General features: G+C 47.4%; 2 protein-coding genes across 5 annotated transcripts in view; both read left to right on the top strand.

The window, feature by feature from the left end:
• The first annotated feature begins 59,068 nt into the window (after positions 1-59,068).
• KCNAB3 (potassium voltage-gated channel subfamily A regulatory beta subunit 3) lies at positions 59,069-133,272 on the top strand. 4 transcript variants are annotated; one of them, XM_088446121.1, is made up of 14 exons: positions 59,069-59,810; positions 77,539-77,582; positions 81,383-81,420; positions 81,574-81,653; positions 84,893-84,937; positions 85,067-85,111; positions 87,722-87,765; positions 90,883-90,969; positions 124,415-124,500; positions 126,134-126,254; positions 126,350-126,444; positions 129,390-129,510; positions 129,598-129,686; positions 130,494-133,272. In XM_088446121.1, exons 1-14 carry the CDS (start codon positions 59,590-59,592, stop codon positions 130,581-130,583), a joined length of 1,206 nt encoding a protein of 401 aa, XP_088302247.1. In that variant the 5' UTR covers positions 59,069-59,589; the 3' UTR covers positions 130,584-133,272. The 4 variants fall into 4 exon arrangements, with proteins under 4 accessions (XP_088302247.1, XP_088302248.1, XP_088302249.1 ...); XM_088446124.1 differs by lacking the exon at positions 59,069-59,810 and adding an exon at positions 61,445-61,469; XM_088446122.1 differs by lacking the exon at positions 85,067-85,111.
• A 10,629-nt stretch (positions 133,273-143,901) lies between these two features.
• The window catches only part of LOC148506856 (uncharacterized), a 16,682-nt gene continuing 16,404 nt past the window's right edge, over positions 143,902-144,179 (top strand). The window contains exon 1 of the mRNA XM_088446015.1: positions 143,902-143,959. Coding sequence (XP_088302141.1) covers positions 143,948-143,959 — 12 coding nt within the window. The 5' untranslated portion in view covers positions 143,902-143,947. The remainder of the gene's footprint in view (positions 143,960-144,179) is intronic.

The following is a 144,179-nucleotide window of genomic DNA, read 5'->3' as shown; positions in this document are numbered from 1 at the left end:
TGCTGTCCCCATACAATAGTATCACAGATATCTCCTGTTTACCTTTCTCTCATGGAATGGCCCGCTGTCCCCATACACTAGTATCACAGACATCTCCTCCTTACCTTCCTCTCCCGGAATGGCCGCTGTCCCCATACACTAGTATCACAGATATCTCCCACTTACCTTTCTCTCCCGGAATGGCCGCTGTCCCCATACACTTGTATCACAGATATCTCCTGCTTACCTTCCTCTCCCGGAATGGCCGCTGTCCCCATACACTAGTATCACAGATATCTCCTACTTACCTTTCTCTCCCGGAATGGCCGCTGTCCCCATACACTAGTATCACAGATATCTCCTACTTACCTTTCTCTCCCGGATTGGCCGCTGTCTCCATACACTAGTATCACAGATATCTCCTACTTACCTTTCTCTCCCGGAATGGCCGCTGTCCCCATACACTAGTATCACAGATATCTCCTACTTACCTTTCTCTCCCGGAATGGCCGCTGTCCCCATACACTAGTATCACAGATTTCTCCTTCTTACCTTCCTCTCCCGGAATGGCCGCTGTCCCCATACACTAGTATCACAGATATCTGCTACTTACCTTTCTCTCCCGGAATGGCCGCTGTCCCCATACACTAGTATCTCAGATATCTCCTGCTTACCTTTTTCTCCCGGAATTGCCGCTGTCCCCATACACTAGTATCACAGATATCACCTGCTTACCTTTCTTTCCCGGAATGGCCGCTGTCCTGGCCGCTGTCCCCATACACTAGTATCAAAGATATCTCCTGTTTACCTTTCTCTCTCGGTATGGTCGCTGTCCCCATACACTAGTATCACAGATATCTCCTGCTTATCTTCCTTTCCTGGAATGGCCCACTGTCCCCATACACTAGTATCACAGATATCTCCTATTTACCTTTCTCTTGTGGAGTAGCCCGCTCTCCCCAAACACTAGTATCATAGATGTCTCCTGCTTACCTTCCTCTCCCGGAATGGCCCGCTGTCCCCATACACTAGTATCACAGATATCTCCTGCTTACCTTTCTCTCCTGGAATGGCCCTCTGTCCCCATATACTAGTATCACAGATATCTCCTGCTTACCTTCCTCTCCTGGAATGGCCCGCTGTCCCCATACACTAGTATCACAGATATCTCCTGCTTACCTTTCTCACCCGGAAAGACATGCTGTCCCCATACTCTAGTATCACAGATATCTCCTACTTACCTTTCTCTCCTGGAATGGCTGCTTTCCCCATACACTAGTATCACAGATATCTCCTGCTTACCTTCCTCTCCCGGAATGGCCGCTGTCCCCATACACTAGTATCACAGATATCTTCTGCTTACCTTTCTCTCCCGGTATGGCCGCTGTTCCCATACACTAGTATCACTGCTTACCTTCCTCTCCCGGAATGGCCTGTTGTCCGCATACACTAGTATTACAGGTATCTCCTGCTTAACTTTCTCTCATGGAATGGCCCGCTGTCCCCATACACTAGTATCACAGATATCTCCTGTTTACCTTTCTCTCCCGGAATGGCCGCTGTCCCCGTACACTAGTATCACAGATATCTCCTGCTTACCTTTTTCTCCCGGAATGGCCGCTCTCCCCATACACTAGTATCACAGATATCTCCTGCTTACCTTTCTCTCCCGGAATGGCCACTGTCCCCATACACTAGTATCACAGATATCTCCTGCTTACCTTTCTCTCCCGGAATGGCCGCTTTCCCCATACACTAGTATCATAGAAATCTCCTGCTTACCTTCCTCTCCTGGAAAGGCCCGCTGTCCCCATACACTAGTATCACAGATATCTCCTGCTTACCTTTCTCTCCCGGAATGGCCACTGTCCCCATACACTAGTATCACAGATATCTCCTGCTTACCTTTCTTTCACGGAATGGCCGCTGTCCCCATACACTAGTATCACAGATATCTCCTGCTTACCTTCCTCTCCCGGAATGGCCGCTGTCCCCATACACTAGTATCACAGATATCTCCTGCTTACCTTTCTCTCCTGGAATGGCCCGCTGTCCCCATACACTTGTATCACAGATATCTCCTGATTACCTTTCTCTCCCGGAATGGCCGCTGTCCCCATACACTACTATCACAGATATCTCCTGCTCACCTTTCTCTCTCGTAATGGCCGCTGTCCCCATACACTAGTATCACAGATATCTCCTGCTTACCTTCCTCTCCTGGAATGGCCCGCTGTCCCCATACACAAGTATCACAGATATCTCCTGCTTACCTTTCTCACCCCGAATGGCCGCTGCCCCCATACACTAGTATCACAGATATCTCCTGCTTACCTTTCTCACATGGAATGACCAGCTGCCCCCATACACTAGTATCACAGATATCTCCTGCTTACCTTTCTCTACTGGAAAGGCCGCTGTCCCCATAAACTAGTATCACAGATATCTTCTGCTTACCTTTCTCTCCCGGAATGGCCGCTGTCCCCATACACTAGTATCACAGATATCTCCTGCTTACCTTCCTCTCCTGGAATGGCCTGCTGTCGCCATACAATAGTATCACAGATATCTCCTGTTTACCTTTCTCTCATGGAATGTCCCGCTGTCCCCATACACTAGTATCACAGACATCTCCTCCTTACCTTCCTCTCCCGGAATGGCCGCTATCCCCATACACTAGTATCACAGATATCTCCCACTTACCTTTCTCTCCCGGAATGGCCGCTGTCCCCATACACTTGTATCACAGATATCTCCTGCTTACCTTCCTCTCCCGGAATGGCCGCTGTCCCCATACACTAGTATCACAGATATCTCGTACTTACCTTTCTCTCCCGGAATGGCCGCTGTCCCCATACACTAGTATCACAGATATCTCCTGCTTACCTTCCTCTCCCGGAATGGCCGCTGTCCCCATACACTAGTATCACAGATATCTCCTGCTTACCTTTCTCTCCTGGAATGGCCCGCTGTCCCCATACACTTGTATCACAGATATCTCCTGATTACCTTTCTCTCCCGGAATGGCCGCTGTCCCCATACACTACTATCACAGATATCTCCTGCTCACCTTTCTCTCTCGTAATGGCCGCTGTCCCCATACACTAGTATCACAGATATCTCCTGCTTACCTTCCTCTCCTGGAATGGCCCGCTGTCCCCATACACAAGTATCACAGATATCTCCTGCTTACCTTTCTCACCCCGAATGGCCGCTGCCCCCATACACTAGTATCACAGATATCTCCTGCTTACCTTTCTCACATGGAATGACCAGCTGCCCCCATACACTAGTATCACAGATATCTCCTGCTTACCTTTCTCTACTGGAAAGGCCGCTGTCCCCATAAACTAGTATCACAGATATCTTCTGCTTACCTTTCTCTCCCGGAATGGCCGCTGTCCCCATACACTAGTATCACAGATATCTCCTGCTTACCTTCCTCTCCTGGAATGGCCTGCTGTCGCCATACAATAGTATCACAGATATCTCCTGTTTACCTTTCTCTCATGGAATGTCCCGCTGTCCCCATACACTAGTATCACAGACATCTCCTCCTTACCTTCCTCTCCCGGAATGGCCGCTATCCCCATACACTAGTATCACAGATATCTCCCAATTACCTTTCTCTCCCGGAATGGCCGCTGTCCCCATACACTTGTATCACAGATATCTCCTGCTTACCTTCCTCTCCCGGAATGGCCGCTGTCCCCATACACTAGTATCACAGATATCTCCTACTTACCTTTCTCTCCCGGAATGGCCGCTGTCCCCATACACTAGTATCACAGATATCTCCTACTTACCTTTCTCTCCCGGAATGGCCGCTGTCCCCATACACTAGTATCACAGATTTCTCCTTCTTACCTTCCTCTCCCGGAATGGCCGCTGTCCCCATACACTAGTATCACAGATATCTGCTACTTACCTTTCTCTCCCGGAATGGCCGCTGTCCCCATACACTAGTATCTCAGATATCTCCTGCTTACCTTTTTCTCCCGGAATTGCCGCTGTCCCCATACACTAGTATCACAGATATCACCTGCTTACCTTTCTTTCCCGGAATGGCCGCTGTCCTGGCCGCTGTCCCCATACACTAGTATCACAGATTTCTCCTTCTTACCTTCCTCTCCTGGAATGGCCGCTGTCCCCATACACTAGTATCTCAGATATCTCCTGCTTACCTTTCTCTCTCGGTATGGTCGCTGTCCCCATACACTAGTATCACAGATATCTCCTGCTTATCTTCCTCTCCTGGAATGGCCCACTGTCCCCATACACTAGTATCACAGATATCTCCTATTTACCTTTCTCTTGTGGAGTAGCCCGCTCTCCCCAAACACTAGTATCATAGATGTCTCCTGCTTACCTTCCTCTCCCGGAATGGCCCGCTGTCCCCATACACTAGTATCACAGATATCTCCTGCTTACCTTTTTCTCCTGGAATGGCCCTCTGTCCCCATATACTAGTATCACAGATATCTCCTGCTTACCTTCCTCTCCTGGAATGGCCCGCTGTCCCCATACACTAGTATCACAGATATCTCCTGCTTACCTTTCTCACCCGGAAAGACATGCTGTCCCCATACTCTAGTATCACAGATATCTCCTACTTACCTTTCTCTCCTGGAATGGCTGCTTTCCCCATACACTAGTATCACAGATATCTCCTGCTTACCTTCCTCTCCCGGAATGGCCGCTGTCCCCATACACTAGTATCACAGATATCTTCTGCTTACCTTTCTCTCCCGGTATGGCCGCTGTTCCCATACACTAGTATCACTGCTTACCTTCCTCTCCCGGAATGGCCTGCTGTCCGCATACACTAGTATTACAGGTATCTCCTGCTTAACTTTCTCTCATGGAATGGCCCGCTGTCCCCATACACTAGTATCACAGATATCTCCTGTTTACCTTTCTCTCCCGGAATGGCCGCTGTCCCCGTACACTAGTATCACAGATATCTCCTGCTTACCTTTTTCTCCCGGAATGGCCGCTCTCCCCATACACTAGTATCACAGATATCTCCTGCTTACCTTTCTCTCCCGGAATGGCCACTGTCCCCATACACTAGTATCACAGATATCTCCTGCTTACCTTTCTCTCCCGGAATGGCCGCTTTCCCCATACACTAGTATCATAGAAATCTCCTGCTTACCTTCCTCTCCTGGAAAGGCCCGCTGTCCCCATACACTAGTATCACAGATATCTCCTGCTTACCTTTCTCTCCCGGAATGGCCGCTGTCCCCATACACTAGTATCACAGATATCTCCTGCTTACCTTTTTCTCCCGGAATGGCCACTGTCCCCATACACTAGTATCACAGATATCTCCTGCTTACCTTTCTCTCCCAGAATCGCCGCTGTCCTGGCCGCTGTCCCCATACACTAGTATCACAGATATCTCCTGCTTACCTTTCTTTCACGGAATGGCCGCTGTCCCCATACACTAGTATCACAGATATCTCCTGCTTACCTTCCTCTCCCGGAATGGCCGCTGTCCCCATACACTAGTATCACAGATATCTCCTGCTTACCTTTCTCTCCTGGAATGGCCCGCTGTCCCCATACACTTGTATCACAGATATCTCCTGATTACCTTTCTCTCCCGGAATGGCCGCTGTCCCCATACACTACTATCACAGATATCTCCTGCTCACCTTTCTCTCTCGTAATGGCCGCTGTCCCCATACACTAGTATCACAGATATCTCCTGCTTACCTTCCTCTCCTGGAATGGCCCGCTGTCCCCATACACAAGTATCACAGATATCTCCTGCTTACCTTTCTCACCGCGAATGGCCGCTGCCCCCATACACTAGTATCACAGATATCTCCTGCTTACCTTTCTCACATGGAATGACCAGCTGCCCCCATACACTAGTATCACAGATATCTCCTGCTTACCTTTCTCTCCTGGAAAGGCCGCTGTCCCCATAAACTAGTATCACAGATATCTTCTGCTTACCTTTCTCTCCCGGAATGGCCGCTGTCCCCATACACTAGTATCACAGATATCTCCTGCTTACCTTCCTCTCCTGGAATGGCCTGCTGTCGCCATACAATAGTATCACAGATATCTCCTGTTTACCTTTCTCTCATGGAATTTCCCGCTGTCCCCATACACTAGTATCACAGACATCTCCTCCTTACCTTCCTCTCCCGGAATGGCCGCTATCCCCATACACTAGTATCACAGATATCTCCCACTTACCTTTCTCTCCCGGAATGGCCGCTGTCCCCATACACTTGTATCACAGATATCTCCTGCTTACCTTCCTCTCCCGGAATGGCCGCTGTCCCCATACACTAGTATCACAGATATCTTCTACTTACCTTTCTCTCCCGGAATGGCCGCTGTCCCCATACACTAGTATCACAGATATCTCCTACTTACCTTTCTCTCCCGGATTGGCCGCTGTCTCCATACACTAGTATCACAGATATCTCCTACTTACCTTTCTCTCCCGGAATGGCCGCTGTCCCCATACACTAGTATCACAGATATCTCCTACTTACCTTTCTCTCCCGGAATGGCCGCTGTCCCCATACACTAGTATCACAGATTTCTCCTTCTTACCTTCCTCTCCCGGAATGGCCGCTGTCCCCATACACTAGTATCACAGATATCTCCTACTTACCTTTCTCTCCCGGAATGGCCGCTGTCCCCATACACTAGTATCTCAGATATCTCCTGCTTACCTTTTTCTCCCGGAATTGCCGCTGTCCCCATACACTAGTATCACAGATATCACCTGCTTACCTTTCTTTCCCGGAATGGCCGCTGTCCTGGCCGCTGTCCCCATACACTAGTATCAAAGATATCTCCTGTTTACCTTTCTCTCTTGGTATGGTCGCTGTCCCCATACACTAGTATCACAGATATCTCCTGCTTATCTTCCTCTCCTGGAATGGCCCACTGTCCCCATACACTAGTATCACAGATATCTCCTATTTACCTTTCTCTTGTGGAGTAGCCCGCTCTCCCCAAACACTAGTATCATAGATGTCTCCTGCTTACCTTCCTCTCCCGGAATGGCCCGCTGTCCCCATACACTAGTATCACAGATATCTCCTGCTTACCTTTCTCTCCTGGAATGGCCCTCTGTCCCCATATACTAGTATCACAGATATCTCCTGCTTACCTTTCTCACTCGGAATGGCCCGCTGTCCTCATACAATAGTATCACAGGTATCTCCTGCTTACCTTCCTCTCCTGGAATGGCCCGCTGTCCCCATACACTAGTATCACAGATATCTCCTGCTTACCTTTCTCACCCGGAATGACATGCTGTCCCCATACTCTAGTATCACAGATATCTCCTACTTACCTTTCTCTCCTGGAATGTCTGCTTTCCCCATATACTAGTATCACAGATATCTCCTGCTTACCTTCCTCTCCCGGAATGGCCGCTGTCCCCATACACTAGTATCACAGATATCTCCTGCTTACCTTTCTCTCCTGGAATTGCCGCTGTCCCCATACACTAGTATCACAGATATCTTCTGCTTACCTTTCTCTCCCGGAATGGCCGCTGTCCCCATACACTAGTATCACAGATATCTCCTGCTTACCTTCCTCTCCCGGAATGGCCTGCTGTCCCCATACCATAGTATTACAGGTATCTCCTGCTTACCTTCCTCTCCCGGAATGGCCCGCTGTCCCCATACACTAGTATCACATATCTCCTGCTTACCTTCCTCTCCCGGAATGGCCACTGTCCCCATACACTAGTATCACAGATATCTCCTGCTTACCTTCCTCTCCCGGAATGGCCGCTTTCCCCATACACACTAGTATCACAGATATCTCCTGCGTACCTTTCTCTCCGGAATGGCCGCTGTCCCCATACACTAGTATCACAGATATCTCCTGCTTACCTTCCTCTCCTGGAATCGGCCCCTGTCCCCATACACTAGTATTACATATATCTCCTGCTTACCTTTCTCTTATGGAATGACCACTGTCCCCATACACTAGTATCACAGATATCTCCTACTTACCTTTCTATTATGGAATGACCACTGTCCCCATACACTAGTATCAGAGATATCTCCTGCTTACCTTTCTCACCTGGAATGACCACTGTCCCCATACACTAGTATCACAGATATCTCCAGCTTACCTTTCTCACCCCGAATGGCCGCTGCCTCCATACACTAGTATCACAGATATCTCCTGCTTACCTTTCTCACATGGAATGACCAGCTGCCCCCATAAACTAGTATCACAGATATCTTCTGCTTACCTTTCTCTCCCGGAATGGCCGCTGTCCCCATACACTAGTATCACAGATATCTCCTGCTTACCTTTCTCTCATGGAATGGCCCGCTGTCCCCATACACTAGTATCACAGACATCTCCTGCTTACCTTCCTCTCCCGGAATGGCCGCTGTCCCCATACACTAGTATCACAGATATCTCCTACTTACCTTTCTCTCCCGGATTGGCCGCTGTCCCCATACACTTGTATCACAGATATCTCCTGCTTACCTTCCACTCCCGGAATGGCCGCTGTCCCCATACACTAGTATCACAGATATCTCCTACTTACCTTTCTCTCCCGGAATGGCCGGTGTCCCCATACACTAGTATCACACATATCTCCTACTTACCTTTCTCTCCCGGAATGGCCGCTGTCCCCATACACTAGTATCACAGATATCTCCTGCTTACCTTTCTCTCCTGGAATGGCCCTCTGTCCCCATATACTAGTATCACAGATATCTCCTGCTTACCTTTCTCACTCGGAATGGCCCGCTGTCCTCATACAATAGTATCACAGGTATCTCCTGCTTACCTTCCTCTCCTGGAATGGCCCGCTGTCCCCATACACTAGTATCACAGATATCTCCTGCTTACCTTTCTCACCCGGAATGACATGCTGTCCCCATACTCTAGTATCACAGATATCTCCTACTTACCTTTCTCTCCTGGAATGTCTGCTTTCCCCATATACTAGTATCACAGATATCTCCTGCTTACCTTCCTCTCCCGAAATGGCCGCTGTCCCCATATACTAGTATCACAGATATCTCCTGCTTACCTTTCTCTCCTGGAATTGCCGCTGTCCCCATACACTAGTATCACAGATATCTTCTGCTTACCTTTCTCTCCCGGAATGGCCGCTGTCCCCATACACTAGTATCACAGATATCTCCTGCTTACCTTCCTCTCCCGGAATGGCCTGCTGTCCCCATACCATAGTATTACAGGTATCTCCTGCTTACCTTCCTCTCCCGGAATGGCCCGCTGTCCCCATACACTAGTATCACATATCTCCTGCTTACCTTCCTCTCCCGGAATGGCCACTGTCCCCATACACTAGTATCACAGATATCTCCTGCTTACCTTCCTCTCCCGGAATGGCCGCTTTCCCCATACACACTAGTATCACAGATATCTCCTGCGTACCTTTCTCTCCGGAATGGCCGCTGTCCCCATACACTAGTATCACAGATATCTCCTGCTTACCTTCCTCTCCTGGAATCGGCCCCTGTCCCCATACACTAGTATTACATATATCTCCTGCTTACCTTTCTCTTATGGAATGACCACTGTCCCCATACACTAGTATCACAGATATCTCCTACTTACCTTTCTATTATGGAATGACCACTGTCCCCATACACTAGTATCAGAGATATCTCCTGCTTACCTTTCTCACCTGGAATGACCACTGTCCCCATACACTAGTATCACAGATATCTCCAGCTTACCTTTCTCACCCCGAATGGCCGCTGCCTCCATACACTAGTATCACAGATATCTCCTGCTTACCTTTCTCACATGGAATGACCAGCTGCCCCCATAAACTAGTATCACAGATATCTTCTGCTTACCTTTCTCTCCCGGAATGGCCGCTGTCCCCATACACTAGTATCACAGATATCTCCTGCTTACCTTTCTCTCATGGAATGGCCCGCTGTCCCCATACACTAGTATCACAGACATCTCCTGCTTACCTTCCTCTCCCGGAATGGCCGCTGTCCCCATACACTAGTATCACAGATATCTCCTACTTACCTTTCTCTCCCGGATTGGCCGCTGTCCCCATACACTTGTATCACAGATATCTCCTGCTTACCTTCCACTCCCGGAATGGCCGCTGTCCCCATACACTAGTATCACAGATATCTCCTACTTACCTTTCTCTCCCGGAATGGCCGGTGTCCCCATACACTAGTATCACACATATCTCCTACTTACCTTTCTCTCCCGGAATGGCCGCTGTCCCCATACACTAGTATCACAGATATCTCCTGCTTACCTTTCTCTCCTGGAATGGCCCTCTGTCCCCATATACTAGTATCACAGATATCTCCTGCTTACCTTTCTCACTCGGAATGGCCCGCTGTCCTCATACAATAGTATCACAGGTATCTCCTGCTTACCTTCCTCTCCTGGAATGGCCCGCTGTCCCCATACACTAGTATCACAGATATCTCCTGCTTACCTTTCTCACCCGGAATGACATGCTGTCCCCATACTCTAGTATCACAGATATCTCCTACTTACCTTTCTCTCCTGGAATGTCTGCTTTCCCCATATACTAGTATCACAGATATCTCCAGCTTACCTTCCTCTCCCGGAATGGCCGCTGTCCCCATACACTAGTATCACAGATATCTCCTGCTTACCTTTCTCTCCTGGAATTGCCGCTGTCCCCATACACTAGTATCACAGATATCTTCTGCTTACCTTTCTCTCCCGGAATGGCCGCTGTCCCCATACACTAGTATCACAGATATCTCCTGCTTACCTTCCTCTCCCGGAATGGCCTGCTGTCCCCATACCATAGTATTACAGGTATCTCCTGCTTACCTTCCTCTCCCGGAATGGCCCGCTGTCCCCATACACTAGTATCACATATCTCCTGCTTACCTTCCTCTCCCGGAATGGCCACTGTCCCCATACACTAGTATCACAGATATCTCCTGCTTACCTTTCTCTCCCGGAATGGCCGCTGTCCCCATACTCTAGTATCACAGATATCTCCTTCTTACCTTCCTCTCCCGGAATGGCCGCTGTCCCCATACACTAGTATCACAGATATCTCCTGCTTACCTTCCTCTCCTGGAATGGCCCGCTGTCCCCATACACTAGTATCACAGATATCTTCTGCTTACCTTTCTCACACGGAATGACCTGCTGTCCCCATACACTAGTATCACAGATATCTCCTATTTACCTTTCTCTTGTGGAATAGCCTGCTCTCCCCATACACTAGTATCACAGATATCTCCTGCTTACCTTCCTCTCCCGGAATGGCCCGCTGTCCCCATACACTAGTATCACAGATATCTCCTGCTTACCTTTCTCACCAGGAATGACATGCTGTCCCCATACTCTAGTATCACAGATATCTCCTACTTACCTTTCTCTCCTGGAATGTCTGCTTTCCCCATATACTAGTATCACAGATATCTCCTGCTTAACTTCCTCTCCCGGAATGGCCGCTGTCCCCATACACTAGTATCACAGATATCTCCTGCTTACCTTTCTCTCCTGGAATTGCCGCTGTCCCCATACACTAGTATCACAGATATCTTCTGCTTACCTTTCTCTCCCGGAATGGCCGCTGTCCCCATACACTAGTATCACAGATATCTCCTGCTTACCTTTCTCTCATGGAATGGCCCGCTGTCCCCATACACTAGTATCACAGACATCTCCTCCTTACCTTCCTCTCCCGGAATGGCCGCTGTCCCCATACACTAGTATCACAGATATCTCCTACTTACCTTTCTCTCCCGGATTGGCCGCTGTCCCCATACACTTGTATCACAGATATCTCCTGCTTACCTTCCACTCCCGGAATGGCCGCTGTCCCCATACACTAGTATCACAGATATCTCCTACTTACCTTTCTCTCCCGGAATGGCCGGTGTCCCCATACACTAGTATCACAGATATCTCCTACTTACCTTTCTCTCCCGGAATGGCCGCTGTCCCCATACACTAGTATCACAGATATCTCCTACTTACCTTTCTCTCCCGGAATGGCCGCTGTCCCCATACACTAGTATCACAGATATCTCCTACTTACCTTTCTCTCCCGGAATGGCCGCTGTCCCCATACACTAGTATCACAGATATCTCCTTCTTACCTTCCTCTCCCGGAATGGCCGCTGTCCCCATACACTAGTATCACAGATATCTCCTGCTTACCTTCCTCTCCTGGAATGGCCCGCTGTCCCCATACACTAGTATCACAGATATCTTCTGCTTACCTTTCTCACACGGAATGACCTGCTGTCCCCATACACTAGTATCACAGATATCTCCTATTTACCTTTCTCTTGTGGAATAGCCTGCTCTCCCCATACACTAGTATCACAGATATCTCCTGCTTACCTTCCTCTCCCGGAATGGCCCGCTGTCCCCATACACTAGTATCACAGATATCTCCTGCTTACCTTTTTCTCCTGGAATGGCCCTCTGTCCCCATACACTAGTTTCACAGATATATACTATTTACCTTCCTCTCACGGACTGGCCCACTGTCCCCATACACTAGTATCAGAGATATCTCCTGCTTACCTTTCTCACCTGGAATGGCCCGCTGTCCTCATACAATAGTATCACAGGTATCTCCTGCTTACCTTCCTCTCCTGGAATGGCCCGCTGTCCCCATACACTAGTATCACAGATATCTCCTGCTTACCTTTCTCACCCGGAATGACATGCAGTCCCCATACTCTAGTATCACAGATATCTCCTACTTACCTTTCTCTCCTGGAATGTCTGCTTTCCCCATATACTAGTATCACAGATATCTCCTGCTTAACTTCCTCTCCCGGAATGGCCGCTGTCCCCATACACTAGTATCACAGATATCTCCTGCTTACCTTCCTCTCCCGGAATGGCCTGCTGTCCCCATACCATAGTATTACAGGTATCTCCTGCTTACCTTCCTCTCCCGGAATGGCCCGCTGTCCCCATACACTAGTATCACAGATATCTCCTGCTTACCTTCCTCTCCCGGAATGGCCACTGTCCCCATACACTAGTATCACAGATATCTCCTGCTTACCTTCCTCTCCCGGAATGGCCGCTTTCCCCATACACACTAGTATCACAGATATCTCCTGCTTACCTTTCTCTCCGGAATGGCCGCTGTCCCCATACACTAGTATCACAGATATCTCCTGCTTACCTTTCTCTCCCGGAATGGCCGCTGTCCCCATACACTAGTATCACAGATATCTCCTGCTTACCTTTCTCACACGGAATGACATGGTGTCCCCATACACTAGTATCACAGATATATACTACTTACCTTCCTCTGACGGACTGGCCCGTTGTCCCCATACACTAGTATCACAGATATCTCAAGCTTACCTTTCTCTCCCGGAATGGCCGCTGGCCCCATACACTAGTATCACAGATATCTCCTGCTTACCTTTCTCTCCTGGAATGGCCTGCTGTCCCCATACTCTAGTATCACAGATATCTCCTTCTTACCTTCCTCTCCTGGAATCGGGCCCCTGTCCCCATACACTAGTATCACAGATATCTCCTGCTTACCTTTCTCACCTGGAATGACCTGCTGTCCCCATACTCTAGTATCACAGATATCTCCTGCTTACCTTCCTCTCCTGGAATCGGCCCCTGTCACCATACACTAGTATCACAGATATCTCCTGCTTACCTTTCTCTTATGGAATGACCACTGTCCCCATACACTAGTATCACAGATATCTCCTACTTACCTTTCTCTTATGGAATGACCACTGTCCCCATACACTAGTATCAGAGATATCTCCTGCTTACCTTTCTCACCTGGAATGACCACTGTCCCCATACACTAGTATCACAGATATCTCCAGCTTACCTTTCTCACCCCGAATGGCCGCTGCCCCCATACACTAGTATCACAGATATCTCCTGCTTACCTTTCTCACATGGAATGACCAGCTGCCCCCATAAACTAGTATCACAGATATCTTCTGTTTACCTTTCTCTCCCGGAATGGCCGCTGTCCCCATACACTAGTATCACAGATATCTCCTGCTTACCTTTCTCTCATGGAATGGCCCGCTGTCCCCATACACTAGTATCACAGACATCTCATCCTTACATTCCTCTCCCGGAATGGCCGCTGTCCCCATACACTAGTATCACAGATATCTCCTACTTACCTTTCTCTCCCGGAATGGCCGCTGTCCCCATACACTTGTATCACAGATATCTCCTGCTTACCTTCCTCTCCCGGAATGGCCGCTGTCCCCATACACTAGTATCACAGATATCTCCTACTTACCTTTCTCTCCCGGAATGGCCGCTGTCCCCATACACTAGTATCACAGATATCTCCTACTTACCTTTCTCTCCCGGAATGGCCGCTGTCCCCATACACTAGTATCACAGATATCTCCTACTTACCTTTCTCTCCCGGAATGGCCGCTGTCCCCATACACTAGTATCACAGATATCTCCTACTTACCTTTCTCTCCCGGAATGGCCGCTGTCCCCATACACTAGTATCACAGATATCTCCTGCTTACCTTTCTCTCCCGGAATGGCCGCTTTCCCCATACACTAGTATCATAGAAATCTCCTGCTTACCTTCCTCTCCTGGAAAGGCCCGCTGTCCCCATACACTAGTATCACAGATATCTCCTGCTTACCTTTCTCTCCCGGAATGGCCGCTGTCCCCATACACTAGTATCACAGATATCTCCTGCTTACCTTTTTCTCCCGGAATGGCCACTGTCCCCATACACTAGTATCACAGATATCTCCTGCTTACCTTTCTCTCCCAGAATCGCCGCTGTCCTGGCCGCTGTCCCCATACACTAGTATCACAGATATCTCCTGCTTACCTTTCTTTCACGGAATGGCCGCTGTCCCCATACACTAGTATCACAGATATCTCCTGCTTACCTTCCTCTCCCGGAATGGCCGCTGTCCCCATACACTAGTATCACAGATATCTCCTGCTTACCTTTCTCTCCTGGAATGGCCCGCTGTCCCCATACTCTAGTATCACAGATATCTCCTGCTTACCTTCCTCTCCTGGAAACGGGCCACTGTCCCCATTCACTAGTATCACAGATATCTCCTGCTTACCTTTCTCACCTAGAATGACCTGCTGTCCCCATACTCTAGTATCACAGATATCTCCTGCTTTCCTTCCTCTCCTGGAATCGGCCCCTGTCCCCATACACTTGTATCACAGATATCTCCTGATTACCTTTCTCTCCCGGAATGGCCGCTGTCCCCATACACTACTATCACAGATATCTCCTGCTCACCTTTCTCTCTCGTAATGGCCGCTGTCCCCATACACTAGTATCACAGATATCTCCTGCTTACCTTCCTCTCCTGGAATGGCCCGCTGTCCCCATACACAAGTATCACAGATATCTCCTGCTTACCTTTCTCACCGCGAATGGCCGCTGCCCCCATACACTAGTATCACAGATATCTCCTGCTTACCTTTCTCACATGGAATGACCAGCTGCCCCCATACACTAGTATCACAGATATCTCCTGCTTACCTTTCTCTCCTGGAAAGGCCGCTGTCCCCATAAACTAGTATCACAGATATCTTCTGCTTACCTTTCTCTCCCGGAATGGCCGCTGTCCCCATACACTAGTATCACAGATATCTCCTGCTTACCTTCCTCTCCTGGAATGGCCTGCTGTCGCCATACAATAGTATCACAGATATCTCCTGTTTACCTTTCTCTCATGGAATTTCCCGCTGTCCCCATACACTAGTATCACAGACATCTCCTCCTTACCTTCCTCTCCCGGAATGGCCGCTATCCCCATACACTAGTATCACAGATATCTCCCACTTACCTTTCTCTCCCGGAATGGCCGCTGTCCCCATACACTTGTATCACAGATATCTCCTGCTTACCTTCCTCTCCCGGAATGGCCGCTGTCCCCATACACTAGTATCACAGATATCTTCTACTTACCTTTCTCTCCCGGAATGGCCGCTGTCCCCATACACTAGTATCACAGATATCTCCTACTTACCTTTCTCTCCCGGATTGGCCGCTGTCTCCATACACTAGTATCACAGATATCTCCTACTTACCTTTCTCTCCCGGAATGGCCGCTGTCCCCATACACTAGTATCACAGATATCTCCTACTTACCTTTCTCTCCCGGAATGGCCGCTGTCCCCATACACTAGTATCACAGATTTCTCCTTCTTACCTTCCTCTCCCGGAATGGCCGCTGTCCCCATACACTAGTATCACAGATATCTCCTACTTACCTTTCTCTCCCGGAATGGCCGCTGTCCCCATACACTAGTATCTCAGATATCTCCTGCTTACCTTTTTCTCCCGGAATTGCCGCTGTCCCCATACACTAGTATCACAGATATCACCTGCTTACCTTTCTTTCCCGGAATGGCCGCTGTCCTGGCCGCTGTCCCCATACACTAGTATCAAAGATATCTCCTGTTTACCTTTCTCTCTTGGTATGGTCGCTGTCCCCATACACTAGTATCACAGATATCTCCTGCTTATCTTCCTCTCCTGGAATGGCCCACTGTCCCCATACACTAGTATCACAGATATCTCCTATTTACCTTTCTCTTGTGGAGTAGCCCGCTCTCCCCAAACACTAGTATCATAGATGTCTCCTGCTTACCTTCCTCTCCCGGAATGGCCCGCTGTCCCCATACACTAGTATCACAGATATCTCCTGCTTACCTTTCTCTCCTGGAATGGCCCTCTGTCCCCATATACTAGTATCACAGATATCTCCTGCTTACCTTTCTCACTCGGAATGGCCCGCTGTCCTCATACAATAGTATCACAGGTATCTCCTGCTTACCTTCCTCTCCTGGAATGGCCCGCTGTCCCCATACACTAGTATCACAGATATCTCCTGCTTACCTTTCTCACCCGGAATGACATGCTGTCCCCATACTCTAGTATCACAGATATCTCCTACTTACCTTTCTCTCCTGGAATGTCTGCTTTCCCCATATACTAGTATCACAGATATCTCCTGCTTACCTTCCTCTCCCGGAATGGCCGCTGTCCCCATACACTAGTATCACAGATATCTCCTGCTTACCTTTCTCTCCTGGAATTGCCGCTGTCCCCATACACTAGTATCACAGATATCTTCTGCTTACCTTTCTCTCCCGGAATGGCCGCTGTCCCCATACACTAGTATCACAGATATCTCCTGCTTACCTTCCTCTCCCGGAATGGCCTGCTGTCCCCATACCATAGTATTACAGGTATCTCCTGCTTACCTTCCTCTCCCGGAATGGCTCGCTGTCCCCATACACTAGTATCACATATCTCCTGCTTACCTTCCTCTCCCGGAATGGCCACTGTCCCCATACACTAGTATCACAGATATCTCCTGCTTACCTTCCTCTCCCGGAATGGCCGCTTTCCCCATACACACTAGTATCACAGATATCTCCTGCGTACCTTTCTCTCCGGAATGGCCGCTGTCCCCATACACTAGTATCACAGATATCTCCTGCTTACCTTCCTCTCCTGGAATCGGCCCCTGTCCCCATACACTAGTATTACATATATCTCCTGCTTACCTTTCTCTTATGGAATGACCACTGTCCCCATACACTAGTATCACAGATATCTCCTACTTACCTTTCTATTATGGAATGACCACTGTCCCCATACACTAGTATCAGAGATATCTCCTGCTTACCTTTCTCACCTGGAATGACCACTGTCCCCATACACTAGTATCACAGATATCTCCAGCTTACCTTTCTCACCCCGAATGGCCGCTGCCTCCATACACTAGTATCACAGATATCTCCTGCTTACCTTTCTCACATGGAATGACCAGCTGCCCCCATAAACTAGTATCACAGATATCTTCTGCTTACCTTTCTCTCCCGGAATGGCCGCTGTCCCCATACACTAGTATCACAGATATCTCCTGCTTACCTTTCTCTCATGGAATGGCCCGCTGTCCCCATACACTAGTATCACAGACATCTCCTGCTTACCTTCCTCTCCCGGAATGGCCGCTGTCCCCATACACTAGTATCACAGATATCTCCTACTTACCTTTCTCTCCCGGATTGGCCGCTGTCCCCATACACTTGTATCACAGATATCTCCTGCTTACCTTCCACTCCCGGAATGGCCGCTGTCCCCATACACTAGTATCACAGATATCTCCTACTTACCTTTCTCTCCCGGAATGGCCGGTGTCCCCATACACTAGTATCACACATATCTCCTACTTACCTTTCTCTCCCGGAATGGCCGCTGTCCCCATACACTAGTATCACAGATATCTCCTGCTTACCTTTCTCTCCTGGAATGGCCCTCTGTCCCCATATACTAGTATCACAGATATCTCCTGCTTACCTTTCTCACTCGGAATGGCCCTCTGTCCTCATACAATAGTATCACAGGTATCTCCTGCTTACCTTCCTCTCCTGGAATGGCCCGCTGTCCCCATACACTAGTATCACAGATATCTCCTGCTTACCTTTCTCACCCGGAATGACATGCTGTCCCCATACTCTAGTATCACAGATATCTCCTACTTACCTTTCTCTCCTGGAATGTCTGCTTTCCCCACATACTAGTATCACAGATATCTCCTGCTTACCTTCCTCTCCCGAAATGGCCGCTGTCCCCATACACTAGTATCACAGATATCTCCTGCTTACCTTTCTCTCCTGGAATTGCCGCTGTCCCCATACACTAGTATCACAGATATCTTCTGCTTACCTTTCTCTCCCGGAATGGCCGCTGTCCCCATACACTAGTATCACAGATATCTCCTGCTTACCTTCCTCTCCCGGAATGGCCTGCTGTCCCCATACCATAGTATTACAGGTATCTCCTGCTTACCTTCCTCTCCCGGAATGGCCCGCTGTCCCCATACACTAGTATCACATATCTCCTGCTTACCTTCCTCTCCCGGAATGGCCACTGTCCCCATACACTAGTATCACAGATATCTCCTGCTTACCTTCCTCTCCCGGAATGGCCGCTTTCCCCATACACACTAGTATCACAGATATCTCCTGCGTACCTTTCTCTCCGGAATGGCCGCTGTCCCCATACACTAGTATCACAGATATCTCCTGCTTACCTTCCTCTCCTGGAATCGGCCCCTGTCCCCATACACTAGTATTACATATATCTCCTGCTTACCTTTCTCTTATGGAATGACCACTGTCCCCATACACTAGTATCACAGATATCTCCTACTTACCTTTCTATTATGGAATGACCACTGTCCCCATACACTAGTATCAGAGATATCTCCTGCTTACCTTTCTCACCTGGAATGACCACTGTCCCCATACACTAGTATCACAGATATCTCCAGCTTACCTTTCTCACCCCGAATGGCCGCTGCCTCCATACACTAGTATCACAGATATCTCCTGCTTACCTTTCTCACATGGAATGACCAGCTGCCCCCATAAACTAGTATCACAGATATCTTCTGCTTACCTTTCTCTCCCGGAATGGCCGCTGTCCCCATACACTAGTATCACAGATATCTCCTGCTTACCTTTCTCTCATGGAATGGCCCGCTGTCCCCATACACTAGTATCACAGACATCTCCTGCTTACCTTCCTCTCCCGGAATGGCCGCTGTCCCCATACACTAGTATCACAGATATCTCCTACTTACCTTTCTCTCCCGGATTGGCCGCTGTCCCCATACACTTGTATCACAGATATCTCCTGCTTACCTTCCACTCCCGGAATGGCCGCTGTCCCCATACACTAGTATCACAGATATCTCCTACTTACCTTTCTCTCCCGGAATGGCCGGTGTCCCCATACACTAGTATCACACATATCTCCTACTTACCTTTCTCTCCCGGAATGGCCGCTGTCCCCATACACTAGTATCACAGATATCTCCTGCTTACCTTTCTCTCCTGGAATGGCCCTCTGTCCCCATATACTAGTATCACAGATATCTCCTGCTTACCTTTCTCACTCGGAATGGCCCGCTGTCCTCATACAATAGTATCACAGGTATCTCCTGCTTACCTTCCTCTCCTGGAATGGCCCGCTGTCCCCATACACTAGTATCACAGATATCTCCTGCTTACCTTTCTCACCCGGAATGACATGCTGTCCCCATACTCTAGTATCACAGATATCTCCTACTTACCTTTCTCTCCTGGAATGTCTGCTTTCCCCATATACTAGTATCACAGATATCTCCTGCTTACCTTCCTCTCCCGGAATGGCCGCTGTCCCCATACACTAGTATCACAGATATCTCCTGCTTACCTTTCTCTCCTGGAATTGCCGCTGTCCCCATACACTAGTATCACAGATATCTTCTGCTTACCTTTCTCTCCCGGAATGGCCGCTGTCCCCATACACTAGTATCACAGATATCTCCTGCTTACCTTCCTCTCCCGGAATGGCCTGCTGTCCCCATACCATAGTATTACAGGTATCTCCTGCTTACCTTCCTCTCCCGGAATGGCCCGCTGTCCCCATACACTAGTATCACATATCTCCTGCTTACCTTCCTCTCCCGGAATGGCCACTGTCCCCATACACTAGTATCACAGATATCTCCTGCTTACCTTTCTCTCCCGGAATGGCCGCTGTCCCCATACTCTAGTATCACAGATATCTCCTTCTTACCTTCCTCTCCCGGAATGGCCGCTGTCCCCATACACTAGTATCACAGATATCTCCTGCTTACCTTCCTCTCCTGGAATGGCCCGCTGTCCCCATACACTAGTATCACAGATATCTTCTGCTTACCTTTCTCACACGGAATGACCTGCTGTCCCCATACACTAGTATCACAGATATCTCCTATTTACCTTTCTCTTGTGGAATAGCCTGCTCTCCCCATACACTAGTATCACAGATATCTCCTGCTTACCTTCCTCTCCCGGAATGGCCCGCTGTCCCCATACACTAGTATCACAGATATCTCCTGCTTACCTTTCTCACCAGGAATGACATGCTGTCCCCATACTCTAGTATCACAGATATCTCCTACTTACCTTTCTCTCCTGGAATGTCTGCTTTCCCCATATACTAGTATCACAGATATCTCCTGCTTAACTTCCTCTCCCGGAATGGCCGCTGTCCCCATACACTAGTATCACAGATATCTCCTGCTTACCTTTCTCTCCTGGAATTGCCGCTGTCCCCATACACTAGTATCACAGATATCTTCTGCTTACCTTTCTCTCCCGGAATGGCCGCTGTCCCCATACACTAGTATCACAGATATCTCCTGCTTACCTTTCTCTCATGGAATGGCCCGCTGTCCCCATACACTAGTATCACAGACATCTCCTCCTTACCTTCCTCTCCCGGAATGGCCGCTGTCCCCATACACTAGTATCACAGATATCTCCTACTTACCTTTCTCTCCCGGATTGGCCGCTGTCCCCATACACTTGTATCACAGATATCTCCTGCTTACCTTCCACTCCCGGAATGGCCGCTGTCCCCATACACTAGTATCACAGATATCTCCTACTTACCTTTCTCTCCCGGAATGGCCGGTGTCCCCATACACTAGTATCACAGATATCTCCTACTTACCTTTCTCTCCCGGAATGGCCGCTGTCCCCATACACTAGTATCACAGATATCTCCTACTTACCTTTCTCTCCCGGAATGGCCGCTGTCCCCATACACTAGTATCACAGATATCTCCTACTTACCTTTCTCTCCCGGAATGGCCGCTGTCCCCATACACTAGTATCACAGATATCTCCTTCTTACCTTCCTCTCCCGGAATGGCCGCTGTCCCCATACACTAGTATCACAGATATCTCCTGCTTACCTTCCTCTCCTGGAATGGCCCGCTGTCCCCATACACTAGTATCACAGATATCTTCTGCTTACCTTTCTCACACGGAATGACCTGCTGTCCCCATACACTAGTATCACAGATATCTCCTATTTACCTTTCTCTTGTGGAATAGCCTGCTCTCCCCATACACTAGTATCACAGATATCTCCTGCTTACCTTCCTCTCCCGGAATGGCCCGCTGTCCCCATACACTAGTATCACAGATATCTCCTGCTTACCTTTTTCTCCTGGAATGGCCCTCTGTCCCCATACACTAGTTTCACAGATATATACTATTTACCTTCCTCTCACGGACTGGCCCACTGTCCCCATACACTAGTATCAGAGATATCTCCTGCTTACCTTTCTCACCTGGAATGGCCCGCTGTCCTCATACAATAGTATCACAGGTATCTCCTGCTTACCTTCCTCTCCTGGAATGGCCCGCTGTCCCCATACACTAGTATCACAGATATCTCCTGCTTACCTTTCTCACCCGGAATGACATGCTGTCCCCATACTCTAGTATCACAGATATCTCCTACTTACCTTTCTCTCCTGGAATGTCTGCTTTCCCCATATACTAGTATCACAGATATCTCCTGCTTAACTTCCTCTCCCGGAATGGCCGCTGTCCCCATACACTAGTATCACAGATATCTCCTGCTTACCTTCCTCTCCCGGAATGGCCTGCTGTCCCCATACCATAGTATTACAGGTATCTCCTGCTTACCTTCCTCTCCCGGAATGGCCCGCTGTCCCCATACACTAGTATCACAGATATCTCCTGCTTACCTTCCTCTCCCGGAATGGCCACTGTCCCCATACACTAGTATCACAGATATCTCCTGCTTACCTTCCTCTCCCGGAATGGCCGCTTTCCCCATACACACTAGTATCACAGATATCTCCTGCTTACCTTTCTCTCCGGAATGGCCGCTGTCCCCATACACTAGTATCACAGATATCTCCTGCTTACCTTTCTCTCCCGGAATGGCCGCTGTCCCCATACACTAGTATCACAGATATCTCCTGCTTACCTTTCTCACACGGAATGACCTGGTGTCCCCATACACTAGTATCACAGATATATACTACTTACCTTCCTCTGACGGACTGTCCCGTTGTCCCCATACACTAGTATCACAGATATCTCAAGCTTACCTTTCTCTCCCGGAATGGCCGCTGGCCCCATACACTAGTATCACAGATATCTCCTGCTTACCTTTCTCTCCTGGAATGGCCTGCTGTCCCCATACTCTAGTATCACAGATATCTCCTTCTTACCTTCCTCTCCTGGAATCGGGCCCCTGTCCCCATACACTAGTATCACAGATATCTCCTGCTTACCTTTCTCACCTGGAATGACCTGCTGTCCCCATACTCTAGTATCACAGATATCTCCTGCTTACCTTCCTCTCCTGGAATCGGCCCCTGTCACCATACACTAGTATCACAGATATCTCCTGCTTACCTTTCTCTTATGGAATGACCACTGTCCCCATACACTAGTATCACAGATATCTCCTACTTACCTTTCTCTTATGGAATGACCACTGTCCCCATACACTAGTATCAGAGATATCTCCTGCTTACCTTTCTCACCTGGAATGACCACTGTCCCCATACACTAGTATCACAGATATCTCCAGCTTACCTTTCTCACCCCGAATGGCCGCTGCCCCCATACACTAGTATCACAGATATCTCCTGCTTACCTTTCTCACATGGAATGACCAGCTGCCCCCATAAACTAGTATCACAGATATCTTCTGTTTACCTTTCTCTCCCGGAATGGCCGGTGTCCCCATACACTAGTATCACACATATCTCCTACTTACCTTTCTCTCCCGGAATGGCCGCTGTCCCCATACACTAGTATCACAGATATCTCCTGCTTACCTTTCTCTCCTGGAATGGCCCTCTGTCCCCATATACTAGTATCACAGATATCTCCTGCTTACCTTTCTCACTCGGAATGGCCCGCTGTCCTCATACAATAGTATCACAGGTATCTCCTGCTTACCTTCCTCTCCTGGAATGGCCCGCTGTCCCCATACACTAGTATCACAGATATCTCCTGCTTACCTTTCTCACCCGGAATGACATGCTGTCCCCATACTCTAGTATCACAGATATCTCCTACTTACCTTTCTCTTCTGGAATGTCTGCTTTCCCCATATACTAGTATCACAGATATCTCCTGCTTACCTTCCTCTCCCGGAATGGCCGCTGTCCCCATACACTAGTATCACAGATATCTCCTGCTTACCTTTCTCTCCTGGAATTGCCGCTGTCCCCATACACTAGTATCACAGATATCTTCTGCTTACCTTTCTCTCCCGGAATGGCCGCTGTCCCCATACACTAGTATCACAGATATCTCCTGCTTACCTTCCTCTCCCGGAATGGCCTGCTGTCCCCATACCATAGTATTACAGGTATCTCCTGCTTACCTTCCTCTCCCGGAATGGCCCGCTGTCCCCATACACTAGTATCACATATCTCCTGCTTACCTTCCTCTCCCGGAATGGCCACTGTCCCCATACACTAGTATCACAGATATCTCCTGCTTACCTTTCTCTCCCGGAATGGCCGCTGTCCCCATACTCTAGTATCACAGATATCTCCTTCTTACCTTCCTCTCCCGGAATGGCCGCTGTCCCCATACACTAGTATCACAGATATCTCCTGCTTACCTTCCTCTCCTGGAATGGCCCGCTGTCCCCATACACTAGTATCACAGATATCTTCTGCTTACCTTTCTCACACGGAATGACCTGCTGTCCCCATACACTAGTATCACAGATATCTCCTATTTACCTTTCTCTTGTGGAATAGCCTGCTCTCCCCATACACTAGTATCACAGATATCTCCTGCTTACCTTCCTCTCCCGGAATGGCCCGCTGTCCCCATACACTAGTATCACAGATATCTCCTGCTTACCTTTCTCACCAGGAATGACATGCTGTCCCCATACTCTAGTATCACAGATATCTCCTACTTACCTTTCTCTCCTGGAATGTCTGCTTTCCCCATATACTAGTATCACAGATATCTCCTGCTTAACTTCCTCTCCCGGAATGGCCGCTGTCCCCATACACTAGTATCACAGATATCTCCTGCTTACCTTTCTCTCCTGGAATTGCCGCTGTCCCCATACACTAGTATCACAGATATCTTCTGCTTACCTTTCTCTCCCGGAATGGCCGCTGTCCCCATACACTAGTATCACAGATATCTCCTGCTTACCTTTCTCTCATGGAATGGCCCGCTGTCCCCATACACTAGTATCACAGACATCTCCTCCTTACCTTCCTCTCCCGGAATGGCCGCTGTCCCCATACACTAGTATCACAGATATCTCCTACTTACCTTTCTCTCCCGGATTGGCCGCTGTCCCCATACACTTGTATCACAGATATCTCCTGCTTACCTTCCACTCCCGGAATGGCCGCTGTCCCCATACACTAGTATCACAGATATCTCCTACTTACCTTTCTCTCCCGGAATGGCCGGTGTCCCCATACACTAGTATCACAGATATCTCCTACTTACCTTTCTCTCCCGGAATGGCCGCTGTCCCCATACACTAGTATCACAGATATCTCCTACTTACCTTTCTCTCCCGGAATGGCCGCTGTCCCCATACACTAGTATCACAGATATCTCCTACTTACCTTTCTCTCCCGGAATGGCCGCTGTCCCCATACACTAGTATCACAGATATCTCCTTCTTACCTTCCTCTCCCGGAATGGCCGCTGTCCCCATACACTAGTATCACAGATATCTCCTGCTTACCTTCCTCTCCTGGAATGGCCCGCTGTCCCCATACACTAGTATCACAGATATCTTCTGCTTACCTTTCTCACACGGAATGACCTGCTGTCCCCATACACTAGTATCACAGATATCTCCTATTTACCTTTCTCTTGTGGAATAGCCTGCTCTCCCCATACACTAGTATCACAGATATCTCCTGCTTACCTTCCTCTCCCGGAATGGCCCGCTGTCCCCATACACTAGTATCACAGATATCTCCTGCTTACCTTTTTCTCCTGGAATGGCCCTCTGTCCCCATACACTAGTTTCACAGATATATACTATTTACCTTCCTCTCACGGACTGGCCCACTGTCCCCATACACTAGTATCAGAGATATCTCCTGCTTACCTTTCTCACCTGGAATGGCCCGCTGTCCTCATACAATAGTATCACAGGTATCTCCTGCTTACCTTCCTCTCCTGGAATGGCCCGCTGTCCCCATACACTAGTATCACAGATATCTCCTGCTTACCTTTCTCACCCGGAATGACATGCTGTCCCCATACTCTAGTATCACAGATATCTCCTACTTACCTTTCTCTCCTGGAATGTCTGCTTTCCCCATATACTAGTATCACAGATATCTCCTGCTTAACTTCCTCTCCCGGAATGGCCGCTGTCCCCATACACTAGTATCACAGATATCTCCTGCTTACCTTCCTCTCCCGGAATGGCCTGCTGTCCCCATACCATAGTATTACAGGTATCTCCTGCTTACCTTCCTCTCCCGGAATGGCCCGCTGTCCCCATACACTAGTATCACAGATATCTCCTGCTTACCTTCCTCTCCCGGAATGGCCACTGTCCCCATACACTAGTATCACAGATATCTCCTGCTTACCTTCCTCTCCCGGAATGGCCGCTTTCCCCATACACACTAGTATCACAGATATCTCCTGCTTACCTTTCTCTCCGGAATGGCCGCTGTCCCCATACACTAGTATCACAGATATCTCCTGCTTACCTTTCTCTCCCGGAATGGCCGCTGTCCCCATACACTAGTATCACAGATATCTCCTGCTTACCTTTCTCACACGGAATGACCTGGTGTCCCCATACACTAGTATCACAGATATATACTACTTACCTTCCTCTGACGGACTGGCCCGTTGTCCCCATACACTAGTATCACAGATATCTCAAGCTTACCTTTCTCTCCCGGAATGGCCGCTGGCCCCATACACTAGTATCACAGATATCTCCTGCTTACCTTTCTCTCCTGGAATGGCCTGCTGTCCCCATACTCTAGTATCACAGATATCTCCTTCTTACCTTCCTCTCCTGGAATCGGGCCCCTGTCCCCATACACTAGTATCACAGATATCTCCTGCTTACCTTTCTCACCTGGAATGACCTGCTGTCCCCATACTCTAGTATCACAGATATCTCCTGCTTACCTTCCTCTCCTGGAATCGGCCCCTGTCACCATACACTAGTATCACAGATATCTCCTGCTTACCTTTCTCTTATGGAATGACCACTGTCCCCATACACTAGTATCACAGATATCTCCTACTTACCTTTCTCTTATGGAATGACCACTGTCCCCATACACTAGTATCAGAGATATCTCCTGCTTACCTTTCTCACCTGGAATGACCACTGTCCCCATACACTAGTATCACAGATATCTCCAGCTTACCTTTGTCACCCCGAATGGCCGCTGCCCCCATACACTAGTATCACAGATATCTCCTGCTTACCTTTCTCACATGGAATGACCAGCTGCCCCCATAAACTAGTATCACAGATATCTTCTGTTTACCTTTCTCTCCCGGAATGGCCGCTGTCCCCATACACTAGTATCACAGATATCTCCTGCTTACCTTTCTCTCATGGAATGGCCCGCTGTCCCCATACACTAGTATCACAGACATCTCATCCTTACATTCCTCTCCCGGAATGGCCGCTGTCCCCATACACTAGTATCACAGATATCTCCTACTTACCTTTCTCTCCCGGAATGGCCGCTGTCCCCATACACTTGTATCACAGATATCTCCTGCTTACCTTCCTCTCCCGGAATGGCCGCTGTCCCCATACACTAGTATCACAGATATCTCCTACTTACCTTTCTCTCCCGGAATGGCCGCTGTCCCCATACACTAGTATCACAGATATCTCCTACTTACCTTTCTCTCCCGGAATGGCCGCTGTCCCCATACACTAGTATCACAGATATCTCCTACTTACCTTTCTCTCCCGGAATGGCCGCTGTCCCCATACACTAGTATCACAGATATCTCCTACTTACCTTTCTCTCCCGGAATGGCCGCTGTCCCCATACACTAGTATCACAGATATCTCCTGCTTACCTTCCTCTCCTGGAATGGCCCACTGTCCCCATACACTAGTTTCACAGATATCTCCTGTTTACATTTCTCTCCCGGAATGGCCGCAGCCCCCATACACTAGTATCACAGATATCTCCTGCTTACCTTTCTCACACGGAATGACCTGCTGTCCCCATACACTAGTATCACAGATATCTCCTATTTACCTTTCTCTTGTGGAGTAGCCCACTCTCCCCATACACTAGTATCATAGATGTCTCCTGCTTACCTTCCTCTCCCGGAATGGCCCGCTGTCCCCATACACTAGTATCACAGATATCTCCTGCTTACCTTTCTCTCCTGGAATGGCCCTCTGTCCCCATATACTAGTATCACAGATATCTCCTGCTTACCTTCCTCTCCTGGAATGGCCCGCTGTCCCCATACACTAGTATCACAGATATCTCCTGCTTACCTTTCTCACCCGGAATGACATGCTGTCCCCATACTCTAGTATCACAGATATCTCCTACTTACCTTTCTCTCCTGGAATGGCTGCTTTCCCCATACACTAGTATCACAGATATCTCCTGCTTACCTTCCTCTCCCGGAATGGCCGCTGTCCCCATACTCTAGTATCACAGATTTCTCCTGCTTACCTTTCTCTCTTGGAATTGCCGCTGTCCCCATACACTAGTATCACAGATATCTTCTGCTTACCTTTCTCTCCCGGAATGGCCGCTGTTCCCATACACTAGTATCACTGCTTACCTTCCTCTCCCGGAATGGCCTGCTGTCCCCATACACTAGTATCGCAGATATCTCCTGCTTACCTTTTTCTCCTGGAATGGCCGCTCTCCCCATACACTAGTATCACAGATATCTCCTGCTTACCTTTCTCTCCCGGAATGGCCGCTGTCCCCATACACTAGTATCACAGATATCTCCTGCTTACCTTTCTCCCCCGGAATGGCCACTTTCCCCATACACTAGTATCATAGAAATCTAATGCTTACCTTCCTCTCCTGGAATGGCCCGCTGTTCCCATAAACTAGTATCACAGATATCTCCTGCTTACCTTTCTCTCCCGGAATGGCCGCTGTCCCCATACACTAGTATCACAGATATCTCCTGCTTACCTTCCACTCTTGGAATGGCCCGCTGTCCCCATACACTAGTATCACAGATATCTTCTGCTTACCTTTCTCACACGGAATGACCTGCTGTCCCCATACACTAGTATCACAGATATCTCCTATTTACCTTTCTCTTGTGGAATAGCCTGCTCTCCCCATACACTAGTATCACAGATATCTCCTGCTTACCTTCCTCTCCCGGAATGGCCCGCTGTCCCCATACACTAGTATCTCAGATATCTCCTGCTTACCTTTTTCTCCTGGAATGGCCCTCTGTCCCCATACACTAGTTTCACAGATATATACTATTTACCTTCCTCTCCTGGAATGGCTGCTTTCCCCATACACTAGTATCACAGATATCTCCTGCTTACCTTTCTCACCCGGAATGGCCCGATGTCCTCATACACTAGTATCACAGATATCTCCTGCTTACCTTTCTCTCCCGGAATGCCCCGCTGTCCCCATACTCTAGTATCACAGATATCTCCTGCTTACCTTACTCTCCTGGAATCGGCCCCTGTCCCCATACACTAGTATCACAGATATCTCCTGCTTACCTTTCTCTTATGGAATGACCACTGTCCCCATACACTAGTATCACAGATATCTCCTACTTACCTTTGTCTTATGGAATGGCCACTGTCCCCATACACTAGTATCAGAGATATCTCCTGCTTACCTTTCTCACCTGGAATGACCACTGTCCCCATACACTAGTATCACAGATATCTCCAGCTTACCTTTCTCACCCCGAATGGCCGCTGCCCCCATACACTAGTATCACAGATATCTCCTGCTTACCTTTCTCACATGGAATGACCAGCTGCCCCCATAAACTAGTATCACAGATATCTTCTGTTTACCTTTCTCTCCCGGAATGGCCGCTGTCCCCATACACTAGTATCACAGATATCTCCTGCTTACCTTTCTCTCATGGAATGGCAGCTGTCCCCATACACTAGTATCACAGACATCTCATCCTTACCTTCCTCTCCCGGAATGGCCGCTGTCCCCATACACTAGTATCACAGATATCTCCTACTTACCTTTCTCTCCCGGAATGGCCGCTGTCCCCATACACTTGTATCACAGATATTTCCTGCTTACCTTCCTCTCCCGGAATGGCCGCTGTCCCCATACACTAGTATCACAGATATCTCCTACTTACCTTTCTCTCCCGGAATGGCCGCTGTCCCCATACACTAGTATCACAGATATCTCCTACTTAGCTTTCTCTCCCGGAATGGCCGCTGTCCCCATACACTAGTATCACAGATATCTCCTACTTACCTTTCTCTCCCGGAATGGCCGCTGTCCCCATACACTAGTATCACAGATATCTCCTGCTTACCTTCCTCTCCTGGAATGGCCCACTGTCCCCATACACTAGTATCACAGATATCTCCTGTTTACATTTCTCTCCCGGAATGGTCGCAGCCCCCATACACTAGTATCACAGATATCTCCTGCTTACCTTTCTCACACGGAATAACCTGCTGTCCCCATACACTAGTATCACAGATATCTCCTATTTACCTTTCTCTTGTGGAGTAGCACGCTCTCCCCATACACTAGTATCATAGATGTCTCCTGCTTACCTTCCTCTCCCGGAATGGCCCGCTGTCCCCATACACTAGTATCACAGATATCTCCTGCTTACCTTTCTCTCCTGGAATGGCCCTCTGTCCCCAAATACTAGTATCACAGATATCTCCTGCTTACCTTCCTCTCCTGGAATGGCCCGCTGTCCCCATACACTAGTATCACAGATATCTCCTGCTTACCTTTCTCACCCGGAATGACATGCTGTCCCCATACTCTAGTATCACAGATATCTCCTACTTACCTTTCTCTCCTGGAATGGCTGCTTTCCCCATACACTAGTATCACAGATATCTCCTGCTTACCTTCCTCTCCCGGAATGGCCGCTGTCCCCATACTCTAGTATCACAGATTTCTCCTGCTTACCTTTCTCTCTTGGAATTGCCGCTGTCCCCATACACTAGTATCACAGATATCTTCTGCTTACCTTTCTCTCCCGGAATGGCCGCTGTTCCCATACACTAGTATCACTGCTTACCTTCCTCTCCCGGAATGGCCTGCTGTCCCCATACACTAGTATTACAGGTATCTCCTGCTTAACTTTCTCTCATGGAATGGCCCGCTGTCCCCATACACTAGTATCGCAGATATCTCCTGCTTACCTTCCTCTCCCGGAATGGCCGCTGTCCCCATACACTAGTATCACAGATATCTCCTACTTACCTTTCTCTCCCGGAATGGCCGCTGTCCCCATACACTAGTTTCACAGATATCTCCTGTTTACATTTCTCTCCCGGAATGGCCGCTGTCCCCATACACTAGTATCACAGATATCTCCTGCTTACCTTTTTCTCCCGGAGTGGCCGCTCTCCCCATACACTAGTATCACAGATATCTCCTGCTTACCTTTCTCTCCCGGAATGGCCGCTGTCCCCATACACTAGTATCACAGATATCTCCTGCTTACCTTTCTCCCCCAGAATGGCCGCTTTCCCCATACACTAGTATCATAGAAATCTAATGCTTACCTTCCTCTCCTGGAATGGCCCGCTGTTCCCATACACTAGTATCACAGATATCTCCTGCTTACCTTTCTCTCCCGGAATGGCCGCTGTCCCCATACACTAGTATCACAGATATCTCCTGCTTACCTTCCACTCCTGGAATGGCCCGCTGTCCCCATACACTAGTATCACAGATATCTTCTGCTTACCTTTCTCACACGGAATGACCTGCTGTCCCCATACACTAGTATCACAGATATCTCCTATTTACCTTTCTCTTGTGGAATAGCCTGCTCTCCCCATACACTAGTATCACAGATATCTCCTGCTTACCTTCCTCTCCCGGAATGGCCCGCTGTCCCCATACACTAGTATCTCAGATATCTCCTGCTTACCTTTTTCTCCTGGAATGGCCCTCTGTCCCCATACACTAGTTTCACAGATATATACTATTTACCTTCCTCTCACGGACTGGCCCACTGTCCCCATACACTAGTATCACAGATATCTCCTGCTTACCTTTCTCACTCGGAATGGCCCGCTGTCCTCATACAATAGTATCACAGGTATCTCCTGCTTACCTTCCTCTCCTGGAATGGCCCGCTGTCCCCATACACTAGTATCACAGATATCTCCTGCTTACCTTTCTCACCCGGAATGACATGCTGTCCCCATACTCTAGTATCACAGATATCTCCTACTTACCTTTCTCTCCCGGAATGTCTGCTTTCCCCATATACTAGTATCACAGATATCTCCTGCTTACCTTCCTCTCCCGGAATGGCCGCTGTCCCCATACACTAGTATCACAGATATCTCCTGCTTACCTTTCTCTCCTGGAATTGCCGCTGTCCCCATACACTAGTATCACAGATATCTTCTGCTTACCTTTCTCTCCCGGAATGGCCGCTGTCCCCATACACTAGAATCACAGATATCTCCTGCTTACCTTCCTCTCCCCGAATGGCCTGCTGTCCCCATACCATAGCATTACAGGTATCTCCTGCTTACCTTCCTCTCCCGGAATGGCCCGCTGTCCCCATACACTAGTATCACAGATATCTCCTGCTTACCTTCCTCTCCCGGAATGGCCACTGTCCCCATACACTAGTATCACAGATATCTCCTGCTTACCTTCCTCTCCCGGAGTGGCCGCTTTCCCCATACACACTAGTATCACAGATATCTCCTGCTTACCTTTCTCTCCCGGAATGGCCGCTGTCCCCATACACTAGTATCACAGATATCTCCTGCTTACCTTTCTCACACGGAATGACCTGCTGTCCCCATACACTAGTATCACAGATATATACTACTTACCTTCCTCTGATGGACTGGCCCGCTGTCCCCATACACTAGTATCACAGATATCTCATGCTTACCTTTCTCTCCCGGATTGGCCGCTGGCCCCATACACTAGTATCACAGATATCTCCTGCTTACCTTTCTCTCCTGGAATGGCCTGCTGTCCCCATACTCTAGTATCACAGATATCTCCTGCTTACCTTCCTCTCCTGGAATGGCTGCTTTCCCCATACACTAGTATCACAGATATCTCCTGCTTACCTTTCACACCCGGAATGGCCCGATGTCCTCATACACTAGTATCACAGATATCTCCTGCTTACCTTTCTCTCCCGGAATGCCCCGCTGTCCCCATACTCTAGTATCACAGATATCTCCTGCTTACCTTCCTCTCCTGGAATCGGGCCCCTGTCCCCATACACTAGTATCACAGATATCTCCTGCTTACCTTTCTCACCTGGAATGACCTGCTGTCCCCATACTCTAGTATCACAGATATCTCCTGCTTACCTTCCTCTCCTGGAATTGGCCCCTGTCCCCATACACTAGTATCACAGATATCTCCTGCTTACCTTTCTCTTATGGAATGACCACTGTCCCCATACACTAGTATCACAGATATCTCCTACTTACCTTTCTCTTATGGAATGACCCCTGTCCCGATACACTAGTATCAGAGATATCTCCTGCTTACCTTTCTCACCTGGAATGACCTGGTGTCCCCATACTCTAGTATCACAGATATCTCCTGCTTACCTTCCTCTCCTGGAATCGGCCCCTGTCCCCATACACTAGTATCACAGATATCTCCTGCTTACCTTTCTCTTATGGAATGACCACTGTCCCCATACACTAGTATCACAGATATCTCCTACTTACCTTTCTCTTATGGAATGACCACTGTCCCCATACTCTAGTATCACAGATATCTCCTGCTTACCTTCCTCTCCTGGAATGGCTGCTTTCACCACACACTAGTATCACAGATATCTCCTGCTTACCTTTCTCACCCGGAATGGCCCTATGTCCTCATACACTAGTATCACAGATATCTCCTGCTTACCTTCCTCTCCCGGAATGCCCCGCTGTCCCCATACTCTAGTATCACAGATATCTCCTGCTTACCTTCCTCTCCTGGAAACGGGCCACTGTCCCCATTCACTAGTATCACAGATATCTCCTGCTTACCTTTCTCACCTAGAATGACCTGCTGTCCCCATACTCTAGTATCACAGATATCTCCTGCTTTCCTTCCTCTCCTGGAATCGGCCCCTGTCCCCATACACTAGTATCACAGATATCTCCTACTTACCTTTCTCTTATGGAATGACCACTGTCCCCATACACTAGTATCACAGATATCTCCTGCTTACCTTTCTCTTATGGAATGACCACTGTCCCCATACACTAGTATCACAGATATCTCCTACTTACCTTTCTCTTATGGAATGACCACTGTCCCCATACACTAGTATCACAGATATCTCCTGCTTACCTTTCTCTTATGGAATGACCACTGTCCCCATACACTAGTATCACAGATATCTCCTACTTACCTTTCTCTTATGGAATGACCACTGTCCCCTTACACTAGTATCAGAGATATCTCCTGCTTACCTTTCTCACCTGGAATGACCTGGTGTCCCCATACTCTAGTATCACAGATATCTCCTGCTTACCTTCCTCTCCTGGAATCGGCCCCTGTCCCCATACACTAGTATCACAGATATCTCCTGCTTACCTTTCTCTTATGGAATGACCACTGTCCCCATACACTAGTATCACAGATATCTCCTACTTACCTTTCTCTTATGGAATGACCACTGTCCCCATACTCTAGTATCACAGATATCTCCTGCTTACCTTCCTCTCCTGGAATGGCTGCTTTCCCCATACACTAGTATCACAGATATCTCCTGCTTACCTTTCTCACCCGGAATGGCCCGATGTCCTCATACACTAGTATCACAGATATCTCCTGCTTACCTTCCTCTCCTGGAATGGCTGCTTTCCCCATACACTAGTATCACAGATATCTCCTGCTTACCTTTCTCACCCGGAATGGCCCGATGTCCTCATACACTAGTATCACAGATATCTCCTGCTTACCTTCCTCTCCTGGAATGGCTGCTTTCACCATACTCTAGTATCACAGATATCTCCTGCTTACCTTCCTCTCCTGGAATCGGGCCCCTGTCCCCATACACTAGTATCACAGATATCTCCTGCTTACCTTTCTCACCTAGAATGACCTGCTGTCCCCATACTCTAGTATCACAGATATCTCCTGCTTTCCTTCCTCTCCTGGAATCGGCCCCTGTCCCCATACACTAGTATCACAGATATCTCCTGCTTACCTTTCTCTCCTGGAATGGCCTGCTGTCCCCATACTCTAGTATCACAGATATCTCCTGCTTACCTTCCTCTCCTGGAATGGCTGCTTTCCCCATACACTAGTATCACAGATATCTCCTGCTTACCTTTCACACCCGGAATGGCCCGATGTCCTCATACACTAGTATCACAGATATCTCCTGCTTACCTTTCTCTCCCGGAATGCCCCGCTGTCCCCATACTCTAGTATCACAGATATCTCCTGCTTACCTTCCTCTCCTGGAATCGGGCCCCTGTCCCCATACACTAGTATCACAGATATCTCCTGCTTACCTTTCTCACCTGGAATGACCTGCTGTCCCCATACTCTAGTATCACAGATATCTCCTGCTTACCTTCCTCTCCTGGAATCGGCCCCTGTCCCCATACACTAGTATCACAGATATCTCCTGCTTACCTTTCTCTTATGGAATGACCACTGTCCCCATACACTAGTATCACAGATATCTCCTACTTACCTTTCTCTTATGGAATGACCCCTGTCCCGATACACTAGTATCAGAGATATCTCCTGCTTACCTTTCTCACCTGGAATGACCTGGTGTCCCCATACTCTAGTATCACAGATATCTCCTGCTTACCTTCCTCTCCTGGAATCGGCCCCTGTCCCCATACACTAGTATCACAGATATCTCCTGCTTACCTTTCTCTTATGGAATGACCACTGTCCCCATACACTAGTATCACAGATATCTCCTACTTACCTTTCTCTTATGGAATGACCACTGTCCCCATACTCTAGTATCACAGATATCTCCTGCTTACCTTCCTCTCCTGGAATGGCTGCTTTCACCACACACTAGTATCACAGATATCTCCTGCTTACCTTCCTCTCCTGGAATGGCTGCTTTCCCCATACACTAGTATCACAGATATCTCCTGCTTACCTTTCTCACCCGGAATGGCCCGATGTCCTCATACACTAGTATCACAGATATCTCCTGCTTACCTTCCTCTCCCGGAATGCCCCGCTGTCCCCATACTCTAGTATCACAGATATCTCCTGCTTACCTTCCTCTCCTGGAAACGGGCCACTGTCCCCATTCACTAGTATCACAGATATCTCCTGCTTACCTTTCTCACCTAGAATGACCTGCTGTCCCCATACTCTAGTATCACAGATATCTCCTGCTTTCCTTCCTCTCCTGGAATCGGCCCCTGTCCCCATACACTAGTATCACAGATATCTCCTACTTACCTTTCTCTTATGGAATGACCACTGTCCCCATACACTAGTATCACAGATATCTCCTGCTTACCTTTCTCTTATGGAATGACCACTGTCCCCATACACTAGTATCACAGATATCTCCTACTTACCTTTCTCTTATGGAATGACCACTGTCCCCATACACTAGTATCACAGATATCTCCTGCTTACCTTTCTCTTATGGAATGACCACTGTCCCCATACACTAGTATCACAGATATCTCCTACTTACCTTTCTCTTATGGAATGACCACTGTCCCCTTACACTAGTATCAGAGATATCTCCTGCTTACCTTTCTCACCTGGAATGACCTGGTGTCCCCATACTCTAGTATCACAGATATCTCCTGCTTACCTTCCTCTCCTGGAATCGGCCCCTGTCCCCATACACTAGTATCACAGATATCTCCTGCTTACCTTTCTCTTATGGAATGACCACTGTCCCCATACACTAGTATCACAGATATCTCCTACTTACCTTTCTCTTATGGAATGACCACTGTCCCCATACTCTAGTATCACAGATATCTCCTGCTTACCTTCCTCTCCTGGAATGGCTGCTTTCCCCATACACTAGTATCACAGATATCTCCTGCTTACCTTTCTCACCCGGAATGGCCCGATGTCCTCATACACTAGTATCACAGATATCTCCTGCTTACCTTCCTCTCCTGGAATGGCTGCTTTCCCCATACACTAGTATCACAGATATCTCCTGCTTACCTTTCTCACCCGGAATGGCCCGATGTCCTCATACACTAGTATCACAGATATCTCCTGCTTACCTTCCTCTCCTGGAATGGCTGCTTTCACCATACTCTAGTATCACAGATATCTCCTGCTTACCTTCCTCTCCTGGAATCGGGCCCCTGTCCCCATACACTAGTATCACAGATATCTCCTGCTTACCTTTCTCACCTAGAATGACCTGCTGTCCCCATACTCTAGTATCACAGATATCTCCTGCTTTCCTTCCTCTCCTGGAATCGGCCCCTGTCCCCATACACTAGTATCACAGATATCTCCTACTTACCTTTCTCTTATGGAATGACCACTGTCCCCATACACTAGTATCACAGATATCTCCTGCTTACCTTTCTCTTATGGAATGACCACTGTCCCCATACACTAGTATCACAGATATCTCCTACTTACCTTTCTCTTATGGAATGTCCACTGTCCCCATACACTAGTATCAGAGATATCTCCTGCTTACCTTGCTCACCTGGAATGACCTGGTGTCCCCATACTCTAGTATAACAGATATCTCCTGCTTACCTTCCTCTCCTGGAATCGGCCCCTGTCCCCATACACTAGTATCACAGATATCTCCTGCTTACCTTTCTCTTATGGATTGACCACTGTCCCCATACACTAGTATCACAGATATCTCCTACTTACCTTTCTCTTATGGAATGACCACTGTCCCCATACTCTAGTATCACAGATATCTCCTGCTTACCTTCCTCTCCTGGAATGGCTGCTTTCCCCATACACTAGTATCACAGATATCTCCTGCTTACCTTTCTCACCCGGAATGGCCCGATGTCCTCATACACTAGTATCACAGATATCTCCTACTTACCTTTCTCTCCTGGAATGGCTGCTTTCCCCATACACTAGTATCACAGATATCTCCTGCTTACCTTCCTCTCCTGGAATGGCTGCTTTCCCCATACACTAGTATCACAGATATCTCCTGCTTACCTTTCTCACCCGGAATGGCCCGCTGTCCCCATACTCTAGTATCACAGATATCTCCTGCTTACCTTCCTCTCCTGGAATCGGGCCCCTGTCCCCATACACTAGTATCACAGATATCTCCTGCTTACCTTTCTCACCCGGAATGCCCCGCTGTCCCCATACTCTAGTATCACAGATATCTCCTGCTTACCTTCCTCTCCTGGAATCTCGCCCCTGTCCCCATACACTAGTATCACAGATATCTCCTGCTTACCTTTCTCACCTGGAATGACCTGCTGTCCCCATACACTAGTATCACAGATATCTCCTGCTTACCTTTCTCTTATGGAATGACCACTGTCCCCATACATTAGTATCACAGATATCTCCTACTTACCTTTCTCTTATGGAATGACCACTGTCCCCATACACTAGTATCACAGATATCTCCTGCTTACCTTTCTCTTATGGAATGACCACTGTCCCCATACACTAGTATCACAGATATCTCCTACTTACCTTTCTCTTATGGAATGACCACTGTCCCCATACACTAGTATCAGAGATATCTCCTGCTTACCTTTCTCACCTGGAATGACCTGGTGTCCCCATACTCTAGTATCACAGATATCTCCAGCTTACCTTTCTCACCCCGAATGGCCGCTGCCTCCATACACTAGTATCACAGATATCTCCTGCTTACCTTTCTCTCCCGGAATGGCCGCTGTCCCCATACACTAGTATCACAGATATCTCCTGCTTACCTTTCTCCCCCGGAATGGCCGCTTTCCCCATACACTAGTATCATAGAAATCTAATGCTTACCTTCCTCTCCTGGAATGGCCCGCTGTTCCCATACACTAGTATCACAGATATCTCCTGCTTACCTTTCTCTCCCGGAATGGCCGCTGTCCCCATACACTAGTATCACAGATATCTCCTGCTTACCTTCCACTCCTGGAATGGCCCGCTGTCCCCATACACTAGTATCACAGATATCTTCTGCTTACCTTTCTCACACGGAATGACCTGCTGTCCCCATACACTAGTATCACAGATATCTCCTATTTACCTTTCTCTTGTGGAATAGCCTGCTCTCCCCATACACTAGTATCACAGATATCTCCTGCTTACCTTCCTCTCCCGGAATGGCCCGCTGTCCCCATACACTAGTATCTCAGATATCTCCTGCTTACCTTTTTCTCCTGGAATGGCCCTCTGTCCCCATACACTAGTTTCACAGATATATACTATTTACCTTCCTCTCACGGACTGGCCCACTGTCCCCATACACTAGTATCACAGATATCTCCTGCTTACCTTTCTCACTCGGAATGGCCCGCTGTCCTCATACAATAGTATCACAGGTATCTCCTGCTTACCTTCCTCTCCTGGAATGGCCCGCTGTCCCCATACACTAGTATCACAGATATCTCCTGCTTACCTTTCTCACCCGGAATGACATGCTGTCCCCATACTCTAGTATCACAGATATCTCCTACTTACCTTTCTCTCCCGGAATGTCTGCTTTCCCCATATACTAGTATCACAGATATCTCCTGCTTACCTTCCTCTCCCGGAATGGCCGCTGTCCCCATACACTAGTATCACAGATATCTCCTGCTTACCTTTCTCTCCTGGAATTGCCGCTGTCCCCATACACTAGTATCACAGATATCTTCTGCTTACCTTTCTCTCCCGGAATGGCCGCTGTCCCCATACACTAGAATCACAGATATCTCCTGCTTACCTTCCTCTCCCCGAATGGCCTGCTGTCCCCATACCATAGTATTACAGGTATCTCCTGCTTACCTTCCTCTCCCGGAATGGCCCGCTGTCCCCATACACTAGTATCACAGATATCTCCAGCTTACCTTCCTCTCCCGGAATGGCCACTGTCCCCATACACTAGTATCACAGATATCTCCTGCTTCCCTTCCTCTCCCGGAGTGGCCGCTTTCCCCATACACACTAGTATCACAGATATCTCCTGCTTACCTTTCTCTCCCGGAATGGCCGCTGTCCCCATACACTAGTATCACAGATATCTCCTGCTTACCTTTCTCACACGGAATGACCTGCTGTCCCCATACACTAGTATCACAGATATATACTACTTACCTTCCTCTGATGGACTGGCCCGCTGTCCCCATACACTAGTATCACAGATATCTCATGCTTACCTTTCTCTCCCGGATTGGCCGCTGGCCCCATACACTAGTATCACAGATATCTCCTGCTTACCTTTCTCTCCTGGAATGGCCTGCTGTCCCCATACTCTAGTATCACAGATATCTCCTGCTTACCTTCCTCTCCTGGAATGGCTGCTTTCCCCATACACTAGTATCACAGATATCTCCTGCTTACCTTTCACACCCGGAATGGCCCGATGTCCTCATACACTAGTATCACAGATATCTCCTGCTTACCTTTCTCTCCCGGAATGCCCCGCTGTCCCCATACTCTAGTATCACAGATATCTCCTGCTTACCTTCCTCTCCTGGAATCGGGCCCCTGTCCCCATACACTAGTATCACAGATATCTCCTGCTTACCTTTCTCACCTGGAATGACCTGCTGTCCCCATACTCTAGTATCACAGATATCTCCTGCTTACCTTCCTCTCCTGGAATCGGCCCCTGTCCCCATACACTAGTATCACAGATATCTCCTGCTTACCTTTCTCTTATGGAATGACCACTGTCCCCATACACTAGTATCACAGATATCTCCTACTTACCTTTCTCTTATGGAATGACCCCTGTCCCGATACACTAGTATCAGAGATATCTCCTGCTTACCTTTCTCACCTGGAATGACCTGGTGTCCCCATACTCTAGTATCACAGATATCTCCTGCTTACCTTCCTCTCCTGGAATCGGCCCCTGTCCCCATACACTAGTATCACAGATATCTCCTGCTTACCTTTCTCTTATGGAATGACCACTGTCCCCATACACTAGTATCACAGATATCTCCTACTTACCTTTCTCTTATGGAATGACCACTGTCCCCATACTCTAGTATCACAGATATCTCCTGCTTACCTTCCTCTCCTGGAATGGCTGCTTTCACCACACACTAGTATCACAGATATCTCCTGCTTACCTTTCTCACCCGGAATGGCCCGATGTCCTCATACACTAGTATCACAGATATCTCCTGCTTACCTTCCTCTCCCGGAATGCCCCGCTGTCCCCATACTCTAGTATCACAGATATCTCCTGCTTACCTTCCTCTCCTGGAAACGGGCCACTGTCCCCATTCACTAGTATCACAGATATCTCCTGCTTACCTTTCTCACCTAGAATGACCTGCTGTCCCCATACTCTAGTATCACAGATATCTCCTGCTTTCCTTCCTCTCCTGGAATCGGCCCCTGTCCCCATACACTAGTATCACAGATATCTCCTACTTACCTTTCTCTTATGGAATGACCACTGTCCCCATACACTAGTATCACAGATATCTCCTGCTTACCTTTCTCTTATGGAATGACCACTGTCCCCATACACTAGTATCACAGATATCTCCTACTTACCTTTCTCTTATGGAATGACCACTGTCCCCATACACTAGTATCACAGATATCTCCTGCTTACCTTTCTCTTATGGAATGACCACTGTCCCCATACACTAGTATCACAGATATCTCCTACTTACCTTTCTCTTATGGAATGACCACTGTCCCCTTACACTAGTATCAGAGATATCTCCTGCTTACCTTTCTCACCTGGAATGACCTGGTGTCCCCATACTCTAGTATCACAGATATCTCCTGCTTACCTTCCTCTCCTGGAATCGGCCCCTGTCCCCATACACTAGTATCACAGATATCTCCTGCTTACCTTTCTCTTATGGAATGACCACTGTCCCCATACACTAGTATCACAGATATCTCCTACTTACCTTTCTCTTATGGAATGACCACTGTCCCCATACTCTAGTATCACAGATATCTCCTGCTTACCTTCCTCTCCTGGAATGGCTGCTTTCCCCATACACTAGTATCACAGATATCTCCTGCTTACCTTTCTCACCCGGAATGGCCCGATGTCCTCATACACTAGTATCACAGATATCTCCTGCTTACCTTCCTCTCCTGGAATGGCTGCTTTCCCCATACACTAGTATCACAGATATCTCCTGCTTACCTTTCTCACCCGGAATGGCCCGATGTCCTCATACACTAGTATCACAGATATCTCCTGCTTACCTTCCTCTCCTGGAATGGCTGCTTTCACCATACTCTAGTATCACAGATATCTCCTGCTTACCTTCCTCTCCTGGAATCGGGCCCCTGTCCCCATACACTAGTATCACAGATATCTCCTGCTTACCTTTCTCACCTAGAATGACCTGCTGTCCCCATACTCTAGTATCACAGATATCTCCTGCTTTCCTTCCTCTCCTGGAATCGGCCCCTGTCCCCATACACTAGTATCACAGATATCTCCTACTTACCTTTCTCTTATGGAATGACCACTGTCCCCATACACTAGTATCACAGATATCTCCTGCTTACCTTTCTCTTATGGAATGACCACTGTCCCCATACACTAGTATCACAGATATCTCCTACTTACCTTTCTCTTATGGAATGTCCACTGTCCCCATACACTAGTATCAGAGATATCTCCTGCTTACCTTGCTCACCTGGAATGACCTGGTGTCCCCATACTCTAGTATAACAGATATCTCCTGCTTACCTTCCTCTCCTGGAATCGGCCCCTGTCCCCATACACTAGTATCACAGATATCTCCTGCTTACCTTTCTCTTATGGATTGACCACTGTCCCCATACACTAGTATCACAGATATCTCCTACTTACCTTTCTCTTATGGAATGACCACTGTCCCCATACTCTAGTATCACAGATATCTCCTGCTTACCTTCCTCTCCTGGAATGGCTGCTTTCCCCATACACTAGTATCACAGATATCTCCTGCTTACCTTTCTCACCCGGAATGGCCCGATGTCCTCATACACTAGTATCACAGATATCTCCTACTTACCTTTCTCTCCTGGAATGGCTGCTTTCCCCATACACTAGTATCACAGATATCTCCTGCTTACCTTCCTCTCCTGGAATGGCTGCTTTCCCCATACACTAGTATCACAGATATCTCCTGCTTACCTTTCTCACCCGGAATGGCCCGCTGTCCCCATACTCTAGTATCACAGATATCTCCTGCTTACCTTCCTCTCCTGGAATCGGGCCCCTGTCCCCATACACTAGTATCACAGATATCTCCTGCTTACCTTTCTCACCCGGAATGCCCCGCTGTCCCCATACTCTAATATCACAGATATCTCCTGCTTACCTTCCTCTCCTGGAATCGGGCCCCTGTCCCCATACACTAGTATCACAGATATCTCCTGCTTACCTTTCTCACCTGGAATGACCTGCTGTCCCCATACACTAGTATCACAGATATCTCCTGCTTACCTTTCTCTTATGGAATGACCACTGTCCCCATACATTAGTATCACAGATATCTCCTACTTACCTTTCTCTTATGGAATGACCACTGTCCCCATACACTAGTATCACAGATATCTCCTGCTTACCTTTCTCTTATGGAATGACCACTGTCCCCATACACTAGTATCACAGATATCTCCTACTTACCTTTCTCTTATGGAATGACCACTGTCCCCATACACTAGTATCAGAGATATCTCCTGCTTACCTTTCTCACCTGGAATGACCTGGTGTCCCCATACTCTAGTATCACAGATATCTCCAGCTTACCTTTCTCACCCCGAATGGCCGCTGCCTCCATACACTAGTATCACAGATATCTCCTGCTTACCTTTCTCTCCCGGAATGGCCGCTGTCCCCATACACTAGTATCACAGATATCTCCTGCTTACCTTTCTCCCCCGGAATGGCCGCTTTCCCCATACACTAGTATCATAGAAATCTAATGCTTACCTTCCTCTCCTGGAATGGCCCGCTGTTCCCATACACTAGTATCACAGATATCTCCTGCTTACCTTTCTCTCCCGGAATGGCCGCTGTCCCCATACACTAGTATCACAGATATCTCCTGCTTACCTTCCACTCCTGGAATGGCCCGCTGTCCCCATACACTAGTATCACAGATATCTTCTGCTTACCTTTCTCACACGGAATGACCTGCTGTCCCCATACACTAGTATCACAGATATCTCCTATTTACCTTTCTCTTGTGGAATAGCCTGCTCTCCCCATACACTAGTATCACAGATATCTCCTGCTTACCTTCCTCTCCCGGAATGGCCCGCTGTCCCCATACACTAGTATCTCAGATATCTCCTGCTTACCTTTTTCTCCTGGAATGGCCCTCTGTCCCCATACACTAGTTTCACAGATATATACTATTTACCTTCCTCTCACGGACTGGCCCACTGTCCCCATACACTAGTATCACAGATATCTCCTGCTTACCTTTCTCACTCGGAATGGCCCGCTGTCCTCATACAATAGTATCACAGGTATCTCCTGCTTACCTTCCTCTCCTGGAATGGCCCGCTGTCCCCATACACTAGTATCACAGATATCTCCTGCTTACCTTTCTCACCCGGAATGACATGCTGTCCCCATACTCTAGTATCACAGATATCTCCTACTTACCTTTCTCTCCCGGAATGTCTGCTTTCCCCATATACTAGTATCACAGATATCTCCTGCTTACCTTCCTCTCCCGGAATGGCCGCTGTCCCCATACACTAGTATCACAGATATCTCCTGCTTACCTTTCTCTCCTGGAATTGCCGCTGTCCCCATACACTAGTATCACAGATATCTTCTGCTTACCTTTCTCTCCCGGAATGGCCGCTGTCCCCATACACTAGAATCACAGATATCTCCTGCTTACCTTCCTCTCCCCGAATGGCCTGCTGTCCCCATACCATAGTATTACAGGTATCTCCTGCTTACCTTCCTCTCCCGGAATGGCCCGCTGTCCCCATACACTAGTATCACAGATATCTCCAGCTTACCTTCCTCTCCCGGAATGGCCACTGTCCCCATACACTAGTATTACAGATATCTCCTGCTTCCCTTCCTCTCCTGGAGTGGCCGCTTTCCCCATACACACTAGTATCACAGATATCTCCTGCTTACCTTTCTCTCCCGGAATGGCCGCTGTCCCCATACACTAGTATCACAGATATCTCCTGCTTACCTTTCTCACACGGAATGACCTGCTGTCCCCATACACTAGTATCACAGATATATACTACTTACCTTCCTCTGATGGACTGGCCCGCTGTCCCCATACACTAGTATCACAGATATCTCATGCTTACCTTTCTCTCCCGGATTGGCCGCTGGCCCCATACACTAGTATCACAGATATCTCCTGCTTACCTTTCTCTCCTGGAATGGCCTGCTGTCCCCATACTCTAGTATCACAGATATCTCCTGCTTACCTTCCTCTCCTGGAATGGCTGCTTTCCCCATACACTAGTATCACAGATATCTCCTGCTTACCTTTCACACCCGGAATGGCCCGATGTCCTCATACACTAGTATCACAGATATCTCCTGCTTACCTTTCTCTCCCGGAATGCCCCGCTGTCCCCATACTCTAGTATCACAGATATCTCCTGCTTACCTTCCTCTCCTGGAATCGGGCCCCTGTCCCCATACACTAGTATCACAGATATCTCCTGCTTACCTTTCTCACCTGGAATGACCTGCTGTCCCCATACTCTAGTATCACAGATATCTCCTGCTTACCTTCCTCTCCTGGAATCGGCCCCTGTCCCCATACACTAGTATCACAGATATCTCCTGCTTACCTTTCTCTTATGGAATGACCACTGTCCCCATACACTAGTATCACAGATATCTCCTACTTACCTTTCTCTTATGGAATGACCCCTGTCCCCATACACTAGTATCAGAGATATCTCCTGCTTACCTTTCTCACCTGGAATGACCTGGTGTCCCCATACTCTAGTATCACAGATATCTCCTGCTTACCTTCCTCTCCTGGAATCGGCCCCTGTCCCCATACACTAGTATCACAGATATCTCCTGCTTACCTTTCTCTTATGGAATGACCACTGTCCCCATACACTAGTATCACAGATATCTCCTACTTACCTTTCTCTTATGGAATGACCACTGTCCCCATACTCTAGTATCACAGATATCTCCTGCTTACCTTCCTCTCCTGGAATGGCTGCTTTCACCACACACTAGTATCACAGATATCTCCTGCTTACCTTTCTCACCCGGAATGGCCCGATGTCCTCATACACTAGTATCACAGATATCTCCTGCTTACCTTCCTCTCCCGGAATGCCCCGCTGTCCCCATACTCTAGTATCACAGATATCTCCTGCTTACCTTCCTCTCCTGGAAACGGGCCCCTGTCCCCATTCACTAGTATCACAGATATCTCCTGCTTACCTTTCTCACCTAGAATGACCTGCTGTCCCCATACTCTAGTATCACAGATATCTCCTGCTTTCCTTCCTCTCCTGGAATCGGCCCCTGTCCCCATACACTAGTATCACAGATATCTCCTACTTACCTTTCTCTTATGGAATGACCACTGTCCCCATACACTAGTATCACAGATATCTCCTGCTTACCTTTCTCTTATGGAATGACCACTGTCCCCATACACTAGTATCACAGATATCTCCTACTTACCTTTCTCTTATGGAATGACCACTGTCCCCATACACTAGTATCACAGATATCTCCTGCTTACCTTTCTCTTATGGAATGACCACTGTCCCCATACACTAGTATCACAGATATCTCCTACTTACCTTTCTCTTATGGAATGACCACTGTCCCCTTACACTAGTATCAGAGATATCTACTGCTTACCTTTCTCACCTGGAATGACCTGGTGTCCCCATACTCTAGTATCACAGATATCTCCTGCTTACCTTCCTCTCCTGGAATCGGCCCCTGTCCCCATACACTAGTATCACAGATATCTCCTGCTTACCTTTCTCTTATGGAATGACCACTGTCCCCATACACTAGTATCACAGATATCTCCTACTTACCTTTCTCTTATGGAATGACCACTGTCCCCATACTCTAGTATCACAGATATCTCCTGCTTACCTTCCTCTCCTGGAATGGCTGCTTTCCCCATACACTAGTATCACAGATATCTCCTGCTTACCTTTCTCACCCGGAATGGCCCGATGTCCTCATACACTAGTATCACAGATATCTCCTGCTTACCTTCCTCTCCTGGAATGGCTGCTTTCCCCATACACTAGTATCACAGATATCTCCTGCTTACCTTTCTCACCCGGAATGGCCCGATGTCCTCATACACTAGTATCACAGATATCTCCTGCTTACCTTCCTCTCCTGGAATGGCTGCTTTCACCATACTCTAGTATCACAGATATCTCCTGCTTACCTTCCTCTCCTGGAATCGGGCCCCTGTCCCCATACACTAGTATCACAGATATCTCCTGCTTACCTTTCTCACCTAGAATGACCTGCTGTCCCCATACTCTAGTATCACAGATATCTCCTGCTTTCCTTCCTCTCCTGGAATCGGCCCCTGTCCCCATACACTAGTATCACAGATATCTCCTACTTACCTTTCTCTTATGGAATGACCACTGTCCCCATACACTAGTATCACAGATATCTCCTGCTTACCTTTCTCTTATGGAATGTCCACTGTCCCCATACACTAGTATCAGAGATATCTCCTGCTTACCTTGCTCACCTGGAATGACCTGGTGTCCCCATACTCTAGTATAACAGATATCTCCTGCTTACCTTCCTCTCCTGGAATCGGCCCCTGTCCCCATACACTAGTATCACAGATATCTCCTGCTTACCTTTCTCTTATGGATTGACCACTGTCCCCATACACTAGTATCACAGATATCTCCTACTTACCTTTCTCTTATGGAATGACCACTGTCCCCATACTCTAGTATCACAGATATCTCCTGCTTACCTTCCTCTCCTGGAATGGCTGCTTTCCCCATACACTAGTATCACAGATATCTCCTGCTTACCTTTCTCACCCGGAATGGCCCGCTGTCCCCATACTCTAGTATCACAGATATCTCCTGCTTACCTTCCTCTCCTGGAATCGGGCCCCTGTCCCCATACACTAGTATCACAGATATCTCCTGCTTACCTTTCTCACCCGGAATGCCCCGCTGTCCCCATACTCTAGTATCACAGATATCTCCTGCTTACCTTCCTCTCCTGGAATCGGGCCCCTGTCCCCATACACTAGTATCACAGATATCTCCTGCTTACCTTTCTCACCTGGAATGACCTGCTGTCCCCATACTCTAGTATCACAGATATCTCCTGCTTACCTTCCTCTCCTGGAATCGGCCCCTGTCCCCATACACTAGTATCACAGATATCTCCTGCTTACCTTTCTCTTATGGAATGACCACTGTCCCCATACACTAGTATCACAGATATCTCCTACTTACCTTTCTCTTATGGAATGACCACTGTCCCCATACACTAGTATCAGAGATATCTCCTGCTTACCTTTCTCACCTGGAATGACCTGGTGTCCCCATACTCTAGTATCACAGATATCTCCTGCTTACCTTCCTCTCCTGGAATCGGCCCCTGTCCCCATACACTAGTATCACAGATATCTCCTGTTTACCTTTCTCTTATGGAATGACCACTGTCCCCATACACTAGTATCACAGATATCTCCTACTTACCTTTCTCTTATGGAATGACCACTGTCCCCATACTCTAGTATCACAGATATCTCCTGCTTACCTTCCTCTCCTGGAATGGCTGTTTTCCCCATACACTAGTATCACAGATATCTCCTGCTTACCTTTCTCACCCAGAATGGCCCGATGTCCTCATACACTAGTATCACAGATATCTCCTGCTTACCTTCCTCTCCCGGAATGCCCCGCTGTCCCCATACTGTAGTATCACAGATATCTCCTGCTTACCTTCCTCTCCTGGAATCGGGCCCCTGTCCCCGTTCACTAGTATCACAGATATCTCCTGCTTACCTTTCTCACCTAGAATGACCTGCTGTCCCCATACTCTAGTATCACAGATATCTCCTGCTTACCTTCCTCTCCTGGAATCGGCCCCTGTCCCCATACACTAGTATCACAGATATCTCCTGCTTACCTTTCTCTTATGGAATGACCACTGTCCCCATACACTAGTATCACAGATATCTCCTGCTTACCTTTCTCTTATGGAATGACCACTGTCCCCATACACTAGTATCACAGATATCTCCTACTTACCTTTCTCTTATGGAATGACCACTGTCCCCATACACTAGTATCACAGATATCTCCTGCTTACCTTTCTCTTATGGAATGACCACTGTCCCCATACACTAGTATCACAGATATCTCCTACTTACCTTTCTCTTATGGAATGACCACTGTCCCCATACACTAGTATCAGAGATATCTCCTGCTTACCTTTCTCACCTGGAATGACCTGGTGTCCCCATACTCTAGTATCACAGATATCTCCTGCTTACCTTCCTCTCCTGGAATCGGCCCCTGTCCCCATACACTAGTATCACAGATATCTCCTGCTTACCTTTCTCTTATGGAATGACCACTGTCCCCATACACTAGTATCACAGATATCTCCTACTTACCTTTCTCTTATGGAATGACCACTGTCCCCATACTCTAGTATCACAGATATCTCCTGCTTACCTTCCTCTCCTGGAATGGCTGCTTTCCCCATACACTAGTATCACAGATATCTCCTTCTTACCTTTCTCACCCGGAATGGCCCGATGTCCTCATACACTAGTATCACAGATATCTCCTGCTTACCTTCCTCTCCTGGAATCGGGCCCCTGTCCCCATACACTAGTATCACAGATATCTCCTGCTTACCTTTCTCACCTAGAATGACCTGCTGTCCCCATACTCTAGTATCACAGATATCTCCTGCTTTCCTTCCTCTCCTGGAATCGGCCCCTGTCCCCATACACTAGTATCACAGATATCTCCTACTTACCTTTCTCTTTTGGAATGACCACTGTCCCCATACACTAGTATCACAGATATCTCCTGCTTACCTTTCTCTTATGGAATGACCACTGTCCCCATACACTAGTATCACAGATATCTCCTACTTACCTTTCTCTTATGGAATGTCCACTGTCCCCATACACTAGTATCAGAGATATCTCCTGCTTACCTTGCTCACCTGGAATGACCTGGTGTCCCCATACTCTAGTATAACAGATATCTCCTGCTTACCTTCCTCTCCTGGAATCGGCCCCTGTCCCCATACACTAGTATCACAGATATCTCCTGCTTACCTTTCTCTTGTGGATTGACCACTGTCCCCATACACTAGTATCACAGATATCTCCTACTTACCTTTCTCTTATGGAATGACCACTGTCCCCATACTCTAGTATCACAGATATCTCCTGCTTACCTTCCTCTCCTGGAATGGCTGCTTTCCCCATACACTAGTATCACAGATATCTCCTGCTTACCTTTCTCACCCGGAATGGCCCGATGTCCTCATACACTAGTATCACAGATATCTCCTACTTACCTTTCTGTCCTGGAATGGCTGCTTTCCCCATACACTAGTATCACAGATATCTCCTGCTTACCTTCCTCTCCTGGAATGGCTGCTTTCCCCATACACTAGTATCACAGATATCTCCTGCTTACCTTTCTCACCCGGAATGGCCCGCTGTCCCCATACTCTAGTATCACAGATATCTCCTGCTTACCTTCCTCTCCTGGAATCGGGCCCCTGTCCCCATACACTAGTATCACAGATATCTCCTGCTTACCTTTTTCACCTAGAATGACCTGCTGTCCCCATACTCTAGTTTCACAGATATCTCCTGCTTACCTTCCTCTCCTGGAATCGGCCCCTGTCCCCATACACTAGTATCACAGATATCTCCTACTTACCTTTCTCTTATGGAATGACCACTGTCCCCATACACTAGTATCACAGATATCTCCTGCTTACCTTTCTCTTATGGAATGACCACTGTCCCCATACACTATTATGGGGACAGAATTCATGAAGCTCCAAAAATACAATATTTTCAGAGCTTGACTGCAGGAGCATTCACCATCATCAGATGGCGAGTGCTCTTGCTACATACTCCTTCCCTATGGGAAGGAGTCCCCTGTGTCAGTCTGACTCTCTCTCGGTCTCGCTCTCTCTCTCTCTCCCTCTCTCTCTGTCCCTCTGTCAGTCTCTCTCTCTCTCGCCTGCGTCACTATGTGCTGAGTCAGATAATCCTCAGTGTAGCAGTGCCGGTCTCTGCAGCTCTCTCTCTCTGTCCCTCTCTGTCAGTCTGACTCTCTCTCTCTGTCTCTGTCCCTCTCTGTCAGTTTGACTCTCTCTGTCTATGTCAGTCTGACTCTCTCTCTCTCTCTGTCTCTGTCCCTCTCTGTCAGTTTGACTCTCTCTTTGGGGTAAATTTACTAAGAATAGAGGGGGTCATTCAGACCCGGTCACAAGTGCTGAGCGCTCGCAACCGGGTCGATGTTTCCCCACTGGGCATGCGCACGACGGAGCAGGCTCCGACGTGCGCATGCGCGAGACCCGCCTAGCAACGGGCGCTCCGTCGCTACGGGTCTCGCACCAAAGGGGGCGAGCTGTCGATGGTGAGTGACAGCTCTACCCGTTTGGGAGGTGTGCAGGGGGCATGGCCGTCCAAATGGAGGTGTTCCCGACGGAACGCTTGCCATTTGGGGGCGGCCCCACTGACATCAGCAATGATGTCAGTGGGGAGCTTCCTGCTCGATCAGAGCAGGAAGCTCCCTGGGGCTTGCAGTTGATGAGACCCAACCTTAGGGCCTCGTCGCAACCCTGATGGTCACGATGATCTTGACCATCGCGACCATCACCCTGGTCGATTGCAAGAGCTGTGGGTGGTAACCCACAGCCTAGCGATCGACCAGGAGGCGGCACTTAAAAAAGTAAGCGGCCGTCCTCATTCAGAGCGATCGCTTGCAGCAAGCGTTCGACTGTGAATGAGGTCCAGAGACTGGGTATGTTTTGCAATATCACGTGATTTTATAATTGTTTTTAATCTCTCAAATTTTCTAAAGATAAACTCGAGTGAGTTTGGAAGCGAGTTCTCTCTTTTCACTGTTAAAACTCATGTGAGATTGCAAACTCGAAAAAAACTCCTCATCGGCCAAACTTCTAAGTACTTTTCATGAAAAAGATGCAACTCGGGAATTTACTAAGATTCGAGTTTTCAATCTCGGGTGAGATTGTAGCAAACTCACTCATAAATTGAAGTTTCAAATAGACCACCTCCTGAGCTGCGAGTTTGCCAGAAACATACACAGATCAGTGTGATTTGTGTATGTTTCTGCCTGTATACCTAATGTAAAGGGTTTTTATTAAAAAAAAAAGTGACGTAGGGTCCCCCCCAAAACCCATAACCAGCACTGGACTTGTCAGCTAGTCCTGGTTCCAAAATTTACGGAGAACAAAATGAGTAGGGTTCATGGCATTACACTCCGGTCAGTTTGGGTCCGGTGCTGGTTTTAAATATAGGGGGACCCCTACGCAATGTTTTCCCCTATATTTAAAACCAGGACTGGCCCTGCAGCCTGGTGCTGATTCCTAAATTACGGAGGACCCCTACTCGTTTTGTTCCCCGTAATTTTAGGAACCAGGACTGGCTGAAAAGTCTGGGGCTGATTATGCTTTTTGGGGGGGGACCCTACATCCATTTTTTTTATTATTTGAACCTGTTTTTTACAGGTACAACACAAGCAGCCTTCACAGATCTCACTGATATGTGTAGGCTGCTTGTTCGGGTGAGTTTGGCAGAGAGAAAACACTGCAATCTCGGGTGAGTCATCTCATCTAAACTTGCAACTAGGGGAAGAAATCTCGATCTACAGTACTTCACCATCGGAAAACTCACTTTTAGCTAAAATCACTTCTTAGTAAATTTGCGAGTATAAAAATGGAAAAATCACCCGAGTTTCGGCGAAGTAAAGAGTGTTTAAAAAAACAAAACTCGACCAAACTCGATTCTTAGTAAATATACCCCTCTGTCTCTCTCTCTCTCTCTGTCTCTCTCCCTCGCCTGCGTCACTATGTGCTGAGTCAGATAGTCCTCAGTGTAGCAGTGCCGGTCTCTGCAGCTCTCTCTCTCTAGCAGTGCCGGTCTCTGCAGCTCTCTCTCTGTCCCTCTCTGTCAGTCTGACTCTCTCTCTCTGTCTCTCTCTCTGTCAGTCTGACTCTCTCTCTCTGTCTCTCTCTCTCTCTGGGCCTGATTCAGAGCCGCTCGTAAGCGGCCGCTTGTTCGCTCCGAGCGATGTTCGCACATCTGCACATGCGTATGGGTCGTAATGCGCATGCGCCAACCAGTCATTGCGCTCGGAAATCGAGCGCTCGCAAAATAGCGAGTACCTGCTAATTTGAGTGATAGGATGAGGCGTTTGTGGGTGGTAACAGGGGAAGGTGCTTGAAAACGGGGAGTGGTGATCCGAACGCAGGCATGCCAAAAGGTCAAAACGGACATTTTAAGGGTGTGCATAATTAACAAAGCAGCGTCATCGACCACGTCACTTGGTTGTCTCTTAGACTGAACTGTTCGCATGATTGCGGTAGGGACATCCTACCACAAGCACTGCGAGCAGTTCAGACGCCTTTCGATGTACTTGATTAATCTAATAAATAGCGGAGATGACGTATGATGCGAACGGCCAGGGAGCGTCTATACAAAATAGCGAGCTCATGTTTCGTTCGCTCGCTCAGACATAGAGGCGTCAACAGACTGCAAAGAGCGAGCGCTCCATTTAAATAGCCAACCCCCTTTTTCTGAACGAGCGACCACAAATAGCGTCCGGCTCTGAATCAGGCCCTCAGTCCCTCTCTGTCAGTCTAACTCTCACTATCTCTCTGTCCCTCTCTCTCTCTCTGTCCCTCTCTGTCAGTCTGACTCTCACCATCTCTCTGTCCCTCTCTGTCAGTCAGTCTGACTCTCTCTCGGTCTCGCTCTCTCTCTCTGTCCCTCTGTCAGTCTCTCTCTCCCTCGCCTGCGTCACTATGTGCGGAGTCAGATAATCCTCAGTGTAGCAGTGCCGGTCTCTGCAGCTCTCTCTCTGTCCCTCTCTGTCAGTCTGACTCTCTCTCGGTCTCGCTCTCTCTCTGTCCCTCTCTGTCAGTCTGACTCTCTCTCTCTGTCTCTGTCCCTCTCTGTCTCTCTCTCTCTGTCCCTCTCTGTCTCTCTCTCTCGCCTGCGTCACTATGTGCTGAGTCAGATAATCCTCAGTGTAGCAGTGCCGGTCTCTGCAGCTCTCTCTCGGTCCCTCTCTGTCAGTCTGACTCTCTCTCGGTCTCGCTCTCTCTCTGTCCCTCTCTGTCTCTCTCTCCCTCGCCTGCGTCACTATGTGCTGAGTCAGATAATCCTCAGTGTAGCAGTGCCGGTCTCTGCAGCTCTCTCTCTCTCTGTCTCTCTCTCTGTCCCTCTCTGTCAGTCTGACTCTCTCGGTCTCGCTCTCTCTCTCTGTCCCTCTCTGTCTCTCTCTCTCTGTCTCTCTCCCTCGCCTGCGTCACTATGTGCTGAGTCAGATAATCCTCAGTGTAGCAGTGCCGGTCTCTGCAGCTCTCTCTCTATCCCTCTCTGTCAGTCTGACTCTCTCTCTCTGTCCCTCTCTGTCTCTCTCTCTCTGTCTCTCTCCCTCGCCTGCGTCACTATGTGCTGAGTCAGATAATCCTCAGTGTAGCAGTGCCGGTCTCTGCAGCTCTCTCTATGCTGCATTAAATCCCATCACACATCCATCTCGCTGGCTCTCTCACTCCCCCTCCCGCCGTATCTCTCCCAGTGCAAAGTTCCCATCCAGTTATCGGCCCATCTCATTAACCCTTCACCTATCGGGGATCAGCGCTGAAGGTCTATTAGGAAGTGTACCAGATTTCTCCATAAACAGTCAGCCATCAAATCTGCCTGCTATGGGTAATTAGTAATTCTGTGTTACCCTCCAGAGAGAAAAAAGCACTGCCAGCGTCATTAACTATTTGCACCATATTGAGGGGGATATGCACAAATATTTAGTATCCCTGCAATGTATTCTGGACTTCTGCCGATGGCTATCATCATTTCTCTACTAAACCACAGATCAGGAGTTAATTTCCAGCACCACAAATTGTGCTGACTTTGCAGGTGCTAACTTACGATTCCACTTGGCTTCCAGGCATATTTCTATGGGCCCAGTAGTAAATCCCTCTCTTACCACAGATGTGCACTTATGGCTTAATGGATTGCTTCCAGAGAGGTGCCGACTAGTGCTGGCCTGTCCTCCGCCACCACATAAATCCCACAAACTGTATTAAGAGGATAACATCACCCCAATGAGAGATTGTAGAACATCAGCCTATTACAGTCACCTCCACCTGTCCTAAGATGAGCTCAGGGAAGGCAGGAACCTCCCGTGGAGAAGAAGGGGTTATGGACGTGCAAGCATTGAGATGCCCACTTTGAGCGTCTATAGACATTGTAATGCCATTGGTGCGTATTTAGATGCCACTATCGCATTATCGAAAACCGATACCTGCCGATTACACTGAGGCCACGACCAGGGACAGACTGGGGCTGTAGATTGGCCCCCGGCATTGGTCTGTGCACGAAAAAAGGGTTGTGGCTACAGCTCACAGGGGCATGACAACACAATATGAAGGCGTGTCATAAGCCAAGGGTGGCGTAGCCTTGTGGCACTCCCTGCCTGCCTTGCAGAGCTCCGGGAGGCGAAGCTGATCAGCCAAGCTTTCGTGCTGGACCAGCTCATCAGGCCATTGCCCATTCAGAAGTGCCAGATGGCCAATCTGGTCCTAGCCCGTGACACTCCAATAACCACGCCCATGAGCTGGACCATTTTTGCACACATTACTAGTCAACTCCCGGTGGCGGTTAGTCCGCGCGTGATACAGCTCAACCATGTCATAGGTTTACTGAACAGAGCAGAACAGTAATGACACAGAGATTTAAAAGGTGTGTAAACAGTACATAGTACTAATGCAGCCTGGACGTTGTAGTGGTCCGAGGTGTTTCTCGGGGGGTTTGCATCCAATCGTTAGGTATTGCTATCAGGGCCGTAGAGATACTAGCCTAATTGCGGGGGGTGTGGCCATGCCCCCTTAGGAAAAAAATAAAAACCCATATTGCAGCGCAGAGGCTGTGGAGGGGGGAGCTGTGAGAATCCCGCCCCATATCTTACAGGTAATCTGTGTATATTCTGTATGTGCTCCTACAATGGCATTCATACAGGTTTTTTTAAAGATGGATCAATAAATAATTATCAATATTGTTACTATAGAAGTTTCTGTAGTTGATATATATCATCGTTCAATATTGTTTGGGTTATTCCCACCAGACACTGCGCCGTCTTGCTCCTCCATTGATTCAGAACTGCGGGATACATGTGCCGTACAAGTTTTCAGGAATTCGTAGCAAACATTTGCGCGTGTCTATGACCATCAGCTCTGCTCGCGACTCTGAACTAGGCTGTCTGGGGGCCTATTCATAATCAGGGGCCGGAAGTAATCATCTTGCTGCGAGGGAAACTTTACACCGGAGCAATTCATCATTGCTCCGAAAAGCAGCTGTCCCCGCCGTTAGTAGCTGCGTTACTTGCCTCTCCTCCGTCGGCGTGGCTACGCATGCGCAAAGCGCCAGGCAGGCAGTCAGAAAGGGGCGGAGGGATCCGCTCAGATCCTTCTTCGCATCCCCGGAACTCTTTCCTTTAGGAGGGAGCAGGGATCTGAGAACAAGTGCCGTCTGATGATGGCGCTTGTTCTCGCAAGCAAACTGCAAAAACTTTCTGTTTTGGGAGTTTGCTATATATCAGGTGGTCTTATTCGGACCCGCGATGATGAATGGCCCAGTGACCTACATATGCGGAAACTAGCTTTTCTGCATGGTTACCGGGCCATCCGTGTCTCACAGCGCAGCCTTTACCTACAAACAGCAAAGCAGCCATTTTGTAGGCTGAAGCAGACTGGGCCTCACACCTTAGTGATGCCACTGATGAGCTTAATAATGGTTCAAGCAACAAAATGTCTGTCTTCACTGCCTGACTGTGATGGATAACCTTTAACATATCTACATTTTAACATCCCCCATACCTTGTACACCTATGCTCCCTGAGACTATAAAGACACTACATGGTACCTACAGAGTATCTTAATATCTTCCCTACCTAGAGTATTAATATCTTAATATCCTTCCTAACTGGTACCTATAGAGTATCACTATCTCATTATCACATATACCTGGTACCTACAGAGTATCAGTATCCTATATTTCCTGTATCTGCTGCCTATAGAGTATCACTATCTCATTATCACATATACCTGGTACCTACAGAGTATCAGTATCTCATTATCACATATACATGGTACCTACAGAGTATCATTATCCTATATTTCCTGTATCTGCCGCCTATAGAGTATCACTATCTCATTATCACATATACCTGGTACCTACAGAGTATCAGTATCCTATATATCCTGTATCTGCTGCCTATAGAGTATCACTATCTCATTATCACATATACCTGGTACCTACAGAGTATCAGTATCTCATTATCACATATACCTGGTACCTACAGAGTATCAGTATCTCATTATCACATATGCCTGGTACCTACAGAGTATCACTATCTCATTAACACATATACATGGTACCTACAGAGTATAAGTATCTCATTATCACATATACCTGGTACCTACAGAGTATCACTATCTCATTATCACATATACCTGGTACCTACAGAGTATCACTATCTCATTATCACATATACCTGGTACCTATAGAGTATCACTATCTCATTATCACATATACCTGGTACCTACAGAGTATCAGTATCTCATTATCACATATACCTGGTACCTACAGAGTATCAGTATCTCATTATCACATATACATGGTACATACAGAGTATCAGTATCTCATTATCACATATACATGGTACATACAGAGTATCAGTATCTCATTATGACATATACATGGTACATACAGAGTATCAGTATCTCATTATCACATATACATGGTACATACAGAGTATCAGTATCTCATTATCACATATACATGGTACATACAGAGTATCAGTATCTCATTATCACATATACATGGTACCTACAGAGTATCAGTATCTCATTATCACATATACATGGTACATACAGAGTATCACTATCTCATTATCACATATACATGGTACATACAGAGTATCACTATCTCATTATCACATATACATGGTACATACAGAGTATCAGTATCTTAACATCTTCCCAACTGGGACCTGCAGAGCATCTGTACTGTAACATATCCCTTTCCTGGGACCTGCAGAGCATCTTACTGTAATATATCCCTTTTTCTGAGACCTGCAGAGCATCTGTACTGTAACCTATCATATTCCTGGGACCTGCAGAACATCTTTCTGTAACATATCCCTTTCCTAGGACCTGCAGAACATCTTTCTGTAACATATCCCTTTCATGGGACCTGCAGAGCATCACAATCTTAATTCCTTCACGTTGGGACATGCAAAAAAACATTAATGTCTGGCCGCCTGCAGATCATTGCTCACAGAAATACTTTTTTATTGCCACAGACAGGCAGAGAGCCTCATCCTAGCCACCACATTGTGCAGTCCCATGATGCTCATCCCAGCAGACAGCTGCCCTGCACCTCTCTGCCTAATTCCTTCTGTCACAGCCCTGCAGAGAATTAGCCCCCGCATCCGACAACGTGCACAGCCTGCAGAGCATCGCTTTGCCAGCCCCTCTACCAGCCAGGGCAGAGTGTCTCCCCTTGCCACAAGCTTGGAAATTGTGTGTACATAAACTCTATGCATCCAGTGTTGTGTGTGAGTATAGAGTCAGGAGGAGGAGGAGGAGCTCCCATTAGCTGCATCGGTGCAGAGAGAGGGATGAGGGAGAAGCAGGGAGCAGGGAGGGATGGGTATGAAGTATACCCTTGATAACTGCAGAGAGCTGTCCCACCACAGCATTACAGCCCATTATCTCTCTGTTTCATTCATCTCCCCAGGTCCCGTGTAGTCACCTCTCCAGGGGTGGCCCAATCCCTGGCATCCTTCCCCTGTGGCTAAACACCTATCCGCTCTCCCTAACCCACGCACCATCCTGGCACTCCACATAGCCTCCTGGACTCCTCACTTTTTTTTTGTCTCTCCTTCGTCCCATCCCCCTCACACCTCCTCCCTTGTCTCTCTCTCCATCCCCCCTCTGTCTCACTCTCTCCTTACCTCTCCACAGCTCACCCTTCTCTTCATCATCTCCCCCTAGGTCCTTCTTCCAAGTCACCCTCTCCAGTCACTTTCCCCTGCACCCTCCTTCTTTGAACTCTTTGGCTCTTTTTCTCCTGCCCCAGACGACCTCTCAGACCCCCTTGGAACCATCAGGACCCCCTCGTCTTCTTCCATTTAATTGCCCACCTGCCCCTTTAGCATCTCCCCCCCAATATGCAAGTTTCTTTTGCTTGCACAGAGCAGACGTTGAGAAGCAGGACCAGCGAGGACCGGCTTTGCCCCAATCGCTCTTCTGGCGGGCCAAATGGAGGGACTGGGGGGCAGATCAAACAGCGAACACCCCCCTTGGGGACTAAAAACCCTAACCAGGTTCTCCCCCTTCTCTCACACATCTTGCGGGAGTCCACGGGCAAAGCCACGGGCATGAAATACAGGTAAGGACTGAAAGATTCCCATAAATAGGACTACTGCAGAGTCCGCACTCACCTTACAGTGACATTTGTGTACTGCATGATAAACAGAACCTAGACATATCTCCATGCATGATGTACGCTATGTGTGTGCTGCAGACATTGATATGTGACGTGTATTAACATCTCCATATGTCTGTTCTGTAAGCTATAGGATGCTGGTTGTAAGTATAGGGGTCTATTGTATACATAATTTCCTCTGAGACTGCTGCGAGCTGACAGTTTAATATAAAAGGCTCAAAATCCCCAGTTTATTTGAAAGAAGTTATTTCAACTTTAAGCCTGTATTACATGGTAGCAGTTGAGCTGTTCAGATTTACTGCTAAATAGCAGATGCTGAGTTATACCTCTACCTCTGCTGTGACACACCTGATCACCTGCTGAGTTATACATCTACCGCTGCTGTGACACACCTGAGTACCTGCTGAGGTATACCTCTATTGCTGCTGTGACACACCTGAGTACCTGCTGAGGTATACCTCTATTGCTGCTGTGACACACCTGATCACCTGCTGAGTTATACATCTACCGCTGCTGTGACACACCTGAGTACCTGCTGAGGTATACCTCTATTGCTGCTGTGACACACCTGAGTACCTGCTGAGGTATACCTCTATTGCTGCTGTGACACACCAGATCACCTGCTGAGTTATACATCTACCGCTGCTGTGACACACCTGAGTACCTGCTGAGGTATACCTCTACTGCTGCCATGATACACCTGAGCACCGGCTGAGGTATACCTCTACTGCTGCTGTGATACACCTGAGCACCTGCTGAGGTATACCTCTACTGCTGCCGTGACACACCTGAGCACCTGCTGAGGTATACCTCTACTGCTGCTGTGACACACCTGAGCACCTGCTGAGGTATACCTCTATTGCTGCTGTGACACACATGAGTACCTGCTGAGGTATACCTCTACTGCTGCCGTGACACACCTGAGCAGCGGCTGAGGTATACCTCTACTGCTGCTGTGACACACCTGAGCACCTACTGAGGTATACCTCTACCGCTGCTGTGACACACCTGAGCACCTACTGAGTTGTAAGTCTACCGCTGCTGTGACACACCTGAGCACCTGCTGAGTTGTAAGTCTACCGCTGCTGTGACACACCTGAGCACCTGCTGAGTTGCAAGTCTACCGCTGCTGTGACACACCTGAGCACCTGCTGAGGTATACCTCTACTGCTGCTGTGATACACCCGCGTACCTGCTGAGGTATACCTCTACTGCTGCCGTGACACACCTGAGTACCTGCTGAGGTATACCTCTACCTCTGTTGCTGTGACACATCTGAGCACCCGCTGAGATATACCTCTACCGCTGCTGTGACACACCTGAGCACCTGCTGAGGTAAACCTCTACCGCTGCTATGACACACCTGAGCACCTGCTGAGTTGTACGTCTACCGCTTCTGTGACACACCTGAGCACCTGCTGAGGTATACCTCTACCTCTGCTGTGACACACCTAAGCACCTGCTGAGGTATACCTCTACTGCTGCTCTGATACACCTGAGTTCCTGCTGAGGTATATCTCTATTACTGTTGTTATACACCTGACCTTCTGCTGAGGTATACCTCTACTGCTGGTGTCCTGCTGCTGTATACCTCTATTACTGGTGAGATACACTTAAGCTCCTGCTAAGGAAGAGGTTCCCAAACTCAGCCCTCAAGGCACCCTAACAGATCAGGTTTCAAGGATATCCAGGCTTGACCACAGGTGGATTAATTAATACCTCGGTCAGTTTCATTTAACCACCTTTGCTCAACAATGGACATTTCTAAAACCTGAACTATTGGAGTGCCCTGAGGACCGCGTTTGGGAACCTCTGTGCTAAGGTACGCCTCTACCGCTGGTGTTATACACCTGAGCTTCTGCTTAGGTATAACTCTATAACAGCTGAGCTCCTGCTAAGTTATACATCTACTATTGCTGTGACGCACCTGTGATAGACAAGAACTCATGTACTACTAAACACCTATGCTCCGCATGTAATACACCTGTGCTGATACTGACATACACTAGAGGTGCAGCTGTGATATTCCTATGCTCCCCCTGTATTACACCTGTGCTGATACTGACATACACTAGAGGTGCAGCTGTGATATTCCTATGTTCCCCCTGTATTACACCTGTGCTGATGCTGACATACACTAGAGGTGCAGCTGTGATATTCCTATGTTCCCCCTGTATTACACCTGTGCTGATGCTGACATACACTAGAGCTGCAGCTGTGATATTCCTATGTTCCCCCTGTATTACACCTGTGCTGATGCTGACGTACACTAGAGGTGCAGGTGTGATATTCCTATGCTCCCCCTGTATTACACCTGTGCTGATGCTGACGTACACTAGAGGTGCAGGTGTGATATTCCTATGCTCCCCCTGTATTACACCTGTGCTGATGCTGACATACACTAGAGGTGCAGCTGTGATATTCCTATGCTCCCCCTGTATTACACCTGTGCTGATGCTGACGTACACTAGAGGTGCAGCTGTGATATTCCTATGCTCCCCCTGTATTACACCTGTGCTGATGCTGACGTACACTAGAGGTGCAGCTGTGATATTCCTATGTTCCCCCTGTATTACACCTGTGCTGATGCTGACATACACTAGAGGTGCAGCTGTGATATTCCTATGTTCCCCCTGTATCACACCTGTGCTGATGCTGACATACACTAGAGGTGCAGCTGTGATATTCCTATGTTCCCCCTGTATTACACCTGTGCTGGTGCTAGAGGTGCAGCTGTGATATTCCTATGTTCCCCCTGTATTACACCTGTGCTGATGCTGACATACACTAGAGGTGCAGCTGTGATATTCCTATGCTCCCCCTGTATTACACCTGTGCTGATGCTGACATACACTAGAGGTGCAGCTGTGATATTCCTATGCTCCCCCTGTATTACACCTGCGCTGATGCTAGAGGTGCAGCTGTGATATTCCTATGTTCCCCCTGTATTACACCTGTGCTGGTGCTAGAGGTGCAGCTGTGATATTCCTATGTTCCCCCTGTATTACACCTGTGCTGATGCTGACATACACTAGAGGTGCAGCTGTGATATTCCTATGCTCCCCCTGTATTACACCTGTGCTGATGCTGACATACACTAGAGGTGCAGGTGTGATATTCCTATGTTCCCCCTGTATTACACCTGTGCTGATGCTGACGTACACTAGAGGTGCAGGTGTGATATTCCTATGCTCCCCCTGTATTACACCTGTGCTGATGCTGACATACACTAGAGGTGCAGCTGCGATATTCCTATGCTCCCCCTGTATTACACCTGTGCTGATGCTGACATACACTAGAGGTGCAGCTGCGATATTCCTATGCTCCCCTGTATTACACCTGTGCTGATGCTGACATACACTAGAGGTACAGCTGTGATATTCCTATGTTCCCCCTGTATTACACCTGTGCTGATGCTGACGTACACTAGAGGTGCAGGTGTGATATTCCTATGCTCCCCCTGTATTACACCTGTGCCGATGCTGACATACACTAGAGGTGCAGCTGTGATATTCCTATGTTCCCCCTGTATTACACCTGTGCCGATGCTGACGTACACTAGAAGTGCAGCTGTGATATTCCTATGCTCCCCCTGTATTACACCTGTGCTGATGCTGACGTACACTAGAGGTGCAGCTGTGATATTCCTATGTTCCCCTTGTATTACACCTGTGCTGATGCTGACATACACTAGAGGTGCAGCTGCGATATTCCTATGTTCCCCCTGTATTACACCTGTGCTGATGCTGACATAGACTAGAGGTGCAGCTGTGATATTCCTATGTTCCCCCTGTATTACACCTGTGCTGATGCTGACATACACTAGAGGTGCAGCTGCGATATTCCTATGTTCCCCCTGTATTACATCTGTGCTGATGCTGAGATATATCCCTGTAATGCAGTTTAAATTATCTGGAGTTGCTATTGAGATTTAATAATATCCTTAGTTGCTCATGAGATAAGTAAATAAACCTACTGTGCTTCTGTTATACACTAGAGAGTAATGGCCCCCTTAAATAAGTGATGGATTGGGTCAATTCCCCATTCCCCAATCGCCAGGGTCGTGGGCTTCAGGGATATCCAAAATGTTATCCTGATCAGCAAATAGGAGATTTTGAACATAAAGACTTAAACAGATTCCCCGAGATCTGCCTCGTGCATGCTGGGATGTGTAGTTCACCAGCAGCTGGGGGGCCGTACGTTCCCCACCCCTGCGGGATAACCCAGAATTTCTGCTATCAAGCTATACAGTTGACACTGTGGATAAATACCTATGCAGCCGCTGAGCTATACCTGTATTGCTGAGATATATTTGTTCATGTGATAAACTTAATATGCTGCTGTAATATACTTTGTGTGGATTGAAAGATCTACAGTATTTACATAAACAGTAAATAGGTTGACACGAGATGGTCGATAGGCAGTAGGTAGGCAGGGTCAAAATCTGGACTTTTAAATGGTCGACATGAACTATGGTTGACATAGAAAATGTTGATACATTCTTTTTGTTATTTTAACCCTAATACTCACAATAACTCTCCCCCTAGTGCCAAGCCCTGACCGTCCCCTTCTGAAACGTATTCCTAACCCTCCACTAAGTGCCTAACCTTCATCCTGACCCTAAAAATGATGAAAAATGATAAAAAAAACAATGTCGACCTTTTCCGTGTTAACCATTTGTGTATCGACCTTTTGACCCTGCCTCTGCTGAGGTGTGTCCCTGTGCCGCCTCTGCTGAGGTGTGTCCCTGTGCCGCCTCTGCTGAGGTGTGTCCCTGTGCCGCCTCTGCTGAGGTGTGTCCCTGTGCCTCCTCTGCTGAGGTGTGTCCCTGTGCCTCCTCTGCTGAGGTGTGTCCCTGTGCCTCCTCTGCTGAGGTGTGTCCCTGTGCCTCCTCTGCTGAGGTGTGTCCCTGTGCCTCCTCTGCTGAGGTGTGTCCCTGTGCCGTCACTGCTGAGGTGTGTCCCTGTGCCGCCTCTGCTGAGGTGTGTCCCTGTGCCGCCTCTGCTGAGGTGTGTCCCTGTGCCACCTCTGCTGAGGTGTGTCCCTGTGCCGCCTCTGCTGAGGTGTGTCCCTGTGCCGCCTCTGCTGAGGTGTGTCCCTGTGCCGCCTCTGCTGAGGTGTGTCCCTGTGCCGCCTCTGCTGAGGTGTGTCCCTGTGCCTCCTCTGCTGAGGTGTGTCCCTGTGCGGCCTCTGCTGAGGTGTGTCCCTGTGCGGCCTCTGCTGAGGTGTGTCCCCTGTGCCTCCTCTGCTGAGGTGTGTCCCTGTGCGGCCTCTGCTGAGGTGTGTCCCTGTGCGGCCTCTGCTGAGGTGTGTCCCTGTGCCGCCTCTGCTGAGGTGTGTCCCTGTGCCGCCTCTGCTGAGGTGTGTCCCTGTGCCGCCTCTGCTGAGGTGTGTCCCTGTGCCGCCTCTGCTGAGGTGTGTCCCTGTGCCGCCTCTGCTGAGGTGTGTCCCTGTGCCGCCTCTGCTGAGGTGTGTCCCTGTGCCGTCTCTGCTGAGGTGTGTCCCTGTGCCTCCTCTGCTGAGGTGTGTCCCTGTGCCGTCTCTGCTGAGGTGTGTCCCTGTGCTGCTGCAGATAGTTATATACGAGTGCCACTGCTGAGGTGTGCATCTGTGCCGCTGCTGCTGATGTGTGCATCTGTGCCGCTACTGAGGTGTCCCTGTGCCGTTGAAGTGTGCACCTGTGCTGCTGTTGAGGCGAGTACCTGTGCCGTGCCCTAGCAGACAGGAGACGTGGCCTCACGGCTCGAACCTCCGTTTTGGTTGCTCCAGGGGTCCCAGAGGTGCGGACTGCCCCCGAGGATCACTCTGTGTGCAGTGCCGGCTCCCTCAATATTGACCCCACCAGCTGATAGTACTAACTTAGTAACGTTGCGTCTATATTATTTAAAGTTGTGTTACCTAATTGGCATTTTCATTAAGACCACTGCAGGAAAATAAGTTTTAGGTCTTAAAGCAGTAACAGCGGATGCCGGGGTGCTGGTACATTGGTATTTCACTACATTTTATATGTGAAATGTGACTTTTGCCTTTATTAATAACGCTGTCAAGACGCTGTTCCCTCTTTTGTATGACACTTCCTTACATCGCTGTAATGACAGCCAGAGCTGCTCGGAAAATGTCGAAAAAATGTTCAGCTATTATCTTCAATGAAGTTCTGTTGGTGAAATAAAGAAATTGTGCTCTCCAGTATTATAGTACAATGCAGAGCCTGGGGAGGGGGCTGCCTGGTGAGGTCAGTAATACATTAATACATTGCAGCTTCTGCCTCAGCTGAGATTTAGGCAGCCTGGTAGGAAGAGGGGAGAGCACACTGCACAGCACAGATCACATGGCTGTACTGTATATCATTAGCTGAGAGCATCCCGGATATGGGATAACTGTAATTAAAGCTATTTCACTGGTACAACACAAAGGGGCAGATGTACTAAGCCTTGGGGGTCTATTCATCATCACTTAATTTCTACAAAAAGCAGGTGAAAAAGTTTGGGCCATTCATCAAAAAGGTAATGCAGGAGATATCACAGATATCTCCTACTTACCTTCCTCTCCCGGAATGGCCCGCTGTCCCCATACACTAGTATCACAGATATCTCCTACTTACCTTCCTCTCCCGGAATGGCCCGCTGTCCCCATACACTAGTATCACAGATATCTCCTACTTACCTTCCTCTCCCGGAATGGCCGCTGTCCCCATACACTAGTATCACAGATATCTCCTACTTACCTTCCTCTCCCGGAATGGCCCGCTGTCCCCATACACTAGTATCACAGATATCTCCTACTTACCTTTCTCTCCCGGAATGGCCCGCTGTCCCCATACACTAGTATCACAGATATCTCCTGCTTACCTTCCTCTCCCGGAATGGCCCGCTGTCCCCATACACTAGTATCACAGATATCTCCTACTTACCTTTCTCTCCCAATCTGGCCTGCTGTCCCCATACACTAGTATCACAGATATCTCCTGCTTACCTATCTATCCCAGAATGGCCCGCTGTCCTCATACACTAGTATCACAGATATCTCCTACTTACCTTTCTCTCCTGGAATGGCCCGCTGTCCCCATACACTAGTATCACAGATATCTCCTGCTTACCTTTCTCTCTTGAAATGGCCCGCTGTCCCCATACACTAGTATCACAGATATCTCCTGCTTACCTATCTATCCCAGAATGGCCCGCTGTCCCCATACACTAGTATCACAGATATCTCCTGCTTACCTTCCTCTCCCGGAATGGCCCGCTGTCCCCATACACTAGTATCACAGATATCTCCTGCTTACCTTCCTCTCCCGGAATGGCCCGCTGTCCCCATACACTAGTATCACAGATATCTCCTACTTACCTTCCTCTCCCGGAATGGCCCGCTGTCCCCATACACTAGTATCACAGATATCTCCTACTTACCTTCCTCTCCCGGAATGGCCCGCTGTCCCCATACACTAGTATCACAGATATCTCCTGCTTACCTTCCTCTCCCGGAATGGCCCGCTGTCCCCATACACTAGTATCACAGATATCTCCTGCTTACCTTCCTCTCCCGGAATGGCCCGCTGTCCCCATACACTAGTATCACAGATATCTCCTGCTTACCTTCCTCTCCCGGAATGGCCCGCTGTCCCCATACACTAGTATCACAGATATCTCCTACTTACCTTCCTCTCCCGGAATGGCCCGCTGTCCCCATACACTAGTATCACAGATATCTCCTGCTTACCTTCCTCTCCCGGAATGGCCCGCTGTCCCCATACACTAGTATGGGGACAGAATTCATCAAGCTCCGAAATTATAATATTTGCAGAGCTTGACTGCGGGTGTATTCCCCATCTTCAGATGGCGTTTGCTCCCACAACCTGCTCCTTCCCTATGGGAAGGAGTCCAGGGTTGCGAAGAGGGATCTTTTCAGATCTCACCGCCCCTTTCTAGCTCCTTTGCGGGCTTTTTGTGCACCTGCGTGACATGTAGGTCACACAGGCACACGTTCGTAGTCGTGAAAAGACTCTGGGAGACAACTGATTTTTGGATCATCTGTCTCTGCACCGGGCCAATGATGAATTGCTCTGGTGCTCTCGCCGAGATGAATGTTAATAATAATTATCATAATGATTAGAGCCCTAAGAGAGAGAGAGAGAGAGAAAGTACCAACTAATCAGCTCCTAAATTAAATTTTTTAAACGCAGCCTGTAACGTGACAGTTAGAAGCTAATTGGTTGGTTCTTTATCTCTGTCCACTTTATCTCTCTCGAATGTTTGTTACATCTTCTCCCCCCCCCCCATGACTCCATCTTTAACTAGAACCTGGACCTCAGTGGGTGTCATTGTCAGATCCAAAGGTAAAAGATGAAGGAAAAGATTACCTCTTGTCATATACACTGCAGGTCATCTCCCCCTAACAGCACCTCCAATCTATGCAAATTGCTGCACATTTTACTGGGGCTCAGACTTTGCTGCAGGTTACAGGCCTGCTCCGCTTATCACAGGACAGCCCGCACGCTGTCCCTGCCATGTCCCGCCTGCAGGAGCTCTTTCCCCTCCTAAAGGTGGAAATCATTGGCCAGAATTGAAGGAATTCTGTGTCCTCCCAACCAGACCAGTTGACCCCCCTACATGATACCAGTTCCATAATGGGTGTGTGCATTAGCTACAGTTGAAGACCTGAAGATCTTCCTGACTGGGGGATCAAGGTAGTATAGGCCGTCATGTGTCTATGTGAATTTATCTGCATACTGCATTATTTAACCAGAAACAAGACGTCTGATGGTATCCAGTGTTCCTTTACCTTGCCGGAGTCGGCACCCAGTGCACGCTAGACACCACACCCCTGGTTACTGCACCTATCAAACAAATTATATATATATATATATAATCTCTCAAATGTCCTGACAACCTGACTGATTTGACTCATCAATTCCTAGCCCAAACCCCTGGACCTAGAAATATGGAAATCGAGGAGCATTTGCCATGACGTAGATGCCCACTAAGAAGGGATTTTTCACAATTTTAATCCTAAGGGGGTGAAAAGGGCTAAAATATTTCCTCTCCTCTGTAATGTCCTGTGTGACTGACTCATCGTGGCTGCAGCACAGATCATATTCAAACACCAACTGTCACCCTGCTGCCAAACATCACTGGCAGTTGGAGCGGCTCCCCTATATGAATAGTCAGGGAAGAGAATGTGTTACTACAGAGGTGAGAGAGGAAAATGTGTTACTACACTGGTGAGGGAGGGGAATGTGTTACAACAGTAGTGAGAGGAGAATGTGTTACTGTAGTGGTGAGGGAAGGGTATGTGTTACAACACAGGTATGGGAGGGGAATGTGTTACTACACTGCTGAGGGAGGGGGATGTGCTACTACACATGTGAGGGAGGGAAATGTCAAATGTGTTAATACAAGATGAGGGAAGGGAATGTGTTGCATGGGTGAGGGAGGGGGATGTGTTACAACAGGGGGGAGGTAAAGTGTTACTCTAGATGTGAGAGAGAAGAATGTGTTACTACACATGATGGAGGGGAATGTGTTACTATAGAGGTTAGGGAAGGGAATGTGTTACTATAGAGGTTAGGGAAGGGAATGTGTTACTACACAAGTGAGGGAGGGGAATGTCATATGTGTTACTACACAGGTGAGGGAAGGGAATGTGTTACAACATGAGGAAGGGAGGGGAATGTGTTACTACAGGGGTGAGCGGAGGTAATGTGTTACTCCAGAGGGGAGGAAGGGGAATAAGTTGCTACAGGTGTGAGTGGGGGTCATGAGTGACTACAGGTGTGAGGGAGGGGAATGTCGAGTGTGTTACAACATGGGAAAGGGAGGGATATGTGTTACTACAGAGGTGAGGGAGTGGAATGTGTTAGTACACAGGTGAGGAAGGGTAATGTCTTACTATAGCAGTGAAGGATTAACGTGTTAATCCTAAAGTCTACCCGGGTGAAACCGGGTACATCAGCTAGTGCTTTATAATTTTGAAGTCAGGTGGAGTCATTACTCCCAGCATCTGTTCCACTGTGCCTAGCTGGCATTGCCACGTCACCAGGCAGTGCCATGCTGACAGCCTAGCACCTCTTCCTGCCTGCCTTAGAGAGTAAAAACAAATAGGGACATAGAAGAGGAGGGAGCAGGTAAAAATGGTTACATAACTGAACACACACACATCCCTCTTCCCCATTACATCGCTCGAGTGTTTTGTACCCTAGCAGTGTCCGTTTTGGTTTCCTTATTGGCAGCGCCAGCCCTGTACCTGACATACCTTTTCCCGGTATATACCCTATCGCACATGCACTTGCCTGCTCACAGTTACTGAACCTGCAGAGAGGCTCTGCCATGCTCGCTTATACAATATGGAGAACACTGGCAGCTCATTATATTGTTGTTTTAATTAAATTTTTTAAAAATAATTTCAGATCAGCCAATGACCGGGACTGCTCTGCTAGTATCAATTATAATAACACAGCATCTCTGAGAGGTACAATACCAATTACAGCATCCCCCTGTTGGCTCAGATAGTGTGTGATTAACTCACAGTGGGTGACTGAGAGGGATGCAGCAAGGTCTGTGCCCGAGCTCCCTGCCATCCCATAGATGCTGCCATGGCATACTACTAGGGTCGTCCTTACACAGCGTCTAGACTGGCAGCACAGAGGCAGTGATGTGAAGGGCAGAAGCAGTACTGTATAATAGATATCTACATATGTCTGATAGGGGTTATCTTAGTAATTTTGAAAACCATTAATTGTTTATTAAAACAAATTGAGTAAATGAACTTCAATTTACATAGAGGTGTATTTGGCACCACAATCTTCATGTGTCAGTTTGAACGGAGCCTCACAGCACTACTCTGTGCTGCTGGGGGACCCTGCTCCTTCCACAATATAACACTCAGCCTGTGGCTTCCTGCTCCCTCCGTTCCCATCCTTAACATCATGTCATTGCCCCTGTCACATGCAGCCCTGTCCTCACTAACACATCACTCATCTCCTGATATACTCTGTGCTGCTGGGGGACCTGCTCCTCCCACTATATAACTCTCAGTCTGTGGCTTCCTGCTGCCTCCATCCCCCTCCTCACATAATGTCACATGCAGCCTTAGCATTAATTATGCAGGTCACTGCCTCTCACGAGATCAGCACACTCACATCCTGAAATATTCTGTGCTGCTGTGATTGGCAACAGTTTCTGCCGTAGATGAAAAAGGAAAACAACGGCTGTTCTGACGGGATGTAGTTACCAGACCGGCGGACGGCATGCCGCCGGTCTGAATCCCGACAGTGGACGCCCGACACGGGGCTTCAGATAGGCATCGGAATACAGACAAGACGCCAGCCCGACCCAGGTAAGCCGGGAGAGTCTTAGCTGTTAGCCGCGGGGGAGGGGAAATCAGAGATGAGGAATTCTCCAGCCACAATCGTTCTTAATAAAAAATTCTAATATTAGAGGATTTAATCCTGATCAAAATTAGGTTATCACGCATATGTGCTCCGCTCATGTTAGATAAGACACGCACATGTGGGGAACGGGATGTAGTCGGCATCCATGCGGTCGGGATGCTGGTAGACAAAATACTAGTCGGTGTCCCGACAGCAGTCGAAATCCCGACTCCAGAATACCAACCGCTGACTAAGAATTAGGGTTAGGTGGATGGTCAGGGTCAGGCTGCGCGAGGAGAGGGTCAGGGTCAGGCTGCGCGAGGAGAGGGTCAGGGTCAGGCTACGCGAGGAGAGGGTCAGGGTCAGGCTGCGCGAGGAGAGGGTCAGGGTCAGGCTGCGCGAGGAGAGGGTCAGGGTCAGGCTGCGCGAGGAGAGGGTCAGGGTCAGGCTGCGCGAGGAGAGGGTCAGGGTCAGGCTGCGGGAGGAGAGGGTCAGGCTGCGGGAGGAGAGGGTCAGGGTCAGGCTGCGGGAGGAGAGGGTCAGGCTGCGGGAGGAGAGGGTCAGGGTCAGGCTGCGGGAGGAGAGGGTCAGGGCTAGGCTGCGCGAGGAGAGGGTCAGGGTTAGGGTTAGGACACTTACATAATTGTGTTGGTAATCCCAACGGCTGGGATCCCATACCCAACCCATGGGTTACTGCATCGGCTGCAACCTCTAGAAGCCAGGTAGGGCTCACGTAAAGGCAGAGGAGGGGCTTCCCATTGGAAGCGCTCTCTCTGCTAATCGCGGTCTGGACTGGCAGTCCCAAGGGGAGAGGGCACCTACCCTGGAGCTCCCTGTCTGGCTTGATTGGCAGATAGTACTAAGAAGCCACTGCCAGGAGACCCTCTGTCTCACTGGGGATGGAGGATTTTACGGAGGGGGGGGGCTGCAGACCAGCAGCCCCTAGGTAAAATTTGTCACTACCGGTGACCCATAGCACCTTTCAGTGTGCCTGCACCACTAACTGCTACCTTCATGCACTCACTGTCAGGGTTGCTGTATGACACCCTGCTCCGCTCAAGCTGCGCTCCATCTACCAGTGTCTATAAGAGTGAGTACAGCTGTACCTGCTTTACCTTAAATAAAACCACCACACTGGTTAAGTAAACCGGCTGTTCGTAGTCTCAGAGTGACTGCTTGTGTGTACAGAAACGCTGCTATATCAGCAAGCCTGTACATACAAATTTCCTCCAAGGGGTGGGGAGGGGGCTGCTGAAGGGGCGGAGTGGCTGAGGGACAATTTATTTACTAGTATATTGTATAATATATATATATATATATATATATAATTTGTTGTCGAATGTGCCCTATAAAACTAAAATCAGTAATATAGACTAGGTTATTTTTCCACATGTCTAAGCATTTGTTACACGGTGCACCAAGGCGTCTATCCCGGCATAGAAGAAATCAGTGTCAAGCGCCTGAAGCCAGTTCATGACGTACTGATGAACTTCACCGTCGGGTGCAAATCGCCTTCCATCCTTCTTCAAAAGCCCAAAGAGATGGAATCACTCAGTGCCAGGTGAGGGCTGTAGGGAGGGAATCGGTATAATTTACCGCCGGACCCATGCCCGGCGGTTGGAATCCCGACAGCAGCATCCCGGCAGAGGAGGAAATCCCGATTGTCAAAGGTAAGTATATACTAACCCAATTCTAACCCTCCCTTGACTAACCCTAATCCCCCCTCTAAGTGCCTAAACCTAACCCCCCCTTCCCCGCCACCTAAACCTAAGTCCCCCCCGGGGTGCCTAACGCTAACCCCCCTAGCCTAAACCTAACTTCCCGGGGGGGTTCCTAACCTTAAGTCCCCCCCGGGAACCCTAAACCCAACCCTCCCCCCTCCCCCCCCCCCCGGCGGCTATCCACGCTCGGCGCCCGGCGTATGTCTAATGACAGGCATCAGCATATCGACGCCTGTCTTTAGACCCTTGCCGGGATATGACAGTCGAGAAGCCGGCTGTCGGAATTCGGTCCGCCGGCTTCCCGACTGCATACCATAGGGAGGATGGTCCATTACTTCCCAATGGTAGCGCCGTAACAACTCACGCATGCGGTTGGCTGAGTCTGGCCTGGCGTTCTCGTGCTGCAATATGACGCCTGTTCACAGTAACCCAGGTCATCTACAAGTTGCCCTCCGCAACCAGCTCAATATGTCACAATAGCTGACAGCAATCACAGTATCTCCCTTGGTGAGGAAATCAACAAGAAGCACGCCCTCGTGGTCCCAAAACACGGATGCCATGACCTTCTTCTTTGCTGATGGAGTTGTTTTGAATTTCTTTGAAGGTGGGGACGATGCGTGTTCCCATGCCATGGAGACTTGCTTTGTCTCCCATGTCACATGATGTGCCCACATTTCATCGCCTGTAACAATACGCTGCAGGAACTGCACGCACTCCCTATGGTACCGCGTCACGTGCACCGGAGACAATCCCATCCTATTGGTTTTGTGAACTTCTGTGAGTTGCATCTGTACACGGCGTGCACACTTTTTCCTGTACCCCAGTTGCTCATGAACAATATTGTGCACAGGACCCACTGAGATATTCAATTACTCAGCAATATCACTAACTCAAATGCATCTGTCCTCCTGAATCAGACCTTCATGACGTCACCACCGTACAGCTCTTACATGCTTACCCTCCCTGGTTTTCGCGGGAGGCTCACGATTTTTCAGGGGTAACCCCCCTGCACCCCCGGAAGGGTAGGCACTTCTCCCGTATTCTGCCCACTTCCTAGGGGAGAAGCATCGCTTTAAGAAGCCCATAGGCTTCTATTCGGTAACGCCACCTGAAGGTGGCGTTACCTGCTTAGTACATACGGGGAATGCTGTAAAACCCCCGAAAACGGTATTTTCGCCGTTAGTACATCTTCCCTATGTGCCTAAGTGTATGACCATGTTTCCACCAGCCCCGTCATGTTATACCTGATGTGGGGACATATGACTGATATGATGCACAGTCTAATGGCCGTGAGGAGAAGCAGAGGTTTACCTGCTCTCGCCTGACGTGTACTTAGAATGAAATAGAGAACATTATACACGTTGAGAGGTCTTGTTACCTTACTTACTGAACCACCCACATATATCATCAGTTTAAGAAAAAAAAACAATTACATCCACTACATATAACATGCAGCATTGGCAGAATTTACAGTAATCTCCGATAAACTAAGTGGGCTCATTGGCGCACGTATGCGTCATACAGTCTCGGTGGATATTGGATTTTACTCTTACTCAATACATTTTAATTTATACTGTATCCCTTGAATGTAATATCAATTACAAGAATTACTCCAGTGACGCAGAAGATGCAAATTTTATTGATTAGTTGGTCGATCGTGAAAAACAGGAACATTTCCAGGCCCAGAGGCCAGTTAGCAACTATGACCATGCACTAAAGACACAATTTGCACATGGATCACCCCTAAAGATCCTTATTACATTTTCCAAAATGGATACTACCTTTTAGGGAGATAAGGTTTATATTTGTCAATCACAAGGTTTTTCTTGTCTTTATGTATGTAATGTGCATTAATTATTATTTTTATTAATTATGCCGACCTGCCATTAATTCCAACTGGAAAATGGGGACAGTGTAGTTCACGTCCCAAAAATGACCAACCCAGGGCCGCTCCTCTTCATATCACCTCACAAAATGGCTGCCTATACGCTAAAACAGCTCTTATAATTAGGGATGTGCAGGCTCAGATTAGTTCGGATTTTTCCCGCAAAAAATCGGGTCTCAGGAAGAGACAAAATGTCATCTTTCATGGACAAACATCATCATTCCTGGACAAAAGTCCATAAAAGATGATGTTTGTCCATGAAAGATGACGTTTTGCCTCTTTCTGAGACCCGATTTTTGGCGGGAAAAAAATCAGAATTTGGCGAGAAAATCTGAACTATTTCGAGCCTGCACATCCCTAATTCGAATAGGGTTGGTGGCAGGGGCCATCTTTGTTCTCACGCTATTATGACACCATCTTGTGTAACATATTACCGATATTAGGGAGCAGCTAGGAAAGGTGAACTTTCTGAGAATTTGCTTCTATAGAATCAGGTGATATGCCTTTAAGGTGACTGGTTCTTATTAAAATTGTATATATGGTTGTTAACTTGACTAAATGGATTTTTATCCTATTAAATATTCATTAACTATATTGAAGTGACCTATTTATTTAGTGCGTCCTGTCATAAATCTTCTGTTTATTGCACATGAGCCCAACTGCTCTAATTGGGCCCCGGTCCATAAGTGTACTGGCTGATGTCTCCGTCTGTCTGTATTGGACGAAATAATAAGGATAAGGAAATAATCATAATCTGTCCTTATAATCTGACGTTACTTTTTGTTTTATTGCGTTATGTAATTTAATTTACCAGTAGGATGAACTAGGAAGGTTTGATATAACTTTAAGGCACAGGTTCCCAAACGCGGTCCTCAAGGCTCCCCAACAGTTCAGGTTTTAGAGATATCCATGATTGAGCACATATGGTTAAAACAAAGCGACTGAGGTACTAATTAAGTCACCTGTGATCTGAAGAGGGAAGTAAGATGATCGCTTAAGGTTATTTTGGGGGGGTTTAACTCTGTACTTAAGAAGTACCGTGGAGCATATTTATTATGTCCAGCTGGGCTTATGCCATTGTTTTGTATTACCATGTGCCTGTCAATATAGTGAGGCAGGAAGTCGGGTGTGCGTAGAATAAAATATTAGCCCTTAAATACAACTTAATCTATATGTGACCGGAGGTGAGGGGCCACCATCTGCCAGTAACTGGGACTTTACAAAAGTTGGGACTACGGGGCTGATTTGCTGAACGCAGATCCCCCAAATGTGCAGAATGGGTCCTGCGTAATCACACGCAGCCCCTGCTGTGCCTCTGCCTGATTGACAGGCAGAGGCATTTAAGGGGCGGAGTAGGGGTGGCCGGTGTTCCTGGAAACTGGGGAGTGTCCGCCCCATTTTCCGGAAGTGGCAAAGCCCAGGGGCTGTGTTGACGGACGCAGTTTCCTGGCTTCGAAAGCCGGCCAGCCTGAGTTACCTGAGGCTTACTCAGCTGGCTGCCGGCCCGGCGCTCTCCACCGTTACAAGCGATGGTCGCGATGGGATGGCAAATGCAGCAGGGGGTGTCGTACACCTCCGGCTACATTTGCATACTTACAAGGACGGAATTGCAAAGCTGCCAGCGTGAAGCGATGCTATTCTATCCCAAGCTGAATGAGCCCCTATAGCTCCAGTTTCTATTATCACATGCTCTAGCACACAGGTTCTCAAACTCGGTCCTCAGGACCCCAAACAGTGCATGTTTTCCAGGTCTCCTCACAGAATCGCAAGTGAAATAATTAGCACCACCTGTGGATTTTTTAAACCGTGTCAGTGAGTAATGAATACACCTGTGTACCTGCTGGGTGACCTGGAAAACATGAAATGTGCAGGGTCCTGAGGACCGAGTTTGAGAACCACTGCTCTAGCATATGATATTATTTGTATACAATTACTAACCTTGACTTCATGTTTGTGGTTGACTGTATTAATCATATTATATTGTGCTTATGTAATATTTAATTTTGGTCTCTTATTAATTAATGAGCTTATCCAATGGGTATATTATGGCTTTTTCTAATTTTGATTTTATCTGCTCTGTCATGATCTTTTTGTCATCTTTCCCCCAAACGTTCTTATAGGTTCATTATCGCTATTAATAGTTTATATTTTATTATCCCGTTCTTGCCTGGGGAAACTCTGAACTTGGGGGAGATATTCCAAACGTCAGAGAGAGCAGCCAGTTCTGCTGCCGGGCTACCTGCATGGGGGGGAGTGGATGTGCTGTGCCCACCTCCACATACTCCTGACCCTTCCCCCACTAGATGAGGTGGGCATGTATGAATGGGACTTGTATCATACAGTACATTCCCCTTGCTCTCACCGCTTGCCTCCAGGAGCTATTACAAAGTGTTTCAGGTTTATAATTGCAATTTGCATTTGATTTATTTTGTTAACAAAATGTTTCAAATGGAAATCTGACTACAGTTCTTGATTATTCACTTCTGGTTGTTTTTTTTTAATGTTTTATGTTGTTGTTGTTTTTTTTTAATTGCTTCCTACATTTTGCTGTATATGGAAACATCACACCGCGATTAGCGTAGTATCATTGTCACAACATTAATATTTACAGAGAATAGCAACAATTATATTTCATCTACCAGCAAACGTCTAAGTACCTGGGGACTGACAGCGTATTAAAGTCCTTTGTTTCCTCCCTAGGAACTTGGGAAAGTCAGGGTTACGTGTTTCCTGCCTTGGATTGGGTAAGTGTATTGTGTGTGTAACTTACGTGCATACCAATGTGACATGTATTGTTTTTGTGCTTAGATAGATAACATTGTATTAACGAAGTTAATATGAATATTGAATATGAATATGAAAAATGTTTTATAAGCCAATCGGAACTGATGATCAGGGCCTGACTAAGGGTTCCAGCTTTAGGATAAGGCACTCGTAGAGCCTCCTCCCCCAGTGTGCAATATATAACTCTGAACTGTCCTGGGTGAGCGGTAGGGATGGCCATCAGTGGGGTGTCCATCGATGGTCACCATCGATGGGCTCATTGGTGATTACCATCAATGGCTCAAAAACCATCTATGGTAAACCTTCGATGGTTTGCACCCCCTCCATGGTCACTGCTGCTGGAGGCAGTGTGGGCCACAGGCCAATTAAAAATGGGGGCGGGGCTTAGAGGCAGCCGGGGCGGGGCTAAGCTTCATCCTTTTGGGAAGAAACAAAACCCATCAGCTCCCAATATTCCATCGATGGCGGAGACCCATTGGTTCTCAGCCATCGATGACAAAACTATTTAACATCGGGTGGCCACCATCGATGTTCTGAAACCATTGATGGTCGATTGCCATCCCTGGTGAGCGATACTGTCACTTAAAGCTGCCCCACCAGAATCGGGACAGCCGGCAGATAGTCCCATTCTCTCCTACATGATCTTGTAACTGTAGTTACCAGGTGTTGCTTGTGTATTATGCTCATTTGCTGCTTGCCTGGATCCTGGGGCCCTGTTTGCTAAAAGGGATAGGAACATGAATATGGAAAGCCTAGCAATGAGTGAGCACATATCCCAAGCCACATATCCAATCTCTATCTTCATTCTCTAAGCCTCCCTCCCAACAACCAGCCCCACCATTAAATCAACAGCACCCACATTTAATATTAGGTGCTCTTCAACTGCAATCAGCCTTTTCATAACATAAATACTAGTATTCACATTTAATAAGTAGTCTCCCCCCCCCAACCAGCCAAGAAACTAAATTAATAGTATTCAGATTTAATAAATAAACTTATTTCACCCTAACCTGCCCCAACATTAAATAATTAGCATTCATATTTAATAAACCGTCCTCCTTTCCCCGAAACGCAACTCTAGGGACAGCCATTGAATGGTTCACCATCGATTCAGCCATCAGCGGTTTACATCGATGGCAAGAAAGAATTGACTGGAAACAATTGATGGTGTGCACCATCGATGGCCATCACTGCTTGTGGGACACAATGGGTGAAGGGTCAATCAGGGAGGGGGAGCGGTTTGTGGAGCTATGCTGTGTGCACCCCAGAAGAGAAAAAAAAAACATTGTTGTTCTCTGTGTCATCGATGGTCAAGAACCATTGTACCTCCAATACAGAGGGCAAAATGATCGACCAATCAGTGCAAATCCATTGATGGTCGCTAATCAACGATGGTCGATGGTCACCCCTCCAGTGTTTAAATGAATAGCACTCCTCAAACCACCTCACCTAAACTAATTAAGCACCACTATGGCCCATTATTAAATTACATTTCTACCATCATCATACTTTAAATAGTCCCACAATAATCCCGGTGAATCACCTGACCATGTCTGGTGGGTATTGTCCCAGCCGGCTGTATGAGGCACAGTATGAGCACACACCTGACCTACATCCATCCTTTGCCACTGAGACGCATTTTCAGCAAATAAAAGTCGCCTGGTGCCCGCAGAGTCTCTCGGGACCTGGCACGCTAAGAGGGGCTTGTTTGAAGAGACTGAAGCAAGGATTTCCGAGGACACATCTGTCAACGATTTGAGAAGCAGCAAATGATACTTTAAGTAGAATTATTTAAACCATCCCCCACCGAAAATGTGTGGTCAACTGAACTGTACTATATACAGTATGATTCCATGGGCAGGATGTAACCTTGGGATGAGAATTGAGATCCACCCCTCCCTTGTTGGTCTGCATTCCCGGCCTCTGTGATAACACTTACCAGCAGGGGCTCATCCAATAAGACCTGTCCCAGCGAAGTTCTGACGGGCGTGTGAAACTGGGAGTCCTATTGTGCGGCCGTCAGCCTGCGCGTACGCAAACGTCTCTGATGTCTGCTGCAGACCCTTTTTAATACATATATAGCAACGAGCCACATGTATTGTGGTAAACCTCCGCAAACAGAAGTTTTTGGAGGTTTTACCGCATTTTATTTTTATTGAAACATCCCGCCCTATGGCCCCCCATTTATTAATGATCTGGGCATGTCGTTACCATCTATGATCGTATTGCAATATGTGATCATATCGCCTGGACGTATCATCCGGGACATGCAGGGGCCACGGGTTCTGAACCCTGCGATGTGATGTGCCCGGAGAGCTGCCGGGGCTGCTATGCATGTGCGCAGTTCCGCTGACTGCACGTGCATGGCCGCCATTGCCGGGTAAGGTTTGTTAAGATGGCGTCAGCTGTGGGGGGGGGCAATGGGCCTGATTCAGACCCCCTCGCAAGCGCTTGAGCACTCGTGAGCGGGTCGATGGTGTGCTTTGCGCACGCGCAGCGGCCGCACTGCTCGTGCGCAAGCCCCGGAGTGAGAGAGAAATTCTCTCACTCCGTGGCTCACTACAAAAGGGGTGGCTGTCGATGTTGATCGACACCTCGCCCCGTTTTGTAGGCGTGGCGGGGGGGTGGCTTCACAAACGGAGGCGTTCCCAAGCGAACGCCTGCCATTTGTGGGCGGCCCCACTGACATCACCAGTGATGTCAGTGGGAGAGCTTCCGGGTCTGTTAGAGCCAGAAGCTCTCTGGGGCTTGCGGCCACGAGACCCTACCACAAGAGTCTCGTCGAAAGCCCGATGGTCGCGATGGTCTTGACCATCGCGACCATCATCCTGGCCGCTCGCAATAGCTGTGGGTGGTCACCCACATCTATGCGAGCGGCCAGGAGGCCGCACAAAGGAAAAAATAAAAACGCCCTGATTCAGAGCGAGCGCTCTTTCAGAGCGTCCGTCTCTGAATCAGGGCCTATATATGGAATGCATCGCATTCTGGGTGTTGGTGAATTTTGGCAGCATCACATCCCCCATAGAAACCTGTGGGGGTGCGGCTGTCTGGGTAAATGGAGGGATCATAACAGAAACTTAACATTTGTGGTTAACCCCCGAAAGCGGGTGTTTTCGGGGATTAAACCTCAAATATACAATGAGAAATGGGCCCCTATGAGTTATATCACTCTGGTGTTCTCTTATGATATTTTCTAACCAAACTGCGGCAGCAACATGTTTCCTATTGCTACGCTGCGGCCATGATAGAAAATCTGTCATAACGCTGCGTAATAGTAAATAGGGACGTAAGTCTCATCAGTTTTAATGATGAAGACGATTGTTCCACCTTAGTTCCGTTTACATACGATACATTGTGCATAACTCAATTCATAATTCAGATGTGGAATCAGTGCACAGTTACATCTTCTGCTCATCACTTTGCTACGTTCATCTCTTAGGGGTTTAGCTGCCCCCCTGCCTACCCCCTTCCCGCCCCCCCCCCCCCCTGTTCCGATGCTCATGTGGGGGAATAAAGCATTTCTTATTGTTGCAATCCGATGCAAAAAGAAATGTTAATTATGGGGTCTAACACCCGATAATTAATAAATGGTCTCCTAAATCTGGTCCTTAGCCCCTCTCCATGTATTCTTCTCTATATATTTAGGTTGCTGTCTGCTGCCTCCCTTGTGATCTATCGCAGAGTGTGCCGTACTCTCCCACCCTATAACGCTCTCACTATTTAACGCTCTTGACCCCCCCTCTTTCTCCTCCATCTGCAGGCACCTGGGTGACGTTTGGATCTCAGATCTCAGAAGAGGTAAGGGGCGGCAGAGGAATGATCGGGGCAGGGGGAGATCGGTGGAAGGAAGAGGCTCCATATGGCTGTACTGTGTGAGAGACGTATGGAGTGACTGAAGCATGGAAAAAAGACAGCTGCGGTCTATAACTTTGCCTGTTTATGCCTCACCAGGTGGCGGAGAATCTCATGACTGTTGCCTATCAACACGGGATCAACCTGTTTGACACTGCGGAGGTGTATGCGGCGGGCAGGTAGGGCTCGAGCCCTGGAGACAACCTCTTTGTGTCAGGGAGGAAGAAACATACTGTACACACGTAGGGAGAGTGTGTGGGGGGGGGGGATGGGGGATACCCAGAATCATAGGGGATGGTCTTCTGCTAGAAGGATTAGACAAGCCTGAGGTCATTTACTGTAGTAAGAACACCCCTGCATCTGTTCCTGTCTATGGGCTTGCCAGTTTCTACTTAGTACCAGTATGATTATTTATTACTCTTCATTTATATACTATATTACCGAGGATAGGTAATCACTCATCAGCCCCTGCTGCTCCATTCAGTCCAGTTCAGGAGATAGCGCTGGTGGGGTGACAGATAATTACCTTTGAATAGCCAGATCAGTTGAAGCTGATTGGTTGCTATGGGTAACTTCTCCACTTGTCCACTTCTCCACTCTATAGAAGACTTGATACATCTCCCATAGTGCATGAAGATATAATAATGGCATTTATAATGCGATCATTATCAGAAACTCGCTGGCAGGTGATTACCAGCTGATGCATCATCACTTCTGGGTTTATGACCCTGGGTTGATGTAATGCGAATGTGCAGCCCTTGGGCTTCGCATGCAATAGTGGCCACTACTGGAGAGGGATCTTACAGACCTTTCAGATCCCTCTCCGGGTCTCTCTACAATATTGTAGCCAGTAGCTGTGGGTGTCAAACTTGGTGGATCCAGCCAGATGGCAGTACTGTAGGAACCTAGCATAGGGAGTGCTCTACTGCGGAACTGCTGCCGACCCTGATCTCCTAAATTTAGGAGAACCTAACATGATGTGGGCAAATCTCAGGGAAATAAAGTTTTCTGAGGTTTTACTGCAAATTAAGTTTATATACATTTTGCCACCCTTAATGATGGACACACGCTTGGCTGTATAAGGGAACACTCCAAGGTCCATGTAGGCCAACGCAGAGATCAGTTAAACAAGTCAAAGTAGAGACACAGGTAATCAAGCAGAGAACCTCTCAAGGTCAGGCCGGCTTAGCACATAGGTAAGTAGGGTAATGTAGCAAGGGCACGATAACCGTGTAAGCCCCAATTATAAGATCAAGGAAACAGGATCTCCGGGGTATAAATAGACTAGTGCTCCACTGATGGATCATTGGTTATGAAAAGTGAGAAGCTCCTTGGTCATCTCTGGAAATAACCTCTCTGATAGGGTAACAAGCCAGTAACGGAGAGGCCCTGGCCAAGGTTATCTCCTGACAGTTTGGACATTCTATACAATCTCTGAGCACACAGAGCTACTGTATGTCTAGCTGGCTATTTGCCCTTCTCTAAGGGATGTCCTGTGGGAGACTCTCTTAGGATATCATTGATAGAATTCTCAAGGCAATCATGGACCTCCTCTTCAGGTCCCGTACATCTCTCCTCTGAGCAGTAACAGCCGCTCATTGTATGCAGCGGGTACTGCAACTTGTTCTCACACATTCCTGAATCAACAAATCTTTCCACCCAGAAAGAATTATCTACAGCCTTACTAGATCAGGTCCAAGATTGGAGAGTGTAGGAAATGTATGTTCCTGCATCATCAACTCAATATCATCGATTCTACAGTATCTGTTCTAGTCCGATCCTGTAATCATCAATTCGATTTCCAGTCTAATAAAGTTATCTCATTCCTGTACCTGCCTTCGGTCCACCACTACCATCAGTTCCACTGCTCCCTCTCTTCTCTCAACACATGAGGAAGAGCTGGCTCAAACACTCCAGCTTCATTTACACCACCTCAGCCTCCTACGTCTGTTCCAGCCAAACCCAACCCTCAGACATGACACATCTGTTGGACAAAACATTTAAATTTAGGATTGGGATGGACAAGAGTGAGAGCCGAGGTAGCGAGGGTTTGCAAATGCACAAATTCAGCTTTCGCAACAGGTGTCCAGTGAAGTGGGACTTCCTCCTGAGCGAGAGCAATAAATCTAGAGAAGTTTTCATTGTTTTCCATAGAGGTTTGGAAAACCTACGTGCAGACAGGTCATTACAGGAAAGACTTTATATTGCTAGGATATATAATCAGACTTCTGAAGGACATGATCTGAGAGTTTTGATTTGTGTCTTCTGAAATTCACACCAATCTGGTTTAATGTATAATTAATGTTGGCATGGTGCTCTTGAAGATGGGAAAAGATCAAGATGTCATCAAGACCGGAACTACACAATAGTTGAAGGCATCATCAATAAAGAGCTGGAATGTTGAAGGACATCAGTAGATCTTCATAGTGCCCATAACACATCTAGATGTGCTAGTCCACTCATCCCTTGGTCTAATACGATTGACGACTTCGTAGTTGGGTGAAAGAGTATATATATATATATATATATATATATATATATTCTAGAAATGCTGACCAGATATTCGGTGGAATATACACACTATATTGACTTATTCCTGTCTTGATTCCTATTGCGCCGGAATAACACAATTCTTCATAATTTTGATGGGAAGACAATAAGGGCCTATTATCTGGATAATGATTATATGGACCCAGCTACATACCCAAATTAGGGAACCAAAGATCCTGACTGTGTACCCATCTCACCCCTTTAATAACATAATGGGGGATCTACTGTCCTCCAGATCTGTAGGCAACCAAGCTGCATAAACTGCCTGCCCATTGCACGTTAGGAAGCCGGAGGAGAGGGCAATGGGTGGATAAATGGAAGAGGCCGAGTTTATCTAGGAAGATCTAAACTAGGGGTTTTAGTAGTATTATTATTTATTTATTTATTTATTTATTAAACATATTATTCCCAGCTAGCTGGACATGACGCCCTGGACCTGCCCACCAGCTTCTGTATAAACAAGAGCCTTATTGCATGATAAAAATTGAGCAAGAGTCACTTATATATTGTACGGCCAGTTCTCTGTTACAATATTACAATGGCTATTGTATGCACTTGATATTATGCAACCTCAAGGCTGATTGGTTGCCATAGGCAACTTCTCCACTGGCACACTCCTCCACCCTTTTCACTGATTCATACATCTACCCCTCTATCACGTGTGTGGGCAGCCATGCTGGGCAGCCACTTCTACGCCACAGAGAGGCACAGCAAGAGGAAGTCATTTTCCAGGCTCGCCATGGGCAGCCACATGTGAGACTGTGTTACGAGGAGGGAAAATCATTAGAAAGGTGTGAGGATGAGAGTGAAGGTGTTTAAATATGATGGCGACCGCTTCCCTCTGACTCTCTGCGCACTTTCCCAACAGGGCAGAGAAGACTCTGGGAAATATCCTGAAGAAGAAAGAATGGAGGTGAGCGATCTCTCTATATCATCTAGCCTGTAATATACACACACCGGCCAATCTATCAGGTTCACCAGACAAACTAACATCAACTCTACTTCTCTGTTTTAATCTCTCTGTTCTCTTTTCTTCCTGAAGACGTTCCAGTTATGTGGTGACCACTAAAATCTACTGGGGAGGACAGTAAGTGTCAGAAATGTCCTCGTTAGAAGTGCGACTCCCCTCTGCAGACTATGGCAGACGCCAATCCCCTTGGTGCTGTTGTAGACCTAGACTGCTGGGATCATTACGTTGCTATTGTTCATTGACTCCATAAAAGCATGTGACTGACATTACGCTGACTCTCTAATCCATAGCTCCTTACATTGTGAATGGAATACACAGAGCTGGGATAACATTGACTCTCTAAGCCACACATATAACTGCTTCGTGACTTAGCCACATATGGGAGTGTGCATTGGCTGTCTAATATACATAGCGAGGACTGCATAGTTTCTAATTCACAGAAGTAGGTGTTTATTGATTGAAAACTGCATATAGAACAGTGCACTCAGGGCGTGATTCAGAGCCGGACGCTATTTGCGGACGGTCGTTCTGAAAAAGGGGCCGGATATTTAAATTGAGCACTCGCTCTTTGCGGTCTGTGGACGCCTCTATGTCTGAGCGAGCGTCCAAAAAATGCGCTCGCTATTTTGTAAAGACGCCCCTTTGCCATTCGCATCATACGTCATCTCCTGTATTTAATAGATTCATCGGGAACATCGAAAAGCATCTGAACTGCTCGCAGTGCTTGTGGTAGGTTTTACTTCCCGCTATCACTGCGAGCAGTTCAGGCTAAAAGACAACCAAGTGACATGGTCGATGACGCTGCTTTGTTAATTATGCACACCCATTAAACGCCGTTTTGAGCGTTTGGCACGCCTGCGTTCGGATCTCCACACCCCCGTTTTCAAGCACCTTCCCGTTACCACCCACAAACGGTACACTCTGTCAATCAAATTAACAGCCCCTCGCTGTTTTACGAGCGCACGATTTCCGACCGCAATGACTGGTTAGCGCATGCACATTACGACCCATATGCATGCGCAGTTGTGCAAACATCGCTCAGAGCGAACGAGCGGCCGCTTACGAGCGGCTCTGAATCAGGCCCTAAGCACGAAGCACCCGCAGGGCCTTACGCGGAGGCAGAGGTATAAGGAATCGCAATCTAATTCAGGGCCTCATTCAGAGATGGACAGATTTGCTGAGTGCGCGCACAATCGGCTGCGCAAATCCGTCCCTCTCCGATGCAAATGCAGAAGGAGGTGTCGGACACCCCCTTGCTGCATTTGCAATCCCATCACTGCGGAAGGACGTCGCAGGCTGGGATCGCCATCGAAACCATCATGGCCGATGGTCGCCATGGTTGCTCCTTTGGTCGGGCTGCGGGAGCTGAAGCTTCCTGCATCCTGACCGGGTGCTGGTCACGTAAGAGGCCAGGAATCTACATCCGTCGACGCGGCCCCTGGCCTCATCCCTCCTTGAAAACGAGGGGTGATATGCCCCCCCTTTCAGGGAATGGTGACCAGACATGTCCCCGCTCCAACCTCCAAACACCGCAGCATGTCAATCATGCTACGGCTCGGGGGGGAGGGCGGTCTGTGAGCGAGATCTCAGGACCCTTCCTACACATGCGCAGACCCCTAACAATCGGAGATATACATAAATCATCAGATGAACGTACATCTCTGAATCGGGAAAAAAAAAGTATAATATGTAAATACTCCCAGCACCACAAATGTGTTAAACCCACTACAATGACCCCAGTTCATATGATGCAACTCAGAAACCCCAGTTCACATGTGTCACAGTACCCCCCACGCTGGTGATGTAGCCCTCCTGCTAATCTAGCTCTGCGCAAGGGATGTGGTTATGATACCTACGTACGGGATACCGGCTGATGAAATCCCGGAGCTGGAATCCTGACCTGGGCATCCCCAACGTAAGTATAGTGGGCCGGGTTAGGTGTTAGCCTCCGGGGGTGGGGTGGTCAGGGATAGGATGTATTACCATTGTACTGGATTAACAGCAGGGCAGCCGGGGTTAATGGCCAGATAGAGCATGATAGTAAGTAGCCAAGTGGATAGGAGCATGTAAAATGTGAATAGTAGCAGACACAAATAGGAAATTCTATTTTAACACATAAAAATGTACATGCAGGCCACTCCGACCCCTCCAGGAGGCTGCGGTTGAGAATTTTCGCCGGCCATCTTAGTTGCACTTAGCAATGACCACATCATGCCCTCACTGTACTTTGGCCACTGCATGCCTCTGGTCTTGGCCCCCTAGATATCCACCATTGAAAGCCACATTTATGACTGCAAAAGGTTTAGATTCTTAAAATTTGCGCATGAGCCAAAAAAAATATGAAAATTGGGTTTCCAACTGTCTCGGAATAAGGCCCTAACTCGTCATCATATCACTTGCTGCATTGCCACCTAGGAAAATTTCTTCTCACCGCCCAGCCGGAAACAGAAAGGGTATGTGTGCACCTTGTGATTGGTCCCCCAGCTCACGCACACTCTCAGCCAGTGTCACAGAACCGCCTCATCTGGCAGCCACATGACTCCGGTTAGGGAACGGTGACAACTATTTTCCTTAGTGTTGGTGCACTTCTCATGTATGTGTTTCAGTTGGACCTGAAGTGCACATTGTAATTTACAGCCTCTCAGCTACATGTCAGGGCAAAGTGTCCGCTACAGCAATAACACAATTCTCTATTTCTTTCCACGGTTCTCATCACCGTCTCCCCAGGGCAGAGACTGAGAGGGGTCTGTCTCGGAAGCACATTATCGAGGGTGGGTATCCGGTAACCAGTAGAATGTGGCTTCAGATCACTTACAGTATATGTATTACTTTACATGGGCCATCCTGCAACAATTACTAAAGTCACTGTGCTACACTGTTGTCTGAACAGCAAGAGTACTTTGCATGATGTATATAATTCTTTTTGTCTGTTTACTGTGTGGAGATGAAGAATGAGCCTTGTTTACCCCAATTTTAGTGTCCCCCAGAGGGACATACACTGCACAATACTTGGTACACATCATTGCTGTAGAAAATGTGAAGGTACAGTATCTGGAATCTAGCAATGTTGCCATCAACCAATACCAGTGAGCCGCGCCGTGCATCCTGCCGTGCAGTATTGCACTTAATCTGCGATTTTTATACCAAAAATGCTAATCCCAAGGGCCCCAAATACTAAAAGCGACTTTTGGTTGAAGCTATGCTAAATTAAGATGCTAAAATCTGTATTACTGTCCAGGAATGGCTTCTCATGACGGAGAGTCTAAGGCCCGTATTCAATTTGAGCCGTGCCGCGATACTTTAACGCGGCCCAGACTCTCCGCCGACTTCGCCTGTTTTGCAGGCGGAAAAGTATCACGCGCGTGCATGCTTTACCCCGTATTCAATTTGAAAGTACGCGTAAACGGGACCCGGCGATACTTGAACAGGTGGAAAGTACTGTCAGATTTGGGGAAATCAGCCTGACACCCCCCAAAAGATGCTTTGACATAGGGGTTCCCTATGGTACCCCCCCGATTTGGCTTTCTGAAGGTATTTGGGGTTTTTAAACGGGCTCAATATCTGCTAAATAGCGTTTTTCCATACATGCTGCAGAATAGTATTCAGGAGTATTTATTCCAGAAAATAACTTATCCCAGCAAATTTGGGGTACTTGAAAATGGGGGTCAGCATATTTAAAAGTTGCTAAAGTGAAGTTGAAAACATCATGAAAAATCCACCTGCCGCAAACACCTGCAACCCAAAAAAACACTTGGGGCATACTTGGGGACCCCACCATAGTCAAGTTCGCTAGTTTTTAACTTTGTACCTCAACTTTTTTTTTTAACGCCTCCAAAATTAAAGTGATTTCTTGAGGTTTCCAAAAGAGTTTTTTTTTAAATTTTGACACAATCTACCTTTGGGGGACTGTCTGAAGGCTGCACGGGGGTTCCCGCAATGTTGCACACCAAAACCCCAATTCTGCACTTTTTTCCGCCTCCCATTCATAGGCGATACTTTTCCGCCTATTACATTGCATTGACTTTCCGCCTAGGCGGAAAGTCTTTCAAATTGAATACAGGGTAAAACCAAAACAGGCGATAATGATGTAATCGGCGGTAAATTATCGCGGATCCGGACTTAGCTCCTCAAATTGAATTCGGGCCTAAGTCGTGCCATTGACCTCATGCCATAGGGCGCGGAAACGATGGTCGTATGAGGGCACATCTGTATGTGAAGGGGGCTCTTGAAACTTGGGAATGTAACACAGATGTGGAGGATATGGGAGTATTTCCTTCAGATGACTGTGGATACCCAGCATTGAAATCCTTCGCTATACTCCTTAGTACATTCGGTTCATTTTGTTTCATTTGGGGGAAATGTAAATGACATACTTACCAGTGATAGAACAATGTCATCTCTTTTGTTGGGCAGGTAACTATTAATTAGCATCTTAAAATCTAATGATAGCCAAAGTAGGACTGGCCCACAGGTGTACAGGGGAAATCCCCAATATGCCCCACTGCCTGAGAGAACCACCTCCTCCTCTGGGAGTCAGGTTCCAGATGGAGCACTCAAACTATACGTAATTACTCTAGTGTACTCGGTGAAACAGGACCATGGATGAACTTGGGTGGTTGGTTTCTATGGAAACTACACCAAGATTAGTCCTCCTGCCAATCTAAGTGGATGGCTCTGACACATCCCTGCCCCCTCCTTTATAAAGGGTAATTTTTGCAGGCTGACTATGTCCTTTGTAATGCTTAACCAAGACCCCCTGTGATGGCTGGCCACACCCCTTGTGGTGGCTGGTCACACCCCTTGACCTTAAGCCCCTACCACTGCATTCCCTGGTGGGCTCTTCTTGTTCCACTCCGACACTGATGATAGCTGTAAGAGGTCCATAGAATTTAAAACTTCCGCAGCGATACATGGGGAATGTGAAAGATGGGTAGGACTGGCTGCAAGGTCCCTCTTGACCTCGTCTCTTACACCTGACCTGACCTGACCATGTGGAAAGCTCTCTTCACATACATTTTCATGTGTAAATTCTTATGATTATGATTGGAGAATTTGAGATTAAAGGGTATATTTATTATTTATCTGGGCTGCTTTATTAAGCAATGAGTTGAGTATCACATGAGCGAGGAGACAGATAAGGATAGTAAATAGTAATCCACTAAGCAGAGTTAATTGGTAAACCTTATATATAAAAATAGAGGTTCCACCTAACTGCCATTTTTTCCACTTCTACTATTATCTTAGGCCCTCATTCAGAGCCGTTCGCTATTTGCGGTCGTTCGTTTTCTAAAAAGGGGTGGCTATTCAAATGAACCGTTCGCACTTTGCGGACTGTTCATGCCTCTAAGTCTGAACGAGCGAGCAAAACATGCGAACGTAAATTTGAAAAATACGCCCCCTGGCCGCTCGCACCATACGTCATGTCCGCTATTTATTACATTAATCGAGTACATCGACCAGCGTATGAACTGCTCGCTATTCTTTGGGCTGGTTTTTTCAACCACTATTTTGCGAGCAGTTCTGAGTTAAAAAAAACCAAGTGACGTGGTCAATGACGCTGCTGGATTAATTATGCACTCCCTTAAAACGCCCGTTTTGACCTTTAAGCACGCCTGCGATCGGATTTCCACTCCCCGTTTTCAAGCACCTTCCCCTGTTACCACCCACATACGCCTCATTCTGTCACTCAAAATAGCAGGCATTCGCTATTTTGCGAACACATGAATTTCGGCCGCACTGACTGGTTCGCGCATGCGTATAATGATCCGTCCGCATGCGCAGTTGGGCAAACATCGCTCGGAGCGAACGAGCTGCCGCTTATGAGTGGCTCTGAATCAGGCCCTTAGTCCTTTTTTCCATACCGTTAATTGATCTTCACTGTCTGCCAGGTCTCCGTGGGTCTCTAGAACGGCTGCAGTTAGAATACGTCGATATTGTATTTGCAAATCGCATGGATGCAAACAGCCCAATGGAAGGTACAGTAATATTTTTCCTGTCTTTGCTCTCATTCAGTCTGTCCATCTAATGCTTGACTACGGTTTGGCGAAATGCGTTATGAATGTATAAGCGATGTCTTGCTACTGTACATGTATGAAAGTCCAGAAGTCCTTGGATTTTGAAGTATCATAAACTTATGTGAGAAGGTACAGTAGGATCATATTTTTGGAAGTAGGCAGAGGGTAATATATCTGTTTTCGCTGGTGATTGGGCTTCACCCTATGTACTAAAGCCCCCTCAACAGTGATAGTTATTGCAAGATCTCGTTGGGGAATGTCTACTCAATTCCCTACTCAAAGGGCTGCTGTCCTGCTCTTGTCATTGCCGTATCTGGGTTGCGATAGCAAATGCTCCATTGCACATGTGAACCGATAGAGCCAGGTAACGCCTGCACAGATTCATTTCAGGACTAACTGGTGAAGCTATAGGACTCCCCTACCGCAGCCATCGAGTATCGCAGCTGAGTTTCACGGCTTCCCTCACATACACAAATATTTTTATCTGGCTGCTTCATAGTAAATAAGGTCCAAAAATCGGGCTCACAAGGTCATGTCGCTATCCCTGGTGCTGAACTTGTATTCTCTATCATCCACTAGGGGACACTGGAGATGCTTACGCTGGGGTATAGAGGCGTGGATAGCTGGAGCTGGCACTTTAATTAATTTAGAAGTGTGAAGCTCCTCCCCCTCTATTCCCCACCAGCTCTCAGTTTAGAAAATGTGCCCATTGGAGCTGGTCACAATCTGCTGTGCTCCAGCATTACAATTCATTTTTATTTTAATGTAGGTTATTTTTTTTTTACTACATCTTTTACACTTATTAGGTACCCTCCGCCACCTCTCTAAAGGTGGGGTCCGGGTACCTGGCGCCCTGTTCTTAGTAGAAGCAGGAAGGAGTGCACAGTGCTTATCCTAAAAGCAACTGACACCTCCTTATTGCCACAGCACTTTTCTACACACAAGTGTTGAGCTGAACGAGAGAAGAGACCTCTGAGGAGCGCAGTGAGCATCCCCCGTCTCCCATCCCGCCTCCAGACGCTGGCTTAGAGCACTGCTCTCTACGGGTCTTCCCTCTCCCCGCTAGTTTAGAACAGCATGGGCTGTAGAGGGACTGACAGGTGCTGCAGTCAGCGTAACACAGGCTCCCCTCTCCCCACTAGCAGAGTGGCAAGTGGCTGTTACACAGTAGCGGGGCAGTCAGAGGGGGAAGTTAATATATGGCCAGCGTAAGCAGCCGTATTGCGTGCCTAAGGAGGAAGAAGGGGGCGGAGTCTAATGAAACGAGGGAGTGGTGTGAGCCTCCTCCTCTGTTTCCCACTAACCTTCTGTCTCTGTATTCTGTCTCTGTATTCTGTCTCTGTATTCTGTCTCTGTATTCTGTCTCTGTATTCTGTCTCTGTATTCTGTCTCTGTATTCTGTCTCTGTATTCTGTCTCTGTATTCTGTCTCTGTATTCTGTCTCTGTATTCTGTCTCTGTATTCTGTCTCTGTATTCTGTCTCTGTATTCTGTCTCTGTATTCTGTCTCCGTATTCTGTCTCCGTATTCTGTCTCCGTATTCTGTCTCCGTATTCTGTCTCCGTATTCTGTCTCCGTATTCTGTCTCCGTATTCTGTCTCCGTATTCTGTCTCCGTATTCTGTCTCCGTATTCTGCCCCTGTTTAATCATATAATCTGATTCTGTGTGAGTGGCTGTGTGTGTATACCAATGACACAAAGGCTTATCAGAGAACATTTGTTTGTTCCAAATGTAACAACAAACTAACTAAGGCAAATGCTGCTGGCACCATGCTATGTGATTGTTGTTTAGTAACTGATCCCTCTGTGGCTATTACTGTCTCGCCTACCTCTCCATGGGCCGCTGACATTGCAGGTGTTACGGCGGCTGTAACGTCAGAAATGACGGCTAATAGGTTAACCAAATATCTGGACTGCCAACTGTCCTCCAGTCGGGTAAGTCTGATGAGGAACCCCTCGCAACTCCGCGCCGCAGGATTTAGAATCTGCCTCTCAGGGGTTGGAGCCTTTTAATTCTAGCGGTCAGGTAGATCCTTAATCTACCTGAAGAAGTAGTTCTTGCAGCTCAGCTATACTATTTGATAACTATTTGAAGCACAATAGCTTCTAGACAGCTTTCTGTGGCCTGGAAACAACTGGAGAAGCGGTTCCAAATCCACTTAGTTTCCCCTCTGGGTATCCATTTCCATCATCTATGATGGAACAGTGGGAAACACCTCCTCCAGTAGATGTTTCTGTTTTTTTTTTTAAGGAATGCTTCCTGTGCCGGGCACTACGTTACTTAAGGACACTTCTGCTCGCAAGTTGGAATCAACACTGTGATCCATTTACAATGCAGTGGGAGCCCAACTTAGGCCTACGCTTGTTAGCGCCTGTGTTAACAATGCTGTAACTTGTTGGGTGGGCCAGTTGATTACGGGCTTGGATACTTCCAGAGCAGAGTTACGACTACTAGCAGAACTCTCCGTGAGTCAGCAGTTTACAGTACCTGACCATGGTTTCCTGAGATATCAGTCAGATCAGTGCTCGTATGTCTGCTTCTGCCATTTCTGGCCGCAGAGTTCTCTGCTTGCGCTCTTGGCAGGCGGACGCAGAATTCAACCAGGGGATGTAGCTCAGTGGTAGAGCGCATGCTTTGCATGTATGAAACGGGCTGTTGAGGGTCTATGGTTCACGGGTGATATGCTTTTTGGTCCAGAACTGGACAAATGGCTATCCCAAGCCACTGGGGGTAAGTCTTCTTTCCTCCCTTCGACTGCTCCGTCACCCAGGAGGACTTACACTGGTCCCTCATTTCATTCCTTTCATGCACAGCCCTTTAGTTAAAGAGCCAGAGGTACCCCCTTGCACATTAGGGGTGGCAGAGGTAGAGGCCGCCCACATACAGTTGCACATCGACAGGATCAGAAACCAGTTGACCAACAGGTGGCTTGACTGTCTCCCATCCCACCTGAGATCTCCTGCAGTGGGACCTCGCTTACAGACTTTTCAACAAGCTTGGAACCAGACCTCTTCAGATCCGTGGATTCGCAAGCTGCTTTCCGTGCAGTTCTGAATAGATTTTGAGGTTTCTCCTCCACATCGATTCTTCTCTACGAGTCTGCCGGTGTCCACGGACAAGGCCAGGGTTCTACAGGAAGCAATTCAGTATCTGCAAGAATTGGCAGTGCTAGTTTCCAGTTACGTTGCAGGCAGGCCCCTATAAAAACCTAAGGTCTTCTAACCAGTATCTGAAGCTGTATCGTTTCACTATGGAGTCGCTTCAGTCTGTCATTGCGAGCATGGAACCGGCGGAGTTCCTCATTTCTCTGTATATAAAGGATGCACATCACCATGTCCCAAATTGGGAGCCGCATCAGGCTTTACAGCATTTTGCAAGCTCAATATCAGTTTCGGGCGTTGCTGTTCGGGTTATCCTCGGCTCCCCGTGTTTTCACTAAAATTATGTCTGTCATGACGACCAGTTAATCAAGGCTCCATCAGAATCTCTTCTCTTGGACCATGCCTTACTGACATAATCAATTTCAAGAAACCCAATCTGAGTCCGTTCCAGAGACTCCAGTTCTGGGGATGATCCTAGATACGGCATTACAGAGGATTTTCCTCCCGGAAGACAAGGCCCGGGATATCCGGTTGCTCTTTCAGCTAGCTCTCAGACCAAAAAGGGTGTCCTTGCTTCTTGGTCTTCGTCTCTTGGTGAAGATGGTAGCTGCTTTCAAGGCACTACAATTCGGACGATTCCACTCCCGAGTGTTCCAGCTGGCCCTGCTAACACAGGGGTCAGGGTCTCACCTGCATCTAAATCAACTGATCCATTTGGCCCTGGCAACCAAGGTGACACTCCTCTGGTGGATACAATGCAACAACCTCTTGGTGGGTCAAAGATTCGGAGTGTGGGATTGGATAATAGTGAGGACGCCAGCCTCCGAGGAGGGGGAGCAGTGGTCCTCGACTATCACTTTCAGGGTCGGTGGTGTCACAAGCTGCCACGGAGACCTCCCCATCAGACCCCGCTGCTTACCTGTCCGGGCGCTGTCCCGCGGCGTTCTGACTCCCTGGCAGTTCGCTGCTGTCTCTGCATCTGCTCCCGTGTGGCTGCTGTCTTCTCCACTCTGCGCCGGCGCCTGCACTCTGTCTCCCTCAGCTGGGCTGTCATCCACGAGCGCTCCTGCCACACTCCCAGTGTAGATGGGCACAACCATCTTGGTCCTGAACTCGTGATGCTGTCTCCACCAATGGAGCAGCTCTCCCTCTGGATCTGGCCAGTCAGCATAAAGGGACCTCCTGTCCCACTAGCAAATTGCCAGTGAAACTAGTTTCCTAGTCTAACTAAGTGAGCCTTCCCACTGAGCTCCATAGGTATTTGCTACCATCCAGCTTATACTTCACCTTACGGCTTCCCAGCCGCACCAAGTAGCCCGTGCTACCACCATTCAGCTTATGGCTTCGTAAGCTGCTCCAAGCAGTCCGTACTGCCACCGTTCACCTTACGGCTTCCTAAGCTGCTCCAAGCAGTCCGTACTGCCACCATTCATCATACGGCTCCCCAGCTGCTCCAGGTAGCTTCCGTGCTACCACCACTCATCATACGGCTACCCAGCCACACCTAGTAACTCCCGTGCTACCACTGTTCTCCTTACAGCTTCCCAGCTGCACCGAACAGTTTCCGTGCTGTCTCTGGCTTTTCAGCCATCCTTCTACATGCAATCATTAGCATCTACAGTTCTATACTCTTTCATGCGTAGGAACTTTATCAAACCAAGTCTCCTCCAGAGAGCATCTGAGTTTAATAGCACAGGTCCAAGACCCAGCCCGGGAACACAGCCTCAAGATCCCATGACAGCCTCAAGATCCCACGACTGTCGGCACTCGAAGTCGCATGGCCATGCGAGAAGCATCTCAGATTCTCTAGTGGGCCGAAAGTCAGTCAGTAATCCTGTCAGCAGTATTCATCCCGGGAGTAGACAACTGGGAAGCAGATTACCTAAATCGCCAGGATATCCATCCCGGGAAATTGAAGCTTCACCCACACATGTTTCATGCACTTGGGGTCATCCACAGGCGGACCTCATGGCATCTTGATTAAACATCAGCGACCAAGATACATGTCAAGAACTCTGGATCCGCAGGCAGAGGCTGTCGATGCCCTAACAGTTCCATGGACTTACGACATGGTTTACCAGTTTCCTCTGATTCCAATAATTCCTCGTCTACTAAAACGAATAAAACACGAGTCGGCCTTAGTCATTCTCATGGCATCGAACTGGCCTCAGAGGAGTTGGTTCTTCGGTCCTTCTTGGCAGACGATCCCGGCCACTTCCTTTTCGTCCGGACCTTCTGCAGCAGGTTCATTTAGTCCACCCCAACTTAGCGCAATTGCGTGTACGGGGTGGTTCTTGAATCCGATATATTAAGATGGAAATCCCAGACTCTGTTATTTCCACCATGCTTTGTGCCAGGAAACAGGTTTCAGCTGAGCATTATCATCGCATCTGGTGCTCTTCTATCATATGGTGTGGGCCTTCCGTCAAGGATGTTTCGTTATCCTGTTTTTACATCTCTCTGAACGGGGTTAGATTGTGGTCTTCACCTAGGATCATTAAAAGGGCAGATTTCTGCTCTTTCTATTTTCTTTTGACGCAGGTTGGCCCTCCTACCTGCGATGCAGACTTTCTTCAGGGGGTGTTGCGGGTGCAGCCACCTTTTGTATCACCTATGGCTCCCTGAGACTTATACTTGGTACTTTTGTTTCTTCAGTTTTCCATGTGTGAACCTCTCTAGAGGTTGATATTAAGTATTTGTCTTGGAAGACGGTCCTCCTCCTGGCCTTTGCTACGGCTCGTAGGGGTTCGGAATGGGGGGGCTCTGTCTTATAAGCCTTGTGTTTCATGATGATAGGGTGGAGCTAAGGATGCAAGCTACTTTCCTTCCTAGGGTTGTGTTGGCTTTCCACATAAATCAGCCTATTGTGGTACCTTATTTGGTAGGGGACTCCGGTGTTTCTTATGCCCTGGATGTGGTTAGAGCTCTCTGCCTCTAGGTTGCTTGGACGGCATCCTTACATGAGTCTTAGTCGTTTTTTTCCCCTCTATAAGGCTGTTTGGATGGGTTGGCCAGCATCCAAACAGGGTTGGCACGTGAATACGTTGTGTGTTTTCTTAGTATTTTTTTTTTTTATTAAATTTGCAAAAATCTCAAAAAACCTTTTTACACGTTGTCATTATGGGGTATTGTGTGTAGAATTTTGAGGACAAAAATTAATTTATTCCATTTTGGAATAAGGCTGTAACAACAAAATGTGGAAACAGTGATGCGTTATGAATACTTTCTGGATGCACTGTATTTTGTGGACTGAGGGCCTGATTCAGCAGTACACACTAGTGCACTGCTGAATGCAGATTCCCTATCTTTGGGAATCTGCACATGTGCAGAACGGGTCTGCGAGTCCGCTTGCAAACTGGCAGCTGACTGTCAGTGATTGACAGTCTGCTGCCATTTGGGGGTGGGGAGGCGACATCCTCCTTTACCCGAAAACGGAGGCGTGTCGCCGCTGTTGGGGGGGGGGGGGAGGGAAGAGGCCAGGATCTCCGTCGGGTGACGGAGATTTCCTGACCTCTTCCTGTAAACTACAGCAGCCAGCTGATGGTACGCAGATTAACCGATGCTGCGTTGAACAATGCAGCTCAGATAAGTAATGCACAGGGGGTAATGCATACCTCCTGCTGTATTACCATATCTGCAAAGATCGCAATTGCAAAGCTGCCTGAGTGCATACATCATATCTATAGCCTGCGTGTATAAATCATATATCTATAGCCTGCGTGTATACATCATATATTTACAGCCTGCGTGCATACATCATATATCTATAGCCTGCGTGCATACATCATATCTATAGCCTGCGTGTATAAATCATATATCTATAGCCTGCGTGTATACATCATATATTTACAGCCTGCGTGCATACATCATATATCTATAGCTTGCGAGCATACATCATATATCTATAGCCTGCGTGCATGCATCATATATCTATAGCCTGCGTGCATACATCATATATCTATAGCCTGCGTGCATACATCATATATCTATAGCCTGTGTGTATACATCATATATCTATAGCCTGCGTCCATACATCATATATATATCTATAGTCTACGTGCATACATCATATATCTATAGCCTGCGTGCATACATCATATATCTATAGCCTGCATACATCATATATCTATAGCCTGTGTGTATACATCATATATCTATAGCTTGTGTGCATACATCATATATCTATAGCCTGCATGTATACATCATATATCTATAGCCTGCGTGCATACATCATATATCTATAGCCTGTGTGCATACATCATATATCTATAGCTTGCATGTATACATCATATATCTATAGCCTGCATACATCATATATCTATAGCTTGTGTGCATACATCATATATCTATAGCCTGTATGCATACATCATATATCTATAGCCTGCGTGCATACATCATATATCTATAGCCTGCGTGCATACATCATATATCTATAGCCTGCGTGTATACATCATATATCTATAGCCTGTGTGCATACATCACATATCTATAGCCTGCGTGCATACATCACATATCTATAGCCTGCGTGCATACATCACATATCTATAGCCTGCGTGCATACATCATATATCTATAGCCTGCGTGCATACATCATATATCTATAGCCTGCGTGCATACATCATATATCTATAGCCTGCATGCATACATCATATATCTATAGCCTGCGTGTATACATCATATATCTATAGCCTGCATGCATACATCATATATCTATAGCCTGCGTGTATACATCATATATCTATAGCCTGCGTGCAGCTTTGCAATTCCGATCCTTACAGAACCAGGCCCTGAAACAATGTTTATGAAAAGGGGGCAAAAACATTAATAACTAATAGGTGTTTCTGTAAACATAAGTGTAAAATTAATTAAAAAATAACTGCATCAGCTAAATAAAACCACTTGCAAGCGTCTTACGCCAAATTACCTGTGACTTTTCCCAGCACAGACACTAACATAATAGAGAAAGCACTTTTAAGTCATTCTAAAGCGCTACCTAAAGTGAAGTTAGGGCCGGCGGTATATACCCTGTTTGGGGTATACCTCTGATTGGCCGCCTCTATACTGTATGTATTCCTTTTGTGACAATACAGTATTAATGTTCTTACAATGCATTTACAAGTTACAGCATTTGTACTTTACGCTTATCATAGCTGGAGACAAATGAAATCCTATTTATTCAATGTATTTTTGTATCTGCTGAGAAATACCGATGTGCTGACTGCAAGAAGATTGTAATGGGGTATATTATGAATGAAGAATTTTTACAAATGTTAGTAACTTTTTAAATCATTTTTGATTCATGAATTTAAGTTTTTTGGGAGTAACTTTATACTGATAAGCTTGTTTTCAGGGATGTAACCAGCATCCCAATTATCCTATTTAATGATCGTATTTAGGGCCCGATTCAGGTTGGATCGCAACTGCGATTACGCACGCCATCGGGCGATTGTTGCGCTCTGCGCATGCATCGCGGTGTGCGAACCAGCCACTGTGATCGGGACTGCGATCGCAGTGACTTTGCAGACCCATCGCAAAGCGCTTGACAGGATGTACCGTTTGGGGGAGGCGACTGGGGGGGTTGGTCGGTGAAACGCAGGCGTGCTAGTGTATTTGATCGTTGTTGTTGCAGCAGCGTGCATAAATTATCCACTGCGATGGCGTACACAGCCTGAGCTCTCACTGCGTAGCGGAAGGTTAGCAATTCCTGAGTAAGGTCAGAGCTTGTGCAAGTGTGCGCCAGGCAGCGATGGTACTCAGGACCTCATTCAGAGTCGGTCGTTTCGGCCGCACGGTCGTACGCCACTGCTGCTCGCTAAACTGCGCATGCGTAAAGTTCGCAATGCGCGTGCGCAAACTAGCTGTTACGATCAGAAATTTCTCTCTCCTTGAACACAGCCAGGTCGTTAGTTTGAGTGACAGAATGAGGCGTTTTGTGGGTGGTAACAGGGGAAGGTGCTTGAAAACGGGGGAGTGGAGATCCGAACGCAGACGTGCCTAATTATGCAAACGGCGTTTTATGGGCGTGCATAATTAACAAAGTAGTGTCATGGCACACGTGACATGGGAGGATTGTACACTGACGTAGAGCTTAAGAGAGGGTATGGTCAACCTTAAGCACTACGATCAGCTCCGATGGTTTCCGATGCTCGCGATTAATCCTTATATCCCAGGAGATGACGTGTGTGGTGAACGAGAAGGGGGCGTTATTTAGTCTTACGGCCGCTTCTTACCCTCGGTTGGTCAGCTAACGATCTCATCTTAGGACCGCAACTTGTGATTGCTTAATTTGCATATCCGGCCCCTTTCCCCTACGACCGACCGGCCGCAACGACCGACTCTGAATGAGGTCCTCAGTGTCACCGATATTTTCTCAGTCTTGCAAAGCATTACGGATGTGTGTAAGGTAGGGGTGAGCGGGTTCGGATTTCTGAAATCCGAACCCCCCCGAGCCCCCCCGATCCGAGTCCGATCCGAGTCAGGCTCGACTTTTCCCGCCTGACTCGGATCTGACATCGAGGCAAAACGTCATCATCCCGCCTTCCGAGTCTCGCGGGTTTTGGATCCTATATAAGGTACCCGCGTCGGCGCCATTTTCTCACTCGGCTGTGGACAGTGAAGAGGGAGGGTGGGAGTTAGTGCTGTGTAGTGTAGTGTAGTGTAGTGCTGCTGTTGTCCACTACTTCAAAGTCCATAGGGGCTGGCTGTGTTGTGCTGTGCTGCTGTTGTTAATAGGGGCTGTGTCCACTACTTCAAAGTCCATAGGGGCTGGCTGGACTGTGTTGTGCAGTCAGTTCTCCATAGGGGCTGTGTCCACTCCAAAGTCCTGTGCAGTGTCCCAGTCCTAAAGGGGTGCTGTAGTGTTGTCCAGGGGGTGCTCTGTCCATCAGGGGTGCTCCCCCCAAGTGCTAAAAAAATAATATATTTTGTGTGCTTGTGAATTGTGTGCGCAGTAGCCGCACGTGCATCAACAAAGTAGTGCCAAGCGTGCGCCTGTGTCATAAGTAAAGGGCCGGCTGGCTTGACCGTTAAAGGGTGCTGTAACCCCTGAAAGTACACTCCAGTCCAAACCAAAAAAAAATTATTTTCTGTGTTTGTGAATTGTGTGCGCAGTAGCCGCACGTGCATCAACAAAGTAGTGTCAAGCGTGCGCCTGTGTCATAAGTAAAGGGCCGGCTGGCTTGACCGTTAAGGGTGCTGTAACCCCCGAAAGTACACTCCAGTCCAAACCAAAAAAAAAATTATTTTCTGTGTTTGTGAATTGTGTGCGCAGTAGCCGCACGTGCATCAACAAAGTAGTGCCAAGCGTGCGCCTGTGTCATAAGTAAAGGGCCGGCTGGCTTGACCGTTAAGGGTGCTGTAACCCCCGAAAGTACACTCCAGTCCAAACCAAAAAAAAAATTATTTTCTGTGTTTGTGAATTGTGTGCGCAGTAGCCGCACGTGCATCAACAAAGTAGTGCCAAGCGTGCGCCTGTGTCATAAGTAAAGGGCCGGCTGGCTTGACCGTTAAGGGTGCTGTAACCCCCGAAAGTACACTCCAGTCCAAACCTAAAAAAAAATTATTTTCTGTGTTTGTGAATTGTGTGCGCAGTAGCCGCACGTGCATCAACAAAGTAGTGCCAAGCGTGCGCCTGTGTCATAAGTAAAGGGCCGGCTGGCTTGACCGTTAAAGGGTGCTGTAACCCCCGAAAGTACACTCCAGTCCAAACCAAAAAAAAATTATTTTCTGTGTTTGTGAATTGTGTGCGCAGTAGCCGCACGTGCATCAACAAAGTAGTGCCAAGCGTGCGCCTGTGTCATAAGTAAAGGGCCGGCTGGCTTGACCGTTAAGGGTGCTGTAACCCCCGAAAGTACACTCCAGTCCAAACCAAAAAAAAATTATTTTCTGTGTTTGTGAATTGTGTGCGCAGTAGCCGCACGTGCATCAACAAAGTAGTGCCAAGCGTGCGCCTGTGTCATAAGTAAAGGGCCGGCTGGCTTGACCGTTAAAGGGTGCTGTAACCCCCAAAGTACACTCCAGTCCAAACCAAAAAAAAATTATTTTCTGTGTTTGTGAATTGTGTGCGCAGTAGCCGCACGTGCATCAACAAAGTAGTGCCAAGAGTGCGCCTGTGTCATAAGTAAAGGGCCGGCTGGCTTGACCGTTAAAGGGTGCTGTAACCCACAAAGTACACTCCAGTCCGAACCAAAAAAAAATTTATTTTCTGTGTTTAGCCGCACGTATATATCAAATCGATATAACATAAATGGAGGACCAAACTTTCTCCGATAAAAATAAAATAGAGAAAGATCAAGAACCACTTCCTCCTAGTGCTGAAGCTGCTGCCACTAGTCATGACATAGACGATAACATGCCATCAACGTCGTCTGCCAAGGCCGATGCCCAATGTCATAGTAGAGGGCACATACAATCCCAAATGGCAAAGTTCAGGAAAATGACCTTGAAAAAGACATTTAAATCAGCTGAAGAGAAACGTAAACTTGCCAATATGCCATTTACGACACGGAGTGGCAAGGAACGGCTAAGGTCGATCCCTAGTATGTTCATGACTAGTGGTTCAGCTTCACATGACGATGGAAGCACTCCTCCCACTAAAAAAATCAAAAGAGTTAAGCTGGCAAAAGCACAGCGAAGAACTGTGCTTTCTAAGAAGATATCACAAATCCCCAAAGAGAGTCCAAGTGTGGTGGTGGTTGCGATGCCTGACCTTCCCAGCACTGGACGGGAAGAGGTGGCTCTTTCCACCATTTGCACGCCCCCTGCAAGTGCTGAAAGGAGCACCCACAGTCCACTTGCTGATATGCAAATTGAAGATGTCACTGTTGAAGTACAACAGGATGAGGATACTGGTGTAGCTGGCGCTGAGGAGGAAGTTGGCGAGGAGGATTCTGATGGTGATGTGGTTTGTTTAAATCAGGCTCCGGGGGAGACAGTTGTTGTCCGTGGGATGAAAAAGCCCATCACGGTCATGCCTGGGCAGAAGACCAAACATTCCACCTCTTTGGTCTGGCAATATTTCTATCCAAATCCGGACAACAACTGTCTTGCCATATGTACCATATGTAAAGGTGAAATAAGTAGGGGTAGGGACGTCAACCACCTAGGAACATCCTCCCTTATACGGCACCTGCAGCGCGTTCATAAAAAGTTACTGTCAAGTTCAGAAACTTTGGCTCAGACCGTAAGCAGTCCAGGGACACCTAAATCCCGTTGTCCTGTTGTATCCAAGCGCCTGCAAACCACACCGTCAACTCCCTCCTCGTCAATTTCCTCCTTAGTCAGGATCGGAAGTAGTCCTGCAGGCCATATCACTGGCATGACTGACTCTCCTATCCGGGATTCCTCCGGAGGATCCTGCATTGCTACGCCTACTGCTGCCGCTGCTGCTGTTGCTGCTGCTGCTGGGAGTCGTTCATCATCCCAGAGAGGAAGTAGGAACACCACTACTTTTACTAAACAATTGACCCTCCAACAGTCCTTAGCGAGGAGGATGAAGTACGACAGCAGTCATCCTGAAGCAAAACGTATAACTGAGGCCTTGACTGCTATGTTGGTGTTAGACGTGCGTCCGGTATCCGCCATTAGTGCAGTGGGATTTAGACAATTGATGGAGGTAGTGTGTCCCCGGTTCCAAATCCCGTCTAGATTCCACTTCACTAGGCAGGCGATACCGAGACTGTACAGAAACGTCAGAAAAAGTGTCCTCAGTGTCCTGAAAAATGCCGTTGTACACAATGTCCACTTAACCACGGACATGTGGACAAGTGGAACAGGGCAGACTAAGGACTATATGACTGTGACAGCCCACTGGGTAGATGTATCACCTTACGCAGCAACAGCAGCAGCGTCACCAGTAGCAGCATCTCAGAAACGCCAGCTCGTTACAAGGCAGGCTACGCTGTGTATCACCGGTTTCAGTAAGAGGCACACCGCCGACAACCTCTTAGAGAAACTGAGGGAAATCATCGCCCAGTGGCTTACCCCACTTAGACTCTCCTGGGGATTTGTGATATCTGACAACGCCACCAATATTGTGCGGGCATTACATCTGGGCAAATTCCAGCACGTCCCATGTTTTGCTCACACAATAAACTTGGTGGTGCAGAATTTTCTGAAAAGCGACAGGGGCGTGCAGGAGACGCTTTGGGTGGCCCGAAAAATTTCTGGCCACTTTCGCCATTCAGCGACTGCGTGCCGAAGACTGGAGCGCCAGCAAACACTCTTGAACCTGCCCCGCCATCACCTGAAGCAAGAGGTTGTGACGCGGTGGAACTCAACCCTCTATATGCTTCAGAGGATGGAGGAGCAGCAAAAGGCCATACAAGCCTATACATCCACCTATGACATAGGCAAAGGAGGGGGTATGCACCTGACTCAAGCGCAGTGGAGAATGATTTCCGTGTTGTGCAAGGTTCTTCAGCCCTTCGAACTTGCCACACGTGAAGTCAGTTCAGACACTGCCAGCTTGAGTCAGGTCATTCCCCTCATCAGGCTTTTGCAGAAGCAGCTGGAGAAAGTGAAGGAGGAGCTAAGACGGAGCGATTCCGCTCGGCATGTGGGACTTGTGGATGAAGCCCTTCATTCGCTTTGCCAGGATTCCAGGGTGGTCAATCTGTTGAAATCAGACCACTACATTTTGGCCACCGTGCTCGATCCTAGGTTTAAAGCCTATGTGGTGTCTCTCTTTCCGGCCGACACAAGCCTGCAGAGGTGCAAAGACCTGCTGGTGAACACACTGTCAGCTGAAGCGGAACGTGACACGTCAACGGCTCCTTCTTCATTTTCTCCCGCAACTGGGGCTGCCAGGAAAAAACTTAGGTATCCTAAGCAACCCGCTGGCGGTGATGCAGGGCAGGCAGGACCAAGTTTGGACATCTGGTCCGGACTGAAGGACCTGGCAACAATTTCTGACATGTCTACTGTCACTGCATATGATACTGTCACCATTGACAGAATGGTGGAGGATTACATCGGTGACAGCATCCAAGTAGGCATGTCAGACAGTCCATACCTGTACTGGCAGGAAAAAGAGGCAATTTGGAGGCCCCTGTACAAACTGGCTCTATTTTACCTGAGTTGCCCCCCCTCCAGTGTGTACTCCGAAAGAGTGTTTAGTGCAGCCGGGAACCTTGTCAGCGAAAGGCGTAGGAGGTTGCTTCCACAGAATGTGGAGAAGATGATGTTCATCAAAATGAATTATCAGCTCTTCCAGGGAGACCAGCCTCCAGAAGGTACAGAGGGACCTGTGGTGGTGGATTCAAGTGGGGACGAGTTAATACTTTGTGAGGATGAGGATGTACACACTGAAGAGGGTGAGGAATCGGTGGATGAGGAGGATGAGGATGACATCTTGCCTCCGTAGAGCCAGTTTGTGCAGGGACACATTAATTGCCAGCTTGTTTTGTGGGGGCCCAAACGAACCAATCATTTCAGCCACAGTTGTGTGGCAGACCCTGGCGCTGAAATGATTGATTTGTTAAAGTGTGCATGTCCTGTTTATACAACATAAGGGTGGGTGGGAGGGCCCAAGGACAATTCCATCTTGCACCTCTTTTTTTCTTTGCATTATGTACAGTTTGGGGCCTAGTTTTTCTAACTGCCATCCTGCCTGCCACTGCAGTGTCACTCCTAGATGGGTCACGTGTTTGTGCCGCCCACTCGTGTCGCTTAGCATAGTCATCCAGCTACCTCGGTGCAACCTTTTGGACATAAAAACACTATTGTGAGGTGTGAGGTGTTCAGAATAGACTGGAAATGAGTGGAAATTAAGGTTATTGAGGTTAATAATAGCATAGGAGCAGAAAAACCTACAAATTCTGTGATTTTAGCTGTTTTTATGCTTTTTTTCAAAAAAATACAGATCCAAAACACAAAACCCAGAACCCAAAACACGGAAGGGTGGTTTTGGCAAAACCAATCCAGATCCAAAACACGAAGAAAGATCCAGATCCAAAACCAAAACACAAAACACGAAAAGTGGCCGGTGCACACCCCTAATATATATACAGAATCCCTCAGTAACGTCCTATAACCTGCAGTATTATCCCATCTGTAATGTCACTATCAGTTATTAGTATCAGAGCTGTGGCTCGGTGGTTATATTATATATATATATACAGAATCCCTCAGTAATGTCCTATAACCTGCAGTATTATCCCATCTGTAATGTCACTATCAGTTATTAGTATCAGAGCTGTGGCTCTGTGGTTATATATATATATATATATATACACATAATCCCTCAGTAACGTCCTATAACCTGCAGTATTATCCCATCTGTAATGTCACTATCAGTTATTAGTATCAGAGCTGTGGCTCGGTGGTTATATTATATATATATATACAGAATCCCTCAGTAATGTCCTATAATCTGCAGTATTATCCCATCTGTAATGTCACTATCAGTTATTAGTATCAGAGCTGTGGCTCGGTGGTTATATTATATATATATATACAGAATCCCTCAGTAATGTCCTATAACCTGCAGTATTATCCCATCTGTAATGTCACTATCAGTTATTAGTATCAGAGCTGTGGCTCGGTGGTTATATTATATATATATATATTAGGGGTGAGCGGGTTCGGATTTCTGAAATCCGAACCCCCCCGAGCCCCCCCGATCCGAGTCCGATCCGAGTCAGGCTCGACTTTTCCCGCCTGACTCGCATCTGAAATCGAGGCAAAACGTCATCATCCCGCCTTCCGAGTCTCGCGGGTTTTGGATCCTATATAAGGTACCCGCGTCGGCGCCATTTTCTCACTCGGCTGTGGACAGTGAAGAGGGAGGGTGGGAGTTAGGGCTGTGTAGTGTAGTGTAGTGTAGTGTAGTGCTGCTGTTGTCCACTACTTCAAAGTCCATAGGGGCTGGCTGTGTTGTGCTGTGCTGCTGTTGTTAATAGGGGCTGTGTCCACTACTTCAAAGTCCATAGGGGCTGGCTGGACTGTGTTGTGCAGTCAGTTCTCCATAGGGGCAGTGTCCACTCCAAAGTCCTGTGCAGTGTCCCAGTCCTAAAGGAGTGCTGTAGTGTTGTCCAGGGGGTGCTCTGTCCATCAGGGGTGCTCCCCCCAAGTGCTAAAAAAATAATATATTTTCTGTGTTTGTGAATTGTGTGCGCAGTAGCCGCACGTGCATCAACAAAGTAGTGCCAAGCGTGCGCCTGTGTCATAAGTAAAGGGCCGGCTGGCTTGACCGTTAAAGGGTGCTGTAACCCCCGAAAGTACACTCCAGTCCAAACCAAAAAAAAATTATTTTCTGTGTTTGTGAATTGTGTGCGCAGTAGCCGCACGTGCATCAACAAAGTAGTGCCAAGCGTGCGCCTGTGTCATAAGTAAAGGGCCGGCTGGCTTGACCGTTAAGGGTGCTGTAACCCCCGAAAGTACACTCCAGTCCAAACCAAAAAAAAAATTATTTTCTGTGTTTGTGAATTGTGTGCGCAGTAGCCGCACGTGCATCAACAAAGTAGTGCCAAGCGTGCGCCTGTGTCATAAGTAAAGGGCCGGCTGGCTTGACCGTTAAGGGTGCTGTAACCCCCGAAAGTACACTCCAGTCCAAACCAAAAAAAAAATTATTTTCTGTGTTTGTGAATTGTGTGCGCAGTAGCCGCACGTGCATCAACAAAGTAGTGCCAAGCGTGCACCTGTGTCATAAGTAAAGGGCCGGCTGGCTTGACCGTTAAGGGTGCTGTAACCCCCGAAAGTACACTCCAGTCCAAACCAAAAAAAAAATTATTTTCTGTGTTTGTGAATTGTGTGCGCAGTAGCCGCACGTGCATCAACAAAGTAGTGCCAAGCGTGCGCCTGTGTCATAAGTAAAGGGCCGGCTGGCTTGACCGTTAAAGGGTGCTGTAACCCCCGAAAGTACACTCCAGTCCAAACCAAAAAAAAATTATTTTCTGTGTTTGTGAATTGTGTGCGCAGTAGCCGCACGTGCATCAACAAAGTAGTGCCAAGCGTGCGCCTGTGTCATAAGTAAAGGGCCGGCTGGCTTGACCGTTAAGGGTGCTGTAACCCCCGAAAGTACACTCCAGTCCAAACCAAAAAAAAAATTATTTTCTGTGTTTGTGAATTGTGTGCGCAGTAGCCGCACGTGCATCAACAAAGTAGTGCCAAGCGTGCGCCTGTGTCATAAGTAAAGGGCCGGCTGGCTTGACCGTTAAGGGTGCTGTAACCCCCGAAAGTACACTCCAGTCCAAACCAAAAAAAAAATTATTTTCTGTGTTTGTGAATTGTGTGCGCAGTAGCCGCACGTGCATCAACAAAGTAGTGCCAAGCGTGCACCTGTGTCATAAGTAAAGGGCCGGCTGGCTTGACTGTTAAGGGTGCTGTAACCCCCGAAAGTACACTCCAGTCCAAACCAAAAAAAAAATTATTTTCTGTGTTTGTGAATTGTGTGCGCAGTAGCCGCACGTGCATCAACAAAGTAGTGCCAAGCGTGCGCCTGTGTCATAAGTAAAGGGCCGGCTGGCTTGACCGTTAAAGGGTGCTGTAACCCCCAAAGTACACTCCAGTCCAAACCAAAAAAAAAATTATTTTCTGTGTTTGTGAATTGTGTGCGCAGTAGCCGCACGTGCATCAACAAAGTAGTGCCAAGCGTGCGCCTGTGTCATAAGTAAAGGGCCGGCTGGCTTGACCGTTAAGGGTGCTGTAACCCCCGAAAGTACACTCCAGTCCAAACCAAAAAAAAAATTATTTTCTGTGTTTGTGAATTGTGTGCGCAGTAGCCGCACGTGCATCAACAAAGTAGTGCCAAGCGTGCGCCTGTGTCATAAGTAAAGGGCTGGCTGGCTTGACCGTTAAGGGTGCTGTAACCCCCGAAAGTACACTCCAGTCCAAACCAAAAAAAAAATTATTTTCTGTGTTTGTGAATTGTGTGCGCAGTAGCCGCACGTGCATCAACAAAGTAGTGCCAAGCGTGCGCCTGTGTCATAAGTAAAGGGCCGGCTGGCTTGACCGTTAAGGGTGCTGTAACCCCCGAAAGTACACTCCAGTCCAAACCAAAAAAAAATTATTTTCTGTGTTTGTGAATTGTGTGCGCAGTAGCCGCACGTGCATCAACAAAGTAGTGCCAAGAGTGCGCCTGTGTCATAAGTAAAGGGCCGGCTGGCTTGACCGTTAAAGGGTGCTGTAACCCCCGAAAGTACACTCCAGGCCAAACCAAAAAAAAATTATTTTCTGTGTTTGTGAATTGTGTGCGCAGTAGCCGCACGTGCATCAACAAAGTAGTGCCAAGAGTGCGCCTGTGTCATAAGTAAAGGGCCGGCTGGCTTGACCGTTAAAGGGTGCTGTAACCCACAAAGTACACTCCAGTCCAAACCAAAAAAAAAATTATTTTCTGTGTTTAGCCGCACGTATATATCAAATCGATATAACATAAATGGAGGACCAAACTTTCTCCGATAAAAATAAAATAGAGAAAGATCAAGAACCACTTCCTCCTAGTGCTGAAGCTGCTGCCACTAGTCATGACATAGACGATAACATGCCATCAACGTCGTCTGCCAAGGCCGATGCCCAATGTCATAGTAGAGGGCACATACAATCCCAAATGGCAAAGTTCAGGAAAATGACCTTGAAAAAGACATTTAAATCAGCTGAAGAGAAACGTAAACTTGCCAATATGCCATTTACGACACGGAGTGGCAAGGAACGGCTAAGGTCGATCCCTAGTATGTTCATGACTAGTGGTTCAGCTTCACATGACGATGGAAGCCCTCCTCCCACTAAAAAAATCAAAAGAGTTAAGCTGGCAAAAGCACAGCGAAGAACTGTGCTTTCTAAGAAGATATCACAAATCCCCAAGGAGAGTCCAAGTGTGGTGGTGGTTGCGATGCCTGACCTTCCCAGCACTGGACGGGAAGAGGTGGCTCTTTCCACCATTTGCATGCCCCCTGCAAGTGCTGAAAGGAGCACCCACAGTCCACTTGCTGATATGCAAATTGAAGATGTCACTGTTGAAGTACAACAGGATGAGGATACTGGTGTAGCTGGCGCTGAGGAGGAAGTTGGCGAGGAGGATTCTGATGGTGATGTGGTTTGTTTAAATCAGGCTCCGGGGGAGACAGTTGTTGTCCGTGGGATGAAAAAGCCCATCACGGTCATGCCTGGGCAGAAGACCAAACATTCCACCTCTTTGGTCTGGCAATATTTCTATCCAAATCCGGACAACAACTGTCTTGCCATATGTACCATATGTAAAGGTGAAATAAGTAGGGGTAGGGACGTCAACCACCTAGGAACATCCTCCCTTATACGGCACCTGCAGCGCGTTCATAAAAAGTTACTGTCAAGTTCAGAAACTTTGGCTAAGACCGTAAGCAGTCCAGGGACACCTAAATCCCGTTGTCCTGTTGTATCCAAGCGCCTGCAAACCACACCGTCAACTCCCTCCTCGTCAATTTCCTCCTTAGTCAGGATCGGAAGTAGTCCTGCAGGCCATGTCACTGGCATGACTGACTCTCCTATCCGGGATTCCTCTGGAGGATCCTGCATTGCTACGCCTACTGCTGCCGCTGCTGCTGTTGCTGCTGCTGGGAGTCGTTCATCATCCCAGAGAGGAAGTAGGAACACCACTACTTTTACTAAACAATTGACCCTCCAACAGTCCTTAGCGAGGAGGATGAAGTACGACAGCAGTCATCCTGAAGCAAAACGTATAACTGAGGCCTTGACTGCTATGTTGGTGTTAGACGTGCGTCCGGTATCCGCCATTAGTGCAGTGGGATTTAGACAATTGATGGAGGTAGTGTGTCCCCGGTTCCAAATACCGTCTAGATTCCACTTCACTAGGCAGGCGATACCGAGACTGTACAGAAACGTCAGAAAAAGTGTCCTCAGTGTCCTGAAAAATGCCGTTGTACACAATGTCCACTTAACCACGGACATGTGGACAAGTGGAACAGGGCAGACTAAGGACTATATGACTGTGACAGCCCACTGGGTAGATGTATCACCTTACGCAGCAACAGCAGCAGCGTCACCAGTAGCAGCATCTCAGAAACGCCAGCTCGTTACAAGGCAGGCTACGCTGTGTATCACCGGTTTCAGTAAGAGGCACACCGCCGACAACCTCTTAGAGAAACTGAGGGAAATCATCGCCCAGTGGCTTACCCCACTTAGACTCTCCTGGGGATTTGTGATATCTGACAACGCCACCAATATTGTGCGGGCATTACATCTGGGCAAATTCCAGCACGTCCCATGTTTTGCTCACACAATAAACTTGGTGGTGCAGAATTTTCTGAAAAGCGACAGGGGCGTGCAGGAGACGCTTTGGGTGGCCCGAAAAATTTCTGGCCACTTTCGCCATTCAGCGACTGCGTGCCGAAGACTGGAGCGCCAGCAAACACTCTTGAACCTGCCCCGCCATCACCTGAAGCAAGAGGTTGTGACACGGTGGAACTCAACCCTCTATATGCTTCAGAGGATGGAGGAGCAGCAAAAGGCCATACAAGCCTATACATCCACCTATGACATAGGCAAAGGAGGGGGTATGCACCTGACTCAAGCGCAGTGGAGAATGATTTCCGTGTTGTGCAAGGTTCTCCAGCCCTTCGAACTTGCCACACGTGAAGTCAGTTCAGACACTGCCAGCTTGAGTCAGGTCATTCCCCTCATCAGGCTTTTGCAGAAGCAGCTGGAGAAAGTGAAGGAGGAGCTAAGACGGAGCGATTCCGCTCGGCATGTGGGACTTGTGGATGAAGCCCTTCATTCGCTTTGCCAGGATTCCAGGGTGGTCAATCTGTTGAAATCAGACCACTACATTTTGGCCACAGTGCTCGATCCTAGGTTTAAAGCCTATGTGGTGTCTCTCTTTCCGGCCGACACAAGCCTGCAGAGGTGCAAAGACCTGCTGGTGAACACACTGTCAGCTGAAGCGGAACGTGACACGTCAACAGCTCCTTCTTCATTTTCTCCTGCAACTGGGGCTGCCAGGAAAAAACTTAGGTATCCTAAGCAACCCGCTGGCGGTGATGCAGGACAGGCAGGACCAAGTTTGGACATCTGGTCCGGACTGAAGGACCTGGCAACAATTTCTGACATGTCTACTGTCACTGCATATGATACTGTCACCATTGACAGAATGGTGGAGGATTACATCGGTGACAGCATCCAAGTAGGCATGGCAGACAGTCCATACCTGTACTGGCAGGAAAAAGAGGCAATTTGGAGGCCCCTGTACAAACTGGCTCTATTTTACCTGAGTTGCCCCCCCTCCAGTGTGTACTCCGAAAGAGTGTTTAGTGCAGCCGGGAACCTTGTCAGCGAAAGGCGTAGGAGGTTGCTTCCACAGAATGTGGAGAAGATGATGTTCATCAAAATGAATTATCAGCTCTTCCAGGGAGACCAGCCTCCAGAAGGTACAGAGGGACCTGTGGTGGTGGATTCAAGTGGGGACGAGTTAATACTTTGTGAGGATGAGGATGTACACACTGAAGAGGGTGAGGAATCGGTGGATGAGGAGGATGAGGATGACATCTTGCCTCCATAGAGCCAGTTTGTGCAGGGACACATTAATTGCCAGCTTGTTTTGTGGGGGCCCAAACGAACCAATCATTTCAGCCACAGTTGTGTGGCAGACCCTGGCGCTGAAATGATTGGTTTGTTAAAGTGTGCATGTCCTGTTTATACAACATAAGGGTGGGTGGGAGGGCCCAAGGACAATTCCATCTTGCACCTCTTTTTTTTCTTTGCATTATGTACAGTTTGGGGCCTAGTTTTTCAAACTGCCATCCTGTCTGCCACTGCAGTTTCACGCCTAGATGGGTCACGTGTTTGTGCCGCCCACTCGTGTCGCTTAGCATAGTCATCCAGCTACCTCGGTGCAACGTTTTGGACATAAAAACACTATTGTGAGGTGTGAGGTGTTCAGAATAGACTGGAAATGAGTGGAAATTAAGGTTATTGAGGTTAATAATAGCATAGGAGCAGAAAAACCTACAAATTCTGTGATTTTAGCTGTTTTTATGCTTTTTTAAAAAAAAATACAGATCCAAAACACAAAACCCAGAACCCAAAACACGGAAGGGTGGTTTTGGCAAAACCAATCCAGATCCAAAACACGAAGAAAGATCCAGATCCAAAACCAAAACACAAAACACGAAAAGTGGCCGGTGCACACCCCTAATATATATATACAGAATCCCTCAGTAACGTCCTATAACCTGTAGTATTATCCCATCTGTAATGTCACTATCAGTTATTAGTATCAGAGCTGTGGCTCGGTGGTTATATTATATATATATATATACAGAATCCCTCAGTAACATCCTATAACCTGCAGTATTATCCCATCTGTAATGTCACTATCAGTTATTAGTATCAGAGCTGTGGCTCGGTGGTTATATTATATATATATACAGAATCCCTCAGTAACGTCCTATAACCTGCAGTATTATCCCATCTGTAATGTCACTATCAGTTATTAGTATCAGAGCTGTGGCTCGGTGGTTATATTATATATATATATACAGAATCCCTCAGTAACATCCTATAACCTGCAGTATTATCCCACCTGTAATGTCACTATCAGTTATTAGTATCAGAGCTGTGGCTCGGTGGTTATATTATATATATATACAGAATCCCTCAGTAACGTCCTATAACCTGCAGTATTATCCCATCTGTAATGTCACTATCAGTTATTAGTATCAGAGCTGTGGCTCGGTGGTTATATTATATATATATATATATATACAGAATCCCTCAGTAATGTCCTATAACCTGCAGTATTATCCCATCTGTAATGTCACTATCAGTTATTAGTATCAGAGCTGTGGCTCGGTGGTTATATTATATATATATATACAGAATCCCTCAGTAATGTCCTATAACCTGCAGTATTATCCCATCTGTAATGTCACTATCAGTTATTAGTATCAGAGCTGTGGCTCGGTGGTTATATTATATATATATATACAGAATCCCTCAGTAACGTCCTATAACCTGCAGTATTATCCCATCTGTAATGTCACTATCAGTTATTAGTATCAGAGCTGTGGCTCGGTGGTTATATTATATATATATATACAGAATCCCTCAGTAATGTCCTATAACCTGCAGTATTATCCCATCTGTAATGTCACTATCAGTTATTAGTATCAGAGCTGTGGCTCGGTGGTTATATTATATATATATACAGAATCCCTCAGTAACATCCTATAACCTGCAGTATTATCCCACCTGTAATGTCACTATCAGTTATTAGTATCAGAGCTGTGGCTCGGTGGTTATATTATATATATATACAGAATCCCTCAGTAACGTCCTATAACCTGCAGTATTATCCCATCTGTAATGTCGCTATCAGTTATTAGTATCAGAGCTGTGGCTCGGTGGTTATATTATATATATATATATACAGAATCCCTCAGTAACGTCCTATAACCTGCAGTATTATCCCATCTGTAATGTCACTATCAGTTATTAGTATCAGAGCTGTGGCTCGGTGGTTATATTATATATATATATATATACAGAATCCCTCAGTAATGTCCTATAACCTGCAGTATTATCCCATCTGTAATGTCACTATCAGTTATTAGTATCAGAGCTGTGGCTCGGTAGTTATATTATATATATATATATATACAGAATCCCTCAGTAACGTCCTATAACCTGCAGTATTATCCTATCTGTAATGTCACTATCAGTTATTAGTATCAGAGCTGTGGCTCGGTGGTTATATTATATATATATATACAGAATCCCTCAGTAACGTCCTATAACCTGCAGTATTATCCCATCTGTAATGTCACTATCAGTTATTAGTATCAGAGCTGTGGCTCGGTGGTTATATTATATATATATATATATATATATATATATATATATACAGAATCCCTCAGTAATGTCCTATAACCTGCAGTATTATCCCATCTGTAATGTCACTATCAGTTATTAGTATCAGAGCTGTGGCTCGGTGGTTATATTATATATATATATATACAGAATCCCTCAGTAACATCCTATAACCTGCAGTATTATCCCATCTGTAATGTCACTATCAGTTATTAGTATCAGAGCTGAGGCTCGGTGGTTATATTATATTATATATATATACAGAATCCCTCAGTAATGTCCTATAACCTGCAGTATTATCCCATCTGTAATGTCACTATCAGTTATTAGTATCAGAGCTGAGACTCGGTGGTTATATTATATTATATATATATACAGAATCCCTCAGTAACATCCTATAACCTGCAGTATTATCCCATCTGTAATGTCACTATCAGTTATTAGTATCAGAGCTGTGGCTCGGTGGTTATATTATATATATATATATACAGAATCCCTCAGTAACGTCCTATAACCTGCAGTATTATCCCATCTGTAATGTCACTATCAGTTATTAGTATCAGAGCTGAGACTCGGTGGTTATATTATATTATATATATATACAGAATCCCTCAGTAACATCCTATAACCTGCAGTATTATCCCATCTGTAATGTCACTATCAGTTATTAGTATCAGAGCTGTGGCTCGGTGGTTATATTATATATATATATATATACAGAATCCCTCAGTAACGTCCTATAACCTGCAGTATTATCCCATCTGTAATGACACTATCAGTTATTAGTATCAGAGCTGTGGCTCGGTGGTTATATTATATATATATATACAGAATCCCTCAGTAACGTCCTATAACCTGCAGTATTATCCCATCTGTAATGTCACTATCAGTTATTAGTATCAGAGCTGTGGCTCGGTGGTTATATTATATTATATATATATACAGAATCCCTCAGTAATGTCCTATAACCTGCAGTATTATCCCATCTGTAATGTCACTATCAGTTATTAGTATCAGAGCTGTGGCTCGGTGGTTATATTATATATATATATACAGAATCCCTCAGTAATGTCCTATAACCTGCAGTATTATCCCATCTGTAATGTCACTATCAGTTATTAGTATCAGAGCTATGGCTCGGTGGTTATATTATATATATATATATATATATATACAGAATCCCTCAGTAACGTCCTATAACCTGCAGTATTATCCCATCTGTAATGTCACTATCAGTTATTAGTATCAGAGCTGTGGCTCGGTGGTTATATTATATATATATACAGAATCCCTCAGTAACGTCCTATAACCTGCAGTATTATCCCATCTGTAATGTCACTATCAGTTATTAGTATCAGAGCTGTGGCTCGGTGGTTATATTATATTATATATATATACAGAATCCCTCAGTAACGTCCTATAACCTGCAGTATTATCCCATCTGTAATGTCACTATCAGTTATTAGTATCAGAGCTGTGGCTCGGTGGTTATATTATATATATATATATACAGAATCCCTCAGTAACGTCCTATAACCTGCAGTATTATCCCATCTGTAATGTCACTATCAGTTATTAGTATCAGAGCTGTGGCTCGGTGGTTATATTATATTATATATATATACAGAATCCCTCAGTAACGTCCTATAACCTGCAGTATTATCCCATCTGTAATGTCACTATCAGTTATTAGTATCAGAGCTGTGGCTCGGTGGTTATATAATATAAATATACAGAATCCCTCAGTAATGTCCTATAACCTGCAGTATTATCCCATCTGTAATGTCACTATCAGTTATTAGTATCAGAGCTGAGACTCCGTGGTTATATTATATATATATATATACAGAATCCCTCAGTAACATCCTATAACCTGCAGTATTATCCCATCTGTAATGTCACTATCAGTTATTAGTATCAGAGCTGTGGCTCGGTGGTTATATTATATATATATATACAGAATCCCTCAGTAACGTCCTATAACCTGCAGTATTATCCCATCTGTAATGTCACTATCAGTTATTAGTATCAGAGCTGAGGCTCGGTGGTTATATAATATATATATACAGAATCCCTCAGTAATGTCCTATAACCTGCAGTATTATCCCATCTGTAATGTCACTATCAGTTATTAGTATCAGAGCTGTGGCTCGGTGGTTATATTATATATATATATATACAGAATCCCTCAGTAATGTCCTATAACCTGCAGTATTATCCTATCTGTAATGTCACTATCAGTTATTAGTATCAGAGCTGAGGCTCGGTGGTTATATAATATATATATACAGAATCCCTCAGTAATGTCCTATAACCTGCAGTATTATCCCATCTGTAATGTCACTATCAGTTATTAGTATCAGAGCTGTGGCTCGGTGGTTATATTATATATATATATACAGAATCCCTCAGTAACGTCCTATAACCTGCAGTATTATCCCATCTGTAATGTCACTATCAGTTATTAGTATCAGAGCTGTGGCTCGGTGGTTATATTATATATATATACAGAATCCCTCAGTAACATCCTATAACCTGCAGTATTATCCCATCTGTAATGTCACTATCAGTTATTAGTATCAGAGCTGTGGCTCGGTGGTTATATTATATATATATATATATACAGAATCCCTCAGTAATGTCCTATAACCTGCAGTATTATCCCATCTGTAATGTCACTATCAGTTATTAGTATCAGAGCTGTGGCTCGGTGGTTATATTATATATATATACAGAATCCCTCAGTAACGTCCTATAACCTGCAGTATTATCCCATCTGTAATGTCACTATCAGTTATTAGTATCAGAGCTGTGGCTCGGTGGTTACATTATATATATATATATACAGAATCCCTCAGTAATGTCCTATAACCTGCAGTATTATCCCATCTGTAATGTCACTATCAGTTATTAGTATCAGAGCTGTGGCTCGGTGGTTATATTATATATATATATATACAGAATCCCTCAGTAACATCCTATAACCTGCAGTATTATCCCATCTGTAATGTCACTATCAGTTATTAGTATCAGAGCTGTGGCTCGGTGGTTATATTATATATATATATACAGAATCCCTCAGTAACGTCCTATAACCTGCAGTATTATCCCATCTGTAATGTCACTATCAGTTATTAGTATCAGAGCTGTGGCTCGGTGGTTATATTATATATATATACAGAATCCCTCAGTAATGTCCTATAACCTGCAGTATTATCCCATCTGTAATGTCACTATCAGTTATTAGTATCAGAGCTGTGGCTCGGTGGTTATATTATATATATATATATATTAGGGATGAGCGGGTTCGGTTCCCTGAGAACCGAACCCACCCGAACTTCGGGGATCCGGGGCGATCCGAGCCCAAGCTCGGATCTCCCTGTCTGCCCCGGATCCCTCTCCCGAGGCAAAACCTCGAGATCTGCTGTCGGATCTCGAGGTTTTGCCTCGAGCGGCCATTTAAAAAAAAATGCCTTTGCCTTTAATGGGCAAAGTGCTGATTGGCTGACAGAGCCGTCTGTCATGGCTCTCAGCCAATCAGCATTATGGTGCTCATTTGCATGTAGCACGGACTCGTGAGATCCGTGCTACATGCATCTGTGTGATTGACAGTGACACAGAGCACAGATGGGTCAGTGAGACCCGTCTGTGCTGCTGTGTATTTCAATGACACAGATGCACGCACGGACCAGGAGATCCGTGCTACTTGCATCTGTGTCATTGACACAGAGCACTAACGGGTCCGTGAGACCCGTCTGTGCTGCTGTGGTAAATAAAAAAAAAAAAACCTGTGTAAAAAGAGAAAAAAATGGCGTCCTCCCCCCCAAAAAAAGAGCAACCAGCCCCGGGCATTAGTGACCCAGTGCTGGGTGTGCTTAAATACAGGGGACAAACGACATAGGGGTCCCCTGTACTTAAACACAACCAGCACCGGGCTAGTCAGAACCAGAGCTGGTTGCCAAAATACGGGGGACAAACGACGTAGGGGTCCCCCGTATTCTGCGCAACCAGCTCTGGGCTCTGATCCGGTCCTGGTTCTGGAAATACAGGGGAAAAAAATGAGTAGGGTTCCCCTGTATGTTCCAGAACCAGCACTGGACTTTTTCTAGCGGGGGGCTGATGCCACAGCCAGGGGAGCCCTTTCACCGGGCCCCCCAGCCGCAGCATCAGCCCTGACCGCTAGTCAGCCCAGGCCGGGGATCCCTGGAGAGCTGGGGACCCCCCCAATAAAGGGGTCACCCTCTCCAGGGCACCCCAGGCCCAGGCTGATAGCCCGGGGCTATCCCCGCCACCCCTGGTGGCGGTGGGTGGCGGGTTGATTGTGTGGTGTGGTGTAAATAAAGAATATCAAACATTGTCTTTACAAGTAGAACTGCAAGTCCCAGCTAGCCTGCCCCGCATGCTGGTACTTGGAGAACCACAAGTACCAGCATGCAGGGCATTAAGGGCCCACTAGTACCTGTAGTTCACCTGTAAAAAAAATGTTTAAAAAAACACAGGACACACACACCGTGACAGTATAAGTTTATTAAACATACATACACACACACACATGTACACATACTCACCTATGTAACCTGTAGCATCGGTCCACTTGTCCGGTAAAGTATCCATAGGGGACCTGTGAAAAAAAACATACTCACCATCTCCTATGCGAGGTTCTGTCCTCTTCGTTCCAAAGTAGGCATCCCCGGACTTGGCAAAAAAAAAAAACGAAAACGCGATCCACGAACTTAGTACCGTTCTATAGAACGGTACTTCCCGAATGAGAGCTTAGCGGCGGGGTATCACCATGGAAACCCCGCTGCTAAGCGTTCATTGGCTGAGAGAGGCCATCTCCCGTCTCTCTCAGCCAATGAACGGCTCCCTCCATTGTAGTCAATGCTGGGAGCCGCAAGGTTATTAAAGTTTACCCTGCGGTTCCCACCATTGACTACAATGGAGGGAGCCGTTCATTGGCTGAGAGACGGGAGATGACCTCTCTCAGCCAATGAACGCTTAGCAGCGGGGTTTCCATGGTGATACCCCGCCGCTAAGCTCTCATTCGGGAAGTACCGTTCTATAGAACGGTACTAAGTTCGTGGATCGCGTTTTCGTTTTTTTTTTTGCCAAGTCCGGGGATGCCTACTTTGGAACGAAGAGGACAGAACCTCGCATAGGAGATGGTGAGTATGTTTTTTTTCACAGGTCCCCTATGGATACTTTACCGGACAAGTGGACCGATGCTACAGGGTTACATAGGTGAGTATGTGTACATGTGTGTGTGTGTGTGTGTGTGTATGTATGTTTAATAAACTTATACTGTCACGGTGTGTGTGTCCTGTGTTTTTTTAAACATTTTTTTTACAGGTGAACTACAGGTACTAGTGGGCCCTTAATGCCCTGCATGCTGGTACTTGTGGTTCTCCAAGTACCAGCATGCGGGGCAGGCTAGCTGGGACTTGCAGTTCTACTTGTAAAGACAATGTTTGATATTCTTTATTTACACCACACCACACAATCAACCCGCCACCCACCGCCACCAGGGGTGGCGGGGATAGCCCCGGGCTATCAGCCTGGGCCTGGGGTGCCCTGGAGAGGGTGACCCCTTTATTGGGGGGGTCCCCAGCTCTCCAGGGATCCCCGGCCTGGGCTGACTAGCGGTCAGGGTTGATGCTGCGGCTGGGGGGCCCGGTGAAAGGGCTCCCCTGGCTGTGGCATCAGCCCCCCGCTAGAAAAAGTCCAGTGCTGGTTCTGGAACATACAGGGGAACCCTACTCATTTTTTGTCCCCTATATTTCCAGAACCAGGACCGGATCAGAGCCCAGAGCTGGTTGCGCAGAATACAGGGGACCCCTACGTCGTTTGTCCCCCGTATTTTGGCAACCAGCGCTGGTTCTGACTAGCCCGGTGCTGGTTGTGCTTAAGTACAGGGGACCCCTACGTCGTTTGTCCCCTGTATTTAAGCACACCCAGCACTGGGTTACTAATGCCCGGGGCTGGTTGCTCTTTTTTGGGGGGGTGCACGCCATTTTTTTCTTTTTTTACACAGGTTTTTTTTTTTTTTTTTTACCACAGCAGCACAGACGGGTCTCACGGACCTGTCATTGCTCTGTGCCAATCACACAGATGCATGTAGCACGGATCTCCCGGGTTCGTGCTACATGCAAATGGGCACCATAACGCTGATTGGCTTCCTGTCTGCCACTGCAGTGCCACTCCTAGATGGGCCACGTGTTTGTGCCGCCCCCTTGTGTCGCTTAGCATAGTCATCCAGCTTCCTCGGTACAACCTTTTGGCCTAAAAACAATATTGTGAGGTGTGAGGTGTTCAGAATAGAGTGGAAATGAGTGGAAATTAATGTTATTGGGGTTATTAATAGCGTAGGAACAAAAAAAGGCCCATTTATGTGATTTTAGCGGTTTTTTTTTATTTTTTAAGAAAAAATCCAGATCCAAAACACAAAACCCAGAACCCAAAACACGGAAGGGTGGTTTTGGCAAAACCAATCCAGATCCAAAACACGAAGAAAGATCCAGATCCAAAACCAAAACACAAAACACGAAAAGTGTCCGGTGCACACCCCTAGTGTAAGGTAAGGTGGGCGTCCTTATGTAGTGCTGTGACGGCATAGCGATCGCAATGGATTGGCATATCATCGCAGTGAGACTGCGTGCGTAATTGCACCCGCCATCGCAATTGCGATCCAACCTCAATCAGGCCCTTCATCCTCCATTTTGTTTTATTTTATCATAGTTTGATAAAGTAAAAATGACGGATTATCAATATTTGTCTGCACATCCAGTTTTCGGATGTAAGTGCAGGCGTGCGCTCTTAACCCCTTTTTTGCTTTTTGGAGGAAGAGGTACAGTCAATGTCCCAGTATCATTGCTATCTTTCTATATACACAAAATCCCCCCTCTCTGTGTATAAGTATTACTACTCCCCCCCCACAGTCCGTCTCTGTATAAGTACACACTTTTGTACACATCTTTGTACATGGCTATTCCTGCCCCCACTTCTGCAATCTATATATTGATGGCCACCTACAGACCTGCGTGCCCCCCCCCCCCTGCGTCATTATTTGCATTAGTTTTCTTTCTGAATCTGGCCGTCTCCTTCCTCCCTCCCCCCCACCCCCCCCCCCTAAAAATTTGTGATGACCTCAGCACTAAGCGTACAGCCTGCATCTCATACTGAGCGCGTTAGTCCCTCTACAGATGGACAAAGGAACCGCTGCCTAAAAATAGACTATTCTATATTTATCTGAATAACTCTGCCAGAATTCTAAGACTTGTTTCAGGGAGGCGGAAGGAAGCGAATTGTCACCAAAATTAGACTGAAATATTGTGAACAGTTTTTGAGTTTATTTCTATAGAAGGTTCAGCTGCATATTTTTTGTATGTGACCCTGTATCTAGTCAAAATTCTAATTATCTATTTATACAGGATATGGGTCAATCTGTGTCCACTCTGTATATAGTACAGGTGAAAAATCAGTGTACCGTATATACTGTGTGATAGATCATCCCAACCTTTATACCAGAAATCATGTGTATATATCACATGATTATATTCTAAATGCCAGGTATTGGGGTCTATTCACTAAGCTTTGGAGAGATAAAATGGAGAAAGATAAGTCCCAGCCACTAAGCAGTGTTAGGAGACAGAGGGCCTGATTCTGACCCGCTCACGAGCACTGTATGCTCGCAAGAGGGCCGATGGTGCCGAAGTGCGCATGCGCACGACGGAGGGAGCTCCGTCGCGCGCATGCGCGAGACCCGGCGAGCGACGAGGAAGCCGTCGCTCGGGGTCTCGCACCAAAGGGGGCGTGCTGTCGATGGTGACTGACAGCACGCCCCCTTTGGTGGGCGTGCCTGCCAGACGGAGCCGTTCCCATGGGAACGCCTACCGTCTGAGTCCGGCCCCACTGACATCAGTAGTGATGTCAGTGGGAGTGATTTTGGCTCTGATAGAGCCAAAATCACTCCAGGGCTTGCGGCAGCGAGATCCTACCGCAAGGGTCTCGTCACAAGCCCAATGGTCGCGATGGTCTTGACCATCGCGACCATCATCATGGACGCTCGCTATAGCTGTGGGTGGTAACCCACAGCTATGCGAGCGTCCATGAGGCTGCTCCAAGAACAGGTAGGAGGGCCCTGATTCAGAGCGAGCGCGCTGGTCAGAGCGTTCGGCTCTGAATCGGGCCCAGAGTGAAAAGTGATATGAAAGTGATAAAGTGCCAGCCAATCAGCTCCTAACTGTCATTTTTCAAACACAGCCTGTGAGATGACAGTTGGGAGCTGATTGGCTGGCACCTTATCACTTTCTTATCACTTTTCACTCTGTCTCCTAACACTGCTTAGTAAATAGACCCCTTAGTGAATAGACCCCATTGAGAGAACTGGAAAGACAAAGGTTGTCCCTGGCTTTGATCTGTGTCTGGAACGTTCAGAACATTATTAATGTATGATAAAGTCCACTAAGCAGAACAGCTTGGTATATAGGCTAAAGGTTATAAATATATCAAAATGCTCTACAGTCTCCATCTATTGTTTCATAAGAAGCAATAAGTCTTTCATTAGTTCCCTCCAAATCCCATATTTATTACCAATATTACCATCTATATCAGTCGCTAAATCACTGCTACAGGGCACAATGTTACCGAGCAAAGGGCCTGGTTCAGACCCGTTCGCTAGGCTGCGTTCGCACGTAGCCTGCCGATGTTTGAATCTTCGTATTCATATAAGACGCAGTGTGCGTGTGCGAATACTCCATAGACGCCTCGCTAGAATGAGTGACAGGACGAGCCGCATGTGGGTGGTGGCAGGAGGTGGTCGATGGAAACGGGGGTGTGGTGGTGCGTACGCAGGCATGTATGTGCGTCTTAACGCCGTTTCAGGGGCGTGCCTAGTTAAGACGCAGCGTCAGCATACACGTCACATGGCTGAGTTACACACAGCAGCACTCGCAGTGCTTGCGGTAGGGTATGGTCAACCAGAAGTGCTGCGTGTGGATCCGATGTTACTCGATGTTGCCGATTGTTGCATACACTTCCTGGAGATGACGTGTATCAGTAAGGGAAAGTGGGCGTCTTGTGACAGGCTGGTGGGCGTCTAAATACACACCGCGATCGCACGGCAAGATATAGTGGGCGTGCTAATGTCTTGCCGTGCGATCACGGGATTTTTATACTTTGGCAGCTGACGGCTGCGTGCGAACGCTTCCTAGCAAACTGGTCTGTATCAGGCCCAATATTCCTTCTTAGTACAGTTTATGGTGAATTGCTGTAATGCAAATGCTTTTGACATGACCGTTCAGATGATACTTATAATTTCCCCTATCTATTTCTTTATCGGTTCCCCATAATCCCTATTTTCCGTCCACATTACTCTGTATATACAGGACGACAGAGCAGTCTGATTTCCAGTTGTCTAACACATTAAACTGTGTAATTTCCGTACATTGAAATAATTCTTATATATCTCTATTATATTGTTTTGTCTTTATTTTTATATTTTTTCGTTCCAGAAATTGTAAGAGCCATGACCTTTGTGATTAACCAGGGCATGGCGATGTATTGGGGGACATCTCGCTGGAGCGCGATGGAGATCATGGTAAGTGACCCAGATTAAATGTATCCCATAATAACATTCTCCCAAAGGCTCAGCGTCAGTCAGCAGTATAAATAAGGCGTGTAGTACCCGCCTACCTGTACATATACAATGGCGGTAACCGGGCTTCACTACTTGCTGCCACGTACAGGTGGCAACAATGATCTTGGGCATTTACAACTGTCAGGATTCTGGACAGAGGGCCTGATTCAGACCCGCTCGCCAGCGCACAGCGCTCGCAAGTGGGTCGATGGCCGGACAGTGTGCACGCGCGAGCCCCGGAGCGAGTGAGAACTTCACTCGCTCGGGGCTCGCAGCAAAACGGGGCGGCTGTCGATGTTGATCTACAGCTCGCCCCATTTTGTAGGCGGGTCGGGGGGTGGCTGGCCAAACGGAGGCGTGCCCGAAGGAACACCTGCCGTTTGGGGGCGGCCCTACTGACATCACACGTGATGTCAGTAGTGAACTTTCTGCTGTATTAGAGCAGGATGTTCACTGGGGCTTGCGGTGGATGAGACCCTACCACAAGGGTCTCATCGCAAGCCCGATAGTCGTGACCATCGCCAGGCTGTCCACTAAAGCTGTGGGTGGTCACCCACAGCTTAGCGAGCAGCCTGGAGGCTGGTAAAAAAAAAAAAACGTCCCTCCCTGATTCAGAGCGAGCGCTCGCAAATAGCGAGCGCATCTGAATCAGGGCCAGAGACTGGGATAGGAACAGTGACACACTCCCCTGCACCTCAGCCCAATTCTGCTGTTTGCACTAGCTGCTTGTACATCCCATGACTTCATTGATACTCAGATGCTAAGTACTGTTGTTTGGTACTGTTGGGGCCAGAATGCTAGGATAGAATACTGCTAGGTCTATTAGGTTTTCAGCATCATTTACTCATTGCTTTTAATATCTTTAGCTTGCCCTGGGCATTTGTACTCTGCATCTGTTTGAAGTCTGCTTGCTTTTGACCCTGCTCATTTTGACTACTCTTGCCTGCAGCCAGCCCTGACCTCTGCTTGTTCCAATAATCCTTGTCTGCCCTGACCTCAGTTTGAAACCCCTATGAACTTGTTCCCCATCTGATGAAATTTTTGGACTGTATATGGTGATTCTGCAATTTTATGTTTGTATCATTTATAAATAGTATACTTTGTATTTTCTTTTTAGCACTTTGGATATAGGTCCTGGTTTAGAGATGGACGCTGTTTGTATAAAGTAGTAACCACTACTGAATGCGCATGCACTATATGGATCACTCTGCACTTGCAGATCACACTAGGTTGTAATAGGTCTTCTAGACCATTGGTTCTCAAACTCTGCCCACACAGGTCACGTTTTCCAAGTCACCCAGCAGGTGTAAAGCTGTATTCCTTACTCACTGACGCATTTTAAAAGATCCACAGGTGGAGCTAATCATTCCACTTGTGATTCTGTGAGGAGACCTGGAAAACATGCACTGTTTGGGGTCTTGAGGGCCGAGTTTGAGAACTTGTGTTCTAGACCTTTTCTAGAGCTTTATTAAATAGAACTGGAGAGATCGGATCATTCCACAGTGTAAAATATAACGCGGTCTGCCGCATGTAGGGTACACACAAAATGTGGAAAATTCTTTTAATTGCTGACTTTCTTCTCTCATGTCACTAGGAAGCCTATTCCGTGGCTCGCCAGTTTAACCTCATCCCTCCTGTGTGCGAGCAAGCCGAGTATCACCTCTTTCAGCGAGAAAAGGTAGAGACACAACTACCTGAGCTGTACCACAAGATCGGTGAGTCATTGGCTGAAGACATAGAACATGACCTCCGTTACATAATGATCCTACATGACATCATCTTCACTGTAACTTACCTTACTTTCTTACAGGTGTGGGGTCTATGACCTGGTCTCCCCTAGCATGCGGGCTAATCACTGGCAAATATGCTGAGAGTGTTCCCGAAAAATCTAGAGCATCATTTAAGGTAATACTGGATAACTGAGGAGAGCAAAAGCTGGGGCACAGTGGTGTGTGTCTATATGCAGGGGAATCTGATGGTTCGCAATACCTATTCCGTCATGAAATGTAGTGTTCCCGCTAGGCTGTCTGGGTAGGGCACCTCGCCCTGCTGGATTTGTAACTGATGAGATGCACCTTGCCCATTTTTTTAAAAATTCTAAATTGCGCCATGCACTCCTCTGGAGCATGACACACTGGGGGCCACCACGGCGAATAAAGAGACAGGTGGAGCAAAGGGCCCCCAGGAGGTGCACACCAGTCAAATAAGAGGAGGGAGGACCGCGGTGCTTCCACTCAGTACCGCAACTTGGTTCTCACTCCACACCCTTTCTTGAGCTTATGCTGGGCTTTCGTGCCCCTGGCGGTAACAACCACACGCACCTCTTCAAGAGATCTGGTTCACACGGACAAGTAGATTACCTAAAAAGGTGATCTAACACTTGTCATACTGCCCCTTAAAGGTGCTCACACCCCTAGCAGAATGGGCAAGTAAGGGGTATTCCCGACACTTGAAGGTACCAAGTTCACAATCCACTAATTTAGATCTCTGGAAGGTCCAATGTGTCCTCCTCACAAAATAAAAGTAAAACAATAATACTTCTATAATTAGCAGACCCCTCAGGGTGGGTGTGGTGACCATCGCAGCTACCATTCATAACCCCAGGAGGTGCAGACCAATCACACACAGGAGGGAGGACAGAGGGGCTTCCACATAAGGCTGCCGCTGGCCCGCCACACCACACTAGCTGGGACACAAACTCACAACCACCCTACCTCCCACAGTGCACACAAAGGAGAGATGAGCCACACTGAGCCCGCTGGGAGAGGAACCACACTAGAACTACAAGGAGGAGGTAGACATCTTGGAGGTGGTCAGCCACTTTAAAGCACTGGTTGCCAAAAGTACCTGAAGACAGCCTTAACATGTATAGGTGGTCTAGTTTACAGGTAAAACAGCCTGTTCAGCTAAAAGGAGATGTCTATGTCATGGATTGAACTCAGCATTGCTAAATATGTCAATGCGAATTGGGGGCACTGCTGTGTGGCATAATGGGAAGTGGGGGCACTACTGTGTGACATAATATAAATTGGGGGCACTGCTGTGTGGCATAATGGGAAGTGGGGGCACTACTGTGTGACATAATATAAATTGGGAGCACTGCTGTGGCATCATGGGAAGTGGGGGCACTACTGTGTGACAATATATAAATTGGGAGCACTGCTGTGGCATCATGGGAAGTGGGGGCACTACTGTGTTTGACAATATATAAATTGAGGGTACTGCTGTGTGGCATAATGGGAAGTGGGGGTACTACTGTGTGACATAATATAAATTGGGGGCACTGCTGTGTGGCATGTGAATTTTTAGAGATATATACGGCATAATATGAACTTGGGCCTACTGTGTGGCATAATATGAATTGGGGCACTACTGTGTGGTATGTTAATTTTGAGCACTATGTATGGCATAATATGAATTAGTGGCACTAATGTGTAGCATGTGCATTTTTCAAACTATGGGTGGGATACATCAATGCTGATTTTGTGGTCAAACCTCCCAAAATTTGGGAGGTTTGCCACTTACCGCATATGCACCAAGCATCCGGAATGCAATACATTCCGAGGTTTGGATGCAGTGGGAAACACCTATGGCTTCTATAGGCAATTCCACCTGAGAGAGATCCCTCCAAGCAACCTCCTTGCCGTGTGCATTACTCGACACATGCGTAGAAGGACTTCTGGGTCATAAACCCGGAAGTCCTTCTATCACAAAGGACAGCTCTTACTGGGAGAGCTGTCCTTTTGATTTTATTCATTCATACGACAATAATTAATGGCGTTATGCTTACGATAAGTGGTGTGATGCATTTAATTCAAAATGCGATGGGTCATGCATCCTGCCCTATGTATTGCATAATGTGAATTAGGGGCACTACTGTTTGGCATGTGAGTTTTAGGCACTGTGTGACATAATGTGAATTAGGGACACTACTGTGTGGCATGTGAGTTTTGGGCACTGTGGGACATAATGTGACTTAGGGGCACTACTGTGTGGCATGTGAGTTTTGGGCACTGTGTGACATATTGGGAATTAGGCACTACTGTGTGCCATGTGAGTTTTGGGCACTGTGGGACATAATGTGACTTAGGAGCACTACGGTGTGGCTTGTGAGTGTTGGGCACTGTGTGACATATTGGGAATTAGGCACTACTGTGTGGCATGTGAATTTTGGGCACTGTGGGACATATTGTGAATTAGGGGCACAAGTATGTGGCTTGTGAGTGTTGAGCACTGTGTGACATATTGGGAATTAGGCACTACTGTGTGGCATGTGAGTTTTGGGCACTGTGTGACATAATGTGAATTAGGGGCACTACTGTGTGGCATGTGAGTTTTGGACTCTCTGTGACATAATGTGAATTAGTGGCACAACTGTGTGGTTTGTGAGTTTTGGGCACTGTGGGACATAATGTGAATTAGTGGCACTACTGTGTGGCATGTTAGTTTTGGGCTCTGTGCAACATAATGTGAATTAGGGGCACTACTGTTTGGCATGTGAATTTTGGGCACTGTGGGACATAATGTGAATTAGGGGCACTACTGTGTGGCATGTGACTTTGGGGACTATGTGTATATTACAATACTTATAATGTATCATTGATTATATTAATGTATAATGATTACTGAATACACCAGCTTTATCGACGCATCCAAAATGTTGCCCGTCTAATGTAAAACATGTCCTCCTCATTGGTCAGCACACTGCCTAAACAGACCATCATTTACCAGAGGGAACCAGATCATACCTTACCTAACATTTGTCACCTCCCTGTCACCCGGACACAATGCCAAGAACATAACCCCAGGGTGATAATAGTAAGTGTAATGTGACCTGCACTTGTGCCTAGGGATACCACTGGCTGAAAGAAAAAGCTGCAAGTGAAGAGGGGAGAAAGCAGCACTCCAAGGTGAAGGACCTGCACCCCATTGCCGACCGCCTCAACTGCACCGTCGCACAGCTGGCTATTGGTAAAGGAAGACGTTTCTATTGTGTCTCCATCCCCCCATTGAGTTACGCTCCGCCGATTGCCTGAAACATCTTTGTTCTCTTTCCAGCATGGTGTCTGCGCAGCGAGGGGGTGAGCTCCGTACTGCTGGGCGTCTCCAACTGCGATCAGCTCCTGGAGAACTTGGGCTCTATCCAGGTGAGACGAACTTGCGGCTGTAGGGTCTTCTCTGTCTGAGCGAGCACAAAGTACTCTGTGCTGTGACGCAGGTGGGACTCTCTACTGTGATTCTGAGTGACAGCAGAGAGCGCTCATGGTGAATACGTTACCGTGAAAACTGGATCGACTTACATAGGTTTCCATGTGTGCTTTCAAAATAAGAGATATAAACTTATGTTAACGTATGATGTCCCCTTCGTGGCTTCTCTACAATCGCTGGTAGATTATTGCGTACTAATTCACGGTTACTTACCAGCGGTTTTAACAGACCTGAACTTTAGCGGAATGTTTTCTTATTTTTTCTTCCTCTGAAATATTTCTGACTTAAATTTGCACAAAGTAGAACTTTTTGAAACACATAGGGGTATATGTACTAAAGTACGGGTTTTTAAAAGTTACGTTTTTGCCCATAGCAACCAATCAGATACTTTGGTAAACATGTCTATGACAGGTGCGGACTTTCTTTTGAATAGGTCTAAGAGATAACACTGTTAGTCCTGCCAAGGGGATGGACATACCCTAATTCATTGTGCGAGCTGCCGATGGGTCTAGGACACAGGAATTAGCTCAAATTCATCCTTTTATTTTCACTCTCACAATAAAACCTTCATATGCGAACGCGGCTTTTGCGTTGTTGGTTGTGCGGAAATTGAACGGTAACATTTTAGTTGACCTTGGCAACAGACAGGGTTGAGTTGGCGCCGCTATCAAGCTCGCTATTCAGTCGCCACTGATGTTGGACGCAAGAGCAAAAAAATGTAATCCATGTTATTTCTCTCCCTCCAGATCCTGGGCCAGATGACGCCTCAGGTAATAGGTGAGATTGACCAGATTCTCGGCAATAAACCCAACATAAAGAAGGATTCCCGTGCATGAGGACCCTTCCGCTCCGCATTCTGGAACCGCCATGTGTCCTTTAAGCCTGGGGGACGTGGGACACGTGAAATTACGCTCGCCTGGTGCATGGTCCCCCCCACTCTGGCAGCGCTGAGAGAGCGGGGAGGAGAACATTTACCCAGCAATAAGGGGAGGAAAATCCGTTGCCTGCTTAGTACTATGGGGTCAACACATGCATTACCTTCATGTCACCCTGCAAAGGGAGGGGCAGGATCTAAAGACTTACCTGTCGCAGTGGAAAGAGGTCACAAGCTTGGAAATGACAACAGGAGCCGTACAGATTGGGGGCTCCCATTATTGGTACCTCTGTGTCATTACCAAGGTGGGAGGGACAGATTCAAACCTCCCTTTCTCGTACCCTATGAATAAAAGCTCCATTCTGCCTGTCACCCTATAGGAGGAGGGGCAGATTTATAGCTCACTTCTATCTCACTCTCCTTATGGAGGGAGGGGCAGACCCTTACCTCATCTTTGTCTTACCCTATAGGGGGAGGGGCACACACTCATAGCTCCCACCTGTCTCACTATATGGGGGCGGACTTGGCCGCCCTTTGTCCCCGTTACTGTGTCACCCTCTAGAGGGAGGGCCGGCTCATCGCGCCTTTAATGTATGGCGATATATATGTAGGAGTAACAAAGCCTCGGTCTTGTTACACAGTTGCACTGTCCGACCATTACTGATATTGTGCATGTATACCCTAGACCCTGTGTGTATTACATATCATTAGATGAACATGTAGTTCCCCCATCGCGATTAAGATAAAAGGAAACGCCACCGAACACTGATCTCATCAGCGCTAAAATGCATGCTCACCAATGCAACGCCGTCACCTTAGGGGTCAGCCTGCAATGCCTGTCGGCCAATCACATGCTTGCTGGATATAGCAAATTAACTGCAGGAGAGTGTAGGGATCCTTATTAGGAGGCCATGGGGAAACTCCCCGCGATGTCCCAGCTAATGAAATGACATATAGTGAACCGGTGGTGAATACCATTGTCCTGCAGATTACTCTGAATAATCTATTATACTAACTCTTAAACTCTTCTTTTGGGATCCTGGCTATGGCCTGGTGTTCTGGCCGATGTTTCATCTCAATCCTTTCTCGATGCTGAACCAAAACCGATGGTGGTGGTGCTCTTCTAGCAGGAGGTCTACCAGGAGGGGAAGAAATATAGTACTGATACAGCGTGACATCCAAAGCGTTGTCTGTATTTGTTATCGTCCTTCTGTGGTAAAGAGTTCTTGAAAATCCCCTCTCCGTGTTTCTCTCCGTGTTTCAGGCGGCTACTTTATGTTTCTCTTTGGAGACAGCTGTAATGTCCCAGAGGAAAAATACTTTAAAAAAAATAGTGAGAAACAAGCGCCCTCTAGTGTGGTAAATTAGTACTACACAGTAAATAATTACTCAATATGCGTACACAGCAAATAAATATACCAGCACATCAAAACCAGAACTTTTTCAGGAGACACAGGAGTTACAAATCAGGGTCCTTGGCCTTTCTGCAGTGCCCAGGGTGGGCCAGAATGAAGCCTGCTCACTATCTCCTCTCCAATGCACCATTCACATGTAACAAGAAGAAATGTTGGCTTCCGTGGTGTAGTATTTAAAATGTTAATGTTACACACCACATCAAAACAATTAAAACTCGCACATAAAGAAAAGCTTATCTGTAGGTTCCGCAAATCACCAAGGGTCCGTGGGATGTAAAAGAGAATTCAGGTCAACGCAATTCCTCAGCGCGTTTCATCACTGACGCTATGTGTTAGCTGGACTTCATTCTGTATTCTTAATTATTAATAAAATCTCAATGCAAAATTGGGAGAAACCTGTTGATGCGTGTGGGCCACAACAATTTTGTGGTGACGGGTGCACTTTAAAGCTGCGCTACCACCTAGTAAAAGGTGGTCGTTCAGGCAGCTCCGCCCAGTAGTAGTTGGACGTATATACCCAGTTGCTTATCGTGACATATGTAAATTTGTACTGCGCAAACCCACGTACGTCCATATGCAGATTTGGTATATGCTCCTCCTTACACGCAGACTGAGTAGAGCAAAGGTGTGTTCACATAATTGTGAAATGGGGCAGAGACTCGTATATGAAAGTGAGTGACAGTATCCCTCCCCTGTCATTGGGCAGTCCTCCCTGGCTCCGCAGGGACAGCCTGCCATGACACACACCCGGAGGGTGACGCGGTGCGCTTACACAGCGGCTCCTTTCACAGCACAGGGCGTTGATTGAGGATAAGAGGAAGGGGATGGTACACACAGTAATGTGGAGGAGAGAGATGAAAAGGATGGACTGTGATAAGGGGGGGCGATCGCTCCAATCGCCCCCCCCTTGGTTCCGCCAGTGGTATATGAGTGTTCACTGCACCTAAGTGTGGGTTTTAGAGCTTAGATGCATCTAAGTCAGCATCAGCCCACCCCCCTCCCCAAATAATTTATCTCCAAATAATATATATATTCAGGTGATATTATAGGGCTTTTAGGGGTTGCAGAAAATATGCTTACCCCATTCTACGTAGATCACACAGGGCTATAGCATGCAAATTCATATGATCTTTGCCTCGCTGCAACATTTAGAAGCAGTGAAGTAGTGTCAATGTTTAAATAGTATTGAATTTAAACATTGACACTATTTCAGACCCTCCAACATGACTCGTTCCATTAGGTACAAAATACTCTGCTCCTGGACTTCCCTCTTAATTTATGATTGCAGCCACCTGTGGTGAAACACCTGTCTCATCAATTACCGAGTTCAACACAGGTGGCTGCAATCATACATGAGGTGGGAAGACCAGGAGCAGAGTGTTTTGTACCTAATGGAACGGGTCATGTTGGAGGGTAGGTTACTTAGGTGCCCATTTATCAATAGTCACCATACTTATGGGCCCCATACATTAGCGACGGATTGCCGTGATCCCGCGATGCTGCCACCCGGCATCGTAGGATCGCAGAAATCCAACATGTTGGATTTCGGCGATTTGTCGATCGCAATCAAAAAATGATCGCAATTGTCAAATCGCGGACATTTAACATGTGAAATGTCTGCGATCCGGCATTTTTTGAGAAGATGCTGCAACTATTTAATGATAAATAGGCCCCGTATTGCGAAAAACAGAAGTGTAAAAAAATATTCGATACCAGAGATGTAATACACAACTTTAAGCACAAGATGGCAGCAAAAACATGCAATTGAAGAGAATTGGGTTGTTTCGCACAGATGGCCGCATTTACAATGTCAAAGGAAAATCCCACATTGTTTTGTGCTATTAAAAACTTCTATCTCTGAGTTAGGGACTTCACAGTGTCCACCACCTGCACAGAATGTAGAACTGGCCTTTAAACAGGTTACAAAACAGGACGCAATTGCCCTCTGTGATCTCATTCAGAATCCATTCGACAAGCTATGCAAAGTCTTACGGCGTGGAGCTTATGGGACCCGGTTATCTAATTACATCCAGCAAACTCTGTAATTTATTGGGCAATTAAATGTATTTATAGGCGTGTGTGTGGACCTGGTGCATGAAGCCATAACAATTTTTGGACTAGGACAACTAATGCAGAGAAATGAGCTACTTCATCAGCCAGAATGTCTGTGCTGCGACATTATGTAACGGGAAGCCAGAAACTCATTGCTCCAGCGTGCTTATGAAACAACGAACTGAGAAATCAAATAAAATAGAATTGATGAAAGAATCTGAGTACGTGTTCAGTTTGTATGTGTATATTTCTGCACTAAGGGGCCTATTCATCAACACTAAAATAACGTTTTTAAGGACATTTTCCTTAAATAACGTTATTTTGGTATTCATGAACAGACTTAACACAGGAGATATCACAGATATCTCCTTGCTAAGTTCCCCTGCGTTAATTTTCACACTCCCCATACATTAGTACATTAGTATGGGTACATTAGTACATTAGTATGGGGATGTGGAAATTATGGTATTCATCAAATTCCCAAAATTATCAATTTTCGGAATTTGATGCAGTTACTATTCGCCACTGTGAGGTGGCGAATAGCAGAATCCACTTACCTGTATCAGCGTGTGCAGGTCCCCCGACGAGTCCCTCCGGCGCTCTGCTCCGTCCTCAGGCTCCGGAGGCTGGTCTGTCATGTGTGCTCCCCAGCAGAGCACAAGAAAGTTTAGAAAAAGAAAAAAAAAATTTTTTTTTTTATAATCTGTCATGTGGTCTGCTGGGAAACCACATGACAGACCAGCAGGACAGATCCGAAGGCTGCTGCGCGGACAGGTAAGTCGGGGGGGGGGAAGATCGGGGGGTGCACGAAACTTAATGCATCTGTAGGCAGTGCTGTGCATGGGCTGGTTTTACAGATGTAACAGCGCATGCGCAGCACTGTTTCCAGATGCGATAAGGTAGTGTAGGCAGGGAAAAGTATCTATTTCCCGAAAAGCTGTCATCGCAAAAATGACAGCTTTTCGGAATAGATACTTATGGAGAGGTGGAATGATGAGTTCCACCTATAATTAGCTAGAACTCCATGAGAGTTCTAAAGCTAATTATCTCCAGAGAATTTTTATGTTTAATGAATAGGCCCCTAACCCTGCTGGTTTTCAATATTGCAGAGATTCCCAAACTCAGGGCCTGGTTCAGCAAGGAACGCTGTGGCTTATACGCACGCGATCTGCCGATTATTTCGCACTGCGCATATGTGTGCGAACCAGACGCTGCGATCGGGACTGAGATCGCAATGACCATGCAGACCCATGGCAGAGTGATTGACAAAAAGTTCTGTTTGTGGGTGATGACGAGGGAATGGTTGGGTGAACGCAGACGTGCCAGTGCATTGGGAAGGCGTTGTAGGGGCGTGCATAAATTAGCCACTGCGACACCAGATGCCGCCTGAGGACTCGTACCGTGCGCTGAAGTAAGCAATTGCTGAGTGAGATCTGACCTGCCCTAACTGTGCCTATGGGTCCGATGTTACTCGATGTTACCGATTGTTTTGCTAAGTTGCCAAAGTATACGGATGTGTGTAAGGGGAAGTAGGCTGCGATCGCAATGCAATTATTTACATATCACCGCTGATATTAGCAACTGCATTGCGTGCGTATCAGCAGAATAGCAATCCTTGCTAAATCAGGTCCAGGTTTTAAGGATAACATTGCCTGGGCACAGGTGACTTAATTAGTACCTCAGTCTTGATTTAACCATCTGTGATCAAACATGGATATTCTTAAAACCTGGACCGTTAAAGTTCTTTGAGGACAGCATTTGGGAACCTCTGCAATAATGGTTTAGGCTACTGTATGTGTAACAACAAGACTGCTGGCAAAATTCTCAAGAATTGGCGACTTTGCTAACCTGCATTAACACTGTAACCCACTGGTGTAAGATCCTGGCTCAGGTGTGACCTGTTCTGGCTACTGACACAGGGCCTTACTCGGAGATGGACGCAATGGCAATTACATACGCAGATTGAGTGATGCGTATAAGCCTTACTGCGAGTGCACTTAATCTACAGACGCACAGAGGAATCCAATCGCAAAGTGGGTGACAGGTTGTCAGCGTTTGGCGGGTGGTGACTAGAGGGGGGGCAATAGACACACCTGCGTGTCTGGCCGTTTAAACGCCGTTACATAGGCGTGCAGGAATTAGCCCTGGTGATCTCTTACGCAGCACGAGAGCCCTCTGCGTGTCAGGGGAGCTGCCGAGTCTGCGGCTGGTCAGATCTGCCACAAGAGAAAGATGGGCGCTCATGTTACCGTTATTTACACAAGTAAGTAACGTCGCACGCACATGATAAGGCATTGGAAGGCGTCCTTATGCTCGGGGAAGCTTTGGAACTATTAGCATATTTTCACAGCTACGTTGTGTATGAAATCGCACCAGCGATCGCATAAGCGTCAATCTCTGAATCAGGCCCAGAGTGCAGGGGGGAGAGAGACCTGTACAGAGCACACACCAGTCTCCTGCTCTAACCCCTGAGCATTAGTGTGTAGTAAGTGGTGTGAGATCCCGGATGCTGTGTGACCTGTCCTGGCTACTGACAGTGCAGGGAGGAGAGACCTGTACAGAGCACACACCAGTCTCCTGCTCTAACCCCTGAGTATTAGTGTATAGTAAGTGATGTGATATCCCGGCTGCTGTGTGACCTGTCCTGGCTACTGACACAGTGCAGGGGGGAGAGAGATCTGTACAGAGCACACACCAGTCTCCTGCTCTAACCACTGAGCATTAGTGTGTAGTAAGTGGTGTGAGATCCCGGCTGCTGTGTGACCTGTCCTGGCTACTGACACAGTGCAGGGAGGAGAGAGACCTGTACAGAGCACACACCAGTCTCCTGCTCTAACCCCTGAGCATTAGTGTGTAGTAAGTAGGGGTGTGCACCGGCCACTTTTCGTGTTTTGGTTTTGGATCTGGATCTTTCTTCGTGTTTTGGATCTGGATTGGTTTTGCCAAAACCACCCTTCTGTGTTTTGGGTTCTGGGTTTTGTGTTTTGGATCTGTATTTTTTTGAAAAAAAGCATAAAAACAGCTAAAATCACAGAATTTGTGGGTTTTTCTGCTCCTATGCTATTATTAACCTCAATAACCTTAATTTCCAGTCTATTCTGAACACCTCACACCTCACAATAGTGTTTTTATGTCCAAAAGGTTGCACCGAGGTAGCTGGATGACTATGCTAAGAGATACGAGTGGGCGGCACAAACACGTGGCCCATCTAGGAGTGGCACTGCAGTGGCAGACAGGATGGCAGTTTGAAAAACTAGGCCCCAAACTATACATAATGCAAAGAAAAAGAAGAGGTGCAAGATGGAATTGTCCTTGGGCCCTCCCACCCACCCTTATGTTGTATAAACAGGACATACACACTTTAACAAACCAAACATTTCAGCGCCAGGGTCTGCCACACGACTGTGGCTGAAATGATTGGTTCGTTTGGGCGCCCTCAAAACAAGCTGGCAATTAATCTGTCCCTGCACAAACTGGCTCTACGGAGGCAAGATGTCGTCCTCATCCTCCTCATCCTCACCCTCTTCAGTGTTGTGTACATCCTCATCCTCACAGAGTATTAATTCGTCCCTACTGGAATCCACAACCACAGGTCCCTCTGTACGTTCTGGAGGCTGGTCTCCCTGGAAGAGTTGATAATTCATTTTATGAACATCATCTTCTCCACATTTTGTGGAAGCAACCTCCTACGCCTTTCGCTGACAAGGTTCCCGGCTGCACTAAACACTCTTTCGGAGTACACACGGGAGGGGGGGCAACTCAGGTAAAATAGAGCCAGTTTGTACAGGGACCTCCAAATTGCTTCTTTTTCCTGCCAGTACAGGTACGGACTGTCTGACATGCCTACTTGGATGCTGTCACCGATGTAATCCTTTAACAGACAGACGCACGCTTGTCGCTGCTGCTTTGAGGATGCAGGTGGAATCTAGACGGGATTTGGAACCGGGGACACACTACCTCCATCAATTGTCTAAATCCCACTGCACTAATGGCGGATACCGGACGCACGTCTAACACCAACATAGCAGTCAAGGCCTCATTTATACGTTTTGCTTCAGGATGACTGCTGTCGTACTTCATCCTCATCGCTAGGGACTGTTGGAGGGTCAATTGTTTAGTAAAAGTAGTGATGTTCCTACTTCCTCTCTGGGATGATGAACAACTCCCAGCAGCAGCAACAGCACTAGGAGGAAGTGGTTCTTGATCTTTCCCTATTTTATTTTTATCGGAGAAAGTTTGGTCCTCCATTTATGTTATATTGATATATACGTGCGGCTAAGGCGCACACAAACACAGAAAATATTTTTTTATTTTTGCTGGAGAGTAGTGCACTTTGTGGGTTACACCACCCTTTAAGAAATGAGCCAGCCGGCCCTTTACTTATGGGACACAGGCGCACGCTTGGCGCTGCTCCTTTGTTGATGCACGTGCAGCCACAGTGCACACAATTCACAAACACAGAAAATAATTTTTTTTTGGTTTGGACTGGAGTGTACTTTGGGGGTTACAGCACCCTTTAACGGTCAAGCCAGCCGGCCCTTTACTTATGACACAGGCGCATGCTTGGCACTACTTTGTTGATGCACGTGCGGCTACTGCGCACACAATTCACAAACACAGAAAATAATTTTTTTTTGGTTTGGACTGGAGTGTACTTTGGGGGTTACAGCACCCTTTAACGGTCAAGCCAGCCGGCCCTTTACTTATGACACAGGCGCATGCTTGGCACTACTTTGTTGATGCACGTGCGGCTACTGCGCACACAATTCACAAACACAGAAAATAATTTTTTTTTGGTTTGGACTGGAGTGTACTTTGGGGGTTACAGCACCCTTTAACGAGTCAAGCCAGCCGGCCCTTTACTTATGACACAGGCGCACGCTTGGCACTACTTTGTTGATGCACGTGCGGCTACTGCGCACACAATTCACAAACACAGAAAATAATTTTTTTTTTTGGTTTGGACTGGAGTGTACTTTGGGGGTTACAGCACCCTTTAATGGTCAAGCCAGCCGGCCCTTTACTTATGACACAGGCGCACGCTTGGCACTACTTTGTTGATGCACGTGCGGCTACTGCGCACACAATTCACAAATACAGAAAATAATTTTTTTTTTGGTTTGGACTGGAGTGTATTTTGGGGGTTACAGCACCCTTTAACGGTCAAGCCAGCCGGCCCTTTACTTATGACACAGGCGCACGCTTGGCACTACTTTGTTGATGCACGTGCGGCTACTGCGCACACAATTCACAAACACAGAAAATATATTATTTTTATAGCACTTGGGGGGAGCACCCCTGATGGACAGAGCACCCCCTGGACAGCACTACAGCACCCCTTTAGGACTGGGACACTGCACCGGACTTTGGAGTGCACACAGCCCCTATGGAGAACTGACTGCACAACACAGTCCAGCCACCCAATATGGACTTTGAAGTAGTGGACAACAGCAGCACTACACTACACTACACTACACAGCCCAGCCAGCCCTAACTCCCACCCTCCCTCTTCACTGTCCACAGCCGAGTGAGAAAATGGCGCCGACGCGGGTACCTTATATAGGATCCAAAACCCGCAAGACTCGGAAGGCGGGATGATGACGTTTTGCCTCGATTTCAGATCCGAGTCAGGCGGGAAAAGTCGAGCCTGACTCGGATTGGACTCGGATCGGGGGGGCTCGGGGGGGTTCGGATTTCAGAAATCCGAACCCGCTCACCCCTAGTAGTAAGTGGTGTGAAATCCCGGCTGCTGTGTGACCTGTCCTGGCTACTGACACAGTGCAGGGGGGAGAGAGACCTGTACAGAGCAAATTCCAGTCTCCTGCTCTAACCACTGAGCATTAGTGTGTAGTAAGTGGTGTGAGATCCCGGCTGCTGTGTGACCTGTCCTGGCTACTGACACAGTGCAGGGGGGAGAGAGACCTGTACAGAGCACACACCAGTCTGCTGCTCTAACCCCTGAGTATTAGTGTGTAGTAAGTGGTGTGATATCCCGGCTGCTGTGTGACCTGTCCTGGCTACTGACACAGTGCAGGGAGGAGAGAGACCTGTACAGAGCACACACCAGTCTCCTGCTCTAACCCCTGAGCATTAGTGTGTAGTAAGTAGGGGTGTGCACCGGCCACTTTTCGTGTTTTGGTTTTGGATCTGGATCTTTCTTCGTGTTTTGGATCTGGATTGGTTTTGCCAAAACCACCCTTCTGTGTTTTGGGTTCTGGGTTTTGTGTTTTGGATCTGTATTTTTTTGAAAAAAAGCATAAAAACAGCTAAAATCACAGAATTTGTGGGTTTTTCTGCTCCTATGCTATTATTAACCTCAATAACCTTAATTTCCACTCATTTCCAGTCTGTTCTGAACACCTCACACCTCACAATAGTGTTTTTATGTCCAAAAGGTTGCACCGAGGTAGCTGGATGACTATGCTAAGAGATACGAGTGGGCGGCACAAACACGTGGCCCATCTAGGAGTGGCACTGCAGTGGCAGACAGGATGGCAGTTTGAAAAACTAGGCCCCAAACTATACATAATGCAAAGAAAAAGAAGAGGTGCAAGATGGAATTGTCCTTGGGCCCTCCCACCCACCCTTATGTTGTATAAACAGGACATACACACTTTAACAAACCAAACATTTCAGCGCCAGGGTCTGCCACACGACTGTGGCTGAAATGATTGGTTCGTTTGGGCCCCCTCAAAACAAGCTGGCAATTAATCTGTCCCTGCACAAACTGGCTCTACGGAGGCAAGATGTCGTCCTCATCCTCCTCATCCTCACCCTCTTCAGTGTTGTGTACATCCTCATCCTCACAGAGTATTAATTCGTCCCTACTGGAATCCACAACCACAGGTCCCTCTGTACGTTCTGGAGGCTGGTCTCCCTGGAAGAGTTGATAATTCATTTTATGAACATCATCTTCTCCACATTTTGTGGAAGCAACCTCCTATGCCTTTCGCTGACAAGGTTCCCGGCTGCACTAAACACTCTTTCGGAGTACACACTGGAGGGGGGGGCAACTCAGGTAAAATAGAGCCAGTTTGTACAGGGACCTCCAAATTGCTTCTTTTTCCTGCCAGTACAGGTACGGACTGTCTGACATGCCTACTTGGATGCTGTCACCGATGTAATCCCTTAACAGACAGACGCACGCTTGTCGCTGCTTTGAGGATGCAAGTGCGGCTACAGCCCACACAATTCACAAAGACAGAAAAAAGAAGAAGAATATTTTTATTGTTTGTGTAGCACACTTTGAGGGTGTCACCACCCTTTAACAGACAGACGCACGCTTGTCGCTGCTGCTTTGAGGATGCAAGTGCAGCTACAGCCCACACAATTCACAAAGACAGAAAAAAAAAGAACAATATTTTTATTGTTTGTGGAGCACACTTTGAGGGTTACACCACCCTTTAACAGACAGACGCACGCTTGTCGCTGCTGCTTTGAGGATGCAGGTGGAATCTAGATGGGATTTGGAACCGGGGACACACTACCTCCATCAATTGTCTAAATCCCACTGCACTAATGGCGGATACCGGACGCACGTCTAACACCAACATAGCAGTCAAGGCCTCATTTATACGTTTTGCTTCAGGATGACTGCTGTCGTACTTCATCCTCATCGCTAGGGACTGTTGGAGGGTCAATTGTTTAGTAAAAGTAGTGATGTTCCTACTTCCTCTCTGGGATGATGAACAACTCCCAGCAGCAGCAACAGCACTAGGAGGAAGTGGTTCTTAATCTTTCCCTATTTTATTTTTATCGGAGAAAGTTTGGTCCTCCATTTATGTTATATTGATATATACGTGCGGCTAAGGCGCACACAAACACAGAAAATATTTTTTTATTTTTGCTGGAGAGTAGTGCACTTTGTGGGTTACACCACCCTTTAAGAAATGAGCCAGCCGGCCCTTTACTTATGGGACACAGGCGCACGCTTGGCGCTGCTCCTTTGTTGATGCACGTGCAGCCACAGTGCACACAATTCACAAACACAGAAAATAATTTTTTTTTTGGTTTGGACTGGAGTGTACTTTGGGGGTTACAGCACCCTTTAACGAGTCAAGCCAGCCGGCCCTTTACTTATGACACAGGCGCATGCTTGGCACTACTTTGTTGATGCACGTGCGGCTACTGCGCACACAATTCACAAACACAGAAAATATATTATTTTTTTAGCACTTGGGGGGAGCACCCCTGATGGACAGAGCACCCCCTGGACAACACTACAGCACCCCTTTAGGACTGGGACACTGCACCGGACTTTGGAGTGGACACAGCCCCTATGGAGAACTGACTGCACAACACAGTCCAGCCAGCCAATATGGACTTTGAAGTAGTGGACAACAGCAGCACTACACTACACTACACTACACAGCCCAGCCAGCCCTAACTCCCACCCTCCCTCTTCACTGTCCACAGCCGAGTGAGAAAATGGCGCCGACGCGGGTACCTTATATAGGATCCAAAACCCGCAAGACTCGGAAGGCGGGATGATGACGTTTTGCCTCGATTTCAGATCCGAGTCAGGCGGGAAAAGTCGAGCCTGACTCGGATTGGACTCGGATCGGGGGGGCTCGGGGGGGTTCGGATTTCAGAAATCCGAACCCGCTCACCCCTAGTAGTAAGTGGTGTGAAATCCCGGCTGCTGTGTGACCTGTCCTGGCTACTGACACAGTGCAGGGAGGAGAGAGACCTGTACAGAGCACACACCAGTCTCCTGCTCTAACCCCTGAGTATTAGTGTGTAGTAAGTGGTGTGAGATCCCGGCTGCTGTGTGACCTGTCCTGGCTACTGACACAGTGCTGGGAGGAGAGAGACCTGTACAGAGCACACACCAGTCTCCTGCTCTAACCCCTGAGTATTAGTGTGTAGTAAGTGGTGTGAGATCCTGGCTGCTGTGTGACCTGTCCTGGCTACTGACACAGTGCATGGATCTCTCTCAAATATAATATTTTCAGAGCTTGATGAATTCTGTCCCCGTACTAGTGTATGGGGACAGCGGGCCACATCGGGAGAGAAAGGTAAGTAGGAGATATTTGTGATACTAGTGTATGAGGACAGCGGCCATTCCGGGAGAGAATGGTAAGTAGGAGATATCTGTGATTCTAGTGTATGGGGACAGCGGCCATTCCGGGAGAGAATGGTAAGTAGGAGATATCTGTGATATCTCCTGCATTACCTTTTTGATGAATGGCCCGTACACTTAGGGTTCTATTCATGTACAACATGAAGTAGCTACTAAAAGATTTCACTATATATCGCATCACATTGATGCGATATATAGTGAAGTTTAGTAGCCATTCATGTACACTTATCTCTCCAATGTCTTCCTGCGCTGTCCGGCCCCTCCGTGATCCTTGTATGCATTGGGAAGACAGACATATCGGGAGCCCGATATACCTTCTCACTGCGCATGTGCTAGCATCCGAGAGCAGCGGGTCACGTCACCAGCTTTTGAAGAAATTAAGTGATAATGAATAGACTCCTAGGAAAGAAAATAGAGATAGTTGAATAATGAAATGTGCCCCCAATCAGTAGCTGAAGCTGCCAATTTTAAGTAACAATACAAGGGTGTACATTACTTTGGAGATATTGGGGACAATGTGATTATAGTTAAGGCATATGTAACTTTATATTTTTCATTTAGTGCTGGTAAAGTCTGTAGGTGGCATATACTGTACACATCCTGTCTGCCCCCGGGGTCATAGTCTAACAGCTGGCTCGTCACGTGGTTGGGAGTATCCTTACACTCTGAGAAATGTATAGCCACGAGTGTTTCTGGCAGCCCCTCCGTGTGGGTGGCTTATGCGGGGAGTCCATCCTCGTACTTATGTTATGAGATCTTTGTTATATACAGCTCGCCATGGTGACAGAGGTAATTTCCAGGAGAGAGTTTGAATGCAATATTTTTGTATGATTTTATTTAGAAGGTTGATGATTTAACCTATTACAAACCTGATAATAAAAGTTAGAGCTGTGTTCATGTTGAGTGCCGTGCCTTGAATGTGTGTATATTAAGGATGAGGTCCCATCACCACATACCATACCTCCCAACAGGATCCAGTTCAAGTACCGGCGTCCGGAATGCCGACAGA

This window comes from Taudactylus pleione, unplaced genomic scaffold, assembly GCF_031769625.1.
Source record: "Taudactylus pleione unplaced genomic scaffold, aTauple2 ptg000393l, whole genome shotgun sequence".
In the NCBI taxonomy this organism is placed as follows: Eukaryota; Metazoa; Chordata; class Amphibia; order Anura; family Myobatrachidae; genus Taudactylus; species Taudactylus pleione.
This window is presented reverse-complemented; position numbering and strand designations above follow the sequence as displayed.

Coding starts and splice junctions, on each gene's coding strand:
- KCNAB3 (XM_088446121.1), top strand. CDS start 59,590: ATGCAAGTTTCTTTTGCTTGCACAGAGCAGACGTTGAGAAGCAGGACC. Junction 126,255..126,349: donor TGAGCTGTACCACAAGATCG/GTGAGTCATTGG, acceptor ACTTTCTTACAG/GTGTGGGGTCTATGACCTGG. Junction 126,445..129,389: donor AATCTAGAGCATCATTTAAG/GTAATACTGGAT, acceptor ACTTGTGCCTAG/GGATACCACTGGCTGAAAGA.